Source organism: Moschus berezovskii, chromosome X, assembly GCF_049115385.1.
Source record: "Moschus berezovskii isolate FMDL1 chromosome X, NW_MosBer_1.0, whole genome shotgun sequence".
Taxonomy (NCBI): Eukaryota; Metazoa; Chordata; class Mammalia; order Artiodactyla; family Moschidae; genus Moschus; species Moschus berezovskii.
Window position 1 is genome coordinate 55,158,682 of NC_142488.1, and position 117,676 is coordinate 55,276,357.

At 45.5% G+C, this 117,676-nt stretch overlaps 5 protein-coding genes and 1 long non-coding RNA gene across 16 annotated transcripts in view; 1 reads left to right on the top strand and 5 right to left on the bottom strand.

The window, feature by feature from the left end:
• The window catches only part of LOC148773318 (uncharacterized), a 9,779-nt gene extending 9,378 nt beyond the window's left edge, over window positions 1-401 (top strand). Inside the window, exon 3 of the long non-coding RNA XR_016036906.1 lies at window positions 300-401. This is a non-coding gene — a long non-coding RNA (uncharacterized LOC148773318). The remainder of the gene's footprint in view (window positions 1-299) is intronic.
• Window positions 402-5,953: 5,552 nt separating this feature from the next.
• Window positions 5,954-12,768, bottom strand: WDR13 (WD repeat domain 13). 7 transcript variants are annotated; one of them, XM_055393273.1, is made up of 10 exons: window positions 12,651-12,768; window positions 12,137-12,216; window positions 11,232-11,438; window positions 10,364-10,473; window positions 10,115-10,245; window positions 9,217-9,524; window positions 8,342-8,522; window positions 7,877-8,018; window positions 6,649-6,767; window positions 5,954-6,227 (listed from the first exon to the last, which is right to left on the bottom strand). In XM_055393273.1, exons 1-10 carry the CDS (start codon window positions 12,751-12,753, stop codon window positions 6,043-6,045), a joined length of 1,566 nt encoding a protein of 521 aa, XP_055249248.1. In that variant the 5' UTR covers window positions 12,754-12,768; the 3' UTR covers window positions 5,954-6,042. The 7 variants fall into 7 exon arrangements, with proteins under 7 accessions (XP_055249248.1, XP_088689779.1, XP_055249252.1 ...); XM_088833653.1 differs by having other exon boundaries at window positions 11,232-11,528; XM_055393277.2 differs by having other exon boundaries at window positions 11,232-11,472; window positions 12,651-12,693.
• Window positions 12,769-26,014: 13,246 nt separating this feature from the next.
• On the bottom strand, window positions 26,015-29,498 carry RBM3 (RNA binding motif protein 3). 3 transcript variants are annotated; one of them, XM_055393247.2, is made up of 7 exons: window positions 29,343-29,498; window positions 28,667-28,786; window positions 28,326-28,432; window positions 27,585-27,690; window positions 27,377-27,482; window positions 26,678-26,741; window positions 26,015-26,188 (listed from the first exon to the last, which is right to left on the bottom strand). In XM_055393247.2, exons 2-6 carry the CDS (start codon window positions 28,767-28,769, stop codon window positions 26,684-26,686), a joined length of 480 nt encoding a protein of 159 aa, XP_055249222.1. In that variant the 5' UTR covers window positions 28,770-28,786; window positions 29,343-29,498; the 3' UTR covers window positions 26,015-26,188; window positions 26,678-26,683. The 3 variants fall into 3 exon arrangements, with proteins under 3 accessions (XP_055249222.1, XP_055249218.1, XP_055249220.1); XM_055393243.2 differs by having other exon boundaries at window positions 26,678-26,744; XM_055393245.2 differs by having other exon boundaries at window positions 26,678-26,744; window positions 28,667-28,838; window positions 29,343-29,454.
• A 13,301-nt stretch (window positions 29,499-42,799) lies between these two features.
• Window positions 42,800-56,355, bottom strand: TBC1D25 (TBC1 domain family member 25). The gene is made up of 6 exons (XM_055393242.2): window positions 56,097-56,355; window positions 54,149-54,258; window positions 52,888-53,042; window positions 45,572-45,699; window positions 45,239-45,427; window positions 42,800-44,994 (listed from the first exon to the last, which is right to left on the bottom strand). The coding sequence occupies exons 1-6, from the start codon at window positions 56,214-56,216 to the stop codon at window positions 43,633-43,635; spliced, it is 2,064 nt and encodes a 687-aa protein (XP_055249217.1). The 5' UTR covers window positions 56,217-56,355; the 3' UTR covers window positions 42,800-43,632.
• Window positions 56,356-65,655: 9,300 nt separating this feature from the next.
• Window positions 65,656-69,811, bottom strand: EBP (EBP cholestenol delta-isomerase). Of its 2 annotated transcripts, none has more exons than XM_055393557.2 (5): window positions 69,682-69,811; window positions 68,364-68,675; window positions 67,005-67,041; window positions 66,752-66,882; window positions 65,656-66,134 (listed from the first exon to the last, which is right to left on the bottom strand). In XM_055393557.2, the coding sequence occupies exons 2-5, from the start codon at window positions 68,662-68,664 to the stop codon at window positions 65,911-65,913; spliced, it is 693 nt and encodes a 230-aa protein (XP_055249532.1). In that variant the 5' UTR covers window positions 68,665-68,675; window positions 69,682-69,811; the 3' UTR covers window positions 65,656-65,910. The 2 variants fall into 2 exon arrangements, with proteins under 2 accessions (XP_055249532.1, XP_055249531.1); XM_055393556.2 differs by having other exon boundaries at window positions 68,364-68,728; window positions 69,682-69,789.
• A 758-nt stretch (window positions 69,812-70,569) lies between these two features.
• Window positions 70,570-82,430, bottom strand: PORCN (porcupine O-acyltransferase). 2 transcript variants are annotated; one of them, XM_088833797.1, is made up of 14 exons: window positions 82,301-82,430; window positions 81,493-81,665; window positions 80,140-80,332; window positions 79,762-79,805; window positions 79,181-79,362; window positions 78,970-79,100; window positions 78,836-78,853; window positions 77,388-77,513; window positions 77,127-77,227; window positions 76,011-76,087; window positions 75,855-75,918; window positions 75,644-75,729; window positions 74,219-74,329; window positions 70,570-71,340 (listed from the first exon to the last, which is right to left on the bottom strand). In XM_088833797.1, exons 2-14 carry the CDS (start codon window positions 81,626-81,628, stop codon window positions 71,239-71,241), a joined length of 1,371 nt encoding a protein of 456 aa, XP_088689923.1. In that variant the 5' UTR covers window positions 81,629-81,665; window positions 82,301-82,430; the 3' UTR covers window positions 70,570-71,238. The 2 variants fall into 2 exon arrangements, with proteins under 2 accessions (XP_088689923.1, XP_055249649.1); XM_055393674.2 differs by lacking the exon at window positions 78,836-78,853 and having other exon boundaries at window positions 70,579-71,340.
• Between the last annotated feature and the right edge of the window lie 35,246 nt (window positions 82,431-117,676).

Here is a 117,676-nt window from a genome sequence, read left to right on the forward strand (position 1 = left end):
AGAGTCTGAATTTGAGGTCATACCAGAAATGCCTTGATGATTCTAGAGTTCAAAAAGGCCCAGTCAGAGCAGAAAGCAAGGGATGGTGATATGAACTAGAGGGCTACATTCAAGTTTGGACCAAAGAACAGTCAGCAGAATTTCATTTCCAAATAAGACCAGAGGGGTACTGATGGTGGCGTGGTTAAGAGTTCCAGATCTGATGTCAAATCAGAGGCACAGTGATGATGGACAAGTTAACAGAGGCCCAGGTTTGACTGACTTTATTTTTTATTATTTGTTCCTTAATTTTCCCTTAGATTGTAAGTCAAGAAAATCATGAAGATGAATTTAAAACAGAATGTCAACTGTTACTTCAGAATTTCACAAGGAGAAAACCCCCCAAGTCATGTATAACAACATCCATGATCAGTCATCTTGAATCCAGATGCAATAAAGAACATGAAAAATGTGAAGAAATGAAGGTGTTAGAGGAAAATGAGGTTCCCCCAAATGATGTTGAGGTTGACTATTCTTAGTTGAATCTGAGCATCTTTTTGGTGCTCCATACTATGCAGGAAAGAGCTAGCAGCAGGCCTGGAAAGACCTACTTCAATGGGGGTCCTTGGCTGGCATCTGGAAACTTCTGGGAAATTTCCACCACTCTCTCAACTGATAAGAGTGACTTAATGTGCCTGAACTGTTCACCCAAGCACTGTGGTTTATGCTAAATAGGTGTATTCTTTCAGGGAGTAGTCTGGAAGTTGAGTATGTGCTAGGCAAGAGGGTACCTATGTGACCAGCCCCCAGTAGAAACCATGGATCTTCCCTCATTGATAATGTTTCACATGTGTTATCACACCTGAGGGAATTAAGGGTATCCTGTGAGGCTTTGCTGAAAGACACCTTGGAGGCTTGTGCCTCATCTCCTCTGGACTTGACCCCTGTGTGCCATTTCCCTTTGCTGATTATGCTCTGTATTTTTTTTGCTATAAAAATCATAGCCGTGCATACAACCATATACTGAGAATGAGAATCCTTCTGGCCAATCACTGATGCTGTGAATAGTCCAGCTCTCTGGACTATCACCACTATCTCATCACCATTGACCTTAAGGTCTGTCAGATGGAACTACCAGGTACAAGTGCTTCCGGCTGCAAGTAACCACACTGTCCGGTAACAGTGGCTTGGTTGAACAAGAGGTTACTGTCCTCCATCAACAGGACTGCTGGTGTTAGTTCAGCAGCTCAACTATGTTGGGCCAAGCTGGGGTCTCTGTGACTCTGTGGACTGAGCCTGAGGTCTCAAGGTGGTAGCTACACTTCCCATTGATGCATCTGGAGCCAGCAGCCTATGAAGCTAGAGGGAAGGGAGCAACTGGAGCAAGAGCCTCCTTGATATTATGGAACTTTGACATTTTCCGCGTGACTCAGGTCATTGACAAGGGATTTGCGTTATCTGTCTCCCTGCCTATACCCCAAAGTTTCTCTCCTCATTCAGTGCTCAGTAGCTCAGTCATGTCCAACTCTTTGTGACCCCATGGACTGTAGCCTACCTGCCAAACTCCTCTGTCCATGGAATTTTCCAGGCAAGAATACACTCAGGGCTCCTCTCAAATACTGAACATTACTCTGTGGTCTCTGAGCTATTCCAGGCCCTGAATTTGGGCCCTGGGTGGGCTTGGGAAGAGGTGGGGGTGTCCTAGGGTTTCTCTGAGGTGGAGAGAGATTCCTCATCTCCTTCCTCCCACAACAGGAACCATCACTTCAGCCTTGGGGTCCATGGTTGCTCTGCACTGCCTTGGTGTTCTCAACACCTCTGCTCCCTACTTGCAGAAAACAACCAATGCACCAACAGGTGTGGGGCTCACAGAGTGGCTGTCCCAAAGGTGGGGGGGGAGCCTAGGAACCTCAGCCTGAGGAGCAGATGGAGTCCTGCAGACTAATAGGATGAAACCTCTGTGGTAGAAGCCAACATTCCCTACCTTAGGCCCTCTGCTGCCACCACCCCATCACTGCTTGCCTCAACTAATGCAGGGTCTCCTAACTGGCCCCTGCTCCTGTTCCCCTGCCTCAGTCTGTTTTCTTCACAGTGACCAGAGGGATCCTCTCATAATGAAGTCAGATCATTCCCCTACTGTGCTCAAAATCTTCTGGGAACTCACCCCTAACTCAGCAAAAATGTTCAAGTCCTCACAGTGGCTCCTAAAGCCCTCCGGCATTGGATCTGTCCAGCCTTATCTCCTACCAAACCTTGACCCAGCTATACTGGCCTCTATGATGGTCCTTCTGGCACACTCCAGCCTTGGTGCATTTGCACTGCCTTTTCTAAACCTAAAATATTCTTCTCCCTCACACACAGTGGCTCTCTCACTTCATTCAGGTATTTGTATAAATTTCACACTGTCAGAGACTCCAGGCTTCCCAGGTGGCTCAGTGGGTAAAGAATCCACCTGCAATGCAGGAGACGCAGGAGATGAGGGTTTAATCCCTGGGTTGGTAAGATCCCCTGGAGGAAGGCATGACAACCAACTCCAGTATTCTTGCCTGGAGAATCCCACAGACCGAAGAGCCTGGAGGGCTACAGTCCATAGGGCTGCAAAGAGTTGGACACAACTGAAGCAACTGAGCACGCACAGAGACCCCCAGATAGCCAAAGCAATCTTAAGAAAGAAAAATGGAGCTGAATTAGGCTCCTGACTTCAAACTATACTACAAAGCTACAGTAATCAAAACATTATGGTACTGGCACAAAAAAACAGAAATATAGATCAATGGAAAAGGATAGAAAGTCCAGAAATAAGCTTACATGCCTATGGTTAATTAATCCATGACAAATGAGGCAAGAATATACAATGGAGGAAAGACAGTCTCTTCAATAAGTGCTGCTGGGAAAACTGGTCAGATACATGTAAAAGAATGAAATTAGAACATGCCCTGAAACCATATACAAAAATAAATTAAAAATGGATTATAAACCTAAATGTAAGACCAGATACTATAAAACTCTTAAAGGAAAACATAGGCAAAACACTCTTCAACATGAATTGCAGCAATATCATTTTGGATTCACCTCCTAGAGTAATGAAAATAAACAAATGGGACCTAATTAAACTTAAAGGCTTTTTGCACAGCAAAGGAAACCATAAACAAAACAAAAAAGACAATTTTCTCCCACAGAATGGGAGAAAATATTTGCAAATGATGTGATCAACAAGGGATTCATCTCCAAAATATACAAACAGTTCACGTGGCTCAATACCAAAAAAACAAACAACCCTTGGGATTTCCCTGGGGGTCCAGTGGTTCCACACTTCTCTTGCAGGGGGCACGGGTTCAATCCTTGGTTAGAGAACTAAGATCTAGCATACTGTGTGGTGCAGCCAAACAAAAAACAAACAGGTAAAAATGAGCAGAAGATCTGTCAGGGAATGTTTAACAGGAGGATTCCTATGTGCTGTTTCTCATAAATTCTCTGTTCCCTATCAGTTCCTATTCAGGGAAAGAGTAGAGCTGCATGCAGTTCTCAGGACTGAGATTATGAGAAACGGTATCTGCTTGGATTCCTTTCAGTAACTCCCTTCAGTGACTCTTTTCAGCGTCAGCGAACTTGTATGTATTAGACTATCCATATTGTGGCTATCGATAAAATTTCACCCTGTGTAATAGCTGAGTAATCATCTTACTAAAGATATATAAGCCAGGATTTCTGCTAATAAAGTATCTTTGCTCCATCAGAGCTTGGGTCCCCGTGTCTTTCTTTCTTTCTCTCTCTCTCTCTCTCCCTCCCTCTGACTCTCTTTCACTTTCTTATTGTCGACTCCGGACCACCAGGTTCTGGTCCATTAAAGGACCCCAACAAAGATCTAAATAGACATTTCCCCAAAAAAGACATACAGATGGCCAAAAAGGCACAAGAAAAGATGCTGATCATCACTAATTATTAGTGAAATGCAAATCAAAACTACAATGAGATATCACCTCACTGGTCAGAATGGCTATTATCAAAATTCTACAAACAATAAATGGTGGAGAGGATGTGGCAAAAAGGGAAACCCTCCTACACTGTTGGTGGGAATGTAATTTGGTACAACCACTATGGAAAACAGTATGGAGGTTCCTTAAAAACTAAAAATAGAGCTCCCATATGGTCCAGCAATCCTACTCCTGGGCACATGTTCCGAGAAAAACAATTTGAAATGATACATGTACGCCAGTGTTCATTGTAGCACTATTTACAATAGCCAAGACATGGAAGCAATCTAAATATCCATCAACAGAGGAATGGATAAAGATGTGATACACAGAGTTTCCCTGGTGGTCCAGTGGTTAACAGTTCACCCTGCAATGCAAAGACACCAGTTCGATCCCTGCTTGGGGAAGATCCCACATGCCACAGAGCAACTGAGCCCTTATGCCACAACTACCAAGCCCACACTCTAGAGCCCATGAGCCGCAATTACTGAGCTCACATGCTGCAATTACAGAAGCCCAGGTACCTAGAGCCCATGCTCTGCAACAAGACAGAAGCCACCACAGTGAGAAGCCTGCACACCACAAGAAAGAGTAACCCTGACTCGTTCCAACTAAAGAAAGCCAGCCTGCAGCAACGAAGATCCCCATGGCCAAAAAATAAAATAAATATTTTAAAAAAGGATGTGATACATATATATGATGGAATATTATTCAACTATAAAAAAGAATGAAATAATGCCATCTACAGCAACATGGATGGAGTTAGAGATTATCACACTAAGTGAAGTCAGACAGAGAAAGATATATATCGTATGGTATCTCTTATTTGCAGGATCTAAAAAAAACACAAATGAATTTATATACAAAATAGAAACAGACTCATAGACTTGGAAAACAAACTTATGGTTACCAAAAGAAAAGGGGGGAAGAAGGAATATTAATAAATTAGAAGTTTGGAATTAACATACACATACTTCTATACATAAAACAGATAACCAACAAAGACGTGTACAGCACAGGGAACTTTGCTCAACATTCTGTCACAACCTTATGGAAAAAGAATCTGAAAAAGAATAGATACATGTATTTATATATAATTGAATCACTCTGCTGTATACCTGAAACTAACACAACATTGTACATCAACCATACTCCAATATAATATAAAATCTAAAAAAATAAATAAGGGTTTCCCTAGTGGCTCAAGGGTCAAGAATCTGCCTGCCAATGCAGGAGACACTGGTTCGATCCCTGGTCCAGCAAGATCCCACATGCCACGGAGCAACTAAGCCCATGGGCCACAACTATTGATCCAGTGCTCTAGAGCCAGGGAGCCACAACTACTGAGCCCACATGCTACAAATACTGAAGCCTGTGCCACAAGAGAAACCACCTCAATGAGAAGTCTGCATACTGCAATGAAGAGTAGCTCCTGCTCACCGCAACTAGAGAAATGCCCACACAGCAACCAAGACCCAGCACAGCCAAAAATAAATAAAATTATTTTACAAAATATATAAAAAATAAATACATTAAAAAAATACAAAAAATAAAATTTACATGGTCAGGAACATCTGTGATCATGATACCAAAAAGAGCCTAATCCTCCCGACCCTCTTGCAACTCTATCCCCTATCCTTTCTCCTCACAACACTCAACATTAGCTGACCCATTATATATTTTTGTCTATTATCTACCTGACTCCACTAGAATGTAAGCCTCGCAAGGGCAGTTATTTTTGTCAGTTTAGGTCACAGCTGTACCCTCAGTGCCTAAAACTACTGGCATACAGGAGGTTCTTGATAATGCCTATCCAATGCATCACTGTGTAAAACATGTTAAGTAGTGCCTTTGACATGGCAGATGTTCATAAATGGTTGTCAAATGAATGAATGAATCAGTGTACAAAGGCATGAATGAGGAGGTGAACCTCATCCCATCTTGGGTCCTAGAGCTGCCCTATCACCCATCTCGCCCCCTGCAGAACTGGAAGCCAGCCATGGGCACAACCACAGGAACTTTATTTACAAATACAAGACTGGGGCAGGAGGTGGGTGGGAAGGTGAACAGTAGCAAGGCTGGAAGTCTCCTACTTCTGCTCCCGCCTCCAGACGATAACCATGCCACTAGCGTCGCTTGAAGCCAGCAGGCTCTCATCACAGTTAAAGCTGACATCCAGCACGGGCGCACTGTGGCCCTGCAGCTTGTTGACGGCGGCCTTGGCTGCCCGCTCCACGTCAAAGAAATGCACGCACATGTCCTCACTGCCAGTCACTGCCCAGATGAGAGGAGAGACCATCAGGAGGTGTCACAGGAGGCAGTGGGGTGCACTGCGTGTGGAGTCTCTGAGGTATCTGAGGTATTGATGGATTTATGTCCAAGGTGTGAGGTCCCAGGGCTAGGGGCCCTGGGGTGTACCAGCCCTAGATGGGAGATCACCTAGCTGTGTTGGTTCTGTGTCCAGAGTGTGAGGTCTCCGCATTCTTTGTTGGTGGGGGTGAGGAGGGGTCTGTGTCTCAGGCTATGAGGTTTCTGGGCTGTTTGGGGTCTGTGTTCGAAGTGTGAGGTTGCTGGGAGTTTTTGAAGCCCAGGAAATCAGGGCATTAGGGTATCCTGATATTTGAGCCAGAACAGCACCACCCCTGGTGCCCACTCCTCCCTGGCCACCCAGACACCCCAACCCCATGGAACTCACCCACACAGGCCCCCTGGCGGAAGGACATGAGAGGGCAGAAGATGCTGCGCACAGGGTGTGAGCTCTGTTCAATGGGGAAGCTTCTCTTCAGCTGCAGGGTCCCCTCATTGTCCACCACCCTGAGAGGAGGAGAAGAGTGGGTCAGCGGGGCAGCATCAGCCCCGGGGAAGACAAATGGTGGGCTAACCCCCACACCCAAGCTCCTTTCAAGGTTCATGAAATCCAGTTTTGAGACCACAGCACAAATGTATAAAGCATGGGCTAGAGTACAATAGTGACCGTTTGGAAGCTATATCTGTTGATATACGTGGGGAACCTCTGCTGTTTAATTCACTAGTTCCTTTCTCTAAGGATCCCTAAGAGATCCTGGAGTTAGGACACGCACAAAGAGAGGAAATGGCTGACCAAACTACAGGATCCCTGTACTGTGGAACACCACGTGGCCATTTAAAGGGATGAACCCGAGCTACTCCAGGGAGTCTGGGACATTTCCACAGCAGTTTGGTAAGGAAAGCTTTCTGGCATGCAGCCCAGGCTGAGAACCGCATTTAGGTGACATAATTGTGTGGAGATAGCAAAACTCCCTGCTTCAAAAAGAAAATAAAAAGGAAGGAAAGAAAGCAGGCCACTGCTCTAAGGGCATGCTAAGTCACTTCAGTCATGTCCAACTCTTTTTGACACCATGAACAGTAGCTTGCCAGGCTCCTCTGTCCATGGGATTCTCCAGGCAAGAATACTGGAGTGGGCTGCTAGGCCCTCCTCCGGCGGGGGGGGTCCTTCCCAACCCAGGGATCAAACCAACGTTTCTTACATCTCCTCAACTGGCAGGTGGGTTCTTTACCACTAGCGTCACCTGGGAGGCTCTAAGGGGACTCTAATCCATTTTATGGCTCAGTTTGCTCATCTATAAAATAGACACGAAAATAGCACCCACCTCATAGGGTTTTTGAGAGGATTACATGAGGTGATATGTATAAGGTGCTTTGAACATGGCCTGGCCCCAGTAATTGCTATGAACACGCTGCGGCTGCTATTACTATTACTTCTCCTATTGCATTATTGCTCCTATTGATGTTGCTATTATCATATTATTAGGAGACCAGATCTCCACCCTCAAGGAAGTTAATAACCCCTCCACAGCTCAGTCTGCTGGGAAGAGAAGGCTCTCATGCCAGTCTGACAGAGGGGAAGGCTCCCCACCTCCAAGTGGCACAGAAAGGAGACCCACCGGTAGAGCAGCAGCTTGTTGAGGCAAGCGTTGATGAGCAGTGAGGGGTCCCGGGCCTCACGGCTGACCCAGGAGCGGGCAGAGATGCTGGTCACGGGGCTGCCCTCGTGCACCACCAGTCGCTTGGCTTTGGTCAGCTTCCCTGTGGCAGCAGAGAGAGCAGAGGCAGAGGTGAGGGCTAGGGCTGTGCACCGGGAGGGTGGGAGTACAAACACCCAGATGCAGGCCTGCCTGTGCGTGCTAAGTTGCTTCAGCTGTGTCCAACTCTTTGCGACCCTATGGACTGATCCTGCCAGGCTCCTCTGTCCATGGGATTCTCCAGGCAAGAATACTAGAGTGGGTTGCCATGCCCTCCTCCAGGGGATCTTCCCAACCCAGGGATGGAACCTGTGTCTCCTGCAGCTCCTGAATTGCGGGTGGATTCTTTACCACTGAGCCACCAGGAAAGCCCGGGTGCCTGCCTACCTGTGGCCATGTCAAAGAGGAAGGAGAAAACACTGCCGCGGTCATCACCCGCCCAGAGCAGCCGGCCAGGGGCATCAAAGGACAATGCAAGGACACGGCCAGTCAGCTTGCTGGAGCCACCCTTCACTTTCTTGCCCGTGGAGATGTTCATGACGTGCACATTGTGCTTGGCATTGCCCACCTGTGGGTGAGACCCATACACCATCACCCTGCTCCCAGCTAGTCCTCCTTCCTTGAGGCTGCAGTTGATGGGACTGGCTGATCCCTTGTGCCTTCTCATTATAGGAGGATGAGTCGGTAGACTGCAAAGAGACCCATGCCGGTAATCCTCCCCAGTTGGTCCCTCTTGCAATTTGACCAGAAAAGACAGCTGCTCCCAGAACTAAAGGGAGCTGCCTGGTCCTTCTTGGAGTCTTCAACTATTCTAGGACAGCAGCTGCTGCTGCAGCTGAAGGGATCCCAGAGCACAGGCTCACGGGGCCAACTCCCCCTACTCCCTGCTCAGGGCTGGGCCAGACTTTTCATTTCCTTCCCCTGCCCTCTGACTCTCCATCCAGGTCAGACCACCAAAGAGCTGCCACTGAGACAAGGTTTCCAACCAGTAACCCTGATCCCCAGCCAGCAAGCCCTGCAGTTGGCAAACAGTAGGACTACTGCTGATGGGGCCATGACCCTACCCACAGACTGCCCCATCCCCACAGTGAGCCCACCCCAGTCCAAGAACTGAGACCCCAGTCCTGCCTTGTTTCCCTCTGAATCTGGCCAAAGGAGGATGGAGGTGATGGACTAGAGAGGACTCCTTATCCCCATTCTCTGAGACACGCCCTCCCAGCTTGGCATCCCTCCCTTGGCGAGGGGGCGCCCTGGAGCCTGACCACGGTAAGGTTGTTGTTGACCGGCTGGAAGGTGCAGCAGAGCAGTTCGGCGCCATCAGGGTCAGGGATCTCCCGGATGCAGCGGCCATCCTCAGAGGCCCAGATGCGCATGGTGGCATCAAGGGAGGTGGACACAAGGATGTCATTGGAGAGAGACCAGGCAAAGTCGGAGACCCCTCGGGTGTGGCCCCGCAGCACTCGGAGCACGGTGGGCGGGGCAGGTACCAGCTGGCACAGTGAGATGCTGCCATCAAGTGAGCAACAGGCCAGGCGGTGCCGGTCATCATTGGCGAAGCGCACCCTGGGGACTACAAGGCCAAGGAGCCATTTGGGAGAGTCAGCATGCTCACCGAGTGCTTTCATTTATGGAAGCTTCTGACCTATGAGCTGGGGGCCAGGATCCACTGCACCAGGCACAGTGGCCTCAGTAAAGGGCTTTCCTTGGCTGAGAAAGACAGTTGGAACCCGGAAGGCCCTCTGCCAAAAACCCTACATCTTGGCAGGTACCTTATGGACTGTAAATGACTTCTGTAGTGTGAAATGGCTTCCACATCTCAGTTAGCACTTTCCAATTACCAAGGTCTTGGCAGTTTGCAAAACCCACTCTGCCCTTTGCAAGGGGATTTCTCTGCAGCAGAGGCTTTAAGCTCCTTCAAGTGATTCACGACCCGAGAAGCCAAGTGCTCTTTTAAGCTGCTCAGTCCTTTTATGGTAGATAAAGTAACCAAGGCTTTGCAGATCACTTTGCAGAAGGGTTTTAGGTTTGCAAAAAGTCTGATGTATGGGAACTGCCCCATCAGAGGTGGGCCCAAGACTCTGCATTCCAGAAAAGGAGGCACTGGGTTGCTGTCAGTTTGGGCAAATGCATGGTGATGGGACCCGCCATCCACTGGCTCACCTGCCTCATCCACGTGCTGGTCAAAAACATGGTACATGCCCGCAAAGGCATAGTTCTCGCTCAGCGATGTGTCCCCAGCCATGGCTCGACTTGCTTCTGCTGCTGAGGTGGGCACCACGCTGCCTGGGGGCCTAGGCACCAGTAGGAGTGAGGGGTAAGAGAAGGGAGGTACTAGCGTGTAGCCTTTCATTGTCCCGTGGCCCCTCCCCTCCTCACAAACCTCTTCTTTCAGCTGCCCCTGGTGCATACCTGTCCTCGTAGACAGCACGGTTCATCTGTGCTTGCAGTTGGTAGGAGCCTCGGCTGACGGAGCGGCGGTGCCCACGGGCCCCCAGGGCCCGAGGATCATCTTCGAAGTCCTGGCAACAGAGGGTCAGAGTGGGCACACCTTGCAAACAGCCCTCAAGAACCTATAAGGTCTAGAGTCTTCAAAATATATCCAGAACCATGGGAACTTCCTAGCGGTCCAGTGGTTAAGACCACACTTCCACTGCGAGGGCATGGGTTCAATCCCTGGTTGGAGAACTAAGACCACATATGCCAGAACCAGATTCCTTCTCACCCCTTCCACAGCCACCACTGCTGGCACTACCATGGTGGCCTCTGCATTAGTTCCCTTGCTCTTGCCCCACTCAGCAGATATTCAACAAATGTTCTTTGAACAAAGAATGAACACTTTTCTACCAGAAAACCACTTGATTTAGTCTCTTGCCTTATTCAAGTCCCAGCTCAATTGTCACCTCCTCAGAGAGGCCTTCCCTGATCACCTCCATTAGAAACAGCTTTTTTCCGTCCCCCACACCAGTCCTGTTTCATTCCCCAAGTCTGCTTTATTTTTCCACGTTAGCACTCCTCACTACAAGCCATGGTAGTTATTCACTTGTTTATCTGGTTTGCTACGTTTATTGACCTATTTATCTCATTTATTGCCTGTTAATCAACCTATTTATCTTATTTGTATCTGTTGATTTATATCATACATTATCTCTTTCTGCCTTCTGCTCATCCTAAGAGCCTAGAACAGTGCCTGGCACATAGCAGGTGCTTGACAAGTCTGTTGAATGAATAAATATGGAGGCAGGTAGTAAACACAGCAGGTGCATGGGGAGGAGCTCACCTCCATGCGGTCAAGGGTAGTGCGGCTGCTGCGGACGATGCTGTTGCTATAGGCACGAGCACTGCCTGGCTCAGAGAGGGGCCCGTAACGCTGGCCCAGCAGCTGCCCACGCAGCCTCAGGTACTGCCGACGCAATGCTGGAGGGTGCCCAGCTTTGGCATTCTCTCGCAGTAGCTGGCTGCGCCGTCGGATATATTGTGTCCGAAACTGTGGAAACGTTGGTGTGCGGTACGCGTTGTACCTGCGATGGCAGGAGGCAAGGCGGGCAGCAGGCACAGGACAGAGGGAGTCAATCAACTCAAGGGATAGGGAAGGAGAATGAGGTGTGTGTCAGGATGGCAAGTGGTCAGAAGTGGTGACGGGGGTCTCTCTGGTGCTGTAATGAGGGTGAGTCCACAATAGTAGTGGGCATGGCAAGAAGGTCCATGTGGGTACAATGGAGGCAGTCTGCAATTTTGCTGGAAGTGGTATGGGGTGACCGAGTCAGTATAGACAGTGGTAGGGGTCAATCTGACATGGTATGGGAGTTAGTGTTGGCAATGGTGAAGGTCAGTATGGGATGGCGACTGCGTCAGACTGGGGAAATGGTGGTAAAAGAAGTCTGGAGGCAAAAGTGGGAACAGGATGTCACCAGCCTGGGCTCTAGCACCCCCTCCCAAGGCTCTAACACCAGATGCTTTGCGCATGCCCACATATGACTGCATTCTCCTAGCATGCTCTTTAACGACCCGCTCTGGCCAGTCATTCTCTCGGCGGGCAAGCCCCGCACGCTGCTACTGCACATGCTCACCTCCGGCAAGCCCACTCAGCCGCAAAAGGCAAGTTCTCTGCCCAGCCTCATTTATTGCCACTGCGCATGCACCACAATAACTTCCGCTCCTACGAGCTCCGACCCCACGCCTCACCTCGCGTCTACTGCTAAGACCTGTTGCCACACCGCGGCCATTCCCTGGCCTCCTCTTCCGGCGTGTCCGCCCGCGGGAGCCTGCAGGACAAGGGCCTGGAATGTCAGCGTCTCAAGCGAAGAAATCTAGTTCCGCCCCTTCCGCCAGGCGATCGTTGCCATAGACACAGAGTCCCTCCAGTCCAAGATGTTGAGAAATCCCACCCGGCTGTTAGCATGGTCACCACCCCAGTCCTGCCCTTCCCAGGCAGCGCCCGGGTGACTCATAGCTGCTATTCAGATCTGACCCCGCCCTTCCCGGTCACCATAGCAACGCCCCTCCTCCCACCTAATAATCCTTGTCGGCACTCCCCAACCATCTTGCCCCCTCCCACCCCACGCATTCCCTTCCCGGGTCCAAGAACAGGACCCGGGATCAGGGACCACCTCCAGGGCTGCCTCCCGCTCTTGAGGCTCCCGGGGCGGCCCTGAAACCAGTGTCACCCTTCTCTCCTCTCTCTCTCTCTCTCTCTCACAGGCTCCAGCAAGATGGCCGCCTGCTGCCAGGAAGAGCCGCCGAGCCCGGAGCAAGTCGATAGGAATCCTCCCCAGGGCGTGGGAGAAACCACGCAGGCGCATTAAGGAACAGGCGCTTTTGGCACAAGGATGAAGGCTCCGCCCTTTTAAGGTCTATTCACCCCCAGTCCCTAATGGCATTTAGGTACACAAGAACAACGTCCAGGGAGGACTGGGACGGGGCGAGTATGCGAATTACCCACTAAAAATCAGAAATATTACTTTTAAAAAAGACTTTCTTTTGAAAAGAGTGGCATAAGCTGCTTTTCAGCAGTACAGTCTTCACCAAGCAAGATTAGAAGTGCAGAATAAAAAATAGTCACACATGCAGAGGCCCCTAAAAAGTTCTCCAATTCTTAGGTGACTAATGGGCCTTCAGACATGCCCAGAGTAAGAAGAGTACTTTCTGTGTGTCTGTGATGGAGTAGCGGGGTGGGCTTGGATGCTCCCAGGAAGCTTGGTCTGGGCATCTCTAGAGGTGGGAGACATAACTATGTACTACAGGCTTTGGGGTTTGGATCCCAGGAGGCTACCTGAATCATCCTTACTGCAACTGCAACAGGAAGTTGCATCTGTATTCATCTTAACGTGATCAGGTTGTACAGTGTATGGAGTTGGACTACAATGTTTAGTAGCCTCCTGTTGTTGTTCGGTCGCTCAGTCGTGTCCAACTCTTTGAGACTCTATGGACTGCAGCACTTCAGGCTTCCCTGTCCTTTGCCATCTCCTAGAGCTTGCTCAAACTCATGTCCATCGAGTCGGTGATACCATCCAACCATCTCGTCCTCTGTTGTCTTCTTCTCCTCCTGACTTCAGTCTTTCCCAGCATCAGCCTCTTTTCTAATGAGTTGTCTCATCGCACCAGGTGGCCAAAGTATTGGAGCTTCAGCTTCAGCATCAGTCCTTCCAATGAATATTCAGGGTTGATTTCCTTTAGGGTTGACTGGTTTGATCTCCTTGCAGTCCAAGGGACTCTCAAGAGTCTTCTGCAACACCACAGTTCAAAAGCATCAATTCTTTGGTGCTCAGTCTTCTTTATGGTCCAACTCTCACATCCACACATGACTACTGGAAAAAACCATGGCTTTGACTAGATGGATCTTTGTATGCAAAGTAATGTCTCTGCTATTTAATATGCTGTCTAGGTTTGTCATAGCTTTTCTTCCAAGGAGCAAGCGTATGTAAGGGCTTGCTGCTGCTGCTAAGTCACTTCAGTCGTGTCCGACTCTGTGTGACCCCATAGACGGAAGCCCACCAGGCTCCCCCATCCCTGGGATTCTCCAGGCAAGAACACTGGAGTGGGTTGCCATTTCCTTCTCCAATGTGTGAAAGTGGAAAGTGAAAAGTGAAAGTGAAGTCGCTCAGTCGTGTCTGACCCTTAGCGACCCCACGGACTGCAGCCTACCAGGCTCCTCCATCCATGGGATTTTCTAGGGAATAGTACTGGAGTGGCTTGCCATCGCCTTCTCCGATGTAAGGGCTTAACAGATCTTAACTGATACAGTTCTCAAAAATGTTGTTCAGATTATTGTTTGTTATAAAAAGTGTTATTTTCACACTATTTATATAATACAATAATCTGAACAGTATTTTTTTAAAGCAACCTTAAATGCTGCTGCTGCTGCTAAGTCACTTGTGTCCGACTCTGTGCGACCCCATGGACTGTAGCCTACCAGGCTTCTCTGTACATGGGATTTTCCAGGCAAGAGTACTGGAGTGGGTTGCCAGTGCCTTCTCCAAACCTTAAATGAGACAGAGCCAAAAACGTATTGCCCTTTGTGTTCTAACAACCTCCATTGTCCATGTAACTAAGCAATGCGTGGTCTTTTCAGGATGTTGAACACCATTTTGTTTCATGATTGCTAAAGAATAAACTATTTTGCTGCACAAACATGTAACCAATAACATTTATTGGATAACATGCTAGATACTGTTTAAGGTGATTTATATGTATTAATCCACTTAATCCTAATAACTGAATGTTGTGGGTCCCTTTACTATCCCTATTTTACAGCTGAGGAAACCCGAAGCCCAAGGGTGACATTTTGTTGCACCAGACCACTATTTGTGGCCAGCATTGGGTTTACAGTTGGCCCTTGAACAAAACAGGTTTGAACTGTGTGGGCCCATTTATATGTGGATTATTTTTTCAAGAAATTATTACAGTATTACATCATCTGTGCTTGGTTGAATCCATAGATGCATAACTGTGGATACAGAGGCCCAATTATGGGACTTGAGCATCTATGGATTTTATTTTCCATGGCAGGTCCTGGAACCTGTCCCCCACAGACACCCCTGATGAACAACTGTAATTGCCAGTTCTTTTTATTTTTTTGCCACAAAGGATGATACAACCAATGCCTTTCCTATTCTCCTTGACCCTCCCTGGACAGAACCCCACACCTTCGTCCCACCATTCAGCTTCTGTAGAAACGCTGTGGGAAGAAATCACAGGAGAGTCAGGGATAGCAAGGAGATCTACTGTCTCCCTGCCAGAATTGTATTGTTCTTGTTGTTTTTACATTTCATGTTAAAATTTCAAAAATTATTTTAAAACTTCATTCGTGATACTAGATAAAACAACCTAATGACAGGGTTGTTATAAATTAGCTATTTATGTGTAGAACATGTCTATAAAGACACCTGTTGTGAGAACATTTGCTGTCATTCCAGGAAGTAATACAGTACTTTTCAGAAGGCACTACAACCTGGCCACTGCCACAGTCTCTGACAACTATGTGGTCTTGGGCTTAACCTCTTTGTGACTCAGTCTCCTTATCTGAAAATAAAAACTGCCTCATAGAGTTAGTGACAGGACTAAATGAGTTAATATTTGTAAAGCTTAGATAAGCATCTTGAACAGAGAATATATTCACTAAATGTTGACTACTGTTAGTTGTTTTACAAAACTTTTCCCAATAAAGAGATCCATCTGCCAGAGGTAAATCTGATGCAAACATAACAAGAATTAGAATGAACCCGATTACCTCTTGCATTTATCTGCTCTGGATTTTTTCAATTTTTGTTTTTAAACATTTACACACTAATACTAGATAAAAAGGGGCTTCACTGGTGGCTCAGCAGTAAAGAATCTGGCTGCGGCACAGGAGGAGCAAGTTCAATCCCTGAGTGGGGACGATCCCCTGGAGGGGGGCATGGCAACCCATTCCAGTATTCTTGCCTGGAAAATTCCATGGAGCCTTGTGGGCTACAGTCCATAGGGTTGCAGAGTCAGACACGACTGAAGGGACTGAGCATGCATGCACTAGATTAAAAATTGGTTTTGAGGAGCTTCCCTAGTGGTATATTGGATAAGAATCTACCTGTCAATGCAGGGGACATGGATTTGATCCCTGGTCTGGGAAGATTCCACGTATCGTGGAGCAAATAAGCCCATGTGCCGCAATTGCTGAGCCCACATGCCCTAGAGTCTGAGCTCCACAAGAGAAGCCACCACAATGAGAAGCCCGCACACTGCAAATAGAGAGTAGCCTCCACTTGCTGCAACAAGAGAAAGTCTGTGCAGCAACAAAGACCCAACACAGCCATAAATACATAAATTAATTTTTTAAATGGGTTTTGAACAACAAACTGGTGATAGAAGGCACTTTCAGTTTGTTGGGAGCTTGGAGAGAAAGGGGCAGAATTTATATACATGAATGGCAGGCAGGTCAGTGGGTAGGGAAAGAATGATGTAGGGCCTGGGGGTATCAAGTCATCAGGAGCAACTCCTGGAGGTTGTGAGTGACCTTGGTTACAATCATGGCATTTAAAAAAGCTCAAGTCTAGGGTGGACCACAAGTCCCACCCACTCTAACAGAATCTGGGGCTATTTCACTGTCAGAGTGACAGTTGAGGGTCCTAGCTGAAAGAACAAACAAAAACAGTTGGACAGAAAAGACAGGTAAGCCAGAGCTGTTTGAAGGTAACACCACATCACAACAGTAACTTAAGTAATGGCAGAAACAAGCAGGGGCCATGTCTTTTTTGGACTCCTTTCTTCATGTGCCTCCTGCCTATTTGGCCCCCAGAGTTTATAACTGCAAAGGCAAGCACTGGACCACACTGGTTGTGCTGGCTTCTCATTACACAAGCTGAGATGAAACCTGAAGTTGGGCCTCATCCTCAGGAACTAACAGAAGCATGATTTGAGGGAAAGCCTAGATGACTGGGGGCGGGGGGGCAGTGACAAGAGTGTGCTGAGAATCAAAGCCAGAGAATGAAATAGAACGACCATGGAGATGACATGTAACTGGCATGTAGACCCCGAGTTCTTATTCTCTTATCTCATCCCTGAGGTTTCTTCCTAAATTGGACAAGTGGGGGTTGGGACACAAGATCATAATTTAAATTTGACCATTTCCTGATGGGAAAATATTTGCCTCTGAAGCCAAAGTTCTCACAATCGCCAAAGTGTTAATGGTGACAACTCCCCAATGCCTGAGTCAGAAAAAAGATTCCTACACTTGGGAAAAGTCTCACAGACCATTTGAGCAGCCTCCAGCAAATTGCAATAGCCAGCTTTTCAACAAATAATTATTAAGCCCCTACTAGGTGCCAGGCACTGGAAAAATAGCAGTAGCTCAGATAACTGGGCTCCACTCTCGTGGAGCTGCCATTCTAGCTAGAAAGATAAGTGATAAATAAGATCATTTTTCAAACTGGTTTTTACTATCATTAAAATAGTAGTTTGGTTAGTGCTTCCCTGGTGTCTCAGATGGTAAAGCATCTGTCTACAATGCCAGAGACCTGGGTTCAATCCCTAGGTCAGGAAGATCTTCTGGAGAAGGAAATAGCAACCCACTCCAGTATACTTATCTGGAGAATCCCATGGACAGAGGAGCCTAGTAGGCTACAGTCCATGGGGTCGCAAAGAGTCGGACACGACTGAACGACTTCACTTTTCACTTTTGGTTAGCATTGCTGGGCGGTGGGGGAAGGAGGAAGGAGTGAGAAATAAATTTAAGTTGGTCACAACACTAAATCAACTACACTTCAATAAAATTTTAAAAATAAAATGACCAAAAAAGTTAAGCTGGAACCTGAATGAAAAAGCAGTCAGATACATGAAGCTCTTGACAACGAATGTGTGGATAAAGGCAGTGAGGCCAGGCAGTGACTGATTCAGAGGAGAAATCACTTTGTGGGGCTAGAACTGGAGTCACTCTGCTCTTACAATCTCAATTCCCTTTACCCAGTGGTGATTCAGGGCCAGACTGGGGGCCTGAGCAAGCCTGGACCCTGGATTTGGTACCTCAGTCTCAGGTGATAGAGCTACATGGGCACAGCCATTGATTTGTTCCACATTTTTCTGTTAATACACTGACCTACATCTGGTTGCTTTTCAAATATTAAGCCATTCTTGCTTGGTTTTGGTGACAGCCTGCATTTACCAAGCTCTTACAACACCCATCTTATAGAACTGTCACAACAGCCCTAATGAGGTGCAACATTTGGCCCCACTTTGAAGATAAGGAAAGTGAATCCTTAGATGGGTTTACTGCCCATGACCACAGATGTAGAAAATATTAGAGCTAGCATTTGGAAGCAGAGAAGGCAATGGCACCCCACTCTAGTACTCTTGCCTGGAAAATCCCATGGATGGAGGAGCCTGGTAGGCTGCAGTCCATGGGGTCACGAAGAGTCGGACACGACTGAGCGACTTCACTTTCACTTTTCACTTTCATGCATTGGAGAAGGAAATGGCAACCCACTCCAGTGTTCTTGTTTGGAGAATCCCAGGGATGGGGGAGCCTGGTGGGCTGCAGTCCATGGGGTCGCGCAGAGTTGGACACGACTGAAGCAACTTAGCAGCAGCATTTGGAGGCAGGCAGGAAGTAGAACTGGACTAAGTTTCTTATCCAGGATACCAGAAAGCACCACCCCCCTGGTAACCAGCCAGCAGTGTTGACAACAGCATCCCATCCCTCTTTACCTCTCTGTATGTCCCCCTACCCCCAGCCCCATATCAAGTCCCAAATCAGTTTCTATTCCTGTCTCTTCTTATCTTTTGCATTGGTAGATCAGCCATGAAATCTACAACAGCTTGCAACTGCTGTGAGAAGCTGACCTCTTAGGCCTCCTCCCCAACTTCATCCTGTGTTGCTCTCACTCTTATCTGGTTATGCTCGTTACACTTGCTTTCTCAATTTAAAATTGTACAAATCATTCCTGAGATCTAGAACACTCTCTTCTGTGCATGCAAACACTTCTCCTTATCCTACACTAATATTGCTGATAGCAAGCACTTTGTGCCAGACACTGTTACAAATATTTTATGCAGAAAACCTTCTGCATAAAATATTTTATACAACAACCCTCTGAAGTTGGTACTACTATTATTACATGTCACAGATCAGGAAATGGAGGCAAAAAGATGAAGTAACCTGCCCAAGACAGCATAGCCAGTAAGCGGTGGAGTTGGATTTACACCCAGGCCACCTGGCTCCACAATCCTTGCTCTTAACCACTATACTAACACCAATCCCCAAGTTACTTTGTGTGACGTCCTCCAGTGTGGATTCATAACAATTTCTTTCTCTCATCCCACCCCCTTTGTTTGATCTCTCAGCAGGTCCTGTCAGTTCTACACATCCAGAATCTAACCTCTCCTCTCCACGTCCACTGCTGCCACCACCACTGCTGGCCTGGACTGCTGTGGTGGCCTCCTCACTGCTTCCGCCCTTGCTCTCTTCCCCAAGCCTGTCCTCCCAGTAGTCAGAGGATCCTGTTACAATCCAAGGCAGCCCACGGCCCTGCTCTGCTCAGACCCCTGCTCCATCTCTCTCAGAGAAAAAGCCGAAGTCCTCCCTGTGGCCAGAGCGGCCCTATGGGACCAGGCTCCGTCGCCTCTCAGATCTCACCTCCTGCCCCTTGCCCCGTTGCTCACTCGGTTACAGCTGCACTGGCCTTCTTGCTGTTCCTCGCACACACCAAGCAAGCTCCCACCTCAGGGCCTTGGTGTGTGCTTGCTTTTTCTTCTGCCTCTAATTCTCCTCTTGCAGATGCCAAGAGAAGGCAAGGCTGAGATATTTGGCTGGTAAGGAAATGTGTCCTCATTCAGTTCAGATGTTTGCTACTTACATAGATAGCAGAAGCGAGAAGAGCCACAGATGCCAGCTCATGTCCCTTGTGCAGGGTAACACAGAAACAAAAAAGGGGCCAGGTGACTGCAGCATGAGTAGTTGGACACGGTGGTGCCAAGAAGTTACTGCATGCTAAGCAGTTCTAGAACCTTAAATCAGGGGAGAGAATGAACACAAAGCCTCATACCTCATCAGAACCTTGGAAGAGGAGAAACTGTCTCATGGCAGCCTCCTTGGTAGACAGGGAGGTTATCAAGAAATGGCCTTGGAGCCTCTCATGCTCTGTGTTCCGAGCATCACAGGGCGTTCTGCCAATACTTGGATGAGCTTGCCTACGTGGCCTGTGTGGAGACGTGCTACGCAGTCAGAGTGCCATGCAGAACCATTCCCCTACCATTCTCCAGTTTCGTCTCTAGTGTAAGGTCACTTCCTCTGAGTCACCTTCCCTAAACCATCTTGTATAAGACCCCATCACTCTTCATTCCCTCTGCTTTATTCTCAACATTTGCCACTTTCTAACATTACATCACATACCGATTACTTTATTATCCATAGGCCCTAATATGTGATTCCTAAGAAAAGAAATTTGTCATAGATGTTGCTGTGTTCCTACAATTAGTATCTGGCACACATAATAAATACTTGTCAAAATTTACTGACAAGACACTGACAACACACTAACTACCAGACACTGGTAAGTGTTTCCCATGTCTGGACTCATTCACTGGGGATAATCCCCATCTTACCACTGAGAAGACAGGTTTCTAAGAGGTCCTGGGTTTTGAAAGAAGGCAGGAAGAACCTGTGGTGCTAGGCAAAGGAATGGTCCACCTACCTGAAGAAGCCAGAGGGGTCCTGAGAGCTGGGATTGGGGAAGGGGAGCAGGAAGGGGTTCTAGGACCAGTATCTTTGTGTTTTTTGCTTGTTTTTTGGCTGCGCTGCGTGGCATGCAGGATCTTAGTTCTCCAATGAGGGATCAAATCCGTGCCCCCTGCAGTGGAAGTGCAGAGTCCTAACCCCTGGACTGCCAAGGAACTCCCTAGGACCGGTATCTGGAAAATATTAATGTCAGATATAAAGAAATAGAAGCTAGCATTTCAGGGTTTCTTCAGGCCCTTGGAATAGAGATAACTGTAACTATTCAGAAGGCTTTGGGGAATAGGGCAGGCCAACAGAAAATAGCTGACTAAATAGATGACTAAAAATCATCCACTTCCCACACCAATGTCTTACAAACCATACCACTCAGTTTTCTTTTGAACTTTTTATTATGTAAAATCTCAAACTCACAATGAATTGATTTAATGTACTTCCATGTACCTATCACCCAGTTTCCACAATTTTAAACACATTGCATTTTCTAAACTGAAGGTTCCATAAGCATTTGAATGCTTTGAAGCCAACGGTCTTCGTTAAACTACAACAAACTAGGAAATATCAGGGCATTTTGCACATTTAATTCATTAAAACTTTCTTCCACTTAAATAAGACAAATGGCTGGACTGTATTCCCCCCTCTCCAAAATGTACTTTTTAAATGCAAAGTTTAAAATAGAGAAGAGACTGCAAGTTCTGTGCTTGAACAACTATTAAGGAGAAAGAGTAAAGAAAACTTCCTAAGTTTTACTTTAAGGAAGCTTAAAATTGAATTTAGAACAGCATATAAGAAATGTTTACGCAGAACATGCTACAGACTCTTTTCAATTTAGAAACCTTAACTTTGTGCCTTCATTGGTATGTTATTAAAATCCACATCCCATAGACTCTAGTGTAGTTCTCCATAACCAAACGCTAGTATTTCTGCAGTATATTGTATGCATATTCACACTGAATGGAAAACACAAAGATTATGAAAAACTTCAGGTCTTGTCACAAATCTTGAAAAAAAAAAAAGCTTCTGGTTTTTCAGATCTCTGTGTACTTTGATTATAAGGAATCATGGCTCATTAGCCTGGAGAAGTGCAGGAGGTAGAAGAGGAATGCAGATATGCAGGAACTGTGCATGCTCTGTCTCTAAAAGCAGGAGGGAGGAACATTGCCCAGTTATCTAATCAATATGCTTTCTAACATACCTTAAGTATTTACAGCAACTTATTTTAAAAACCTTTTAAAAATATTTGACTGCCCCAGGTCTCACTTGCAGCATGTGGATTCAAATGAGATATACCCATTTGAATGCAGAGTTCCAAAGAATAGCAAGGAGAGATAAGAAAGCCTTCCTCAGTGATCAGTGCAAAGAAATAGAGGAAAACAATAGAATGGGAAAGACTAGAGATCTCTTCAAGAAAATTAGAGATACTCAGGGAACATTTCATGCAAAGATGGGCTCAATAAAGGGCAGAAATGGTATGGACCTAACAGAAGCAGAAGAGATTAAGAAGAGGTGGCAAGAATACACAGAAGAATTGTACAAAAAAAGATCTTCATTGGTGTGATCACTCACCTAAAGCCAGACATCCTGGAATGTGAAGTCAAGTGGGCCTTAGGAAGCATAACTACAAATAAAGCTAGTGGAGGTGATGGAATTTCAGTCGAGCGATTTCAAATCCTAAGATGATGCTGTGAAAGTGCTGCACTCAATATGCCAGCAATTTTGGAAAACTCAGCAGTGGCCACAGGACTGGAAAAGGTCAGTTTTCATTCCAATCCCAAAGAAAGGCAATGCCAAAGAATGCTCAAACTATAGCACAATTGCACTCATCTCACATGCTGGTAAAGTCATGCTCAAAATTCTCCAAGCCAGGTTTCAGCAGTATGTGAACCGTGAACTTCCAGATGTTCAAGCAGGTTTTAGAAAAGGTAGAGGAACCAGAGATCAAATTGCCAACATCCGCTGGATCATCGAAAAAGCAAGAGAGTTCCAGAAAAATATCTATTTCTGCTTTATTGACTATGCCAAAGCCTTTGACTGTGTGGATCACAACAAGCTGTGGAAAATTCTGAAAGAGATGGGAATACCAGACCACCTGACCTGGGTCTTGAGAAACCTGTATGCGGGTCAGGAAGCAACAGTTAGAACTGAACATGGAACAACAGACTGGTTCCAAATCGGAAAAGGAGTACATCAAGGCTGTATATTGTCACCCTGCTTAATTAACTTATATGCAGAGTACATCATGAGAAACACTGGGCTGGAGGAAGCACAAGCTGGAATCAAGATTGCCAGGAGAAATACCAATAACCTCAGATATGCAGATAACACCATCCTTATAGCAGAAATTGAAGAACTAAAGAGCCTCTTGATGAAAGTGAAAGGAGAGTGAAAAGTTTGGCTTGAAGCTCAACATTCAGAAAACTAAAATCATGGCATCTGGTCCCATTACTTCATGGCAAATAGATGGGGAAACAGTGGAAACACTGGCAAGCTTTTATTTTTTGGGCTCCAAAATCACTGCAGATGGTGACTGCAGCCATGAAATTAAAAGACACTTACTCCTTGGAAGGAAAGTTATGACCAACCTAGACAGCATATTAAAAGGGAGAGACATTACTTTGCCAACGAAGGTCCGTCTAGTCAATGCTATGGTTTTATAAGTGGTCATGTATGAATGTGAGAGTTGGACTATAAAGAAAGCTGAGTGCCAAAGAATTGATGCTTTTGAACTGTGGTGTTGGAGAAGACTCTTGAGAGTCCCTTGGACTGCAAGGAGATCCAACCAGTCCATTCTAAAGGAGATCAGTCCTGGGTGTTCATTGGAAGGACTGATGTTGAATCTAAAACTCCAACGCTTTGGCTACATGATGCAAAGAGCTGACTCATTTGAAGACCCTGATGCTGGGAAAGATTGAGGGCAGAAAGGGACGACAGTGGATGAGATGGTTGGATGCCATCACTGACTCAATGGACAGGAGTTTGAGTAAACTCTTGAAGTTGGTGATGGACAGGGCAGCCTGGTGTTCCACAGTCCATGGGGTTGCAGAGTCGGACAGGAATGAACTGAACTGACCAGGGATGGAACACAGGCCCCAGGAGTCTTAGCCTCTAGACCACCAGGGAAGTCCCTGAAAAAGGTGTTTTGAGTTTCTTACACCCGCAGAACCAGAATGTAGGGAAGGTGTAGGGTTATTACCACAGACCTACCCTTCTCTAAGTACGTCACCTTCAGTACCACTCAGTGAGGTCGATAGAATTATTCCCACTTTGCAGACATAGAACCTGAGGCACATAAAACTAAGCTAGGAAGCAGGGTCAGTGACTTCCATGTGGGGTGAGAGGGGAAAGGTTTGGGATTTCTTCTGGACTTCAAAATAGGCAGGGGGTGGCATGTCTATGAAAATGTTTCTGTCAAATTTGTGGGGAGGGTAGGCAAGATCCAAGGCTTGAAAATACAAATACTTGTAGACTAAAGGTCTGGTCTTCACAGGTTTGGGGACACAGGTTCTCAAAGCACCTTTAAATGTGAGTTCAAGTCTCAGTGGGTTCTTGGGAAACATGCACACTAGTGAGATTCTGGTCAAACTGAAGAGGACTAATAAGCTTTTAAAAAGGGTTTTGAGTCTCACATCTCTAAATTGTATTGATCAGTGATGCAGTGTCAAAGAAAACTGTCTCCTAGGCCCCTTTCCTTAGAGCAAATAAACCAGAGGCTGGGCGAGACTGGATTACTCCAAGTGTGTGCTCAGTTGTGTCTGATTCTTTGCAACCCTGTGGACTGTAGCCTGCCAGACTCCTCCGTCCATGATTCTCCAGGCAATACTGGAGTGGGTAGCCATTTCCTCAAGGGTATCTTCCCAACCCAGGGCCACCTGGGGGGTCCAGAATTCCTACACAGCACCTCAGCAAAGGCTATTTATAGTTTTTATGTCACTTAGGGGATCATTTTGTTGTAGAAACTTTGTGGTTACCAGACCCTGTCTCAGGCCACGTGGGGAAGACACTACTTCCTGAGACATAAGGTGCAGAAGTGCTCCCCACCCTAGGCAACAGTGGGCCTCCTGCCAGATTTCACTGCCTTAACTCCCTGGAGCCCAGCACAGAATGCCTAGTACTCAACTGGTAAGGAGTAGCTCTAAGGCCCCTTTATCTGGTCCAGAAAGGTCTCAGAAGTTCCCAAGTCTCCATCCACCTGGCAAAGCAAATTCATGGCTAAAAGGAATGGTCCTTGGCACTGTCCCAGCCAGCTGGGAGGCAGAGGAGCCAGGTCATCAGTCCTGCAACTTTCACAGTACAGTGACCCATGTGGTGTTAGCTGGGATCACTGTGTATTAACACCACTGAAATAAGTGGAAAGCAGCAGAGCCTGGGGTTTGAACCCTGGAATCAGAATCCAGAGGCTGTGCTCCTAGAATCCCATTTTCAAATCAGGCTTGTCCTATCTTACACCAAGATGAGTTTACTATACCTGCGTCCACCCCCATTATTTCAGGAGAAGCAGTTGGCACCACTATTTATGACAGGATTTAGTCTCCCATCCCCCACCAGATGCTTACATTCTCCGTACAATCTCCTAAGGAAGGCACCTAAAGATGCTCGGAGGAGACAGGGAGATCAAAACTCCAGCAGCCTTCCCAAAGTTGACACTGAGATTATCACAATGGGACCAAGAGACCATGTCAGGAAACCCAATTCCAGCCACAAGGGAAGTTCGCTGAGATTCCTCACCTTCCCACAGGCCTGATATATGTTATACCCAAAGCAATCCCAAACCCAACCAAACTCTGAACTCAAGGTCTCCACCCTTTTGGCAGTCCCTGCCCACCTAACTGTATCCTTTTCTGAAAATCTCCCTCTTGGCCTTCCCCTATTTTTAATTTGTAGTAAACCGCTATACCTTAATTTGAGCAAGAAAAAAACCACTTCAATATAGATTTGTTTTCAGGTTTCATCTTTTTAATCAACTCAGTGAAGGACATCCTAAACACTACATAAAACAACAGAATTTTTTCTTCCAGTTTAAAAAAATGACATACACAAGTATTTCTTAGAAACTTCTATATAATCAAGGCAGAGATCTTGAGTAAAAAACACCTGTAAGTTATCATGCTCTTTATTTCTTACAGTTGGAAACTGCTTCCTAATCAGGATTCAACATTGTGTACAGGTTTTTTAAATGTTTCCAGATGCATATTAGTAAAAGAATCTGGCCAAACATTTCTTGTCAGAATAATCCTAAAAGCTGGAACTAAAAAAAAAAAAAAAAAAACTGGTCAAAAAGGAAAAAATACTCAGACTCTACAAATATCTTCAGACTTTGTCTTTAAATGGGAGAAAAATTTTAAAACAAAATAAAACAAACATGGAGCTTTCTGAAAGATTTTTAATAAGGTACCTTGGGAACTCAATTCAAAAAAAAAAAGAAAACCAGGTTGGTTTAACTATTACAGATGTTTCAGTGCAGCTCCAAAAGTCTTTATAAATACAGTCATTTGGAGAGGTGGTCGTGGTCCTGGTCCAGATTATTTCTTGTGTTTCTGAGAACAGTAAGAAGGGGGAGAATTGTGATGTTGGGAATATGCTGCTGCTGCTGCTAAGTCACTTCAGTCGTGTCCAACTCTGTGTGACCCCATGGACTGCAGCCTACCAGGCTCCTTCATCCATGGGATTTTCCAGGCAAGAGTACTGGAGTGGGTTGCTATTGCCTTCTCCAGGGAATATGCTAACATGCTTAATTCCCGGGGTTAACGAGGATGCTGAAAAGCTGGAAACCCCTTCATCTCTTACATGCTCAATAGGAGTAGATGATTATAGACAAGACAGGTGGCCCCCCAACCCCTACTTCCATCAAAGCAGACTAGCCTTAACAGGCACCTGAAAGCAAGGGAGGCCTAGGAATGGTTGTCAGGTGGGCCTGTTGAGGTATGCACATACAGGAGGAAAGGTGAGAGGGACAGGAGAAGACTGGTGGACAGAGGTCTCTTAAATGGTAACACAGAAGTCTCACTTACATTAGGTGCGCATACCTCATCTCAGTTGTCATAACTGTCCCTGTAATTTCCCCCTGAGTAGCGGTCATAACCACCCTGGCTTCTGGGAAAAAACATACATAGTAGTATCACAAGAATGCATTATATACTCTACAGTATTACTAAACACCATGATAAGTTAACCGTGAATATCAAGTAGAACTCAGTCATATGCTGTGTAATATAGCATATTATATGTTACCACCATACATAATCAAGACAGTACAATAAACATAAGTCACCATCTACTGCGCATTGCAATTACATGACCTAACAAATTATTTACCGATGTTATACTTAACCCCAAATATTGCTTCATACTTGCTTTATAACTTCATTACAATTTGCAAACACTATTAGCACCACAGCAAGGTATGTATGAATACTCAGGCAGCTGAGCTTTTTAAATTTTTGAGCAAGAAACTGAGTTTTAAAATTTTTTTAAAAAAATGTATTCATTCATTTGGCTGGCTGGGTCTTAGTTGCTACACACGGCATTTTCAATCTTTGTTGTGGCACATGACATCTTTTTCAGTTGTGGCATGCAGGGTCTAGTGCCCTGACCAGGGACTGATCCCAGGCCCCCTGCGTTGGGAGTACAGAGTCTTAGCCACTGGACCACCAGATAAATCCCTAAGATGAGTTCTTAGGGAGAGGGAAGAAGCACCAGCATACCCTAGCCCCTTGGTTACCCACCTGCCACCATAGTCTCTGGACCTTCCATATCCATATCCGTATCCGAATCCATATGCTCCAGGTCGATTGTCATACCTGCCACTTCCATAGCCCTGGTCCCCACCACCTACAATAGGGAAGAAATATTTGCATGGCAATTGTCTAGACATAGAATGCTAATAGGCAACTCTCTTCCATACCCCATGATCAAACTTACCAAGTAACTTACCTCTAGGATAGCCACGACCACGTTCATAGCCCCCAAAGGCACCCCCTCGTGTTCCCCGGGCTGACTTGCCAGCGTGGTCTACACGGATCTGACGACCATCCAGAGACTAGGTGTGGGGAGACACAAGGATGGATGGGTTGGTGGTCAAATAGGGCAGGGGTGAGGTAGGAGTGGGCTGGGCAAGTGGGCAAAAGAGCCCAGAAATTCCTGCTGGGCACCAGGTTCTGGGTGCCATATTCCAGAACAAGCTCCTTTGACCCAAATGGTTTTATCTGGAGCTACAGAATCCCACAAAATTACCTGAATCCACCATGTTTCCCCTGCTACTACTTACATCTTGACCGAACTCAGGTTCTCCTCCCCACTCCTCTAAGCTGCCCGACTATTAGGGCTAGACAGACACCTCTCTTGGTCTGAGGCTTCAGAGTCCATCCCAGAAGACTCACGAGGTCCTCTCCGGGCCAGGCCCGCAGGTCTGCAGACTCTACTACCTAAGCCCAGAGCAGGTCAACCATCCACAGGTGGCTTCTCGGCCTCATGCAGGACCAGTCGTCGCCTCCCAGGCAGCCCGGCTCTGTCTGCCGCTGCCCTCCACCCCCTAGAACAGAAGGCAGTCACGCTCCTGTGAGTGGGCACTGCGGGGCTTGGTGGCCGCGCTGCCCCAAGCAGACACAGAGGGAAAAACAGAATGGTCCAAGTGACAGATGGACGTAGGGCCCCTATGCAGGTAGGAGACCTCACCTCTCCATTCATTGCTCTCATGGCATTTGAGGCATGTTCCGGATTGGTGAAGGTGATGAAGCCAAAACCCCGGGATCGCTGAGTCTCCCGGTCCTTGACGACCACCACTGGGAAAGACAGAGGAAAGAGCTAAGAGGACAAGTGGTAAAGGGTGTTAAGAATGGACCCTCCTTCCACTAAAACTCAATGGAAACTTATTGGGTTCTCAGTCTTAGGCCTAGGAACAAAGGCAGGAAAAGGGTAAGGCCTGGGGTTCTAACCTTTCTCTCCTGTTTCCTGAAATGCATGGGACACAGACTTTCTTCCACAATCCCCCATCAGGCATCTGGCCCATTTCTCACCCTCAGAAATAGGTCCGAAGCTGCTGAAGTGGTCTTCCAGAGCCCGCTCATCAGTGTTGAAGTTGAGTCCTCCCACGAAGAGCTTCCCTTCTTCAGAAGACATGGCAGTAAATTCAAGTCCTGTGTTGAGGATATGGAGAATAGGAGAAACTGTGGATACGGGAGAAAGAGGCTGGAGAAGTGAGAAATGGTAAAGGAAGAGAGGACAGAGAGGAGACAAAACAAGCACAAAAAATACGGGGTAACTAAGCACAGACAAAGACTAAAAAGACCTGCGGAGCCGGTGCCCACACAATATGCCCTACCCAACGCCCGTCATTTTGTACACCTGCGCATGCCCAGAACACCCTTGCTCTCCCTTCGCAAGCACAAAACAAGATGGCGGCGGTCACACGCAAAAAGAGCCCCTTCCCCCCTTCCGCCTCCGCCGTTGCATGATCACGGTTGCCACCCACGCCGCCAGCCCTTCCCGGCATTTCCTGCACTCAAATATAGCGCGCCAGCCTCACACCAACCAAAAAGTGTCACCTCCAAGCACGGAACCCACCCGATCCAGTGAAGCCCAAGCCTATGTGTCAGAGGCCGTTACTTCTCACTCGCGCACCTCGCTCTCAACCGGCGCTTCAAACATCAGTGAGACGAGGAACAGCCGCTCCGCAAAATATACGCTACTTACCTGGAAACCGAACAAGAACTCGGAAGAGAGCCACTCCGAAGGAGCCGAGACTGGGGAGGTTGCCGCGCGGCAAGACGCTGATAAAGGGTACAGAGTGGACACGTCATGCAACTTCCGCCGCGCGTTCCGCCGTGCGCGCTCATTGGCTAAGGTCAGTGAGGCCGGGCGGGAGGAAGGGACAACAGCTTGAAGGGAGCGAGGCGCTGAGCACGATTCCGGAAATGGACTGGAGGTTTGTGAGGTTGATGCAACCTAACATCAGCGTCTGCCCAGCCATCTTCATCCCTTACGCTCTCACACCCGTTTCCGTCTCTGACATCACTCTTACCACCCTTGATGTCACTTCCCTCATTGATTCTGATGTCTTTCTCTAGGTTCCTGAGGACATAATTACTGTCCTCTGATTTCAGAAAACAAAGATCATGGCATCTGGTCCCATCACTTCATGGGAAATAGATGGAAGAACAGTGGAGACAGTGTCAGACTTTATTTTTGGGGGCTCCAAAATCACTGCAGATGCTGATTGCAGCCATGAAATTAAAAGACGCTTACTCCTTGGAAGGAAAGTTATGCCCAACCTAGACAGCACATTAAAAAGCAGAGACATTACTTTGCCAACCAAGGTCCGTCTAGTCAAGGCTATGGTTTTTCCCATGGTCATGTATGGATGTGAGAGTTGGACTGTGAAGAAAGCTGATCGCTGAAGAATTGATGCTTTTGAACTGTGGTGCTGGAGAAGACTCTTGAGAGTCCCTTGTATTGCAAGGAGATCCAACCAGTCCATTCTAAAGGAGATCAATACTGGGTGTTCATTGGAAGGACTGATGCTAAAGCTGAAACTGCAATACTTTGGCCACCTCATGCGACAAGTTGACTCACTGGAAAAGACTCTGATGCTGGGAAAGGTTGAGGGCGGGAGAAGGGGATGACAGAGAATGAGATGGCTGGATGGCATCACCGACTCTATGGACATGAGTTTGAGTGAACTCCAGGAGTTGGTGATAGACAGGGAGGCCTGGCGTGCTGTGATTCATGGGGTCGCGGAGAGTCGGACACGACTGAGCGACTGAACTGAACTGAACTGATACCCTTTCACCTTCTAGTCCTCCGAGCTCATACCCCCTCGAGGGCCCGATGTTTTATCTCCCCACTGACCCTGACGTCATCACCATTCACAGTCCTTAACATCAGACATTCCTTCGTTTCTTAGCCCCTGACCCTGATCCCTGCATTTCCTCCTCTGTGCCCAACATCTAGCCACCTGTTATGCGACTCTTTTCCCTGGCATCGTTTCTTCTCATTTATAACCTCAGCCCTTATACTTACCTGACAGCTTCCTGAAGTCAGTTTCTCAAATTCCCCAACAGACCACCTGAGGTGACTTCTACAAAAGAGGATGCTTCAATCTTCAAAAGGAGTAAATCCCGATCCAACAGAATGATTTCTGCTGTCACTCAGAGTTGCTGAACCCTTGATCCACGCAGAGGACTTTCACAATAGGTAAGGGACACAGTGTCTGAGCCCACTGCCCACAGTTTGTTCTTGTACGCCTTCTGAGTGTCTGAGCTACCTTTGCAATGAATGGATTTGACAGACTTTTTGTTTCTGAGCTCCCCATCAAGAAAGAATGGGTTAGTTGCCCTCAGAGACTTGAAATATGTCATCCATAGAATGGACTCATCCAGCCTGTTAAGGATCAGCACCCCAAATACAGACTATATCTGTTAACTTTTGGGATACAGTATGGTGAAAAAGTGAAAGTGTTACTAGTCTCTCAGTTGTGTCTGACTCTTTGCAATCTGATGGACTAGCCTGCCAGGCTCCTCTGTCCATGGTATTCTCCAGTCAAGAATACTGGAGTGGGTTGTCATTACCTTCTCCAAGGGATCTTCTCAACCTATGTGTTGAACCCAGGTCTCTTGCACTGTAGGCAGATTCTTTACTATCTGAGGCACCAGGGAAGCCCCCTTACAGAGGACAGTTAGAATAGATTTACCCTAATTCCTAAGAGCCCTGGGATTTTTCAGAATGCTCAGTGAGCATTGTCTTCTTTCTTAAAGTTACCAGTTGCATTAGCCCCAAAAGAGAGCCAGCTTGTCCTTAGAAACTTTCAAGTCAGTCATTGAATTCTCTCTAACTATGAAAGTACTAGGTGGCATCTTCATTTGATATAAAGCTGTTGCATCTACAGTGGAAATTTGTTGTTTTGTGTGAGTGAGTGAAGTCGCTCAGTCTTGTCTGACTCTTTGCAACCCCATGGACTGTAATCTATCAGGCTCCTCTGTCCACGGGATTTTCCAGGTAATAGTACTGGAATGGGTTGCCATTTCCTTCTCCAGTTGTTTGGTGTAGCCACCTTTATTAGTTATTTTAACTAGATCTGGATAATTTGCTGCCACTTCTACATTCAGTTCAGTTCAGTTCAGTTGCTTAGTCGTGTCCGACTCTTTGCAACCCCATGAACCACAGCACGCCAGGCCTACCTGTCCATCACCAACTCCCGGAGTTCACTCAAACTCATGTCCATCGAGTCGGTGATGCCATCCAGCCATCTCATTCTCTGTCGTCCCCGTCTCCTCCTACCCCCAATCACTCCTAGCATCAGAGTCTTTTCCAGTGAGTCAACTCGTCGCATGAGGTGGCAAAAGTATTGGAGTTTCAGCTTTAGTTCATAAGTCCTTCCAATGAACACCCAGGACTGATCTCCTTTAGAATGGACTGGTTGGATTTCCTTGCAGTCCAAGGGACTCTCAAGAGTCTTCTCCAGCACCACAGTTCAAAAGCATCAATACTTCGGCGATCAGCTTTCTTCATAGTCCAACTCTCACATCCATACATGACCACGGGAAAAACCATAGCCCTAACTAGACGGACCTTGGTTGGCAAAGTAATGTCTCTGCTTTTTAATATACTATCTAGGCTGGTCATAACTTTCCTTCCAAGGAGTAAGCGTCTTTTAATTTCATGGCTGCAATCAGCATCCACAGTGATTTTGGAGCCCAAAAAAATAAAGTCTGACACTGTTTCCACTGTTTCCCCATTCTATTTCCCATGAAGTGATGGGACGAGATGCCATGATCTTCGTTTTCTGAATGTTGAGCTTCAAGCCAACCTTTTCACTCTCCTCTTTCACTTTCATCAAGAGGCCTTTGAGTTCCTCTTCACTTTCTGCCATAAGGGTGGTGTCATCTGCATATCTCAGGTTATTGATATTTCTCCCGGCAATCTTGATTCCAGCTTGTGCTTCTTCCAGCCCAGTGTTCCTCATGATGTACTCTGCATAGAAGTTAAATAAGCAGGGTGACAATATACAGCTTTGACGTACTCCTTTTCCTATTTGGAACCAGTCTGTTGTTCCATGTCCAGTTCTAACTGTTGCTTCCTGACCTGCATACAGGTTTCTCAAGACCCAGGTCAGGTGGTCTGGTATTCCCATCTCTTTCAGAATTTTCCACAGTTTATTGTGATCCACACAGTCAAAGGCTTTGGCATAGTCAATGAAGCAGAAATAGATGTTTTTCTGAAACTCTCTTGCTTTCTCCACGATCCAGCGGATGTTGGCAATTTGATCTCTGGTGCCTCTGCCTTTTCTAAAACCTGCTTGAACATCTGGAAGTTCACGATTCACGTATTGCTGAAGCCTGGCTTGGAGAATTTTGAGCATGACTTTTCTAGCGTGTGAGATGAGTGCAATTGTGCGGTAGCTTGAGCATTCTTTGGCATTCCCTTTCTTTGGGATTGGAATGAAGACTGACCTTTTCCAGTCCTGTGGCCACTGCTGAGTTTTCCAAATGTGCTGGCATATTGAGTACAGCACTTTCACAGCATCATCTTTCAGGATTTGAAATAGCTCAATTGGTATTCCATCACCTCCACTAGCTTTGTTCATTGTGATGCTCTCTAAGGCACACTTGACTTCACATTCCAAGATGTCTGGCTCCAGGTGAGTGATCACGCCATCGTGATTATCTTCGTCATGAAGATCTTTTTTGTACAGTTCTTCTGTGTATTCTTGCCACCTCTTCTTAATATCTTCTGCTTCTGTTAGGTCCATACCATTTCTGTCCTTTATTGAGCCCATCTTTGCATGAAATGTTCCCTTGATATCTCTAATTTTCTTGAAAAGATCTCTTGTTTTTCCTATTCTGTTTTTTTCCTCTATTTCTTTGCATTGATCGCTGAGGAAGGCTTTCTTATCTCTCCTTGCTTTTCTTTGGAACTCTGCATTCAGATGCTTATATCTTTTCCTTTTCTCCTTTGCTTTTTGCTTTTCTTCTTTTCACAGCTATTTGTAAGGCCTCCTCAGACAGCCATTTTGCTTTTTTACATTTGTTTTCCATGGGGATGGTCTTGGTCCCTGTCTCCTGTACAATGTCACGAACCTCCGTCCAGAGTTCATCAGGCACTCTATTTATCAGATCCAGACCCTTAAATCTATTTTTCACTTCCACTGTGTAATCATAAGGGATTTGATTTAGGTCATATCTGAATGGTTTAATGGTTTTCCCTACTCTCTTCAATTTAAGTCTGAATTTGGCAATAAGGAGTTCATGATCTGAGCCACAGTCAGCTCCTGGTCTTGTTTTTGCTAACTGTATAGAGCTTCTCCATCTTTGGCTGCAAAGAATATAATCAATCTGATTTCGGTGTTGACCATCTGGTGATGTCCATGTGTAGAGTCTTCTCTTGTGTTGTTGGAAGAGGGTGTTTGCTATGACCAGTGTGTTCTCTTGGCAAAACTCTATTAGCCTTTGCCCTGCTTCATTTCGTGCTCCAAGGCCAAATTTGCCTGTTACTCCAGGTGTTTCTTGACTTCCTACTTTTGCATTCCAGTCCCCTATAATGAAAAGGACATCTTTTTGGGGTGTTAGTTCTAAAAGTTCTTGTAGGTCTTCATAGAACTCTTCAACTTCGGCTTCTTCAGCATTACTGGTTGGGGCATAGACTTGGATTACTGTAATATTGAATGGTTTGCCTTGGAAACGAACAGAAATCATTCTGTTGTTTTTAAGATTGCATCCAAGTACTGCATTTTGGACTCTTTTGTTGACCATGATGGCTACTCCATTTCTTCTAAGGGATTCCCGCCCACAGTAGTAGATATAATGGTCATCTGAGTTAAATTCACCCATTCCAGTCCATTTTAATTCACTGATTCCTAGAATGTCTATGTTCACTCTTGCCATCTCCTGTTTGACCACTTCCAATTTGCCTTGATTCATGGACCTAACATTCCAGGTTCCTATGCAATATTGCTCTTTACAGCACCGGACCTTGTTTCTGTCACCAGTCACATCCACAACTGGGTATTTGTTTCGCTTTGGCTCTATCCCTTCATTCTTTCTGGAGTTACTTCTCCACTGAGCTCCAGTAGCATACTGGGCACCTACCGACCTGGGGAATGCCTCATTCAGTGTCCTATCATTTTGCCTTTTGATACTGTTCAGGGGGTTCTCAAGGCAAGTATACTGAAGTGGTTTAGCACTTGTTATTTCAACTTGCACTTTTCTGTTCTGGAGACAGCATTTGTTAACACTCATGATCCAACCTCTGCTAGATTCAGACTTTTCTTCTGCAGCTTCCTTCACTTCTCTCAGGCTTCACAGGACTGAAGAGAGTTATGGCCTTGCTCTGGCTTAAGCTTTGTCTTAAGGGAATGTTGTGGGTGGTTTCATCCTCTATTCAAACCACTAAAGCCTTCTCCATATCAGCAGTCAGGCTGTTTCTCTTTCTTATCATTTATGTGTTCACTGGAGCATCACTTTTAATTTCTTTCAAGAACTTTCCCTTTGCAGTCACAATTTCAGTAACTGGTTACAAGAGGTCTAGATTTCAGCCTGCCTCAACTTCTGATGTGCCTTCCTCACTAAGGGTAATCATTTCTAGATTTTTATTTGAAGTGAGAGACTCTTCCTGTCACTTGAACACTTTGAGGCAATTGTAAGTTTATCAAGTGGCATAATTTCAATATTATTATGTCTCAGGGAAAGAGAGGCCCAAGGAGAGGGAGAGAGACAGAAAGTAGGGCAGTTTTCATTTAAGCTTGCCATCCTAGAGTCACATCATAGATCACTGATCATAGATCATCATAACAAATACAATAATAATGAAAAAGTTTGAAATATTGCAAAAATTACTATAATGTGACACAGAGATAGGCAGTGAGCAAATGCTATTGCAAAAATGGTGCCAACAGACTTGCTGAATGCTGGGTTGCCCACAAACCTTCAATTTGTTAAAAAGAAAAAATGAAACCCATGATACAGAAGGAGACTCATAGACACAGTAAACACACTTAATGGCTACCAAAATAGGAGGGGTTATTTGGGAGTATGAGATTAACAGATGCACATTACCACACATAAAATAGATAAACAACAACGACCTACTATATAGCACAAGGAACTATATTCAATATTTTGTAACAAAGTATAATGGAAATGAATTGAATAAAGAAAACTCACAATATCTGTAAAGCACAATGAAGTAAAGCACAATTAAAATGAGGGATGCCTGTACTAAGAGTTGGAGGAAGTCAGAAGTGGTTTGCAACACTTCCCTGGTAACTTGGCTGGTAAAGAATCCACCTGCAAAGCAGGAGATGCCAGTTCAATTCCTTGGTTGAGAAGATCCCCTGGAGAAGGGATAAGCTACCTACTTCAGTATTTTGGGGCTTCCCTGGTGGTTCAGACAGTAAAGAATCTGCCTGCAATGCGTGAGACCTGGGTTCCATCCCTGGGTTAGGAAGACACCCTGGAGGAGGGCATGTCAACCCACTCCAGTATTCTTCCCTGGAGAGTCCCCATGGACAGAAGAACCTGGTGGGCCCCAGTCCATGGGGTCGCAAAGAGTCAGACACAACTGAGTGACTAAGCACAATAAACTATAATGGAAAAGAATTGAAAAAAAGGAAAAGACTCAGGACATCTGTAAAGCACAATAAAGCAAAGCACAATTAACATGAGAGGTGCGAGAAGGAAATGGCAACCCACTCCAGTGTTCTTGCCTGGAGAATCCCAGGGACGGTAGAGCCTGGTGGGCTGCCGTCTATGGGGTTGCACAGAGTTGGACACGACTGAAGCGACTTCGCAGCAGCAGCAGCCCTACCTAAAATGTAGCATTGAAATTTATGAATCACAAGTGGAACCTGGAGAAGAAACAACTATTTAAAATCCATATATTAATATAATTTCAATTTTGCAAGAGGTAGATCCAAAATCAATGTAAATAATTGCGTTCCTTTGTTATATAAAAAGCCTGTAAGTCTATCCTTTCTTTACATGCAAGTGAAACAAATGTGACTCATTACTTTGAAGAAACTAGAATATTCTTATAAACTTGATTCTGAAAATCTAGAAGTTAAAAGAAATTCAAATTGCAAATAATAAAAAAAATAAAATAAAATGAGAGGTGCCTGTATTAAGAGTTGGGGAGAGCAGAGGCGGTTCACAACACTTCCTCAGAGAGTAGTTTCAGAGGTGAGCATCCATACACAGGGCAGGGGGAGAGAAACTCATGACCAGCATGAGCAGAAGCCAGGCACATGGTGACAGCTTTGGCTGGATGGTTGAGCAAGGAGCAGGAGGGGATGTGAAGCTCATTGCAAAAGAATGGGAAGAGCTGATATATCTTATGGCTCAGTCCCTCTACAGTCTATCATGACTACCTCAGATCCATTAAGAAACCACAGCAAAGGACTCAAAAGGTTTCTGCAGTAGATCCTGCATGCTATAATTCCAGTTTCTTGGGGGAGATTTCACCAAGACAAACTTCTGGAGGAAACCACAGATGAGGCAATGACTGGCATCCGGGCTCTACTGTCTCCTGGTGGTTAATGCTGATGAAGACGACCTATTGCCAAGACAGAAATTGACCCAAAAAATTCTATATTTTTGAGATCAGCCCCACTGCCCTGACATTTCATTTTCCAGGGGATCTTCCTGACCCAGGGATCAAACCCGGGTCTCCCACATTGTAGGCAGACTCTTTCCTGTCTGAACCACTAGGGAAGCCCCTGCATCCACAAAATGGACTTGTCTGACTTTGCCATATCCAGACTTCCTACACCTAGTATAGACATGAAGAGATTTCACATTGTCCACATATGTACTAGTTTTAGCCCTCTGAGAATCTGAGCCTCCATGCAAAAAGAGAGGTACTTATTTACCTCTCAAAGTGTCTGAGTTCTGATCACATTCTACAGTTTGTGACACATCATCATAGTTGTTCTATGCAGTCTCTTGTTTTACTTATTCTTTTTTTCCTGCACCCGACTATCATTCTTTCCTTCCCACAGTTAACTATGTTACTGAGTTTTATGTGTATCTCTTGGTGTGATTTGATATAAAGTCAGTATTTTGTGTATATTTTTGATTAAAGTAAATGGTAGTGTTATTTTTTAAAACTTTCTTTTTCAACCAGCATTATGTTTTTAAGATTTATCTGTGATAATTCCCTGGCAGTCCATTGGTTAAGACTCTATGCTTTCATTCATGGGGCCCAGGTTCGATCCCTGGTTAGGGAACTAAGATCACACAAGTTGCGCCACACAGCCAAAACCAAACAGAAACGAATGGAAGTTTTGTTGGGAATACACTGTAGTAATAGATTTGGGGCAAAATAATATATTACCTGTGGAGGTTTTAAGATATGGTCATAAACTCTATAATAGTGCCCCCATCAGGAGTTGGAGCCTAGTTCCCTTGCCCGTGAGGGTGGGCTGGACTTAGTGAGTCACTTGTACTGCACAGAATGAGCATGTCACTTCCAAGACTAGGTCATAAAAAGCACTTAGGCTTCCTGCTCTCACACAGACTGCTTTCTCTGTGGGATGGTAGCTGGTAGATCAGGCAGCAGCCCTATGGAGGAACTGAGCCCTCCTGCTAACAGCTATGTGAGCGGGCCTTCTTGGAAGTGGAGTCAAGCCTTCAGATAACTGCAGCCGCCTTCCACATCCTAGCTGAAACCTCATGAGAGATTCCAGGCCATAATGCAGCTAAGCCACTCCCAGAATTCTTACCCACTGAAACTTAGATAATGTTCATTGTTTTAAGTTTGGGAGTAATTTGATACCAATACATAGCTGACACATCATAAAATCTTCCCAGCAAAGAGCATGAAATGTCTTTATTGTGCCCAGCTTTGCATGAAATGTTGCCTTGTTCTTGAAGAGATTTCTAGTCTTTCCCATTCTGTTCTCCAGGCAAGAATACTGGAGTGGGTAGCCATTCCCTTCTCCAGGGGATCTTTCTGACCCAGGAATCAAACCCAGGTCTCCTGCATTGCAGGCGGATTCTTTACTATCTGAGCCACCAGGGAAGCTGCCTGGATAAGCCCTAGTTATGACTTTTTTAAAAAACATACACTGTTGAAGTCAGGTAGCTAATATTTTACTGTAATTTTTACATCTATATTCATAAATGAAATAGGTCTGTAACTTTATTGTGTTGTATCTTCTTTATCTGGTTTTAGAATGAAGACTGTACTAGCCTCAAAAAATGAGCTGGACAGCTTTTGCTTTTTTCCTGTTTGGAAACAATTTGTTCCTATCTGGAACAATTTGTGTATTTGGGAATGAACAGTTCCTTGAAAGTTTGATTAACTATTATCTCTAAAACCATTTGGGTCTGTGCTTGAAGCTTTTGTTACAGTGAGATAGTGTCTTTGTCATTTCAATTTTTCTTAAAACTCATTATAAGTTTTAAATTTCTTTTTGCATCAATTTGAGCACATTTAAATTTTTCCAGAAACTTAAGCCTTTCATTTAGGTTTTACAATGTATTAACCTACCATACTTAGCCTTTTTGTGTCTAGTTTCCCTTTTTTGTTCTGTATTTTGCATTCTTTTAAAGCAGTCTTGGGAGAAGCCTATCAATATTTTCAAAGAACCAGTTTTTCATTTTTTTGCTATTCTTTTTTTTTTTTAGTTTTATTTTATTTTTAAAATTTATTTATTTTAATTGGAGGCTAATTATTTTACATTATTGTATTGGTTTTGCCATACATTGACATTCTTTATCATTACCTTAAAAACTATCTTTGGCATTTATTTCCTTCCTTACAATATTTCCTTCATGAGTCATGGAGTCATGGGTTTGTTCCTCTGCTCTTTCTCCATCTTTTTTATCTGAATGCTTAGATGATTTATTTTTCAACCTTTCTTCTCTCCTGATGAATATACTTAAAGCTGTATATTTTCCTTTAATAACTGATTTTGCTGTGTCCCAGAGATTTTGCATGTAGTGTTTTTATTATTAAGTTCTAAATATTTCTAAAGTTCCCTTATGATTTCTTCTTTCACCCAGGGGTTATTTAGTAATGATAGTTTCCAAAAATGGGGGTCTTTTTTGGTGGCCAGGCCATGTGGGATCTCAGTTCCCCTACCAGGGACTGAACCTGGTCCATGGTAGTGAAAGCCCAGAATCTTAACCACTACGTTACCAGAGAACTCCTAGAGCCTTTTTTTGTGTGTGCAAGAAATAGCTTTTCATTGTTGCTAATTTTAGGGCTTCCTAGATGGCGCTAGTGGTAAAGAAGCCGCTTACCAATGCAGGGGACACAGGAGACTGAGGTTAGATCCCTGGGTCAGGAGGATCTCCTGGAGGAGGGCATGGCAACCCATTCCAGTATTCTTGCCGGGAGAATCCTATGGAAAGAGGAGCCGGGCAGGCTATGGTCCCTAGGGTTGCACATTAGTACACTGCTAATTTTATTGCATTGTGTTCAGAGGACATGGTTAATATTGATACTTTTGAATTCATTGAGGATTTCATTGTGCCCTCACAGGGTCCATTTTTGTAATTAATTGTAAGCATAAAAGGAGTCTTCTCCGTTTGTTAAGTGAAGGATTATATAGGAATGTGTGTCATATACTTGAAATTATATGCCAAGCTTAAAAATGTATTGTTCAGGTCTCCTTATGAGAATGTGTTTATGGTAGACATATATTCTTTGCCAACGAGTATATATCTTTCTTTGTCTTTCATGATCTGGAATTTTGTTAGCTTTAGGATGTCTATCCCAGCTTTCTTTGAGCTTTTATTATTTTCTTCATACTTTCATTCTCATCAATATCCTTAAACTTTGTGTGTGTATACTGTTGAACCTTTTAAAAAATCCATTGACGGTCCGTGTGTTCTAAATATTTTTTTGTGCTGTTAAAACTTCTGATAGCTCATCTTCTCCTTTTATAGTATTTTTCTTATTTCTTTTTTTCTATCATACTCATACCTAATACTTTGAGTCCTTTTTATATTTCTTGTTCCTGTTTTCTATTTTTTCTTATTTTAGTTATTTAATAGTCTTCATCCATCTGTCCCAGTGCTTCTGCTTCAGATACTGTGTCTCGCCCTGTGTGGCAGCCAGTCTCTGACATAGCCCCCAATGATCTCTGCCTCCTGGTACTCACATCCTGTGTGTTCTCCTCCATGTTGTACTAGGGTTGGCCTATGTGACCAAGAAAATACAACACAAGTTGTATGCCGTTTCAGAGCTTAGGTTATAATAGACATTGCAGTTCTGTCATAATCACAATCTCTTGCCTGTCTGCTGGGACCACATGTCCTGAGAAGCCTGATTGGAGAGGCTCATGGGGGGAAGCCTCCCACCAACAGCTCTGTGTGGGCTGTATTAGAAGTGGGTCCTTCAGCCAAGTCATCCCTTCAGCTAACTGCAGTCCTGGCTGAGTGTGACTGAAACCTCAGGAGAGACCCTGAGCCAAAACTACATGGCTAAGCTGTTCCCAGATTCCTGACCCTCAGAAACAGAAAATAAGTATTTGTTGTTTTAAGCTAAGTTTGGCAGTGATTTGTTATACAGCAATAGGTAACTAATGTGCGTGTATGCTCAGTCACATTTGACTCCTTGTGACCCTATGGACTCTAGTCCACTAGGCTCTCCTGCCCATAGAATTTTCCAGGCAAGAATACTGGACTGGGTTGCCATTTCCTTCTCCAGGGGATCTTCCCGACCCAGGAATCAACCCTTGTCTCCTGCATTGGCAGGCAGATTCTTTACCACTGCGCCAAATGGGAAGCCCATAGATAACTAATATGTCCAGTTTATTTTTCACTGGAGGTAGTTATACTGCTCTGGTGTATACATTATCCTGACGTGGCAGCTGTTCTGGCTGGTAACTGTATTGAGGGAATGCTGAAAGCCAGACTTGACTCTGGTTAATCACCTGGAGTCCAAGGGATAAAAGGATGTGCAGGGAGATGGGCCAGATGGTGGACAGTCCAAGCACCATGCAAGCAGAGCTCTCACTTGCATCTATGATCACATTACCCGACAATATTGCTGGTAGAGTTTCATCTTTAAACCCTAAGAGGGGGGTCATTTTCCAAGTGGTACCACCAGCTTTTGTGTCTGGAGGGGGACAGTGGAGGAGTAATCACTCCTCTGGCTGCTAATTTCCTTTTCTCAGCAGGGTTCTTGACACCCTTATACTAGCCCTCCCCCCAGACACATGGACCAGCGGTTTGGATGATTTCTGCAGTGAGGGGGCAGACAAGGCAACATGGGGGAAAGGTAACAGCCAGACATAAATCTCCAACCTCTCCTGTATTTGCTTCCTCCTGCCATCCACCACTCAACACTCAGGCCAGTTAACAACCACCTTCCAACCCCCCATGGGTCTTCACCACTGTGATGCAGTTTCTAGAACTCATATTTCTGTCTGTAGTTTCTCCAGAGAAGTTTCTGGGCAAGGGGATTGGTGGCTTGTGCTGTCTGCCACCTTGGCAGGAATCAGGAATCCCAAATAACTTTGGAAACTAATAGAGACTTCTGTCCTTCAGGGTATCTGAGCCTCATGTTCACAGAAAGGACTTCGCTGGTCTTCAGAGGTCCCAAGCTGCCATATACAGAATAGACTTGGTTGACCTTTCAAATAGCTAAGCTCATTGATCACGGCATACACCCAGAGGGTGTCAGCCAGTTACTGACAAAGAAGGCCAGATTCCCCCATATCTTGGATTGGCCCCTGGGGCCAGGGTGCCTGAGCCCCTTATTTTCACTTGTTAGACCTAGAGTCTTGGAGATCCTAGGCATGGAATGGTCTTGACCCTGCGCCTCCAGTGACTGAGCTCTCATCTGAGAAGGGTGGTTAGCTTACCCTCCAATACCGGAGCGGGGCGGTGATAAGAACCTTTTAAGTTATCCCTAGCTTTATATGGCATTGTTGGGAGAGACAGATGAGAGGATGGCTGCCCTGATACCCACCTGCCTGCACTGCCTAGCACAGCAACTTCGGGCCAGAATCCGGCACAGTGAGGCTACAACTTGAAGGACCCCAGTTATTTCACTCACCACCGCCATGTCCTCTGTGCAGGGACGGCACTCAGGCTTCTGAGAAGGTAAGTGGAAAAAAAGCCCTTTTTTGGATCATTATCTTCCACATATGTAGGTGACTTCTCTTAGGGCCTCAGCTTTATTAGAGCTTGATACTTTTGTCCACAGTAATGGGATAGAGAAGACAAATATATGGTTTCCATTGCTGAAATGGTTAAGGTATCCATGAACTGGAAACCCAGTTTAGTGCCTGGAACCCTAGGCATGGCAAGGCTGTCCCCAAAGCATATGACAAGATTAGGAACCTTAGACCCCTGCCCAGGAACACTAGCATTCATGCATAAGACTCACAGGGAAGGGTCTGGATCTTAGAAATGGTGATATGTGGAATGCTAGAGGTAGCTCATCCAATGTTTCTAAGTAGCCCATACTTCCAAGTCTTTGTAATGAATCTTGCCCCGAGTAAGGCTCCCATCCCTCATTCAGGGGACTGTCTTAAAAACATATTTACAGACATCATCCAGACACTCACAGGCAGACAGATGTACCACAAAATAGCTTCAGGCCTCCTCAAGTGGTTTGACCTGGGCTCACCTTCTAGAACTGATTTATCAGTATCCATTCTCCTGTCACCAGGGAAGTGGGAGCCACCCTTCACTTGAAATGGGCAGTGTTTCAGCTCCAGCAGGTAAAGAGGCCCTGGGGATTCAATTTACAACAAAAACCAGGGAGACGGCAGAGAAATACACAGACCACAGTGACTTTTGTGTGTGCAAAGTACAGTTGTTAAAAACAAAACAAGAAAAACGGAGAAAGGAGGCCGGGGCCTCCAAGGGGCACTGTCAAAGCAAAGCCCCATACTCTCGGACCTGGGGAAGAGAGGGCACTATGCTCCCACAGGTCTAGGGCTGGCAGGCAGGGATGTGGGGTCTCATGTGTAGGCCCTCTTCGCAAAGAATGGAGATCTGATGGGGCTGATGGAGAGCGGAAGGGAGTCTGATCAAGATTGGGCTGTGGCCTCAGCTCCCTCCTCTGAGTCCCACATCTCTGACTGCAGGTAATCAGCAAAGAGAGCCTTGGCCCGGCGTAGGACGCGCCCCAGGTGGTGTTTTCGCACGAGGCGGTCAAAGTGCATGGCCAGCTCGTTGTAATCCAGCCCATTGCGCATGATGTGGTCACGGTGCTCCAGCAGGATGGCGAGGCACAGGAAGAGCATGAATGGGTTCCCTCGGCCAAACTCCTGGGGTGGGGGCAGGCCCAGTGGGGGTGGGGGTGGCAAGGACTTCACAGGGTCTTGTGGGGAGCCCACCTCTGGCATCAAGGGGGATCCGGCAGCCACGTCACCAGCAGGAGAGGCATCCTGGGTAGATGGTGGTGATGAGGAGGATGGGGAATCAGGGTGGGAAGAGGGGGAGAGCAGTGGGTCTGAGGAGTTCAGCAAGGGCTCAGAGAGAGACTTGGAACCAATGAGGGCAGCTGGGTAGGGCAGCTGAATCAGGGGGTCCCTCCTGGGGCCCGTTCTATCCCTGAGTTGCTGGAGGTCATCCAGACTGGCTTGCCTCAGAAGACGCCCCCCGCCACCAGGCCCCTGGCTGCTGGTGGTCAAGTGGTCAACAGCATCTTCAAAGGCACCGCCTCCTCCACCGGCGGGCCTCAGCATGTGTCTCTGTCGCATGGGCCGCCCCCGGTGGCCCCCGAAGCCCAGATCAACCACTAGGCTTGGGGGGCCCACGAGCTCTACCTCGTGCTCAGGAGGGTCAGGGGGTAGTGAGCTCCAGGTGACCTCCAGCATGCGCAAAGCATCGTCAAAGGCAAACTCGCGCTTGAGCTCAAGCAGCAACCAGCGGTAACAGAAAAAGAGGTCGTCAGCACCGGCTTCCTGCAGGTACTGGTAGAAGTCAGGGTCTGCGTGTCGCAGCAGCAGCTTGAGGTGAGCGAACTTGGTGGCCATGGCACGACCATCAGGGTGGAAGTTCGCAGCCAGGCGTTTCATGATGCCACAAAAGCAGACGAAGGCGTGGCCCTCGTGGTCCATGACAGCGAGGATGGGTGAGGCCAGGTCGCTCATGCCCTGGCAGTAGGACACCTGCGGGTGGGTAACGGCATAGGTGGTGAGCAGGTCGTGCAGAGCCCGCAAGTGTGGGCCGTCTTCGGGCCCCGCATAATAGGGGTGGGCCCGGTCAGTGCGCAGCACATCCTTGAGGACTGTGCTGCGGATGAACTCCAGGTCCTCGGGGCTTGCTCGCTGGGCCCACTCGCTCTTGAGTTGCTCATACTCCCGGCTCTTGCGTTTCATGTAGTCCATCCGCTCTCGGCCTGTCAGCCCGTCTGGGTATACATTCAGCAGGTACCGCCACACCACCTGGCCAGGGATGAAAGGGATGAGGTGACGGGTCTACAGATGAGCTGCCATGCCCTTGTGTGTACCTATCATCATCCAGCCACCCTGGGCCTCTGCTCTCCTTTGGAAAGGCCTGCCTTCCTACCACTGCATGCACTGGAACACTTCCACACCATCCCCTGAGAGTATGGCCCAGAGCATGTATCTCTCGAGCTATTCATGTGTGCGGGAGTGCTGGACCTACTGAGTGATGGAGAAGGCTCACCTTTCGCAGGGAGGGCTCGACACCACCATGATAGATCCGCAGGCGCAATTCCTCGGGGCGGGAGAGCTGGCCTTCATGGTTCAGGTAGGTATGAAACTCCGCATCGCTCAGGGGCGGCTTGAAGGGCTTGACATCTTCCCCATATGACCAGCTCAGCACCTGCTGGACCTTAGACAAGGTGCGGCCCACCTGTGAAAGAAGGAGGGGTGGGGGGATGCCACTGTTCAGCTGGGTAGGCCAGGGGCAGGTGCCAACTGGCAGGCTTGGAATTGGGGGTGCCAGCGAGGCACTGCCCTCCAATAACAGCTGGGCCCTGGGGTTCCCTGAAAGCACCTGAGAGATGATGGACTGTGTGAAGGGCAGGGCTGCTGTCGTCAGTGATGACCGCTTCTCAGCCAGTAGCACATCGGAGCCAATGACATCCTTGGGGCTGATTATGTCCCAGTCTTCCAGCAGCGGGCCTGGGCACACAGAATGACATGGTATGAGAACCCCAGAGCTCAGGGCCAGGTTCCTCTCCTTCTGAAGCCAGGCCACCCACAAGGCAATGAGCCACTCCACTCTCCCTTCCTCTGTCATCCTAATCACACAAAAAATAAAACCATGAATAATCTTCTGATGGAAACAGTCTCACAGAATGGCTGGTAGACTCTAATAGTAATATTTTAACAATACAAAGCAATGTTTATTGAGAGCACTATGTGCTAGGCACCGTGCCAGGGCTTAACATCAATATAAACAATAAGAACACAAGACAACACTTCCATAGGGCTGAGTGACAGGAAATGTTGTGACCTCTTTGCAAATGTTAACTCATTTACTATTCATACAGGTGAAAAATCTGCCTGCCAGTGCAAGAGACGTAAGAAAAGTGGGTCAGACCCCTGGGTGGGGAAGATTCCCTGGAGAAGGAAATGGCAACCCACTCCAGTGTTCTTCTTGGAGAATTCCATGGATAGAGGAGCCGGGTAGACTACAGTCCATGGGATTGCAGAGATGGACACAACTGAAGCAACTATGTATGAAGTACATACACACATGCACTCTCTAAATTGAGCACTATTATCACCAATCTTTCTAAGAGGAAACAGGCACAGCCAGGATTAGTATGAATAGTTGTCTAAGGTCCCATAGCGAGTGGGTAAAAGAACTGAAATTTGAAAGTCAGGCCCAAAGCTCAAGAACCCAAACCCTGAATCTTAACTTCCCACTAGTCCTCCTTCCACAACTGGTATAGACTACCATTATTCTCATCTTACAGACCATGACAAAAACGTTAGAAAAATTAGTAAGTGGCCAAGGACATGATAGGACTGTGATCTTTTATCTCATTCACCTTACTCCAGGGCCCAGGTAAATTTTAGCAAAAGTATCTGTGGAACAGGTATGTCATGCATGTTACACAGAAGAGACAAAGTTATGCTTAATTTTATCCAATTCTGATCCTTCGTCTCTCCCTTCTCTCTCTTCCTTACTCCCCCTTGCATGCCCCCCTCAAATGTCATGTTGCTTGAAGCAGCAATGGCCACTTGAGTCACTTTGAGAGACTCAAGAGATGTCCACCCTGGCACCACAGAACTGCTAAGTTGACAACAGCAAAGACAAGTGGCTTTCTAACTCTATTATATGAAACAAATCAACTGGGATTTGTTCAAGCCACTGTCATTTGCAGGCAAATGCCATCCCTAAGCAGCATTTCCATGAAGTCCACTATACTTTCTCCCACAGAGCTGAGGGGGAAGCAAACCCTGGGCCACAAGTCACTGCCTCTCCCTGGATGCCCCACTGGGCACTGCAAACCCAATGGGCCCACAAGAGGAGCCCGAGATCCATTCAGACATGACCTGCTCTGCAAGTCTGAACAGCGTGTCTATCTCTTCAATGGCTTAAGCCCCAAACCTGACAGACAGCTCTCGACTCCCAGGGCCTAACTGTTGCCAAGACCCATGGCTTCTGCATGCAGAACACACTTCAATTCCACTTCTTCTCTCAGCTCATACCACACCTCTCATCCAACCAGTCCCTGCTTCCCCTTTGCTCCTCCTTCTCCCCTCTCTCCCAACAGATGTCAGAATGGTCTTTCTAAAACATGAAAACACTTAAAATGAAGAAGATCACACTACTCAACAGGTAAAATGAAGAAGGTCACACCAATGGTCTGAAAGACCAAAGAGAAAAATCCTTTTCAAGGCACAGAGCTAAAGCTTAATGATGAGAGGAAAGCAGAGAGACCTGGAGGATGAGTCCAGGAGACCTGAGAGGCAAAAAGTAGGAAATGAAGGAGGAGAAAAGAGGTCAGGCAGAGACAGAATTACCAAGATATGAAGGAAAGTGTCCCTGAGATGAAGAAGTGGATTGGCAAGTCTCAGATAGGATCAATCAATGAATAGCATAGACCACGGGCCTCTCCTAACTCTTACTAATCTGCTAGCGAAATGCCCACATTCTAAGGATGAAGACAAACTCTTGCCAGCTTCCAAAGATAAAGAACAGGCTGCTTACAACTGGAAGGTCAGACTGCCAAAGGGCTTCTGTTCCACAACTCCGAAAGCAGGATAGTGACTTTCAGTATCCATGGAGCACTGACATGATAGGCCTGAGATCCAAGGGCCCCCATCCAGCCACATCAGTACATATCCACCACAACCAAAGAAAGACATTTCTGATTATTAGCATATATGTAACCCATGCACTAAAGAGGAATTAAAGAGCCTCTAGATGAAGGTGAAAGAGGAGACTGAAAAAGCTGGCTTAAAATTCAACATGCAAAAAACTAAGATCATGGCATCTGGTCCCATCACTTCATGACAAATAGATGGGGAAACAATGGAAACAGTGACAGACTATTTTCTTGAGCTCCAAAATCACTACAGATGGTGACTGCAGCCACAAAATTAAATTTTCTTCCTTGGAAGAAAAGTTATGATAAACCTAGACAGTGTATTAAAAAGCAGAGACATCACTTTGTTGACAAAGGTCTGGTGTATAATCAAAGCTATGGTTTTCCCAGTAGTCATGTACAGATGTGAGAGTTGGACCATAAAGAAAGCTGAGTGCTGAAGAATTGCTGCTTTTGAACTCTGGTGCTGGAGAAGACTTGCGAGTCCTTCAGATAACAAGGAGATCAAACCAGTCAGTCCTAAAGGAATCAACCCGAATATTCAGTGGAAGGACTGACACTGAAGCTGAAGCTCTAATACTTTGGCCACCTGATGCAAAGAGCTGACTCACTTGAAAAGAGCCTGATTGAGGGCAGGAGGAGAAGGGGGCGACAGAGGATGAGATGGCTGGATTGCATCACTGACTCAATGGACTGAGTTTGAGCAAACTCTGGGAGATAGTGAAGGTCAGGGAAGCCTGGCGTGCTGCAGTCCATGGGGTAGCAAAGAGTCGGACATGATTGAGCAACTGAACAACAACAACCCATGCACCTTACTGGAGGGGAACAAAGAAGTTCCCTAAGAAATGACTACTGAATGACTACAAGGGCTCATGGTGGGTGAAGGAAGGCAAAAGGGAAGGTACCTGGTAACAAGCCACAAGTTTTTAATATTAATATATAGTTATATATAAAATGACAAAGAGACTGTCATTGGGAGTGTAATATTGTTACATTAGAATTCCTGAAATGTAAGTGACTAAAGAAAAGATAATGACAGCCTGGAATTGAAAAAGAAAAAAACAATGCTGCCTAAGCAAAGCCCAAAAGTTAAGGGTTAGGGACCAGAAGAATGAGAATGAAAAGTGTTCCAAAGTTTCTGTTTCAAGGGCTAGGGTTGGTGGGGGTGGGGGAGACTGGAGGGGTAAAGTGGTCAAAAGGTGTCACTGTCAATTGTGTAAAAAAGCATAAATCCAGCTATGGAGTTTTTGTGAGAGACACAGTAAAGCTAGGTGACAAAGGTTAAAAATTGAAGAAATTTGAAGGTATACCTGGCAAACACAGAGCAAGAGCTGCTATGTGAATGTCAGAAAAAGCACTGCTCAAGACCGAAACATGGTAAGAAAGAGAGACATTCTATGTTGATTTTTTAAAAAGAAAGAAAGAACCCATTAATAAAATGGGCAAAGGATTTCCATAAGCACAAACTCATCTACTGGCAAAACTGGATCTGAACTGATATGAGACTATATTTAGTCTTTATGTAACCCACTAAGTATGAATATACACACATTTACCTGAAGAAACATTCAAGTTTCACTGTAGGGTGCTGTCTCAGGCCCTGCTTGCAGTATTACACAATATGTGCTACATGTACTCCACCTCCTTATGATAAAATTGTCAAATCTCCCAAATGCTAAATGATATATTCTGCCAATCAGAAATGTAATAGGTTTTTTTCTGAAACTGGGTAAAATTATTTTAACGTTTGTATGGAAGAATTCACATTTAAGAATAGTTAAGAAAAAGAAGAGCCCCCCCAAAAAATTGTGGGAGGAATGCAATGCTTGTCTTGGTAGAATTCAATATAGAAAGCCTAGAAATAAATCCAAGTACATATACTCTGGTCTGGGAAGATTCCACATGTCACAGGGCAACTAAGCCTGTGGGCCACAACTACTGAGTCTGGGCACCACAACGAAAGATCCTCTATGATGCAACCAAGACCTGATGCAGCCAAATAAATAAAACTAAAAAAAAATTAGGTCCACTAATCACAATGTTAACTGAGTAGAGATTTATATGTAAAAGAGAAAATAATAAGTGTGTTAGAAGAAAATAGAATATTTGTATAAAATAGAAGAATATTTGTATAAGCGTGTGGATGGGGAAGATGTTCTAAAGAGGAGAAATTCAGAAACCATACAGAAAAAGACAGATATATGTACAAGACTGCATACAAACATTAGTTTTTGATAGGACCAAAAGAGCACCACAAACAAGGCCACAAAACAAAAAGATAAGCTTGCAAAAAAAATATCTGCAATACATATGACAGAAAGGGAATTCATATCACAAATGCACAGATTGATTTCATCTAGGCTTGGCAATCTTCCAACTGAAGAGGTGACAGAAACTGAGTTATTCCCAGAAAGAGGGACTGGGCCATCTAAGTGATCACAACATGCCTGCTGCTTTCACATTCATGAACACAATCCCAAGAATTCCATTAATAATATTTATAACAGTGCCATCAATTGGACACTTACCTATTAATGTATAGTATGATTTATGTTAAACACATACCAATTGTGTACATATACAAACACAAATATACTTACATCTCTCTATAAGTGGACTAATTCGTGTGTGTATGTGTGTGTGAATAAAGGACCTGTAAGATTACACATCAAACTGATCAAAGTAGTCCCTGCAGGGCAAAAAGATAGGTCTGTATTGCATGCTAAGTCGCTTCAGTCATGTCTTTGTGACCCGATGGACCATAGCGCACCAGGCTCCTGTGTCCAGGGGATTCTCCAGGCAAGAATACTGGAATGGGTTGCCATGCCCTCCTCCAGGGAGTCTTCCCAACCTAGGGATCGAACTCATGCCTCTTATGTCTCTTGAAATGGCAGGCAGGTTCTTTACCACTAGTGCCATCTGTGAAGCCTAAGGTAGGGGATCAAGATTAGGCACAGTGATTCCAAGAGAGAGACTTCATCATTATTTCTAATATGGAAAATGTATTTACTGGATAATTAAAGATTAGTTTCATTAGGGAATTCCCTGGCAGTTCAGTGGTTAGGACTCTGAGATTTCACTGCTGAGGCCTGGGTTCAATCCCTGGTCAGGGAACTAAGATCCTGCAAACTGTGTGGTATGGAAAAAAAAAGCAACTCCAATCAAATTCCCATCAGTATCTTAATGAAATGATAAGCTAATTCTATTAAATGAAAAGAACTGTAAGTACACAAGAATATTCAAGAATAATTTTAAAAAGTAAAACATATATCATAAAGCTATGTGATTAAAACAACATGGAACTGGCTTAGGATTTAACAAAGAGATCAATGTAAGAGAATTAGGAATTCAGAAACAAATTTGTGTATTAGCAGTTTTGGAAATAAGACAATGGCAGAAATACAATGGAAATAACTGGAAAGTTGATTCTTTTTATAACGGTAACTTTTAAATGTCCTTTTGCCAAACTACTGGGTGTCTGTCTCTGTGTAATTTGCATTCCTCTCAGTTTGTGTGCAGTTGGGGTTTTCTTCACATGTTTATCAGCAGAGCAGATTTTATTTCTTTACTGAAATAGTGCTACTGTGTCTATTTTATAGGTAAGGAAATAGAGGCTTGGAGAATTAGCTAAGTGACTGACACAGTAGCACACAGGGCTGCTTGTGCAGAGGTTCCTGTGTCTCTGGCTACCAGCTTTTTTCCATTTGTCTCCCTGTCTCAGTCACTGTCTTTCCCTCTGACTCTTGTTTCTTTCTCTCTCTCTCTGATTCTCTTTTTCTCTAATCTCTTTTTTTAAATAAGCCCCACATTTTATAGTTGAATGTTTAAGAGCAAGGACTCTTGAAGCCAGTTCAGCCACCACCTGCGTTCAAATCACGCTTCTCCACTGTCTCTGTGACACGGACAGGTCCTGTCCCCTCTCTGAGCCTCAGTTTCCTCATCTGTAACATGGGGATAACGGTCATCCTTACTCTGTAGGACTGTTTTGACAATCCAGTGAATTAATATTATGTGTGTAGAGTGCCCTCAAGTGTTCAACACATGTTAGCTATTTATGTTATTATGACATCAATAAAATACCTATTCAGGCATCTCAAATAGGCACTGTGAATTTTCCTGAGACTGGAAACCATGTCTTCCACTCCACAACTTTTTACTTTAAAAAAATTTCAAATCTATGACAAAGTTAAAAAGATGAATACACTGACCATCCATACATCTTTCATCTACTCCCCTGACTGTTCACATTTTTTGCTGCATTTGCTTCATCTCATTCTCTCCATATATATATACATACATTTATTATTTTGCCAAGTTATTTGCAGATATCATAACACCTTACCCCTTAATACTTGTGTTTTTCCCAAGAACAAGGATATTTTCCTTCAATAACCATGATACCATAACCATATCCTGGAAATTTAACATTGACACTATTATTATCTGATGTATGCTTCATAATCAAATTTTCAGGACCATATCTTAATATCTGTGGGCTCCCTGGGACCAGTACAGGCAAAACTAGGGGAACAAATAAGAGAAGACTGAAAGTGGCTGAGAGATCAAAGGAACCAATCAATGAAAGTGAGTACAGGATGAGTGAATGAATAAATACAATTACCATGACTATAATCAGCATTATTATATTTACAATATTATAACTGAAACATATAATACTATAGCTGTATTGTTGTACTACATTCTGTAATTATCACTAGAGTATATGCTATAATAAATATGATAATTATTGCCATTAGAGCTAATACTTTTCGAGCATTCACTATGCAGCCATGCACCTTTTCAGGCACTTTTACATGAATTTCCCTGTTTAATCCTCATAATGGCCCTAAGATACCATTATCTCTACTTTATAGATAAAGAGATTGAGAGCCAGTGGCCAAGCCAGGATTTGGACCTAGGATTCCTTGCTCCTTAGCCCACTGTGAAGGAGTGTGTTGTGAGGAGTGGAGCCATCCTATAGGGAAAGGAGGGTATCACAGGGCAGTGCCCCAGAGCACCGGGTACTCACTGTCCTCAGTGGGCCGGATATCTACACGCAGGTGCAGGTAAGGTTTGGAGGCAGTGGCGAAGGCTGTGCTGAGGTCCCAGTCAGACAAGAGTGAGAGGTAAGCTTCCTGCCCCAGCCGATCTCGGCCCAGGTAGCTGATACCAAAGTTCTTCTTCCTGGACAGAGGAAACACAGCTTTCAGGGCCCCTGGGCCTGGGAAGCCTCAGGGACCATTTCCAAAAGAAGCCTGGGAAGTTTGTTTTACAAACACAGAAACAGACGCACATCTGCTTGTATCTGGAGAACACACTGAAAACTGGTACTGGGGTCTCCTCGAGGGAGGGTAACCGAGTAGTTGAGGGATGGAAGTGGGAAGAAAGCAGCTTTGTGCATAAAAAATAAAGCAAGCTGTACGGTTGTTATTTTTCACAACAGAAAATGTTTATGTAAAAAAGTCAAATAACAACTAAAAACTTGTTCTTTAGATAAACCAGTGCAACTCTATGCAAAGCATGTTGTGTGATAACTACTGTCACCATGAATGTGTTTAGTCACTCAGTTGTGTTCAACTCTTTGTGATCCCATGGACTGTAGCTTGCCAGGCTCCTCTGTCCATAGAATTTTCCAGGCAAGAATACTGAAATGGGTTGCCATTTCCTTCTCCAGGGGAATCTTTTCAACCCAGGAATCAAACCCTCATCTCCTGTGTCCCCTGCATTGAAGGTGGATTCTTTACCTGCTAAGCCATCACCAGAACCGACTGTCACCATGGAACCCCCCCCGCAAATACCCATCATTTTTGTACCCTTTGAGTTTGTTACCATGTGCATATATTCCTCCAAAATAACAATGATACCAAAATAACCATCACATTTGTCCCCAGGAGACACTATTTTTCATCTATCAGGTTGGCAAATTTTCTAATGTTTTTTAGTAACCAGTGTTTGTGAGGGTGTAAGGAAAACAGAAATTTTGTGGGCTGCTGGCTGAGATGGCAAATTGGTAACACCTACCTGGAGAACATTTTGGAAACATCTGTTGAAACTTAAAAAAGTACACACCCTTTAATTCAGCAATATCACTGCTAGGAATTTATCCTATGACTAGATTTTCCCAAAAAAATTCCAAGATATGTATGTGGCTATTTGTTTATTGTGGGACTATTTATATTAATAATAACAAAACAAACAACCTTCCCTACCAAACAACAACAATAAAAATGCCAAACCACTGCTGTCAAGGGGGGTGGCCCACTGGTTTTGCCCCGCACCCCATTACTCACCCATTCAAGTCAAAGGCTCGGATGAGGATGTGTTGTAACACATCGAGCGAAGTGATTTGGGGGTCCACAGCAAAAGAGCGAAACTCAAGTGGCAAGAAGTTCTCACATTTCTGTGGAGAGAAGACATGGGGTAGGCCATCAGGGGTCACATCACCACAATGACATGGATGATATGGCAGAAGGTAAGGGTAGAGATGTGGCAGGGGCCAGATCAAGGCAGGAGTTCTGGGCCATGGAGGGAACTGGGGTTTGTGCTCTGAGTGAGGGGGGAGACTTGGGAGAGTTCTGAGTAGAGAAGAGATGTGGTCTGATTCAGGATTTAACAGGACCCTTCTGGCTGCTCTATGAACAGTCCGTGGGGTACAAAGGAGAAAGCAGTGGTCCACTGAGGAGGAGGCTACTGCAATAGTCCAGGCACCCAATCCTCCTACATCCCCTCAAGGACGGTTGCCAAGATCACCATGTTCAATCTTTTGTTGTTCAGTCACTCAGTTGTATCCGACTCTTTGTGACCCCACGGACTGCAGCATGCCAGGCTTTCCTGTCCTTCACTATCTCCTGGAGTTTGCTCAAACTCATGTCCATTGAGTTCGTGATGCCATCCAACCACCTCATCCTCAGACGCCCCCTTCTTCTCCTGCCCTCAATCTCCCCCAGCATCAGGGTCTTATCCAATGAAGCCTTGAGAACCCCATGAATAGTATGAAAAGGCAAAAAGACATGTCCAGCCTGGCCCTTATTAAACCAGTCCTCCATGCCGCAACCAATCTAGCATGTCTATCTACAACACTCTCTTGCTTAAATCTCTTCAAAAGGAACCCCAGGATTCCCAACAGGAGCTTTTTTGAACTTTACACTCTGGTACTACCAAACTCCCAGAAGTTACTCTGAACACATTCTGGCTCCAGGCCTGTGTGTGTGGAGATCCCCCAGTCTGGAAGGTCCTTCCCACTCTTTAACTGGCTCACTCACAGCTTAAGCATATTCTCTTCTTTGAATACCCAAACCTCTACCTTTGAGCTTGCTCTATTACACTGAAGTGATGTTTACTTCTCTCGAGAATCTAACCTCTTCTCATCACCACCAGTGCCACCACCCTAGTCTGAGCCACTATCATTGCTTGCTGGAACTACTGCAACAGCTTTCTTATTCAAGAATAGAATACATGCCAAAGGCCCTTCACAATCTGCCCCTCTCTTAGCTCTCCTATCCACCCCCTACCACTCTTCCCCTCACTCTCTGGGCTCCAGCAATATGGAAACCTAAGGGAACATGCCAAGCTCATCACCACTTCCCAGCTTTTCTCTCAGTCTAAAACACTCTCCTTGCTGTTCTCTCGGTCTAAAACACTCTTCCCCCCTGATAAGCACATTGGTGACTCCTTTTTATTTGGGTCTCTGTTCCTTCAATACCTTTCTGGGTATTTCCCTGTACGACCTTGGCTAAAGGAACTCCCTAGTTCGGAATCTTTTTCGTTATCTCCCCATGACATTCACCAGTGTCTGAAGCATTTCCTTTATTTAGCTGTTTGTCTCCCCGACGAGTGTGTCTGCTCATCCAGGGTGGGGATTTGCACAAAAGTGCACTCTCAACACAATGTTAAACTGATGTCAGCACCTCCTTTTCAGACAGCAACAACCTCCCTCATTCCTCAGGGCTCCGCTCCATTAAGGTCCCTCCTCCAACCCTATAGCCCCTCCTCTCTACCCACAATCTCCACCTATCCATTCCAGAGGGCCCTACCCTTCTATTTGCAATCCCCACGCCCCACCCTCTGCCCCCGCATTCCCAGGTCCAGCCTTCCCCCAGCCCCCACCCAAGCCACCAATATTCTGCCCTCTAGCCTCTCCCCTCACGTAACACCCCAATTCTCAGGTCCCGCCCTCCATCCTAGGACAGCCACCACCTTCCCCTCTGGGCGGGCTGAACGACGGGCCACCAGCCTCACCTTGACTCGGACCCGCACCACCTCTCGCTCCTCCTCCTCAGCTGCCGCCGCCTGGGCTCCCCCACCAGGCGAGGGCGCTCCGGAGCCAGCCAAGTCCGAGGACCCAGAGGCTGTCGCCATCCTGCTGCCACCCACCTCAGGGTGACAGCTGACCGTTGCCCCCTACCCTTGTGCGCACGCCAGAATGCGGGCGCCCGCGGCCCCACCTTGTGCCCTGGTGCAGGCGCAGAGGGCGCCACGCGACCCTACCCACCCCCCGCTTGGCACAGGGAGGAGGTCACTTCTGCGCTTGCGCAGAGTGTGCTATTGCCAAGAGCCCCGCCCCCCAAAGCCGGGCATTTTGCCTCACTTTAGTCAGTGTGCAGGCGCCTACTGAGGCCCCGCCTCCCTCCTCCTTGATTTGGTCACTTTGCTTCCGGATTCGCCTAGGTGTGTGTCAACGCGGCGACCTATTGGGGCGAGACAATTGGGCGGGGAAAGGACGCTGCTGCGCGATAACGTCAAGGCCCCACGTCCTGCTCCAAATCGCCTCTTGTCTCTGCTTAGAGATGACGTCATCTATTTAAAATCATTTCAAATGAATCTGCTGAATGGAAGAGTAATCTTTTTCCCACAAGCTTTTAAAAAATAGCTTACATGTTATGAAAATTCAAGGACCTGTACATTTAGATTTTTGCAGTTTCTGCCTGCATTTTATACTTCAATAAATAATTTACCCACAAAAGCCATTTGTATGCTCTGTGGACAAGTTTGCCTCTGTTTTTTTTTTTTTTTTCTGTATTTATTTATTTTTTTTTCTGTAATTATTTTTTATTGGAGGCAAATTATTTTACAATATTATATTGGTTGGTTTTGCCATACATTGATATGAATTTGCCCCGGGTTTACATAAGTTCCCCCTCCTGAACCCCCCTCCCACCTCCCTCCTCCCTTTATCCTCCCTCTGGGTCATCCCCGCATGCCAGCCCCGAGCATCCTATAACATGCATTGACCCTGAACTAGTGATTCGTTTCACATATGACAACATACGTGTTTCAATGCCATTCTCCCAAATCATCCCACCCTCACCCTCTCCCATAGAGTCCCAAAGACTGTTCTATACATCTGTGTCTCTTTTGCTGTCTCGTATACAGGGTTATCATTTGCATCTTTCTAAATTCCATATATATGTGTTAGTATACTGTATTGGTGTTTTTCTTTCTGGCTTACTTCACTCTGTATAATAGGCTCCAGTTTCATCCACCTCATTAGAACTGATTCAAATGTATTCTTTTTAATGGCTGGATAATACTCCATTGTGTATATGTACCAAAGCTTTCTTATCCATTCGTCTGCAGATGGACATCTAGGTTGCTTCCATGTCCTGGCTATTATAAACAGTGCTGCAATGAACATTGGAGTACACGTGTCTCTTTCAATTCTGGTTTCCTCGGTGTGTATGCCCAGGAGTGCGATTGCTGGATCATATGGCAGTTCTATTTCCAATTTTTTGAGGAATCTCCATACTGTTCTCCATAATGGCTGTACTAGTTTGCATTCCCACCAACAGTGTAAGAGGGTTCCTTTCTCTCCACATCCTCTCCAGCATTTATTGCATGTAGACTTTTGGATAGCAGCCATTCTGACTGGTGTGAAATGGTATCTCATTGTGGTTTTGGTTTGCATCTCTCTGATTATGAGGGATGTTGAGCATTTTTTCATGTGTTTGTTAGCCATTTTTATGTCTTCTTTGGAGAAATGTCTGTTTAGTTCTTTGGCCCGTTTTTTGATTGGGTCATTTATTTTTCTGGAATTGAGCTGCAGGAGCTGCTTGTATAATTTGGAGATTAATCCTTTATCAGTTGCTTCATTTGCTATTATTTTCTCCCATTCTGAAGGCTGTCTTTTCACCTTACTTATAGTTTCCTTTGCTGTGCAGAAGCTTTTGATTTTAATTAGGTCCCATTTGTTTATTTTTGCTTTTATTTCCAATATTCTGGGAGGTGGGTCATGGAGGATCCTGCTGTGATTTATGTCGGAGAGTGTTTTGCCTACGTTCTCCTCTAGGAGTTTTATAGTTTCTGGTCTTACATTTAGCTCTCTAATCCATTTTGAGTTTATTTTGGTGTATGGTGTTAGGAAGTGTTCTAGTTTCATTCTTTTACAAGTGGCTGACCAGTTTTCCCAGCACCACTTGTTAAAGAGACTGTCTTTTCTCCATTTGATATTCTTGCCTCCTTTGTCAAAGATGAGGTGTCCATAGGTGCGTGGATTTATCTCTGGGCTTTCTATTTTGTTCCATTGATCTATATTTCTGTCTTTATGCCAGTACCATACTGTCTTGATGACTGTGGCTTTGTAGTAGAGCCTGAAGTCCGGCAGGTTAATTCCCCCAGTTCCATTTTTCTTCCTCAAGATTGCTTTGGCTATTCGAGGTTTTTTGTATTTCCATACAAATTGTGAGATTATTTGTTCTAGTTCTGTGAAAAAGATCGTTGGTAGCTTGATAGGGATTGCATTGAATGTATAAATCACTTTGGGTAGTATACTCATTTTTACAATATTTATTCTTCCAATCCATGAGCATGGTATATTTCTCCATCTATTAGTGTCCTCTTTGATTGCTTTCAGTAGTGTTTTATAGTTTTCTATGTACAAGTCTTTTGTTTCCTTAGGTAGATATATTCCTAAGTATTTAATTCTTTTCGTTGCAACAGTGAATGGAATAGTTTCCTTAATTTCTCTTTCTATTTTCTCATTATTAGTGTATAGGAATGCAAGGGATTTCTGTGTGTTGATTTTATATCCTGCAACGTTACTGTAATCATTGATTAGCTCTAGTAGTTTTCTGGTAGAGTCTCTAGGGTTTTCTGTGTAGAGGATCATGTCATCAGCGAACAGTGAAAGTTTTACTTCTTCTTTTCCAATTTGTATTCCTTTTATGTCTTTTTCTGCTCTGATTGCTGTAGCCAAAACTTCCAGAACTATGTTGAATAGTAGTGGTGAGAGTGGGCACCCTTGTCTTGTTCCTGACTTTAGGGGAAATGCTTTCAGTTTTTCACCATTGAGGATAATGTTTGCTGTGGGTTTGTCATATATAGCTTTTATTATGTTGAGGTATGTCCCTTCTATTCCCACTTTCTGGAGGGTTTTTATCATGAATGGATGTTGAATTTTGTCGAAGGCTTTCTCTGCATCTATTGAGATAATCATATGATTTTTATTTTTCAGTTTGTTAATGTGGTGTATTACGTTGACTGATTTGCGGATATTGAAGAATCCTTGCATTCCTGGGATAAAGCCCACTTGGTCATGATGTATGATCTTCTTAATATGCTGTTGGATTCTGATTGCTAGAATTTTGTTAAGTATTTTTGCATCTATGTTCATCAGTGATATTGGCCTGTAGTTTTCTTTTTTTGTGGGGTCTTTACCAGGTTTTGGGATTAGGGTGATGGTGGCCTCATAGAATGAGTTTGGAAGTTTCCCTTCCTCAGCAATTTTCTGGAAGAGTTTGAGTAGAATAGGTGTTAGCTCTTCTCTAAATTTTTGGTAGAATTCAGCTGTGAAGCCGTCTGGACCTGGGCTTTTGTTTGCTGGGAGATTTTTTATTACAGTTTCAATTTCCATGCTTGTGATGGGTCTGTTCAGATTTTCTATTTCTTCCTGGTTCAGTTTTGGAAAGTTGTATTTTTCTAGGAATTTGTCCATTTCTTCCAGGTTATTCATTTTATTGCCATATAATTCCTGATAGTATTCTCTAATAATCCTTTGTATTTCTGTGTTGTCAGTTGTGATCTCTCCATTTTCATTTCTAATTTTATTGATTTGGTTCTTCTCCCTTTGTTTCTTGATAAGTCTGGCTAGTGGTTTGTCAATTTTATTTACCTTCTCAAAGAACCAGCTTTTGGCTTTGTTGATTTTTGCTATAGTCTCTTTTGTTTCTTTTGCATTTATCTCTGCCCTAATTTTTACAATTTCTTTCCTTCTACTGACCCTGGGGTTCTTCATTTCTTCCTTTTCTAGTTGCTTTAGATGTAGAGTTAGGTTATTTAGTTGACTTTTTTCTTGTTTCTTGAGGTGTGCCTGTATTGCTATGAACTTCCCCCTTAGCACTGCTTGTACAGTGTCCCAGAGGTTTTGGGTTGTTGTGTTTTCATTTTCATTCATTTCTATGCATATTTTCATTTCTCTTTTGATTTCTTCTATGATTTGTTCGTTGTTCAGCAGTGTGTTGTTCAGCCTCCATATGTTGGCATGTTTAATAGTTTTTCTCCCATAATTGAGATCTAATTTTACTGCATTGTTGTCAGAAAAGATGCATGGAATGATTTCAGCTTTTTTGAATTTACCAAGGCTAGATTTATGGCCCAGGATGTGATCTATCCTGGAAAAGGTTCCATGTGCACTTGAGAAAAAGGTGAAATTCATTGTTTTGGGGTGAAATGTCCTATAGATATCAATTAGGTCTAACTGGTCTATTGTATCATTTAAAGATTGTGTTTCCTTGTTAATTTTCTGTTTAGTTGATCTATCCATAGATGTAAGCGGGGTATTAAAATCTCCCACTATTATTGCATTATTGTTAATTTCCCCTTTCATACTTGTTAGTAATTGTCTTACATATTGCGGTGCTCCTATGTTGGGTGCATAAATATTTATAATTGTTATATCTTCATCTTGGATTGATCCTTTGATCATTATGTAGTTTCCTTCTTTGTCTCTTTTCACAGCCTTTGTTTTAAAGTCTATTTTATCTGATATGAGTATTGCTACTCCTGCTTTCTTTTGGTCTCTATTTGCATGGAATATCTTTTTCCAGCCCTTCACTTTCAGTCTGTATGTGTCCCTCGTTTTGAGGTGGGTCTCTTGCAGACAACATATATGGGGGTCTTGTTTTTGTATCCATTCAGCCAGCCTTTGTCGTTTGGTTGGGGCATTCAACCCATTTACGTTTAAGGTAATTATTGATAAGTACGATCCCGTAGCCATTTTCTTTATTGCTTTGGGTTCGAGTTTATACACCCTTTCTGTGTTTCCTGTCTAGAAAAGATCCTTTAGCATTTGTTGGAGAGCTGGTTTGGTAATGCTGAATTCTCTCAGCTTTTGCTTGTCTGTAAAGCTTTTGATTTCTCCTTCATATTTGAATGAGATCCTTGCTGGGTACAGTAGTCTGGGCTGTAGGTTATTTTCTTTCATCACTTTAAGTATGTCTTGCCATTCCCTCCTGGCCTGAAGAGTTTCTGTTGAAAGATCAGCTGTTATCCTTATGGGAATCCCCTTGTGTGTTATTTGCTGTTTTTCCCTTGCTGCTTTTAATATTTGTTCTTTGTGTTTGATCTTTGTTAATTTGATTAATATGTGTCTAGGAGTATTTCGCCTTGGGTTTATCCTGTTGGGGACTCTCTGGGTTTCTTGGACTTGGGTGATTATTTCTTTCCCTATTTTAGGGAAGTTTTCAACTATTATCTCCTCAAGTATTCTTTCATGGTCTTTCTTTTTGTCTTCTTCTTCTGGGATTCCTATGATTCGAATGTTGGAGCGTTTAACATTGTCCCAGAGGTCTCTAATATTGTTCTCATTTCTTTTAATTTGTTTTTCTTTATTCCTCTCTGTTTCATTTATTTCTACAATTCTATCTTCTAGCTCGCTTATCCTGTCTTCTGCCTCTGTTATTCTACTGTTTGTTCCCTCCAGAGTGTTTCTGATCTCATCTATTGTATTATTCATTGTATATTGACTCTTTTTTTATTTCCTCTAAGTCCTTATTAAACCTTTCTTCCATCTTCTCAATCCTTTTCTCCAGGTTATTTATCTGTAACTCCATTTTGCTTTCAAGATTTTGAATCATTTTCACCACCAAAATTCGAAATTCTTTTTCATGTAGATTCCCTATATCTTCCTCTTTTGCTTGTGTTGGTGGGCATTTATCTTGTTCCTTTACTTGCTGGGTATTTCTCTGCTTCTTCATCTTGCTTATAATGCTTTGCTTGGGGTGGCCTTTCCCTCTTCTGGCCGCTTGTGGAGTTCTCTTTATTATGTAGTTTCCTTGCTGTGTGTGGGGTTGGACAGGTGACTTGTCAAGGTTCCCTGGTTATGGAAGCCTGTGTCGGTGTTCTGGTGGGTGGAGCTGGATTTCTTCTCTCTGGAGTGCAATGAAGTGTCCAGTAATGAGTTATGAGATGTCAGTGGGTTTGGAGTGACTTTGGGCAGCCTGTATATTGAAGCTCAGGGCTAGTTTCCTGTGTTACTGGAGAATTTGCGTGGTATGTCTTGCTCTGGAACTTGTTGACCCTTGGGTTTAGCGTAGGTATGGAGACGTTTAATGAGCTCCTATCGATTAATGTTCCCTGGAGTCAGGACTTCTCTGGTGTTCTCAGGATTCGGGTTTAAGCCTCTTGCCTCTGGTTTTTGGTCTTATTCTTGGAGTAGTCTCTAGCCGTCTCTGTCATTTCCAAGGTGGTTCCCTCTGTTTTAGCTTCTGTCTGCTGGTCTCTTCAGTGTCTAATTTCCTCCCTGATACTAGGGGGTGGGTGGACACTTTTTAAGGCTCAGTTGTTAAGTCCTGTTCTGGGAAGGGAGGAACGCTGCAGTCGATTATCTCTGGCGTCTGTGGGGAGTGCTCGCAGCGTTAATTTTCTGTTTAGTTGATCTATCCATAGATGTAAGTGGGGTATTAAAATCTCCCACTATTATTGCATTATTGTTAATTTCCCCTTTCATACTTGTTAGTAATTGTCTTACATATTGCGGTGCTCCTATGTTGGGTGCATAAATATTTATAATTGTTGTATCTTCATCTTGGATTGATCCTTTGATCATTATGTAGTTTCCTTCTTTGTCTCTTTTCACAGCCTTTGTTTTAAAGTCTATTTTATCTGATATGAGTATTGCTACTCCTGCTTTCTTTTGGTCTCTATTTGCATGGAATATCTTTTTCCAGCCCTTCACTTTCAGTCTGTATGTGTCCCTCGTTTTGAGGTGGGTCTCTTGCAGACAACATATATGGGGGTTTTGTTTTTGTATCCATTCAGCCAGCCTTTGTCTTTTGGTTGGGGCATTCAACCCATTTACGTTTAAGGTAATTATTGATAAGTACGATCCCGTTGCCATTTTCTTTATTGCTTTGGGTTCGAGTTTATACACCCTTTCTGTGTTTCCTGTCTAGAAAAGATCCTTTAGCATTTGTTGGAGAGCTGGTTTGGTAATGCTGAATTCTCTCAGCTTTTGCTTGTCTGTAAAGCTTTTGATTTCTCCTTCATATTTGAATGAGATCCTTGCTGGGTACAGTAGTCTGGGCTGTAGGTTATTTTCTTTCATCACTTTAAGTATGTCTTGCCATTCCCTCCTGGCCTGAAGAGTTTCTGTTGAAAGATCAGCTGTTATCCTTATGGGAATCCCCTTGTGTGTTATTTGCTGTTTTTCCCTTGCTGCTTTTAATATTTGTTCTTTGTGTTTGATCTTTGTTAATTTGATTAATATGTGTCTAGGAGTATTTCGCCTTGGGTGCCTCTGTTTTTATTGAATCTTTACAACACGTTGAAGTCAGTCCTGTTATTAAACGGTGTATGCTCACCAAATATCAGCTGAATACTGGACATATTTTAGACTCCTTTGAGAAAGTTTATGTACCACAAAATGCAAAAAGCCATTCTCACTTTACTGTACAACGTCTCTATGGTTTGGACAAAATACACGCTGCCCTTAAAAATGTAATTTCTAACCAAGGAATCCTGTAAGGTACCTGGACTTCAGCTAATGTTGCAGTATTGTACGAATGTTACCCTTAATGTTACCTTTTTAGAGAAGTCTCCTTTTCTAAAACACTTTTTGTGGCACTACCAGGTTTTCTCATGGAAACAAGGAGTTTGAAAGTCGCTTTTCATTAAAATTATCATAGAGTGGAATGTGCAAAACATTAGCCTAGAACTTGGAATTTATCCTAAGGGCCTTGGAGCACAGGCTTATGATGTGTTCAGATGCCCCTGTCTTGGTTGTGGAGAAACCTCTGGAAGGAAATATACTGGAAGCAAGGAGAGCAAAAAGGAGGTCCTTGCCATAGTGTGGGGGAGAATTTTATTTTATTTGTTCATTCTTCCATTCAACAAAGTGTGTACCAGATAGTTTAAATATATTAATTCATCTAATCTGATAAAAATCCTGAGGTAGGTACTATCATTATCAGCATTTTACATATGAAAGCACTGAATAAAGGTCATTGGAAAGTATGCTCAAGGTCAAAGGGATAGTAAATGGCAGAGAGAAGAGAGTGCAATGGACAGAAGGTGGGGTTGTGCCTGCTGTGCTTGAGGGAGAGCAAGGGCACCATCATGCCTTAAGTAAACAATGAGGTAAGTGATGGATCTGAGGTGAGAAATTAATGCAGGGCTTTGGGTTAACAGTGAGGCATTTCTCAAAAAGTGACACTGTAGGCTCAAGCAGAACCAAGATTTAAACTGAAGTCCTGCTCTGCACAGGTCACCTGGAGCCTATCGACAGGTATCTGCAGTTTAATTATTCATGGTCATCTCTACAAAATTCCTCAAGTACCCATTTGTTTTATGACTGAAGGTCTATGAGGTTAAAGACAGACTGCTGGATGAGCAATAGGGGTCGGTAGGGTGAGGGGTATCTGTGGGTACATGATAAGTGGTCTGTGGGATGAGTGATAGGATATGGTATAAGTGACGGAAGATCTGTGGGGTAATTGGGGATCTATAGGGTGAGTGATGGGGAATGTAAGGTAAATAGATTCTTCAAAGTGATTATGGGGCGTTTACAGGGTGAGTGAGTGAGGGATCTATGGTGAATGATAAAAGACCTATGGGGTAAATGATAGGGCATTTGGTAGGAGAGTGATAAGGTCTGTGCAATACATGATGGGGGATCTATGAGTGAGTCATAGAGTTTTAAGTGATGGAAGGTTTCTTGGGGCAAGTGATGGGGTCTGTGGTGTGAGTGATGGAGGTCTGTGAGGTGAATGAGGTCTGTGAGGATGGAGGTCTGTGAGCTCCATTCTTTCCGTCAGTGGAGCAAATGAAAGGCTGTTTGTGGGAAGAGTGATGGGTATCTTAGGAGTTAATGATGGAGTATGTGGGGTGAGTGATGGGAGGGTAGTGGAGTGACTTTTGTGGGGGTCTCTGGTGTGAGTGATGGGAATCTTTAAGGTAGTGATGGGGTTCTTTGGAGTGAGTAATAGGGGATATATGGAGTTAGTAATGGGGTATTTGTGGGATACCTGATCAGGAGATAAGAGGCTGAGTAAACTGAAGAACTTGGATTTGGAAAATTCTCAACTTGACCATATTTCAAAACAAGAAAGGGTATATTCTGGAGAGAATGCCAAGGGTGTGGATCACGCCTTAAAAGACTTTACAGATGTGATTCATGGACCTAATTAACCATCAGGGGAATCTGTGGGGTCAGTGATGGAAATTTGTGAGGTCATAGGTTGGAGGTCTATGGGATGATGCTGATGCTGGTCTATGGCTGAGAGGATGGTGGTCTGTGGAATGAGTGCTGGAAGGATCTATAGGGTCAGTCATGGGGCATCTCTGGGGTTAATTAAAGATCTCTCAGTAAAGGGTCAAGATCTTTATTTCCTGATTTTAAAAATTGTCCCCATCACAGACTTCCTAGGTACTCTTGTACCTTTGTCCCATTGGCTCCTGACAGTGGCTCCACACTGCTCCTTTCTTCCCACTGCCCACCTATCAACCTGAGTTTGACAGATCAATTCGATTTGTCCTTCCAACCTGTGGGAGCAAGGATTGGAATCTTCTGGCAGGTGGAGAGTTCCTCAATAGCTGGTGTTTAAGCCTAGTTCATCACTCTTTAGTTCTGCTTGCTCTTGGCTTTTGGGGCTTTGGCATCCAGTATGCTCTGGGCATGAGCAAGTTGCTTTATAGAATCCAGTATGAGGAGTCCTGGCAGCACCAGCCACAGGGAGTTCAAGAAAACAAAGTAAAACCAGAAGTAGAGTGGGTGGCCCAGCTCCCCGTGCTGGAATCCATCACGGTACTCTGTCAGGAAATAGAGCACATCTCCATATACCTGACCTGTGGGAGGTAGAAGGAGAAGGAAACTCTGTAAGGAGAAGGAACAATTCCAAGTCATTTCCCAAGTTATTACAGCTCAGGATTCCCAAATTCAGAGACATAAAATTTCTGAAATCACATGACTGAAGATTTGAGAAATCAGAAATGTCAGAATTCCAGAAATCAGAAGCTGAAACTTTCTGAACTCAAGAAAGTTCATGTCTCCAGAATTTAAGCTCAAAATCCTTTCATTTAAGACAGCTCTGGATTCCAGGACTAAAGAGAACTCACATATCCAGAAAGCTAACAACGTAAGAACATGAGGACTGAATCTCAGATGAATGAAGCTCAGAATCTTGATCCAGAAGAATGCAGGGGTTTCCCACCATCATGGGCCACCTCATGTAACTGTAACCCTCATGAGAGACTTTGTTATGGAGCTGGAGGAGAAATGAACTCTTCTGGATTGAGAACACAGGCTGGAGGGGCATGGCTGTTCCAAAACCTCAGGGAGTTTGTCATTCAGTCTGACTCAGCCCTGTATGGGCACAATTGAGAAGTCCCACCTGCAGGAATGCCCCCATGTCTGTAGATCCCCCATCAAGCCCTCAAGCGCCCATTGTGGGCCTTCTTCTCACCCATAGAGACCACAAGCTGTAGGACAAAGCGGAGGGGTTGCTGGCGGAGAAAAGCAATCACCACCCACAGGCTGAGTGGTCCCCACAGGTAAGCCGTGATGGTCTCCATGCATATCGTGAAGTTATCATTCCTGCAAGAGAAAAGGATGGAGGGGGCACTGGCATCACTGTGCTCTACCTACAAGGCACCCCTTAATGCTCCCTGACTTACCTCCCCCCAAAACAATGCAGGTCTCCCTTGACAAACACTTACAGGATGTATCGACTGTCTCCCTTGGCATACTCTTTCCCTGAGGAAGACAAGAAACTTACATGAAGAATATCAACAGGAAAAGGAAGTCAGACTTGTGAGAGCCAAGGGCTCATGTAAGAAGGCAGGTTTTATAACCTCCCCATGCCTCAGTTTCCTCATCTGTGAAATGGGGCAGCTGTTTTCATATGCATACAAGATAATGTGTGCAAACCTGACACAGAACATTAAGTGTTGCTGTGACTATCTTGTATTCAATAAATGTTTGTGGAATAAAATCAGGCAGGTGTAAATGATGCAGTGAGGAAAGTATCCAATAAGAGAAAGAGAGAGAGCTCGAAGGTGAACAGACGAGTAAATGAAAGAGTGAGCAGAGATCACTAAGGAAAAGATAGATCACCCAATATAGACAGGAGACTGAAATAGGTTTTTCACAGGATTCTAAATGGTGAATGAACACGTGAAAGGTACTCATTAATCACTAAGGGAAAGCAAATTAAAACCATGAGATATCACTCACATCCAGTTGAAGGACTAAAATTTAATAAACACCTGATCATATCAAGTGTTGATGAGGATGTGGAAAAACTAACTCTAATATACTGCTGGTGGGAATATAAAATGGTGCACCCGTTCTTGAAAAGTTTGGCAGTTTTTCATAACATTAAACACACATCTACCACAGGACCCATTCTACTCCTCCACATTTACTCAAGAGAAACGAAAGCAGATCTCCACACAGAGACTTGAAGAAGAATGTTCTAGCAGATTTACTCATGAGGCCAAAAAGGAATACTCTTTGTAACAGCAAAAGACTGGGGGGAATACCTATTAAGACTGGAAAAGTCAAATAATTCTGTAACATTTATGCTTTCAAAACTCTTTATAAACTTATGATGAGTGTCCTCATCAAAAAAAAAGCAAAGTTCAGAAGCAAAGTTCATTTAAAAAAAGCATGCTACCATTTATACAAAAGGAAAAATTAAAATGATGATGATAATATGGCATGTATTGTCTGACAAACATTGTTCTAAGTGTCTTACATGTATTTGGGTATGATTATTATCCCTCTTCTACAGTTGAGAAAACTGAGGCTTATGTGTGTAATTTATGTGTAAAACCCTGAAAAGAAACATAAGCAATTATTTGGGGAAACTTGGTGGATAGAAGGTAGATTTTTACTGCATACCTCTAAATGGCTTCATCTTGGACCCACGTGAGTATATATGCAACAAAAGTTAAATAAATTTTAATAATTTATTTTAAACAAATGGAATAAGAGTTGGTGGGTGGGTAAACATCTAAGCCAATCCTTGTCCAGGCAATTCCCTTCCACAGCATATTGAGGAACCCAGGACTCACAGAGTTGAGATAAGATGGCTTGGTCTCCGAGAAGGTCTGCATGGTAGAGGCTGAACCAGCCCTCAATCACCAAGTGAATGAACCCACACACTGCAAACCAGCACAGGGACAGTCTCCGCCAAGTCCCCAGTGGGACGACTGCAGCACGCCCTGACAACAGCCATGTGGTCACAACTAAGACTCCAGAGACGGAGAAGAGGCCAGCCAGGATATGCCAGGTGGGGCAGTCATTAGGCACAAAGTTGTCTAGTCTCAGGTGCCGAGGCCAGTAGGGGTGCGTGGGGCTGGCGCTGGTGGTCATGTCTTTGTAGGCTGATGGTGGTGTGTGGATACGGAGAAAACAGAATAAAAAAAAAAAAAAAGACCTGAACAAATACAAAGGCATAGAATGAGATCATAAAATCAAATACAAATAGTTTATTATGACAAGAAATGTAAGTGGACTCAATTAACCGATTAAGACTGAGTCAAAATAATCTAATTATATACTATTTTAAAAACATGACTATAAGGCCACAGAAAAACTGAAAGCTTGTTCCTGCCCTCTGGGAGCCATATGATATGGTAGACACAGGAACCAGAACAGGTCCCAGCTCTCATTGGTTTCACTGGGGAAGATAGAACCAGGCCAAGTCTCTGCTCTCATTGGTCACAGTCTGGTGGTCAGACACAAAAATCAGACTAGGTCCCAGCCCTCATTGGTCATGCTCTGGCGAGGGAGACACAGTAACCAGGCCTGATCCCCGCCCTCAGGGGTTACAGTCCGCTGGGGGAGACACAGGAGCCAGGCCCGGTGCCATGCCTCACAGGTCTGCTAGGGGAGACACAACGACAAGATTTACAGGGGTCACTGTCTTGCATCCTGCAACGGAAAGCTATTACCCTCCCCATAGTCCTGAAACTGCAGGACAGACAAAAAAGATGACTAATCAGAACTACACCTTCAGGTTCAGTGTATGGGATTATCCGACCCCTCCCGAAATTGCTCACCCTGCAGCCAACCCGCAAGAAAGAGGAAAGAGGAGGGCAGGGGTCCTGCGCCGGGAGCTAAAGAGGAAAAGGAGGGGCAAATACAGAGACCACCAATCAGAACTAGAACCCTCTGGTTCAGCTGCCCGATGAGAAGGCAGATCTTTTGCAGTCGCGACAACCGCGCAGTAGCCGACCGCCCTGCGCAAGTGCGTGGGGGTGGTGAGGGTGGCAAAGCGGCGGGGGAAGTGGGGGCGGGGGAAGGGTCTTGCGCAGGCGCGCCAAGGTCTGGCCATTTAGCAATTGAGAGCTAAGGAATGGAGAGGCAGTTCAGGCGGAGGGCACTCACTCAACAGCGCGTTTGCAGCGGCCTCTCCCACAGGCTCCCGGGTCTCACTAAGATCGCTTGCTGGCTCTGAAATATCACTACTTCAAAATCCAACCCCTCACAGGTTCCGCCTTATGGAACTGGCCAATGGAGGAGCTGAAAATGAGACCAGTGCCGCTCTCAACCAATAGTTATTGTCTGTATGCCGCCGACCCCGCCCTCACGCGTGGTACCATTTTTGCTGCGGAGAAGCCACAGTTGGTGGGCGTTTTCAGCTGGAAGCCAATCTGTGGCAAGTCTTGACTTGTTTCTCTAATCCCTTATCCATCCCATCGGAAATCGGGTGTTTATCTGCTGTTGAATCAGCATTGCGTTGCCCTCATTTGTAAAAGCAGAGCAACCAAAACTTTCTCCAGATCAGCCTTCAATCCTAACCCCCCCAAATGGGCAAGGAAACTTAATACAAATAAGTCCTGGTGGCTCATTAGTAAAGTATCCACCTGCAATGCAGGAGACGTGGGTTCGACCCCTGGGTCGGGAAGATCCCCTGGAGAAGGGAATGGCAATCCACTCCAGTATTCTTGCCTGGGAAATCCCATGGACAGAGGAACCCGCGGGCTACAGTCTATGGGGTTGCAGAGTTGGATACAACTAACAGAAAGATCAAATCTTAACTGCTGCTTCCATCTCTCCCTCAGGCCATCTCCATCCTGACTTCAAGTCAGAAGAACCAATCAAAACCCAAGCCCCTCAGCCTTGCTGACCAATTGACATGGAGGCCCTCAAACCCCCTGTGCCAACTCTTAAGAGTGAATCGAAACTCCATAACTCTAAGCCAGTGGGCACCCAGACTATTCTGTCAGTCTCCAGACCCAACCCAGACCTTCTATCCAATTAGAATCCACACCCCTCAGTCCTAAGGACCAATAGGCATCAACTCTTCATCAGTCTTGCTTTTCCTCCACTGTCCCAGTCAAGGAAACCAGTTAGAATGGGAATTCCTCAGTTTTTCAGTCAATTAGAACAATTAGTATCAGGCCTCCCCCACATCCAGGTATCCAATCTGTCCTGGTCCCACTCAAATCTAGCAGTACTATCCTTAGGCTCATCATTCAATCATGAATGATAATAAATGAACTACAAACCAATCACAACCTCCCTCTTCATGGTTTCTAGCTTCCAAACCTTTATCCATGCTGTGTCCCCTTGCTAATTCATTTCTATTCCCCACTGAGCAGTGAAGAAAGAGGCTTTTGTATATTTCCTACTTTTATTTGATAATAACAAACTGTATAAAAAGGGACAAGGAAGGCGGGGAGGCCCTGGATCTCCCCCTCTCTGCTTCCCCAAGCATCACCCACCCCTAGGCCCCAGGAGGGACCACTCCCTTCCCGCCTTGTGGTGGGGTGGGGATTGACAGGCATGGAAATGGTGTGTGTGTGTGTTTGTGTATGGGTGTTGAGGGGGATCAAGGATGGAGAGAGGGTCAAGAATTAGAGGGCCTTCCCTCATCACCCATCAGAGCTGGCACCCTGAGGAGGGGTCTTGAGGGAGCTTGTGATGGTCCACAGATGTGTCTCAGCCTATGAGACGGTAGAAGATCCAGCATCCAAAAGTGACCCAGTGACTGGCCCAGCTGAGCTCTGACCATTTGTGGACAGTGTATGCCATGCCGTAGCCCTGTGGGAAAGAGGTGACGGTTGGTCCCACTCAGCAAGAATAAAGATCTCAGGAAAACCCATCCTTTGCTCAAGGATGTTTCTGTGATTCCACTGCAACCCTGAGTGAGGCCCCAGAGAAGAGACTGAGTACATATGAAAGGTAAGCAGACTTAGTTTTTTTTTCTTTTGTGTTTTCTCCTCTTTTAAAAATTTAAATTCAATCCTGGAGAAGGAAATGGCAACCCACTCCAGTACTCTTGCCTGGAAAATCCCATAGACGGAGGAGCCTGGTGGGCTACAGTCCATGGGGTCGCAGAGAGTCGGATATGACTGAGCGACTTCACTTTATGGTAACATAATTTTTTTTTACATAAATTTATGTTCCATTTTGTTCTTGGTATTCCATTTACAGAATTCACTTGAAATTGTTGACTTTCTTCATTGGCTTCCACAGTTCTTGGATATACTTGTATGAGTCTAAGACTTCATAACCCAATCCAGTCTTTACATTTGACAATAAATAAAAACTTCCAAGTTATAATGGATTTGAAATTTTTTGTTAAAATGCACTAAACTTACCTTGTATGCCATTCCAGTAATACTTCCTTAAATATTAAACCAAGCAAGGCATTTCTATTGTACATCTTTCTTAGACTGAACTTCTTAAAGGATAGAGGCCCTATCTCCAGAACCTTGCAGGATGTGAGACACATAATAAGTGTAAAATAAGCAAGTCTATTATGGATAATCTGTGTTAAATAAGGATGAAATAGTTTGGTAACTGACTTTCCTGTTTCTTTTAACTTACTTTTTAGTGTAATACAGGGGCTTGGACTTAACAAAGTGGTTTTGAATACCAGTTCCTTAACGTGTAATCTTAGGCAAATAAACTTCTGTAAACCACATCTTCTTCGTCTTAAAATCATGGGACTTCCCTAGTGGTCCAGTGGTTAAGATTCCGCACTTTCACCACTGGTGGCTGGGGAACTAATATTCCATATGCCTTGAGGCGAGGCTAAAAAAAAAATGAACTGAATAAAATAAAATGAGATTACTTGTAAAAAAAAATTTAAATTCGAGACAAGGCAATCCCACTCTCTGACCTGTATTCTCCCTTATATATAAAGAGTTCCTAGAAATTTAGTTTTTAAAAAGACAGACATTAGCAAAGGAGGTGAATAGGCCATTTTCAGAAAAGGAAAAAGAATGAAATCGCTCTTAAACATAGCAAAAGATACTCGGCCTCATGCATCACCTCCCTCCCCTCAAACGGACAGACTTCTCTGTGAAGTCTGAGAGGCGCTCTGTTATTGTTACGACAAGCACGATCACACACTGCTGGTGGGAGGGTGAAAAGCTAACTTCTCCACTGCTGTCAAGGCTAGAGCCCACAGTTCTGTCTGCTCCTCTGTGAATGCACATGGATGTGACGTTATTACTTGCTGTAGCATTACTTACAATAGAAAAGGAGTGGAAAATCACCTGGGCGTTCACTGATAAGGGACACACTATATTATGTCACAATGGAAAAAATGAATGAGGATACTCTGTGTCTTTTTTAAAAAAATTATTTATTTGGCTGTGCCAGGTGTTAGTTGCGGTATGCAGGATCTAGTTCCCTGACTGGGGATCAAACCCAGGCCCCCTGCATTGGGAGCTCAGGGTCTTAGCCACCGGACCACCGAGGAAGTCCCTACTCTATGCCTTAGAAGTTTTCAAGAATTATGTGAAAAAAGCAACATGCAGCACAGTGGCATTCATGTGTTACCTTTAGGGTAAAAACCAGGGGGGGGAATTAAAAATATTTTTATATCTGCTTATTATGCTTATATTTTAGAAGACTAGTTCAATAAAATGAACAAAAGTGGGTACTCATAAGAGGATGGAGGTAAGATGGTAGGAATAAGACTTTCCCCTGAATATCTTGTACACTGGTGTTTGAACCATGCGATATGCATTAACTTTTTTTTTTTTTAGCTGTGTCTCGAGGATTGCAGGACCTTAGTACCCTGACCAGGGATTGAACCTGGGCCCCAGCAGTGAAAGTGCCATGTGCTAACCACTGGACTGCCAGGGAATTTCCTGCATTAACTATTTTTTAAAGTTTTAATAAAAAAACAAAAATTTTATTTAAAAAGAAGCAAAACCCAGATTTCACACATTCAACCTGAATGAAAAATCAATAATTGTTTTTTAATGACAAATATAAAATATAAAGTTTTATTTTCAATTAAAAATTGAACTAAGATAATTCCTGGTGGTCCAGTGGTTAGGACTAGGTGCTTTCACTGTGGTGGCCCAGGGTTCAATTCCTGGGCAGGGAACTAAGATCCCGCAAGATGCCTGGCATGGCCAAAAAAAAAAAAACAGAGAGAAGCAAAACCTGGATCCTGTTAGTGCCATATAAATAAACATTACTTTCAAATTGTTTTTCATTTAAAGAGGAGTAAAATCTGGAATGTGCACACTCTACCTGAATAAAAATAGTATATACATTTTAATATACAACTTTAAAGTAGAATCCAGGAGTTGCACAATCAATATAAGTAAAACTATTTTTAACAAATAAAGAAAACTTGTGAGTTCTACCTAAGTAACAATATGATGAAATAATTAACTTTTAAAAAAGGAAAACTCAGATTTTATATTCTATCTATAGAAAATAAATTTATAAGTAAAATAAACATATTTTGCACACTTCATCCAAGTAAAAGACCCAACAGTATCAATCAACCAGAGGGACAATGGGAGAGAAGGACAAAGGAGCAGTGGTTACACAAGCTGGAGACACTGGACACAGGCCCTCATGCCTTGTCCTCCACACCTTTGTTCTTATGGTTCTGATGAGCAGGGAGCACATCCCTGGGTGACCCCCAGCCCAGGGCCCCCCACCTTACCTGTTCCTCTGTGGTGTCGTCCACATCAACATCAAACAGGGAGCCCAGGTAGGCTAGGTGGAAGATGGCAAGGGCCCCAAAGAACAGGTTTAAGGCTCGCACCCCCAGGCCCTGTGGAAGACAGATGGATAAGCCTGGCAGCTGGACCTAATCACTGTCCTCCAATCCTGCCTGGGCAGGTGTTCCCAGGGAAACACTCTGCTGCTGCTGCTGCTACTGCTGCTAAGTCGCTTCAGTTGTGTCTGAGTCTGTGTGACCCTATAGACAGCAGCCCACCAGGCTCCCCCATCCCTGGGATTCTTGGCAAGAACACTGGAGTGGGTTGCCATTTCCTCCTCCAATGCATGAAAGTGAAAAGTGAAAGTGAAGTCGCTCAGTAGTGTCTGACTCTTCGTGACCCCATGGACTGCAGCCCACCAGGCTCCTCCGTCCATGGGATTTTCCAGGCAAGAGTACTGGAGTGGGGTGCCATTGCCTTCTCCGAGGGAAACACTCTAGGCACAGAAGTAAGGATGTCCAGGGCACCCCCTGCCAGAGTAGGAAAGAGATGGTTCTGATCCTCCTGTGGGAGCTCAAGGGGTATCCAAGGATGAGGATACTGTTAGCTTGAGAACATCCAAATTGGGGGAGATTTGAGCATTCAGGCAGAGGAGGAAGAATGATGGGTGGGGCTTTGAGTTGGGGGTTTATGGTGATAAACATTGGCTGGCTGGTTAGAGGCAAATCTGAAATTCTCCATACTTCTTGTTGCCAAAAGAATGAGAAAAAAAGACACAAACCAAAGTAAATCGCTACTATGACCTACAGGGCCCACCTCTCCCCCTCTGACTCACTCTGCTCAAGCCATCCTGGCCTCCTCACTATTCCTCAAATATTTCAGGCACTCTTCCATCTCAGGGCCTTTACTCTGGTTGTTCCCTTTGCCCAAAATGCTCCCCTTCCTTACCTCCTTCAGTTAAAGAACTCAAAAGTCACTTCCCCACTTAAACTTGAAACCACCCACCCCTGATACTTCCCTCTCCCCTTCTCTTATGTATTTTCTCCTCAGCACTAATCACAACCTAACAAGCTACTACACTTTGCTGACTTATTTTTAATTTACTGTCTACCCTGTTAAAATGTTTGTCCCAGAGGGCTGAGATTTTGATTTTGTTCATCACTGTGTCTCCAGCACCTAGAACAGTGCCTGGGACCAGGAGGTGCTCAGCAAATGTTCATTGGGAAAATAAACGCTAGGTGGGTATACAGCAGTCGCTTGATACATTCTTATTAGAGAGATAGATGCCAGTGAAGAGAGGTGAGGTTATGAACATGGTTCAGGACTGGAAGAGCAAGCTGGGCACCCTGAGATAGATATAAGATGGAAAGAGAAATCATTTTTGAGGGGGGGAGTTGACCACAAGGCTGCCTAGGCTGAATCCTCACCAAGCGATGCTGGTGTGAACAGTCTGGTGGGCACCGTTTTGATAAGACGCAGGCACTGAGAATCCGAGCCAGGCGCTTTCGGAGAACTAGGGCAGATGCGGGAGAGGGGAAGGCAAGCCGGTCAGGTTAGCCTCAGGGGACAGTGGGTCCAGCCCGCTACCGACCGACACCAGCCACCCGTCCCATCTGCTGGGTTGGGTTCTGCACTCACCATGCTCCACGTAAGTGATAAATGCCAGGGACAGCAGTACTGCAGCCAGGTGGAAGCTGAAGCCCTGGGGTGGGGTTGGGGGCAGTGAGGTGAGTGAGCAGGAGGCCCCGCCACCCCCACCCAGCTCCCATCCTGGTCCCACTCTGCTCTGCTCACGTGCAGAAGGGCGCTGGCTGCATAGGTGACCAGCACGGCTGAGAAGGTCCCCAGGTGGAGAGCGTTCTTGAAAACATCTACAGCGGGGGGAGAGGTGGGGCAAGAGTCTCCTGAGCTTGTCCCCTGCCCTTCCTGGGGGGCCATTAGGGCAGGGTGAGGATACCCACAACCTCTCAGGGCCCCCAGGATGAAGTCTGTCTATAATGGCCTCCAATTTCACATTATCTAAAACTTAGCTCCTGATTGCCCCTCCCAACCTGTTCCTCCTGTAGTCTTTCCAAGTGTGGCCAATGTCAACTAAACCCTTCCAATTCATCAGGATCAAAAGCCTCACTATCACCTTTGATCTGCTCCTCTCCTGACTCCAATAACCAAACTCTTAGCAGATTCTGTCAGTTCTAGCTTTGGAGTTTATCCAGAATTTGACCTCTCCATTTCCACTGCTGCCCTCCCCAACACCCTGTCTTTCCTCACAGTAGCCAGAGGATCCTGTTACAACCCAAGGCAACCCGTGGCCCTCCTCTGCTCAGACCCCTGCTCTGTCTCTTTCAGAGAAAAAGCCAAAGTCCTCCCCGTGGCCAGAGAGACCCTATAGGACCAGGCTCTGTCAACCCTTGGAGCTCACCTCCTGCCCCTCACCCCCTTGCTCACTCTGCTCCGACTCTACTGGTCTCACCGTACCTCAAATGTGCCAGGTATACACCTGCCTCAGGGCCTGTGCACTGCTGTTCCTGCCATCTGTTACATCTCTCCCATACATATTTGCATTGATTGCTTTCTCACCTCTAGGTCTTTGCTCAGACTAGCTCCTCCGTGAGACTTGCTCTGGTTGATTTATTTAAAATTGCATCCACTCCCACCCACACACTCCTAACACTCCCAGATCATCTTCACCTTCTCTCTTCCTTTTTCTTACCACAGCACATATCACCACCTGAACTACTGTGTATTTTTTTAAAATTATACTGCTCCCCCAACAAAAATGTCAACTCCACAAGGACAGGAGTTGTTTGGGAGGTTTCTGGTCCCTACTATCTTCAACTTGTTATATGAATGTGAAAAGGGGTGTGGGTTGATGACTGCCAACCCTCCTGGAGTGATGACTTTGTGACTCACAGTTATTTAGCCAATAAGACATGGGCAGGTTCCAGCTTGTGACAACTTCCACCATGGACCGGGGCAGCTCCACATTCAGTGGCTTAGAGACTGTCAGGTCCCTGTGGGCAAAAGAGACACGGAAACTTATTTGGGATTTAACCCACCTGAAAGTCACACTTTTGTTCCTAGTTGTTCCCTCCCCTGGGAGCATCCCCCCTCCTCCCTGACGCTCCTCTAGGCAGCACCCTGTGGGAGATGGAGCCCCCCAGCCCTCCCCACCATTCCAGGTGATCCTTCTCCTCGGTGAAGCCAGCCCCCGCCAATGTGGCCGTGGCTTCGGACAGAAAGCCCACAAAGTAGTTGCTGAAGTGGAAGGAGACAGCACTCTCGTAGGCTCGCAGCCACCTGGGGGAAAAGGAGCCAGAGAGAGAGGCATCATGCCCAGGTCCAGGCATGACAACCCCCAATTGCCAGCATCCCTGGCCCCACTCCGTAGACTCACCTTACCATGGTGCCCCTAGGGGTCAGGAAGGCAGCAGAGAAGAAAGGAAAGAGAGTCAGAGAGGCCCTGGAAGCTGGTCTGAGTTGTTCATCGACAAGACAGACAGAAACATGGCAGCAAAAGAGGTGACAGTCATGCTACGATAGTCACACATATACATCCTTCCATGCCCTGTTGGTTAGTTTCAGGTGGCTCAAAGTGATATGTGAGGTGCTCTATGATATGACATAGTCCCACGGCCTCACCTGGCCAGACATCCAGACCCAGCCACTGTTAGAGGCTGATCTCACAGCTACATGGGCAGACACACATACTATAAGACTCCCAGCTCTCTGACCAGATTCAGTGACCATAAGACAGATGGAAGTCCTTTAGTTAGCCTCAGAGATTGTCAAGCACCCAGTTATGTACACATACACAATTCTACACTTAAGACAGTCATCCTGTCAGTTGTACAATCAGACATGGTCAAAGACAGGAAACATCTTCCACTGGAAAAAGTGTAGGTTCTGGATTCAGGCCTGGGATTAATGTCTGGCTGTAGCTGGGTGACAGTGGGCAAGTCATCCCACCTTTCAGAGCTTCATTCAGCATCAGACACAATCAGCGGCCAATGAGGAGGGGAGAAGTTCATGTAATCAAAGAGCTGGATGAAATCCTAGTCACACCAGGGGTGGATGGTCAGTCCTGCCCCTCCGTTGGACAATATTGAGGAGTCAGAGAAGGCAGATCCATAGGCAGAATCATCACAGACACACACAGATCCATTCCCAGCCACAGTTAGAGACAAGCCAGATTTATCCTATCCAGTGACAGCTACATGCTCCCATCACAGACAACCGCACAGCCAGCCAGAACTCCAGTCCCACACAAGGAGTCCCTGGCTGACAGGCAAAAACCCACACACACCTCTAGCCAGTGTCATAGACAGGTCAGCATCGCCAGCTGACACAAATCTGTTGCTCTCTATTGCACTCATATAACTTGCTTCTGATGGTGGAATACAGAACAGATGGACAGACAGGCACAGTATGAAATGGAGTATCTACTGTACATGGAGTTATAGGGCCAATCACGGTCAAACCAAAGCCTCAGACAAACACTCAGTCTCTGTCTAGTCACTGGGTAGATGGTCAGTCTCAGACTCACAGAACCAATCAGTTACAGACTATGCCCCCACCCCCCAAGTCAGCCCCACTCGCCCTCAGCACCTGCCCTCATTTACCTGACTTTGCGTTTCTTGCTGTAGTAACAGAAGACAGATAGAAGCATTAAGAGACAAGCTCAGAGCTGGGGAGACCCCAGGTCCCTCCCCAACCCCCTCACTGCCGGGGCAGAGGCCTCGAAGGCTGTGCTCACTTGCGAAGGAGGCGGTCACCATCAAGGGGAATGAAGTACGGGAAGAGGTAGGGCCCCACACAGGTGGACAGCACAAGGCACAGCAGGGCCAGCGCCAGGCTCCGGGCCACCTTCTGCAGCCATCGGCGGCTCTATGGGGATCAAGGCTCCATGAACACTGCCTCATGGTGGCTCCCACGGTCCCTGCCCACCTGTCTACCCAGGGCCTCACCAGCGGGCGACCTTGGACGGCCTGTAGGTAGCTGTGGAAGGATATCCAGGGCCCGAACACGATGGTGCCCACGAAGTAGAGGTAGCCCATGAACTCCACAGGCGAGGGCACTGCGCCCACCTCGCCCCTGTCCAGGTCGAAGCCCAGAGACACCGCCTTCATGGCCACGATCATCTGGGCCCCTACATGTGGTGCCCATGGTCAAGTGGATGAGAAGAGAGCAGGTAGCCATGGGGGGATGTGGGGATCACCAGGTGAAAGGCGGTAGGAAAGAAGAGTGCAAGGGTGGACAGGTGGGCACAGGGTCAGACAGGCAGTTGAGCAGGTGGGCCCAGGACCGGCAGATGTTCCGACTCTATAGAGAGTCAGGCACGGACATGAGATGGGACAGACAGATGGGGTGGGGGAAGAGGCATGGTAGAGAGAAACACAGACGTGAGGGGAGTCTGAGGGCTGCGTGTCCAGTGAGCTAGGCAGATGAGGGAGAAGCATGGGGAAGGCAAGAGACAGGGTGGGGGGATTTAGGAGAGGTGGAGTGGGGCTGGAGGGCTGGGGCAGGGGACAGAACCAGGGCTGCCTACCTCGCATCTTGTGCCATGTCACGGTATCCACCATGTGCATCTCACTGAGGAAAAAGGTGGTGATCTTGGCCCTATGACTCCCCTGGCCTCAGACACCGCAAAGCGGGGAAACCAAGGTGCAGAGACAGTATATTTTCCCTGCCCTGCACAACCTCATGGAGGAAGAGTTCTCCAGGACTCCCTCCTCCAGGGGGAGCTCAAGTCCCACCTGTCCAGTGTAGCCCTTTGGAAAGAACAAGCCTCCCAGATTTCCACCGCCTCCAGAAACATCCTATGCCTTCCCTGTCCTGGACAGTCTCATGAGGGGTGGCCTGGGGACCCACCCACCCCCACCCACTCTTCTTTTGATGGTACAGGGATGAGGACTCACGCCCATACCCCATAAGCAGGTAGATGAGGATGGTGACGGAGAGGAAGACGCCCCGATGGGAAGAATGTCGGCAGAGGAACAGCACGAGGTAGCACAGGAGGCTGAGCAGCACGACCCAAACCATGTGCAGCTGGAAGAAGTGGTAGAGGCTGAAGAAGCCGCCTGCTACGGTACTTGCATGCTTCAGGTAGGATGGCAACCCTTTGGGTGAAAGAAAGAGAGACCATGATAGGGAACTAGAGAAGGGTTGGTAGAAGGGCAACCTGGGCAGAGTTCACAGCTCAGGCAAAGGCTTAGAGGTTGGAATGTGGTGGGATTGCAGGTGACACAAAGCAGGTTTTGTGGAGCTGGGGAGGCAGCTTGGGTTTAAAGAAAAGAGACATCTATAAAGGTCATTTTGGGAGCCCTGGAGGAAATCTGAATAACTTATATTGGATAACACTATAGCATTGAGATTAAATTTCCTGAGGGGTGATGGTTTAGGCTATGGTTGTGGGGGGAAGATGTCCTTATTCTTGGGGGACACATGCAAGAGGATTTGGGGTGAAGTGTCAGCAGGTTATTCAAGTGATTCAGGAAGATGATCAAGCGATCGATAGAGCGAGCTAATGTGGCAGGATGTTGACAGTTGGAGAATCAGGTGATGCATATATGAGTGTTCATTGTACTATTCTTTCAACTTAGCTTTGCAGTAACTTTGAAATTTTTCAAAATGATAAACCTGGGGAAAAATAAAACATCCATTTAAGATAAAAGAACAAGAAAAAAAGAAAGTGTAGAACTTCTGAGTTCCAAAATTCTCAGCATCCTATAGGAACCTTGGGGACTTGGAATCTTATCTTTTAGATAAAGGCATGCCCTGGTTTGTGGAAACATTTCAGAATCTTAGACTCCAGAAATTTTGAGTCTAGAAATCCAGAACGCCAGCATTTTGGAAGCATAGAACGTGAGAATTTCAATGTGTCAGAATCCCCAAACCCTATAACATGGTACTTTGGGATACATGGTACTTTCCATAGCCCTGTAACATGTGCATTTCAGAATTTTATAACCTTGGGATGTAGGCATTTCAAGACCCCAAAATTTAAGAACCTCAGCTTTCAAGAGTCCCAGAACCCAGGGCTACTGAAAGGCATGGTTTGGCATGGCAGGATGAGACTTGGTGTGATGTGGCATGAGGCGGCTGGGTTAGTAGGATGTGGGGTGGTAGAGTGGGCCTTAGCCTGGTGGGATGTGGTAGGCTGGACACATAGGAGCCTGGCTTGGCAAGATATGGCAGAATAAAGTGGGCCTTGGGGTGGATAAATGTGGCATGTGTGATATGGCTTGGCATGGTGGCCCATGGTGGGGCAGGCACTTACCAAGCCTCCAGAGGAGGCGGCAGGCGAGGCAGATGGCAAGGAGCAACCAGATCTGGTCAAGGCCCTGCTGGGCAGTAGGCAGGAGACAGCCCTGCAGCAGCTGCTGGAAAAATTCCTGGCGGCTGAAGGTGGCCATTGCGGACCCCCAAGGATGGATGGACAGATGGATAGACCTGCCGAAGGAGGGACACAGAGGAGGCTAGCTGGGATGTCCATGGGGCAGACGATGCTCAGGGGATGGATTTGAGCACTCAGATTTCAGCTTAGGGTATGGTGGGGGGAGGGTGCGAGTGTCAGGTATATCAGACTGAGCCCTGAACTGTGTGTGTATGTGTGTGTGTAGGGGTGTCCCGGGTGCCCATTCACAGCCTGTGACCTGAGGTGAATGAAGGATCTGTGTTCTTGTACGCTGGGAACAGTCTGGGTCCGATGGTGATTGAATGGTGTACATTCTAGGCCTGTATATCAAATTGAAGGGCTCCCTGGTTTTCAAGGTAGAGTCACGCTGTGTGGAGGGTAGAGCGGGAGATCCTGTGACACTCGGGGACCGTGTGCATCTCTCCTTGAACGGAGGTGGGGGATGTCCTGTATCCCCCGCGCGCCCCATCCCACCCCCACCCGACCGCCAACAAAGCTCCTCCCAGGCCTGGGGGCTGCAGGGAGGTGGAGATGGCGGTAAGGGACACGGCAGAAGGGGGAGTTGGAAAGGTGATGGAGAAGGGGCCCTAGCACACGCACTGCAGACCCGCAAGGGGAGGCCGGCTCAGGATGCAAGCGGGAGAGCCGAGCGTGCACCACCGGCACCTACCTGGCAGTAAGGAAGCTGCGGTCCAAGGGGCTGGGGACGTGCCGCCGCCGCCGTCGTCGCTGCCTCCTCCCGGCAGCCTCCCCCGCAGGCCGCAAGGCCGGGACCAGCTGCAGCTCTCAGGGCGGCGCGGTGAGCGGGCCCTTTAAATCCCGGGCCGGCCCGGTCGGCCAATAAGAGCACGGGAGCGGGGCGGGGACGAAGGAGGAGGGGAGCGGGAGGACTGAAGGAAGGAGCTGGAGGTTGAGTGGAGCCGGGCACGGGGGACGTAGGAGAGCGGAACGTTGGCTCCTGCAACTTTCCGACCTTTTAGTGTGCCAGTCCCTAAAGGGTAGTGTCGGGAGGTCTTCTGATCATCCAAGAAGAAACCGTCCAATCACCAAATTCCTAAACCGTGGAAGCCAAGATGGAAAAGATGGGGGAGGGAGGAGAGAAAACCGGCTCCTCCACTCATCCGCCTCGCCCCTGAAACTGCCCACCCGCACACGTCTTTGTGACATTGTTATGCCCCCGTTTCACAGATGGAAAAATAAACCGAAGTCTCTCCTTACCCAAACTTTGAGGGAACTATGGGAATTTCCAACCCTCCCCACCATCAGAGACCGGCCAGAAACCCAAGTACTAACTGTGTCACCTGGGAGCACGGATTAGGCGCCCAGGCTTCCCCCTAGAGACTCCCGGTGAGCACTTAGCTTGATGAGAACTGACTTCCCCACCAGATTCACTCCTGCATTGAGGGTGACCTCAGCAACTACTGAGTGTTTCCTATGACCCAGGAGGCTAGTACAGAGCACCGACTTCCCGGTGGCTCAGCGGTTAAGAATCCGCCTGCAATGCAGGAGACATAAGAGACGCGGGTTCGATCCCTGGGTGGGGAAGATCTCCTAGAGAAGGCAATGGCAGCCCCCTCCAGTATTCTTGCCTGAAGAATCCCATGGACAGACGAGCCTGGTGGGCTACAGTCCCTGGGTGGGGAAGATCTCCTAGAGAAGGCAATGGCAGCCCCCTCCAGTATTCTTGCCTGAAGAATCCCATGGACAACAGACGAGCCTGGTGGGCTACAGTCCATGGGCTCCTAAAGAGTCAGACATGACTTGGTGACTAACTTACAGTGTCCCCAACAATGGCTTGAATTTGGGCTCTATCTGCACCAACCCTGAGCACTTGATGTTTGCCTCTCCCTTCCCCTAGGCTGATGAAGGGCCTTTTCCCAAAGGAGCATTTATTGGGCATGGATTGCAAATTTAGCTGTCAAGTGGAAGGAAGAAGAAAGCTAAAGTCAAGCTGCACCCCACCCTGGCCTGAGGAGCTAAATCAAACAGGTTTTAATCAGATTAATGCCTGTGTATATGGAGCTGGGCAAGCCATGCCCGTTCCCCAGGCTTCAATGTCCCTTTCTGTTAAACAAAATAGTGGGATTAGCAGTTATTTACTTGGCAATACTAATGGCAATTGAAAAAAAAAATGTGTATCTCCTTCCTTTAAAAAATGTTAACATAAAGTTAAATAGAGTTTAAACACATAACATATACTACAAATAAAAAGTATTTAATGGTTGATCCTTGAACAGCACAGGTTTGAACTGTGTGGTCCACTGATAGGTGGGTATTTTGAATCCTGGGGTTTGAGGAACTGTGGGTATGGAGGGCCAACTATGAATTGTACACAAATTAAACTCCTCCCCTTTGTTCAGTGATCAACTGTAATGAATAATTACATAGGCCAGGTGCAGAATTATTAATTCCTTTCCTTAACAGCAGAATACAGGCCATAATTTTTTCCTCAGTTTTCAAACGTACTCAAGTCAACAGTGACCCACAGCACAGGCAAGAACTATTTCCTTTGGTTGCAAGACCTGGCATTTAAGACTGGAAGATCCTCACTATGTGCATCCTGAACATCACAAACTTGACTGTTTCTATTTAGTCTTTTGATGTGTGTGGCCAAGAACCAGTCTCTAGATTCTTGGAGATATAAAGGGCATCTACAAATCAATAAGAAAAGGACAAACAATGTACTAGAAAATGGACAGGAGACATGAATAGGTAATTCACAGCAGAAGACACTTGAAATGGCCAATATGTATAATACATGAATAGACAACTGAATCTCGTTAGCTATCAAGGAATTGTAAAATTAAAACAACAGGTATGATTCCATATCTGCTCGATGTGATCTTTTATATTTTTACCACTGGAACTTAGCAGAGAGTGGACACTCATTAAATATTTCTCAGACTTTTTAACCTGTATAGTCATTATGGGTAATGGGTTCTAGGGCATTTTAAATGGTCTCCCTGTAATTAAAGAGATGAAAATTAAAACAAAGAGATTTCATTCTTTGCTTTTGTTGTTGTTCAGTCACCCAGTCATGTCTGACTCTTTGTGACCCCGTGGACTGCAGCACGCCAGGTCTTTCTGTCCCTCACCATTTCCCAAAGTTTGCCCAAGTTCATGTCCATTGCATCCCTGATGCCATCCCAGCCATCTCATCCTCTGATGCCCTCTTCTCCTTCTGCCCCAGCAGCATGGACTTTTCCAATAAGTCAGATGTTCACATCAGATGATCAAAATACTGGAGTTTCAACTTCAGCATCGGTTCTTCCAATGAGTAGTCAGGGTTGATTTCCCTTAAGATTGGCTGGTTTGATCTCCTTGCTGTCCAAGGGGCTCTTAGGAGTCTTCTCCAGCACCACAGTTCAAAAGTATCAATTCTTCGGTGCTCAGCCTTCTTTATGATCCAACTCTCACGTCCGTACATGACTACTAGAAAAACCATAGCTTTAACTATAAAGGTCTGTAAGTGGGTAATTTTTCTTTTAGTTAATTGTCCTCTCAAGCCAGTCACATCTTTTGCGGGGGGTCCAAAGGCATCAGTTCTTCAGTGCTCTGCCTTCTTTGCGGTCCTGTTCTCATAACTTTAGCTTATTAGTTTGGCAAAAGCAAAAAAATTGCCAAGCCTCAGAATAATACCATTTTTTCCTCTCTTTCTCCTTCTCTTTTTCTCTCTGTATCTATCTATAATTTTTTTCTAAAGTATTTGATCATAGTTGCAGATGTGATGCCCCTTCAATTAAATTCAGTATGAATTTTCTAAAAACAAGGACGTTTTCTTACGTTCTTACCAGCAGAGCATGAGGGTTTCGATTTCTCCACATCTCAAGCACTGTGTTATCTGACTCTTGGGTCTAGCCATCCTAGTGGATGTGCTGATACTGTTGTTTTATAGGAAAAGGAAATCCTGGGTCACGAGCTGCCTTTCTTTATCAGGTCTTTTGGATTTCTTCCAATCTGGAACAACATCTCGCTCTTCCATTAACTGACATGATCTTGATGTTTTTGAAGAGCATAGGTCAGTGCTTTGGAAGAATGTCCTTAAATTTGGGTTTATCTGCTGTTATTTCAAGATTAGATTTGGATTATGCATTTTTGGCAGGAATTCCACAGCAGTGACGCTGTGTTCTCCTCAGTGTCTCCAGAATCACAAAGTATTTGTTAACTCATTTAATTAATACCAACTCAGACATGTTGGTATTAATTTTGATCATTCAATTAAGGTGCCGTCTTCCAGGTTTCTCCACCGAAATGTACTCTTTCTCCTTTGTAATTAACATTAAGAAGTATCTTGTAGGGATATACTTTGAGATTATGTATCTCTCCTATTTTTCCTCAGAACTTCCACTCACCAATTTAGCATCCATTGGTGATTCTTGCCTGAAGCAATTAGTATTATGATGGTGGCTATATGATGATTTTCTTTTATTAATACATGTATAGCCAGTCCCAAAGAAAGGCAGTGCCAAAGAATGTTCAAACTACTGCACAATTGTGCTCATTTCACATACTAGTAAGGTAATGCTCAAAATCCTTCAGGCTAGGCTTCAACAGTATGTGAACTGAGAATTTCCAGATGTACAAGCTGGATTTAGAAAAAGCAGAGGATCCAGAGATCAAATTGCCAACATTCATTGGATCATAGAAAAAGCAAGGGAATTCCAGAAAAACATCTACTTCTGCTTCATTGACTATGCTAAAGCCTTTGATTGTGTAGATCACAACAAACTGTGGAAAATTCTTAGTGAGATGGGAATACCAGACCACCTTACCTGTCTACTGAGAAACTTGTGTGCAGGTCAAGAAGCAGCAGTTAGAACCAGACACGGAACAGCAGACTGGTTCAAAATTGGGAAAGGAGTATGTCAAGACTGTATATTGTCACCCTGCTTATTTAACTTATATGATGGGTACATAAGAGAAACGCTGGGCTGGATGAAGCATAAGCTGGAATATAGGTTGCCAGGAGAAATATCAATAACTTCAGATATGCAAATGACACCACCCTTATGGCAGAAAGTGAAGAACTAAAGAGCTTCTTGATGAAAGTGAAAGAGGAGAGTGAAAAAATGGTTTCAAACTCAACATTCAAAAAACAAAGAATCATGGCATCTGGTCCCATCACTTCGTGGCAAATAGATGGGGAAACAATGGAAACAGTGATAGATTTTATTTTCTTGGGCTCCAAAATCACTGCAGATGGTGACTGCAGCCATGAAATTTAAAGATACTTGCCCCTTGAAAGATGGGTCAATGACAAACCCAGACAAAGCTATGACAAACCTAGACAGCGTATTAAAAAGCAGAGACATCACTTTGCTGACAAAGGTCCATATAGTCAAAACTATGTTTTTTCCAGTAGTCATGTATGGGTGTGAGAGTTGGACCATAAAGAAGGCTGAGAGCTGAAGAGGCTTTTGAACTGTGGTGCTTGAGAAGACTTTTTTTTTCCTTTGCATTTTCTTTTTTTAAATTAATTTATTTTAATTGGAGGATAATTACTTTACAATATTGTGATGGTTTTTGCCATACATCAACATGAATCAGCCACAAGTATATGTGTCCCCCCATTCTGAACCCCCCTCCACCTCCCTCCCCACCCTATCCCTTTGGGTTGTCCAAGAGCACCAGCTTTGGGTGCCCTGCTTCATGCATCGAACTTTCATTGGTCATCTGTTTTACATATGATAATGTACATGTTTCAATACTATTCTCTCAAATCACCCTATGCTCACCTGCTCCCACTGAGTCCAAAAGTCTGTTCTTTTCAACAGTCCCACTGCTGGGCATACACCCTGAGGAAACCAGAATGGAAAGAGACACATGTACTCCAATGTTCATTGCAGCACTATTTACGATAGCTAGGACATGGAAGCAACCTAGATGTCCATCAGCAGATGAACAGATAAGGAAGTTGTGGTACATATACACAATGGAACATTACTAAGCTATAAAAAGGAATGCATTTGAGTCAGTTCTAATGAGGTGGATGAACCTGGAGCCTATTATACAGAGTGAAGTAAGTCAGAAAGAGAAAGACAAATATTGTATATTAATGCATATATATGGAATTTAAAAAGATGGTACTGATGATCCTACATGCAGGCACCAAAGGAGACACAGATGTAAAGAACAGACTTATGGAGAAGACTCTTGATAGTCCCTTGGACAGCAGGAAGATCAAACCAGTGAATCCTAAAGGAAATCAACCCTGAATATTCATTGGAAGGACTGATGCTGAAGTTGAAGCTCCAATGCTTTGGCTACCTGATGCAAAAAGCTGACTCAATGGAAAAAACTCTGATGCTGGGAAAGATCGGGGGTAAGAGGAGAAACGGGCAACAGAGGATGAGATAGTTGGATGCCATCACTGACTCAATGGACATGAGTTTGAGCAAACTCCAGGAAAGAGTGAACGACACAGAAGTCTGGCATGCTGCAGTTCATGGGGTCACAAAGAGTTGGACACAAGTTAGTGACTGAACAAGCTGGAATTTTACTGGGAGCTTTGTCTTCTTCTCCATGTGTTTATTCATTTGTTTATTTGTTTCAGTATGGGACTCATAATTTACAGGTTAAAATTTTAAAATAGTTAAAAGTTATTATTGTTATGTAGTTATAAAAGTAGCTTGAGGTAAGATTTGCATACCATAAAATTCACCCAAGTTAGTTGTACAATGCAATGGTAATTAGTATATTTATATAGGCTAGATAGCATATTAAAAAGCAGAGACGTTACTTTGCCAACAAAGGTCTGTCTAGTCAAGGCTATGGTTTTTCCAGTGGTCATGTATGGATGTGAGAGTTGGACTGTGAAGAAAGCTGAGTGCCAAAGAATTGATGCTTTTGAACTGTGGTGCTGGAGAAGACTCTTGAGAGTCCCTTGGACTGCAGGGAGATCCAACCAGTCCATCCTAAAGGAGATCAGTCCAGGGTGTTCATTGGAAGAACTGATGCTGAAGCTGAAACTCCAATACTTTGGCCACCTCATGCGAAGAGTTGACTCACTGGAAAAGAGTCTGATGCTGGGAGGGCTTGGGGGCAGGAGGAGAAGGGGACGACAGAGGATGAGATGGCTGGATGGCATCACCGACTTGATGTATATGAGTTTGAGTGAACTCCGGGAGTTGGTGATGGACAGGTAGGCCTGGCGTGCTGTGGTTCATGGGGTCGCAAAGAGTTGGACACACCTGAGCGACTGAACTGAAGCCAAAATCACCAAAATCTAATTTTAGGACATGGCAATCATCCCAAAAGAAATCTTGTGACTGTTAGAATTCACTCCTTCTGTCCCTGAGCCCTAGGAAACCACTAATCTCTTTCTGGATTTGCTTATTATGGACATTTCATATTAATGAAGTCATACAATCACACATCTTTTGTGTCTTGTTTCTTTCACTGAGTATAATGTTTTAAACTGTGATAAAATACACATAACATAGAATTTAGCATCTTAACCATTTTAAATGCACAGTTCAGTGATTAAATATATTCACGTTGTTATACAGTCAACACCACTATCCATCTCCAGAACTTTTTTCATCTTTCCAAACTTAAGCTCTACACCTATTAAACACCAACTCCTCCTTCCTTCTTCCCCCAACCCCTGGCAACCACCATTTTACTTTCTGTTTCTATGAATTTGGTTACTCTAAGTACTCATGTAAATGGAATCATGCAGTATTTGCCCTTTTGTGACTGGTTTATTTCACTTAGTATAATGTCCTCAAGATTCATCCATATTGTAGCATGTGTCAGAATCTCCTTCCTTCTTCAGACTGAATAATATTCTGTTGTATGTATATGCCGCATTTCGTTTATCCATTCATCCATCCGATGAATGCTTGAGTTGCTTCCACCTTTTGGCTACTATGAACACACACAGGTGTATAAAGACCTCTCCGAGTCCCTGCTTTCAATTCTTTTCATATTGTATGTCCAGACATGGAATTGCTGTATCATTTGGTAATTCTGTTTTTCGTTTTCTGAAGAACTGCCATATTGTTTCCCACAGTAACTGTATCATTTGATATTTCCACCAACAGTGCACAGGAGTTCCAACAAGGTTATCCTCACCAACCCTTGTTATTTTTTGCTACTTTATTTATTTATTGTTATTGTAGTCACCCTAATTAGTATGAGGTAGTATCTCACGGTGGTTTTGCCTTGTAGTTCCCTAATGATTAGTGATGTTTATAATCTTTTCATGTGATTATTGACCCCATTTACATATATTCTTTGGTGAAATGTCTATTCAAGCCCTTTACTCATTTTTAAATGGTTGTTGTTGAGTTGTAAGGGTTCTTTGTATGTTCTGGATATTAGCCCCTTATCAGAGACATATGATTCATAAATATTCTTTCCCATTCCATGGATTGCCTTTTCATTCAGTTGATTGTGTTCTTCGATGCACAGGAGTTCTTAATTTTGACATAACCAACTTATCTATTTTTTGTTTTTTTTTGCCTGTGGTTTTGGTGTCATATCCAAGAAATCATTATCAAATCCAATGCCATGAAGCTTTCTCCTCTGTTTCCTTGCAAGAGTTTTATAGTTTTAGGCCATACATTTATATGTTTGATCCATTGTAAGTTAATTTTTGTACACAATATGATCCAACTTCATTCTTTTGCATGTGGATATCCAGTGTTCCCAATATCATTTGTTTAAAATAATTATCATTTTTTATTTTAATGCTCAGATTTTTCTAGTTTTGGCCAGTGGGGTTCTCTTCAAGCTGGCTCCTGTGTCCTTTTGACACGTCTCCATCATTTTTTGAGCACATCTTTTCTTTAGATCACATCAAGAGGTTTCAGGCTCATCTTGTACTTTCCCAGTCCTGGCTCTGGAGTCAGCCATTTCTCCCAAGAAGTTTCATTTCTTTTTAGTGGATAATGGCACTTACGACACCAAGATCTGGGTACTAAAAGTGCTCATTTCTTCTGTAATGTTGCTGACTCTAGGCCCTCTCAGTGGATAGAAATAGGATATAAATATAGACACGTATATGTTATGAATCCATATATACATATGTTTGTAAATCCATATGCACATCTATCTTTCTCCTTATATATTCAAATCCTTGAATTCCTGACATCTGCAATACCAACCCATCACACCAGAGTGTTCATCCCAGCCTTTCCCTTTTCTGTTTGTAACTCCCTTCTCCGATAGTAAGAAACCTGATTCTCATTAGCCACAGGAATTTTACTTATTTGCTCAGCCCTAAAATACACATTCAGTAGCTTCAGATTTACTAACCTGATTCACTTGGAAGAGAAGTCTACCAACTAGAGGTCAGTATTTTTTATAGTCCTTTTTTGTCTGTAGCCTGATGGATACCTGTTCAAAAGTTGCTTGGGTTTGGGACTTCCTTGGTGGTCCAGTGATTAGGACTCTGCACTGTCACTGAAGAGGGGATGGGAGACCCCTGAAGAAGGAAATGTCAACCCACTCCAGTATTCTTGCCTGGAGAATTCTATGGACAGAGGAGCCTGGTGGGCTACAGTCCACGGGGTTGCAAAGAGACAGACATGACTGAGTGACTAACATTTTTCACTTTCACTTTGGGGAACTAAGATGTTAAAAAAAGTTACTTGGGTTTGTTCTTCCTGGTCCCCTTCAGTGAAGCTATGTTTGAAATGTGATTAAGGTTCATTTGTTTTTATTTTAGGATTTTCCCCTACCCTGTTTAACTTCATTAATTTCTTAAAGTATGTGAAATATTAACATGGTTTCAAAAGTCAGAACTGTATCAACAAGTGTGTTGTGACAACAAGAAGTGTCATTTCTCTGTCCCGTTCCTTCCAGCTGGCTCCCACCCACCCCTCTAGGCAACCAGTTTCAATGCTTGATGGTTTAGCTTCTGTGTGTTTCTTTTTGGTAAAGGTAAGCAAGTTTACATGTGTTTTCTTATATCATCTTCTTATTACACAAAGGGTTGCATACTATAGATTCTTTTGGGTACTTTGCTTTTTTTCCACTGGGTATGTCCTAGAAATCACTCCTCATCCATCCATAACTTTCTTCCTCTTTTTGCAGCTACCTAGGACTCCATTGTGTGACTATACCACAGTTTGTTCAACCAGTCTATGTATAGGAAATCATACTGTTGCCAAGATTTTGCAATTATCAATCATGCTGCAGTGAATAACCTTGTACATATGTATTTTCACATTGTTGAAGGTGTATCTTTAGGGCCAAATGCTGGAAGTGGGATTGCTAGGGTGAAAGAGAAACATGTGTGCATTTTTGTTAGATGTCATGTTCCCCTGTACTGAGGTTGTAAAAAGATTGTTTAAAAAGCACGAAGAAGAAAAGCTGCTATTCACAAGAGAAACCAAATCATCTTTCTTGCAGCCATTCAATAGTCCATATTGGTTTTAAGATTTGAGGGATTTAATTACCCAAAGACTGATTTTAACAGTCATTAAATTTCACTGATATTGTCAGGGCCTCTGCAGGTGGGTGCACCCTCCCCCACACAACCTGATGCTGCTATAGAAGCTTCTTTCCCTGGTGGCTCAGATGGTAAAGAATCTGCCTGTAATGCAGGAGACCCGGGTTTGATCCCTGGGTCGGGAAGATCCCCTGAAGAAGGGGATGGTTACCCACTCCAGTATTCTTATCAGGAGAATTCCATGGTCAGAGGAACCTGGTCGGCTAAGGTCCATGTAGTTGCAAAGAGTCGGACACGACTATGTGACTAACACTTTCACTTTGGGCTTCCCTTGTGGCTCAGCTGGTAAAGAATCTGCCTGCGATGTGGGAGATCTGGGTTCGATCCCTGGGTCGGGAAGATTCCCTGGGGAAGGGAAAGGCTACCCACTTCAGTATTCTGGCCTGGAGAATTCCATGGACTGTATAGTCGATGGGGTTGCAAAGTCAGACACACTGAGCTACTTTCACTTCAATTTCATTTTCCAGAGGCAGCAACTGAGGTCACACATGGCAAGTCACATGAGGGGCCATCTTGAAAGGTGATTTAAAACCTGTCTGGGCTCTAGGTGATTTAAAAAATTTATTTATTTGCTTATTGGTTACACCATGCAGCATGTGGAATCTTAGTTCTTTGACCAGGGATCGAACCTATGCCCCCATACTTTGGAAGGCGGAGTCTCAACTACTGGGCCTCCAGGGAAGACCCCTAGGTGATTTTAGAGATTAAGCATTTGTTTCTTTGTGAGATCCAAGATCTTATAGAAAATCTAATTAAAGCCCTCTCCTTAGGAATACACTGAGAAAGAGAAAAGCAGCCCTCCAGACCCAGGAGCTGGCCTAAAACTCACAACCAGAACCAGGTGTCCTCCTGTTGAATGTGAACGATTTTGTAGCATATCTGCCTTAGACAAGACCACTCTGCAGCCGCCCTAGATCAGGACACAAACAAGACCATGTCATAATTACATCTGAACACAGACAGAGCATGGGCATTGTCCAAGTCATAAAAATGACCAAGTGATCCCCTAACCTGGCTAATATGCTGTTCTTTCAGTTCAGTTCAGTTCAGTTCAGTCGCTCAGTCGTGTCCGACTCTCCGCGACCCCACGAACCAATTACAAATCACTTTAGTCTTCCCTCTTTCAAGATAAGACTTACTGATACCCAATCATAGAATAACTCCACCTCCAAGCCAGAGCAAAACTCTGCTTCCTTAAACCCTCCTCCAAGTCACCTAACAGCAGCCCAAATCCTAGAAGAAATCCTCTCTAGCACCCTCTTACTTAGACACCCCACAGTGTGAGCTGACTCTTGTTGCAAGGAGCAATCAGCTTGTTCAAGCACAGGTGTGGAGTCCTTTGACTGGAGGGCTTTGACTGCACTTAGAGATTTCACATGGAGAAGGAAATGGCAACCCATTCCAGTACTCTTGCCTGGAAAATCCCATGGACGGAGGAGCCTGGTAGGCTGCAGTTCATGAGGTCTCTAGGAGTCGGACACGACTGAGCGACTTCACTTTCACTTTCATGCATTGGAGAAGGAAATGGCAACCCACTCCAGTGTTCTTGCCTGGAGAATCCCAGGGACGGGGAAGCCTGGTGGGCTGCCATCTATGGGATCGCACAGAGTCCCACGGACACGACTGAAGTTGACTTAGCAGCAGCAGAAATTTCACAGCAAATTCAAGGACTCTTTGGAACCTCTAGTCCACGGACTCTTAATTAAATGGCCTTGTGGCTAGAGTATTGGTCATGTCATTAAACAGTTGGAGAAAGTGAGGTCTGGACAGATGAACGGACTTCCTCAAGCACTCCTCTGAGCTGGTAGCTGGGTGGCAACTGGAAACCATGGTGGCTAGGCCCAGGAAGATATATATCCAGCAGATATGGGACCTGTCCCCAGGCCGATTCCGGCCCAGTCAGGCCCCAAGAGGAGGTCAACAGCGCCCCCTGCCCCCAGCACAGGCCACAGAACTCCCAGCAGCACTCTCATGTGATTGTGTCTGAAGGATGGCTTCTTGCCCTCCCTGACCCAGCTTTCTCTCTGCATATTGGAACAGTAAGATCCCAGGTTGAGGTGAGGGATAAAGGAAACCCCACCCCTGGACTGCCCTCAAGGAATTTCAGGCAGTGAGGTATCAGCCCAAAGGGTTTGATCTTCCCTGGTCCAGCTGCTCTGAGTCGCAGAGCCTGGACCCTCACAGTCACCGGTAGCATACCTTATTCCCATCTGTTTCCTTTCTCATACCTCCCTGCCTTTGCCTATGCCATGCCCTCTGCCTGGAATGCTGTTCCTCTACTTGTCATCCTTGAGCTCTCCTGATTTCTCTTCAAGATCCAGCTTGCTATCACCTGTGAGGTGTGGGGGTAATCGTTCCCACCTCCTGCCTTTGGCACTCCCACACCCTGGGCAGACACTCCCTTCATAAGCCTTATCACACAGGAGTGCCTGTCTCCCCACTAGGCAGGGCCTGCACATCTGTTCTGTCTGGGGCCCCCAGTGCCTGTGCTGGGCTGCACTGGGCTTCCAGGGGGTGTCCAGCAAGGACTGACTACAGGACTCTATTGAGCAGCCAACCAGTGTGGGTGAAGGAGGGAGGTGCTGCGAGCCTCTGTATGCCCATAGTGTGCTTGGGATAGGACTGCCAAGAGGACCTTCTGGATTTATGGGGGTACTGAGGCTCCCTGTCAAGTCCTCTTGCCCTCAGCTTCCTGCTCCACTCCACCTGCCGGCTGCTGCCTCTGTTCCTTCCAGAGTCCATGTGGGCTTCTCCATAGCTCCTGGCACCCCAGGGCCTCCTAGCACACTGTCCCCTACCCCAGGTCCCCCTGGTGCCCCAAGATCTGAAAGCACTGATCTCATGTCGAGCTGTTAAAGCTGTGGGCTTATGCTAACTAGGGCTTCCCTTGTGGCTCATCTGGTAAAGAATCCGCCCGTAATGCAGGGGACCCTGGTTTGATTCCTAGGTTGGGAAGATCTGCTGGAGAAGGGATAGCTACCCACTCCGGTATTCTTGGGCTTCCTTAGTGGCTCAGTTGGTAAAGAATCCGCCTGCAATGAGGGAGACCTGGGTTTGATCCCTGGGTTGGGAAGATCCCCTGGAGAAGGGAATGGCTACCCACTCCAGTATTCTGGCCTGGAGAATTCCATGGACTGTATAGTCCATGGGGTTGCATAGAGCTGGACACGACTGAGTGACTTTCACTTTCACTTTGTGCTAACTGAGCCTGACACCTGGAAGGCTATAGCATAGGTGTCTATTTAGCCATTGAGCCCTAACCCCTGCCAGGGATATCATTTCTATGGCACATCCTCGACTGTTCTCCCTGTGAAAGACAATGCCATCCCACAGAGTCAACGGAGACCAGTGCTCCTGACAAGGGGCCTAGGATGGTTTCTTAGATAAAGATTCAGCTACACTCAGGAAGTTTCAGAAGCTTCTTCTCACCAGGAAGTTTTTATTTAGAACCCCAGCTAGCAGTGGCCTCCACCTCCTGGTTAGAGACACCCAGTGCTCCCCTCCCTCCTCTTCCCTTGGTGATGTGGCCAGGCATCCTTAAAGGCCCTCAGCCCTGAAGAGCTGGGTACACTGCGATGTACATGCCCAATGCCCTCAACCACGCTGGGTCCCTCACACATCCCCAGAGCATGTGGCATGAGTCAGAATTCATGATGGCATTTGCATACCAACCAGCCTTCTATGCATCCATCCATCCATCCATCCATCTGTCCATCCATCTCAGAGACAGTTCCCACAGAGGCATCCTTTCTGAGATTTAGAGTCTTTTTTTCCTTTGAATTTCAGGCTGGACTTGACACACATGTCTCCTTGGGGCCTGAAGCAATAGTGGGCTGGTCACCCAAAGGTCTCTAGCCACATGCTCTGGGTTCTGGCTCTTTTGCTCAAACGTCACCCCTGGCTTCCTAAGGCCAGGAATGAAAGGTTTCTGCTCCTCTTTCCAGAGTCACCTTCTGCCTCGGCCCTTCATCCACCTGACTCTTCTACTACAGTCATCTCTCTTACATCTCCCAGAATTCACCCATGCTGTTCCATTTCCAGGAATCCCTTCCTTCTTCTCTCTCTTGAGGCCTCCACAGCATTGATCACAGAGTCATGCATTAAGATATGCCCATGGCTGTCTCTCCAGCTAGACTGGGGGCTGCTTAAAAGCAAGGGGGTGGACATGATTCATCTCTGTGCTCCCAGTGCATATGGTATGGACTGGATCCATAATAGTCTCCAGTTATGTGGGTGGGTGGATGAATAAGTGGGTGAATGAATGAGTGGGTAGGTGGATCGTCGATGGGTGGATGAATGGGAGTAAGGCTAGGTGAGTGGTTGGGTGATGGGTGAGTGTATGGATGGATGGAAGAGTGGGTGATGACTGTTCTAGTGTTTTGACATGCCCTATCTGCTTTCTGGAGCCTCCCCTCTGACCCTCCCACACAGAACTTATGTATAATCGTTTGGAAGAGCAGACCTCCCTCTTTAGAAGGTTTTTTCCTCAGCATTCCCTGATAGCTCAGTTGGTAGAGTCCACCTGCAATGCAGGAGACCCCGGTTTGATTCCTGGGTTGTGAAGATCTGCTGGAGAAGGGATAGGCTACCCATTCTTGTATTCTTGGGCTTCCTTAGTGGCTCAGCTGGTAAAGAATTTGCCTGCAATGCAGGAGACCTGGGTTCAATCCCTGGGTTGGGAAGATCCCCTGGAGAAGGGAAAGACTGCCCACTTCAGTATTCTGGCCTGGAGAATTCCATGGACTGTATAGTCCATGGGGTCGCAAAGAGTCGGGCATGACTCAGAGACTTTCACTTCCTCAGCATTAGAAATTAGTGCTTGATGAATACACATCACCCTAATAGCTTTGGAGCAGAACTGAAGTGACAGGTTGACAGCTGGGCAGACAGAACCCTCAGAGGAAGGGAACAGAAGTGCCTGGGAGGGCCATCTGCCTTGCATGGAGACCTAAGATAGGAAAGAAATTTCTTTTTCCTCTTGCACTGCCTTGAGGCTTCTAGATCCACTGTGTACTTGGAAGTCTCCTCAGAGGTCTACCCTTTCTATTGCCACACTGCCCTAAATTCCACCACTGGATCAAATCATTTCCAGTGAAGCTTTGCCTCTGCCATAAACATTCTCGCTGCTTCTTGAAAACATTGACATTTTATTTTTAATTTTTTTATTTTAACATTATTTTTTGGTCACACTTGTGTGGGTTCTGGGATCTTAGTTCCCCAACTGGGGATCAAACCCGGGTCCTTTGTGGTGAAAGCATGGAGTCCTAACCACTGGACTGCCAGGGAAATCCGGACATTGACATTTTAGTATAAAATACCTTTTAATCAGAGAAAGAAATGGCAACTCAGTCCAGTATTCTTGCCTGGGAAATCCCATGGACAGAGGAGCCTGGTGGGCCATGGTCTATAGGATCGCAAGAGTGTCAAACAAGACCGAACAACTAAAACAACAAACAACAACCTTTTATTCTGTTACAAGAGGCAGAATTTCTGATGGCTGAGAGGGACGAGGTAAGTTTACTGTGTAAGCCTGAGGCCCTCCAAACAGTGGGCAGAGAGAGGACTAAGTCTGCCAGTGATTTTATTTAAGAATTCAGTCATGGCCAATTGTAGTAGGCAGGCATTCCTTTTATCAACTCAGCAGCCTTCCCCTCTTCTATTAAACACTACCCTCCATTTTCTTTTTGACAAAACACCTCACTCCACCACAGCATGTTTAGTTCTAATGGGGCTAATAACCCCCAACCCTGCCCAGAGCTCCAAAAGGGGACCTGTGACTAGCCTGGCTGTTCAGAGCAATCTGTCATCCTGACGACAGGGTCAGGAATGAGCATGTGACCCAAGCTAGGCAACATGACCTAAAGCTGTGAATACAGGGGAAAAGACTTCTCTTTCCCCCTTGGGGCTCCTAGCTATTCAGGCGGAGGTGAGGTGGTGACCCTGGGAGTGGCCAGCTGAGAGTAAAGCTGTCGAAGAAGCAGAGCCTGCTCCTGGTGAGAGGGGGAGTCCTCAGATGTGGGGGTATAGGCCCCATACTAGCTCTGTCCAGGCCAGGTCTCTTCAGTTACCCAAGTAAGTCCCTTTTCCTTCAGCTGCTTTGACTTGGCTTTCTGTCACTTACAACCCACAGATCTCTGAAGAATACATCTACCTTCCTGCCCTTGCCTGCCCCAGTGAGATTCTCTGCTCATTTTCAATATGGATGCTTGAGGTCAGAGCATGCCACAGCCAGGATTCAGGTCCAAGAACTGGCCACTGAGTCCATCCTCTCAGTCCCTACAAGTTCCCCAGGCAGGCCTCGGGAGTGACCTGGACCAAAATCTCCTCCACAGGAGACTTGAGCACCTGGGCACCTGGGCTCTTGGTCAGTTCTGTCTCTTAGCCTGTTGGGCAACTTCTTTGTTGTGGAGGAATGTGCCTTACCCCCTCTGATCTGCAGTGCTTTATCTCCAAAAGCCGGGCCTGGGGTGAGGGAGAGCTTCAGCTTCTGGCTGTTATGCTCTCAGAGACCGTCTCTTCTTCTCTAAAAGGTGGCTACAAAGGTCCTCAGCAATTCTCAGCTCCAAAGTGCCCATTGTGCAGATGGAGAAATCAAGGCCCTAAGAGGTAACTTCTCCCAGGGCGCCCCACAGTCACCTGATGGGAATTCATCTTTCCTTGTGTTCCTTTCCCCTTTGTCCTCTGGGCCCCAGGATCCCCTGGTGGCAGCCAGGGGAGTGCCAGAGACTGCAAGCCAGACATGTCTTCACAGGACAAGGATCTGACTCACCGATCCATCATATAGGGAGCACTTGCTGGGTGTCTTTGCCCGGGATGGAGCAGCTGGGTCCTACTAGGAAGGGGGCCCAAGCATCCTTTGTAAGATGTCTGCTCTTGTAAGTTCTGCAAAGCAGACAGACCTAATGACTGGCAGCTGACATTTATTGAGTGCTTGCTCTGTGCTGGACTATTTAGAGAGCTTCTCATCCATTATCTTGGTTAATCTGCTCCAAACCACTGTATGGCAGGAACCATATGACCTGGGTTTCATTGATAAGGCAGCTGAGGCTCAGTAGTTGAAATAATCTGCCTAAGAATAAAGCCATTCATACTGGTGTCAACAGCTCAGCAGCCTAGGGTGGCAACGGGGCATTCGAATATCTTATGTCCTGAATAAGCCCACCTCGATGGCCACTGTCCAAGATGGGAATGGGAAGCTTGCTATATCTTAGATCTGAATCAGAGCACAGCCCTGAAGGTGGTATCAATGGGGGGGGGGTCCCCTCACCCTAGAGGGTCATTCCACATCCTCAGGGTGCGGGAGTATCATAGCAACCCCTCCCCCCCGCTTTTCCACACCCTGTGTGAAGTACAGCCCCTCCCTCCAGGAGCAGGGCAGAACCCAGGATGGCCTGGATTCAGCTCTGTCTCCACAGGGATTCAGCTCTGTCTCCACACTTCAACCCCTGACACTCATTTCACATGAGTCCCTTTCCCTCCCACCTTGGTGACCTCATCTGTACTATGAGCTGGTAGACGCAGTTTAAGGGAAATTCCCATAATGGTAATATTATGACTCATACACACGAAGAGTGAACACATGTCAAAGATTTTACTTAGGGCTTTTATTAATGAGAGAACGGGTAAGATGTTACAATCAGCTCAAAGCACAATCTGCAGAATAGACGTATATAGATAAATTTGCCAATCGGTGTGCTAGGATATTTGGAATCATCCTTTCTACAGGGCAGAAATCAGTTGTATCTCGACAGGACAAAATTCACTTGCATGTTTAATAATGGGACTCTGCAGGTCTGTGCTGGAGAAGGCAATGGCAAGCCACTCCAGTACTCTTGCCTAGAAAATCCCATGGATGGAGGAGCCTGGTAGGCTGTAGTCCGTGGGGTCGCTAAGGGTTGGACACGACTGAGCGACTTCAGTTTCACTTTTCACTTTCACACATTGGAGAAGGAAATGGCAACCCACTCCAGTGTTCTTGCCTGGAGAATCCCAGGGACGGCGGAGCCTGGTGGGCTTCCGTCTATGGGGTCACACAGAGTTGGACATGACTGAAGTGACTTAGCAGCAGCAGCAGCAGCAGCAGGTCTGTGCATGTTAACATATATATATGTTATATGAAACTCTATAGAATTTCAAAATGGTGCTGTCAGGGACAAGGGTGCTGCCCCCATGGATCAGATAAGTCATAAAGGCCCCCTAGACACATCAGTGTTCCATGGAAACAACACCTAAGAATAGTTCTGCCCCTTTAAAAGCCTTTCACAATTTTTCCTGAAAATGTATAGGGCCGAACTAGACACTGGCTGAGACTTTTCCAGCTCAGAGGCATTCCTGGGTTGAGGCAAGCCTGGCCCCTGGGGTTATATCTGCTTTCTGACTCATCTATCCCTTCACTTGTTTGCTTTCAAGATCTGGATGCTGAGGGGTGCCACTAGCTCACACAGGGCATTTCTAGCCCCACTTTCCTCCTTGGCCAGGTGTCCCCAGTTAGGGCACAGCCTGCTCAGCTGTATGAAGGAAGGGGCGACTTCCCAGCTTCAGCGTTGTCCCAAGTAACAAGGCTGGAGAATAGCTAAATGGTCACGAATTCCGCTCACCTGGCTCTGCCAAAGCCTGGATTCCTAGAGAAAGCACCTTTCTTGGTTTCTCTTATAATCCCCAGCCAAGTGGAGGGGAAGGGAAGCAGCGTGTCCATCTCCCACACAGATGCCATATGTGTGCCCCCAAGACATGTGCACGAACACCAAGATCCAAGCTCAGGAGCATATGTGAACACTTGAGTATGTGCTGTGCCTGGGCCCCTAGGGGTACACGTACAGACATTCTCTGACCCAGGCCCACATCCACACATGAAACCATGCACACACATGTGCGTGGGCCCCCAGAGTTGCACAGGCACAGATAATGAGGCCCAGGACCTTGGGCACACCTGTAGCCACACACACACATGCACGCACACACACACATTCATACAGGGCCTGTGGACCAATATGCCCCGGTGCACACACATATTCATGGGTGCCTGGGGGTCCATGTGCACAGACACCACAGTCCAGGCTCCTGTGCACTTGTGCATCCATCCACACACACATGTGCATTCATGAGGCCCCCAGGGGACACGAGCACAGCCAGCCATGCCCAGGTCGATGGAAACACCTGCATCTGTGCCCACGCACACGCCCAGCTCAGGCTCTCAGGGGTGTGTGTGTCCTGACACCCAGCATCAGCCCCATGAGTGCACTTGGTCAGTCACACCGGCAAACACCAAGCACCTGGGGTATATGAACACAGACACTAGACACACAAGCCTGGGCCAGTGGGCTCCCTGCGCCTGTATACCTACACACAGCCATGCATGTTCACCCTGGGGTATACACTTACACACAGACAAAGAAACACTCAGGCTTGCACCTGTGGCAGTAGGGGTTTGAACTCAGCCTCTCAGGCATAAGCACATCCTTGCCTATGTACACAATTGCTTTTCACAAGCATCCTGGGTCGGGTACAGGATGTGTCCCTACTGGGCTCATCCGTACCCTAACACCTCCATGAAAATGCACATTTGCACCTGTGTAATGCACATGCACACCTACACCCAAACCAGCAAATCCTGAGTGCATCACATACCACGTATGCATGTATGTGAGCACTGTAAATGTGCACTCCAAGGCATAGGCACACCCGGCACATTTGCATATAACTTCATATATGCTGGAATGCACATGTGTACACACACACACATCCATGAAGGCATGCGCACCCAATTACCCATGGAAGCTTTCATTCACCACCTCCTGTCTGGCAGATAATTACTTTCAGCTCCTGCGTCTGGCAGAACTTTCTCATGAGATGAGGGTTGTGACTGATGATCCACCTCAACTTTCACCAGCTCCTGCCTTCTAGAGGGATTCAGACATTTGTCCCTAACCTCGGGCTGCCGCCAAGCCTGAGATAACACCATTACAGCTACTCTCCCAAGCCATAGCACCAGTGGCTCTAAACTGCATATGTATTCCCTGGGAGAACAGCCTGGAATGAACCAGGTGTGGGTGGGGCTTTAGAATGAAACATATAGCAGTTCTAAAAGCTCCCCAAATAATTCTTACCCATCTTGCAGTGTGGCTATGGGTGTCTTGGGGATTCAGTTCAGTTCAGTCACACAGTCGTGTCCAACTCTTTGCGACCCCATGGACTGCAGCACACTAGGCTTCTCTGTACATCACCAACTCCCGGAGCTCACTCAAACTCATGTTCGTTGAGTCGGTGATGCCATCCAACCATCTCATCCTCTGTCATCCCCTTCCCCTCCTGCCTACAATCTTTCCCAGAATCAGGGTCTTTTTCAAGGAATCAGTTTTTCGCATCAGGTGGCCAAAGTACTGGAGTTTCAGCTTCAGCATCAGTCCTTCCAATGAATATTCAGGACTGATTTCCTTTAGGATTGAATGGTTTGATCTCCTTGCAGCCCAAGGGACTCTCAAGAGTTTTTTCCAACACCACAGTTCAAAAGCATCATTTCTTCAGCGCTCAGCTTTCTTTATAGTCCAATTCTCACATCCATACATGACTACTGGAAAAACCATAGCTTTGACTAGATGGAGCTTTGTTGGCAAAGTAATGTCTCTGCTTTTTAATATGCTATCTAGGTTGGTCATAGCTTTTCTTCTAAGGAGCAAGCGTCTTTTAATTTCATGGCTGCTGTCACCATCTGCAGTGATTTTTGGAGCCCCCCAAAAATAAAGTCAGCCACTGATTCCATTGTCTCTCCATCTATTTGCCGTGAAGTGATGGGACCAGATGCCATGATCTTAGTTTTCTGAATGTTGAGTTTTAAGCCAGCTTTTGCACTCTCCTCTTTCACTTTCATCAAGAGGCTCCTTAGTTCTTTTGTTTTCTGTCATAATGGTGGTGTCATCTGCATATCTAAGGCTATTGATATTTCTCCTGGAAATCTTGATTCCAACTTGTGCTTCATCCAGTACCGCATTTCGCATAGTGTACTCTGCATATAAGTTAAATAATCAGGGTGACAATATACAGCCTTGACGTACTCCTTTCCCAATTGGGAACCGGTCTGTTGTTCTATGTCTGGTTCTAATTGTTGCTTCTTGGCCTGCATACAGATTCCTCAGGAGACAGGTAAGGTGGTCTGGTATTCCCATCTCTTGAAGAATTTTCCACAGTTTATTGTGATCTACACAGTCAAAGCCTTTGGCATAATCAATAAAACAAAAGTAGATGTTTTTCTGGAACTCTCTTGCTTTTTTGATGATCCAACGGATGTTGGTAATTTGCTCTATGATTCCTCTGCCTTTTAAATTCCTCTGCCTTCTAAATCCAGCTTGAACATGTTGAAGTTCACAGTTCATGTACTATTGAAGCCTGGCTTGGAGAATTTTGAGCATTACTTTGCTAGCATGTTAGATGAGTGCAATTGTGTGGTAGTTTGAACATTCTTTGTCAGTGCCTTTCTTTGGGGTTGGATTGAAAACTGACCTTTTCCAGTCCCGTGGCCACTGCTGAGTTTTCCAAATTCGCTGGCATATTGAGTGCAGCACTTTCATAGCATCATCTTTTAGGATTTGAATTAGCTCAACTGGAATTCCATCACCTCTACTAGCTTTGCTGGTAGTGATGCTTCCTAAGGCCTACTTGACTTCACATTCCTGGATGTCTGGTTCTAGGTGAGTGATCACATCATCATGGTTATGTGGGTCATGAAGATATTTTTTGTATAGTTTTTCTGTGTATTCTTGTCCTCTCTTCTTAGAATACTTCTGGTTAAGGAAGCTTCCATAAGCCTCTTATCCTTATCCCTCAGAGGGAAGACAGAATGAAAACCACATGACAGAAAACTAATCAAACTGATCACATGGACCACAGCCTTGTCTAACTCAATGAAACTATGAGCCATGCCGTGTAGGGCCACCCAAGACGGACAGGTCATGGTGGAGAGTTCTGACAAAATGTGGTCTTCTGGAGAAGGAAATGGCAAACCACTTCAGTATTCTTGCCTTGAGAACCCCATGAACAGTATGAAGAGGCAAAAAGACATGACACCGAGAGATGAACTCCCCAGGTTGGTAGGTGCCCAATATTCTACTGGAGAAGAGTGGAGAAATAACTCCAGAAAGAATAAAGAGACAGAGCCAAAGCAAAAACAACACCCAGTAGTGGATGTGACTGGTGATGGAAGTAAAGTGATGCTGCAAAGAACAATATTGCATAGGAACCTGGAATGTTAGGTCCATGAATCAAGGTAAATTGGAAGTGGTCAAACAGAAGATGGCAAGAGTGAACGTTGACATTCTAGGAATTGGCAAACTAAAATGGACTGGAATGGGAGAATTTAATTCAGCTGACCATTATATCTACTACTGTGGGCAAGAATCCCTTAGAAGAAATGGAGTAGCCCTCATAGTCTTGTGGATACAGCCCCCAGAATCTGATCTATGGGAGTGCTGCAGATTTCAGCCTGCGTTTCTCTGGGCTACCCCTATCTTCTCTGAGCTTCAGAGTTCCCTTCAACTAGACAAGGAAGATGGGCCAAATTTTCCTTCTTTCATTTGAAATGCCTGCTGCCCTCCCCAATGGCCAAAATGAGTCTCCTGGAGTCAAATCTGAAACTGAGAGGCAATATATTAGTTTGCTCAGTGTATTAGGGCTGCCATAACAAAATACCACAGACAGGGTGGTTTAAACAATAGACACTATTTCCTCAAAGTTCTAGAGGCTGGAAGTCCAAGATCAGGGTGCCATCTGAGTTGGTTTCTTGTGAGGCATCTCTTCCTGATTTGTAGATGGCCACCTCCTCACCGTGTCCTCACATGGTCCTTCCTCTGTGCACATGAGCATGGAAAGAACTCGCTGGTCTCTTCCTGTTTTTATAAGGCCCCCAGTCCTACTGGATTATGATCAACCCTTATGACCTCATTTAAAAATGACTTTCTTAAAGGCCCTATCTTCAAAAATAGTCACATAGGGGATGAGGGCTTCAACATATGAATTGTGTGTCTGTTAGTTGCTCAGTTGTGTCCAACTCTTTGTGACCTCATGGACTGTAGTCCACCAGGCTCCTCTGTCCATGGAGTTCTCCAGGTAAGAATACTGGTTGCCATTCCCATCTCCAGGGAATCTTCCTGACCCAGGGATCGAACCCAGGTCTCCTGCACTGCAGGCAGATTCTTTACCAGCTGAGCCACCAGGGAAGCCCTATGAATTTGCGGGACGATACATTTCAGGTCCTAATAGTCAACAAAGTGCTACCTCGAGGTGCAGCAGGATGGTTACAGCTCCTCCTTTTCCTCTGATGCATTCCTGAGATATGTCTGTGCAGAAACCAGATGGAGAGGAAGAGTACAAACAGGCATGATCACAGCCCTTCTTGTAGACATAGAATTCCTTATTGCTTGTGAAGTAGTGCACTTAAAAAAAGTCACATTTACTGAGGTATATTTATTTACATACAGTAAAATGTCTCCTTTGTACCATACCAGTTCTCTGAGACTTGATAAACAAAAGCTAATTGGTTAACTGCCACTAGTAGGAAAGAAATTCTCTCACTCAAAATAGTTATTTGTGTGGCCATGCTAAAGTCAGCCTCTCCCTCCACTCCTAACCAACCTCTGGTGACCGCTGATCTGTCTGCTGTTCCCAGGCATTCCACTTTTCGTGTGCTCAGTCGTGTCTGACTCTTTGTGACCCTATGGACTGTAGCCCGGCGGGCTCTTCTGTCCGTGGAATTTCCCAGGCAAGAATACTGGAGTGGGTTGCCATTTCCTCCTGCAGGGGATCTTCACATCTCAGGGATTGAACCCACATGTCCTGCATTGCAGGCAGATTCTTTACCACTGAGCCACCAGGGAAGCCCTATAATTTTGCTTTTTCCAGAATGCCATATAGGCAGAATTCGACATTATGTAGTCTTGTTATTCAGGCTTCTTTCACTCAGTCTAGTGCATTTGAGGGTCATCTATGTTGGATGGATCAGTAGTTTGCTATTCATTGCTGAGTAGTAAGTAAGGATGTATCAGCTTCTTTATTTGCCAGCAGTTGAAAGACATTTGGGTTGTTTCCAGGTTGGGGTGATTGTGAATAAAGTTGTTATGGATATTTGCATATAGGTTTTTGTATAAACATTTGTTTTCATTTTTTTTGTACGAACATAACTTTTTATTTTTCTTAGATAAATACCTATGAGTGGGATTTCTGGGTTGTGTGGTAGGTGTATATTTCACTTTATAAGAAACTGCCAAACTGCTTTCCAAAGTGACTTAACCATTTAACACTCCCACTAAAACCATGGGAGAATTTCAGTCTCACCGACCCTTAGTATAGTCAGTCTTTTTAAGTTTTGCCTTTCTATTAAGTGTGTATAATATCTCACTGTGGTTTTAATTTGCATTTCTCCGTGTTCTTGCCTGGAGAATCCCAGGGAGGTGGGAGCCTGGTGGGCTTCCGTCTATGGGGTCGCACAGAGTCGGACACGACTGAAGTGACACAGCAGCAGCAGCAGCAGTGATTAATGATGTGTTGTTTCACATGTTTATTTGCCATCTGTATATCCTCTTTGGTGCAGTGTCTGTTCAAGTCTTTTGCCCATTTTGAAACTGGGTTATTGGTTTTCTTATTATTGAATTGTGGAAATTCTTTATATATTCTGCATACTGCTCCTTTGTCAGATAACTCATTTTGAAAATATTTTCTCCAAGTCTATGGCTCATCCTTTCACTTTAAAAAAGAATTATAATTTATTGGAGTATTGTTGATTTGTGATATCATGTTAGTTTCAGGTGTACAGCAAAGTGGATCTGTTATACATATATATATATCCACTCTTTAAAAACAATATTTATTTGGCTGGACTGGATCACTGTTGTGGCACATGGCATCTCTGATCTTAAAATAATTTTGTGGTATGCTGGCTTCTTATTGTGGTGGCTTTTCTTATGGAGCATGTGCTCTAGGGTGTGCATGGGTTTCAGTAGTTGTGGCACCTGGGCTCTAGAACACAGGCTCAGTAGTTGAGGTGGATGGGCTTAGTTGCTCCATGGTGGGATCTTCCCAGATCAGGGAACAAACCCATGTCTCCTGAATTGGCAGGCAGATTCTTTACCACTGAGCCACCAGGGAAGCCCGGGGGATCTCTGATCTTCATTGCAGCATGCTGATCTTTAGTTGAAGCATGTGAACTCTTGGTTTTGGCATGTGGCATCTAGTTCTCTGATAAGGGTCAAACCCAGGCCCCCTGCATTAAGACATTAGAGACTTAGCTACTGGACCACCAGCTAAGTCTCTATATCCACTCTTTTTTAGATTCTTTTTCCATATAGGCCATTACAAAATATTGAGTAGAGTTCTCTGTGCTATACAGAGGTATAAATAAGTTATCTATTTTATAGTGTGTGTTCAGTTGCTCATTCATGTTCAACTCTTTGTGGCTCCGTGGACTATAGCCCACCAGGCTCCTCTGTCCATGGAATTCCCCAGGCAAGAATATTGGAGTGAGCTGCCATTTCCTACTCCAGCGGATCTTCCCAATTCAGGAATCAAACATGTGTCTCTTGCATCTCCTGCATTGGCAGGAGGATTCTTTACCACGAGCATCACCTGGGAAGTGATTTTACACGTAGTATGTGCATATGTCATTCCCAATGTCCCAATTTAATCCCCCCACCCCATCTCCTCATAGCTCAGCTGGTAAAGAATCTGCCTGCAATGCAGGAGACCCTGGTTAGATTCTTGGGTTGGAAAGATCTGCTGGAGAAGGGATAGGCTACCCAGCCTAGTATTCTTGGGCTTCCCTGGTGGCTCAGATAGTAAAAAATCCACCTGCAATGTGGGAGACCTGGGCTTGATCCCTGGATTGGGAAGATCCCCTGGAGAAGCGAAAGGCTACCCACTCCAGTATTCTGGCCTGGAGAATTCCATGGACAGAGGAGCCTGGCAGGCTACAGCGTCTCAAAGAGTTGGACACGACTGATCAACTTTCACTTCACTTATCTCCTGGTAATCATAAGTTTGTTTTCTATAGCCATGTTTCGTAAATAAGTTCGTTTGTACCCTTCTTTTTTAGATTCCGCATATAAATGATATCATATGGTATTTGTCCTTCTGTGTCTGACTTAATTCACTCAGTATGATATCTAGGTCTATCCACGTTGCTGCAAATGGCATTATTTTGTTCTTTTTAATTGCTAACTAATATTCCATTGTATATATGTATCACATCTTCTTTATCCATTTCTCTGTTGGTGGACATTTAGGTTGCTTCCATGTCCTGGCTATTGTAAATAGTGCTGCAATTTAAACTGGGGTGCTTGTATCTTTTTGAATTATGATTTTCTCTGGGTATATGTTCAGGGGTGGGATTGCTGGGTCATATGGTAGTTCTATTTTTAGTTTTTAAAGGAACCTCCATACTATTCTCCATAGTTGCTATATCAATTTACATTCCCCCAACAGTGTGGGAGAGTTTTCTTTTCTGCACACCCTAGCCAGCATTTATTGTTTGCAAACTTAAAAATAAAATCATTTATTTATTTATTTTTGGCTGCCCTGGGTCTTCGTGTGGGCTTTCTCTAGTTACAGCGAGCAGGGGCTGCTCTTTAGTTGCAGTGCATAGGCTTCTCATTGGGGTGGCTTTCCTTCTTGCAGAGCATGGGCTCTAGGTCACATGGCCTTCATAGTTGTGGTGCATGGGCTTAGCTGCCCCGCTGCACATTGAATCTTCCTGAAACATGGATCAAACCTGTGTCCCCTGCATTGACAGGTGGATTCTTACCCACTGGACCACCAGTGAAGTCCTATAGAATTTTTGAGGGTAGCCATTCTGACCGGTGTGAGGTGATACCTCATTGTAGTTTTGATTTGCATTTCTCTAATAATTAGTGATATTGAGCATCTTTTCATGTGCTTTTTGGCCATCTGTATATCTTCTTCAGAGAAATGTCTATTTAGATCTTCTGCACATTTTTTTGATTGGGTTTTATTTTTATATTTAGCTGCATGAGCTGTTTGTATATTTTGGAGATTAATCCCTTGTTGGTTGCTTCATTTGCAGATATTTTCTCCCATTCTGAGGATTGTCTTTTGTTTTTAGTTTCCTTTGCTGTGTAAAGGCTTTTAAGTTTAATTTGATCCCACTTGTTTATTTCTGTTTTTATTTTCATTACTCTAGGACGTGGATCAAAAAAGATCTTGCTATGATTTATGTCAAAGAGTGTTCTGTGTATGTTTTACTGCAAGAGTTTTACAATGTCCAGTCTTATATTTAGGTCTTTAACTCATTTTGAGGGTTTTTTGTGTGTGTATGCTATTAGGGAGTATTATAATTTCATTGTTTTACATGTAGCTGCCCAGTTTTCCCAGCACCATTTATTGAAGTCATGCTTTCACTTTTGCACTATTTTATACTTGTTACTTTATTTATTTGTTGTTGTTGTTCAGTCACTAAGTTGTGTCTGACTCTTTGTGACCTCATGGACATCAGCACGCCAGGTTTCCCTGTCTTTCACTATCTCCTGGAGTTTTCTCAAACCCGTGTCCATTGAGTCAGTGATGCTATCTAACCATCTCATCCTCTACTGCCCCCTTCTCAACTGCCCTCAATCCTTCCCAGCACGGGGTCTTTTCTGAGTCAGCTCTTCACATCAAGTGGCCAAAGTATTGGAGCTTCAGCTTCAGCATCAGTCCTTTCCTTCATTTATACTTTCAACAAATATTTATTAAATGTGCCAGACACTGCTCTTGGTACCAAAAACACAGGAAACCCAGCAAGCATAAACATCTGTCTTTAGCGACCTTTTCAATAGGTGATGAAAAATACTATATTAACATGTTGGGTATTCTATTTGTCCCCTGCCCCAATCCATTCTCCTACCTTCTCTGTCCTGCCCTGTGTCCCTGTGACTTCATCAGTCATGCCCTGCCCCATCTGGCTTCTAGTTGGGTTGGCCAATGAGAGACCCTGATAGGTGACTGGAGAATGCAAGGACAGAGAAAGCTGGGTGTTCATTGGCTGGGGCTGAGTCCCAGCTCTTCCTTTCTGGGTTTCGGGAAGATTGTTCCCTTTTCTGCCCATTCAGGCCCAGGAATGGTGGCAGAACCCCTCTGATGCCAGTCCCTGGATAAGTTGGAAACCTTATGGGTTTACTGAACCCTCTCTGCACCTCTGTAATGGTTTTCTCATTTAGGACTCTTCAAAATTCCACCTGTGTGTGCTTTGTGTATCCTCACCCGCACTGCAGGGCTCTGGCTGACTCAACAAGTAAATATGTAATGTACTAGGAAGTTCTATGAAGAAAAACCAAGAAGGATGCACGGATACAGGGGCACTATTTTGGATAGTCAGGGAAGGTTTCCTGAGGAGATGATCTTTAAGCAGAGATAAGAAGAAAGCGAAGGGGCAGCCATATAACTGTGAGCAATGCACATGTCTTGGGAAGAGAGTTCAAGCAGAGGGGAAACAGCAGGCACCAAAGGCCCTAAAATGGGAATAATGCTTTGGTGTGTTTGAGGAACTATCAAGGAGGCTGATGTCAATGGAGAGAATAGGTGAGTAGAGACACTGGAGAGATTGGCAGGACAAGAATTATTATACTCATCTGCCAAAGGTGGAAACCCAGGGCCCAGGGAAAGGGGAGGGGCTGGCCTGAGGTCTCACAGTGAGGTCATTTCCACTCAATCCCCATGGCTTCTCCTCAGTATAGCCTGTGTTTCTGGTGCACAGGAGGAGGGCTGCCATATGCTCCAGAGAGAATGTATAGCCTCCTGGGGAGGCCTGTCAGGTGGCCATGGTTCTGGCCCCTGGGGCCCCCACACTGCATGGCCCAGCCTGATCTCTGATCTGACTTAAGGACTTCAACCTGTCCTCACAGTAGCCAGAGGATCCTGTTACAACACAAGGCAGCCCACGGCCCTCCTCTGCTCAGACCCCTGCTCCACTTCTTTCAGAGAAAAAGCTGAAGTCCTCCCTGTGGCCAAGTAGGCCCTACAGGACCAGGCTCCATCGCCTCTTGGACCTCACCCCCTGTCACTCACCCCCTTGCTCACTCTGCTCCAGCTCTACTGGTCTCCTCACTGTACCTCCTCAAATATGCCAGGTATGCTCCTGCCTCAGGACCTTTGCACAGGCTTTCCCCTTTTGTGTGGATCACTTTTCCTGTACGTGTAACCCTTCCTGGGGTCACACTGACTTGTGTATGGACCCTCCCAGGGTTGCAGAGCCTGGAGTGTGGACACTCTTGGGATCAAACAGATGAGGATATAGACATTCATGTGGTTGCTAGATTTGGGTGCCAGCAATCCTGGGGTCACACTGACTGGGATGTGGACCTCCTGGGGTCACATACTTGGGTGTGAGGGCTCTAGGTGGTCACACTGCCTGCAATGTGAACATGACTGAGGTCACGCAGGATGGGGCATGACTACTCCTGAAGTTCCCAGGCTGGGATGTGTTCTCCTAGAGTCCTTCAAGATTGGTGTGTGGACACTTCTGGAATCACATGGACTATGATCAGGTACCTCCTGGTTTCACCCAGGCTCAACTTTGGACACCCTCGGAGTCACCCTCTGGGATCTGGACACTCCTGGGGTCACACAGACTGGGACAAGGACATGACTGAGGCCACATTCACTGGGGGGCCACTGAGGTCAAATGCTTGTGGTGCAGCCACTACTGGAGTGTCATGTGCTCTGCTGGCAACACTTCTGTAGTCATGCTACTCACGGTGTGGCCTGTGCTGGGATCACACCAACTAAAGCAGGGATGCCTCTCAGGACAGACAGACAGGGGTGGACACAGGTGTGGTAATATCAAATTTGGTGTGGGCATTTCCTGGTGGCTCATTCTGGTAAAGAATCTGCCTGCAATGCGGGAGACCTGAGTTCAATCCCTGGGTTGGGAAGATCCCCTGGAGGAGGGCATGGCAACTCACTCCAGTATTTTTGCCCAGAGAATCCCCATGGCCAGAGGAGCCTGGCGGGCTACAGTCCACGGGGTCACAAAAAATTGGACACAACTGAGCGACTAAGCACAGCACAAACATACATTCCTCTAATCACACTGAATGGGGGACCAGTGCCCCTGTGGTCATAGGCACTGGAGCATGTAGACGCCTTTGTCACACAGATGGGGGGTTATCTCCCCCTGGGTCACCCAGACCGGAGTGGAGACTGGCCAGCAGTCACAGGCACGGGAGGTTCATACCCCTGTGGTCACACTGACAGGAGCACACTCTATAGAGGCCACAGAGACTGGGAGGTTTGAACAACACTGGGGTCACATATACTCGAGACTGGTTGCTTCTGTCACAAAAACAGGTGTGGACACTCCTGGGCCGTGGAGGCTGGAGTGTGGACACCTCTGTGATCACACAGTTTGAGATGTGCACACTCATGGTGCCACTCAGACTGCACTGCAAAAACTTTCAAGATCACACAGACTAAGCTATTGCCACTGCCAGACTCTGACTGTGGGGTGAACACTGCTGGGGGTCACAAAGACTTGGCTGTGGGTGTTCCTATAGTCCAACACTGGGATGTGGACGCAGCCAGGGTAGAACCCATTGGCTCCATCTGGGGTCACAGAGACAAGGGGAGGATGTGTTTGTGGTCACACATGCTAGCATGTGGACACCCCTTTGTTCGCATTGTTTGGGATGTGGACACACGTGGCTTCATGCAGACTGCAGTTCAGCTACTCTTAGGGTGACATGGACGATGTAGTGAATGAGCTTGGGGCAAAAGAAATTGAGGTGGAGACACTCCTTGTTCCCACACTGGGTGGAAAGTTCTGGAATTGCAGGCTTGGGGGTGACACCCCAATGGTCACAGATCCTGGGGCATGGAGACTTCATTGATCACACAGTCAAGGGTATACCATCCTGGAGACATGCAGACTGGTGGTGGCCACTCTTGTGGTCACACAGAAACTTGATCATCTTGGGGTCATGCATATTATTATGTGTACACTTTTGGAGAAACACAGGCTGTGGGTCCTTCTGGGGTTACATACCCTGGGGTGTAGATACTCTAGGCATTTCAGTCTGAGGAATGATCACTCCTAGGGAACACTGCTTTTTCATACTGCTCATGGGGTTTTCAACAGTTAGAACCTTACATGGAACAGCTGACTGGTTCAAAATTGGGAAAAGGGTAAGACAATGTTGTATATTGCCACCCTTTTTATCTATTTTATATTCAGAGTACTTGATGTGAAATGCCAGGCAGGATGAAGTTCAAGCTGGAATCAAGATTGCTGGGAGAAATATCAACAATCTCAGATATGCAGATGATACCACTTTAATGGCAGAAAGCAAAGAGGAACTAAAGAGCCTCTTGATGAAGTTGAAAGAGGAGTGAAAAAGCTGGCTTAAAACTCAACATTCAGAAAAACTAAGACCATGGCACCTGGTCCCATCACTTCATGGCAAATAGAAGGAGAAAAAGTAGAAGCAGTGACAGATTTTATTTTCTTGGGCTCCAAAATCACTGCAGATGGTGACCACACTCATGTAATTAAGAGAGCTTGCTCCTTGGAAGAAAAGCTATGACAAACCTAGACAGTGTATTAAAAAGCAGAGACATCATTTTGCTGACAAAGGACCTTCTAGTCAGAGCTATGGTTTTTGAAGTAGTCATGTATGGATGTGAGTTGGACCATAAAGAAGGCTGAGTGTTGAAGAATTGATGCCTTCGAGCTCTGGTGCTGGAGAAGATTCCTGAGAGTCCCTTGGACAGCAAGGAGATCAAACCAGTCAATCCTAAAGGAAATCAGTCCTGAACATTCATTGGAAGGACTGATGCTGAAGCACCAATATTTTGGCCACCTGATGATGGGAAGAGCTGACTCCTTGGAAAAGACCCTGATGCTGGGAAAGACTGAAGGCAGGAGAAGGGAACGACAGAGGATAAGGTGGTTATAGATAGCATCACTGACTTGATGGATATGAATTTGAGCAAACTCCGGGACATAGTGAAGGACAGGGAGGCTTGGCATGCTGCAGTCCATGGGGTCGCAGAGTCGGAGACGACTGAGTGAACAGCAGCAAGGGGATACTGACTGGCAGGTGAACAGTCAACAGTGACAGACCTGGGGTGTGAACAACACTGCTGTAATGTAGACTAGGGGTGTGCTTCCCTCAGGACACACACTGGTGTTACCGAAAGGAGAGTGTGTGTGTGGGGATCTGGCTGCTCGCCACTCAATAGCCAGTGAACAGGACAGGTTGGTGGAAAGGAAAGTATGTTTTATTTCAGATGCCAGCAACTGAGGTTGGGGTGGAAGGTGGCAGACATCTGTCCAAAGGCAGACTTCCACCCCCTGACAAGCAGGGGATAGAAGATAAAAGGGAGAGCTTTTATAGACAGAGTGGGGGGCAGTTACAGGCGGAAACAGTATAGTCATCTTCAATTTGGTCATCAGTGTCCTGATGACAACCAAGGTGTTGTTTCAGGTACAGTTCAGCTATAGTTCCAGGGTGAAATTGTTTCCATTTCTTTGCAGTCAATTCTCAGAATTGTGGCAGCTCATGTTCTGGGTACAGTCTGGTTATCATGTAGTTAACTTCTCCACCTGGGGTTTTGGTATCTGTAAGACAGCTTACAGGATATGGCGAATATTATCTATAGCCCTTGAGAAAGAACTAAAGGTCAATGACTATGCTTAATGACTACATTATTTACTCGCCTTTGACTGTTTTCCTTTGTTGCAGTATTTCTCACTTCTCTGATTAAATTTTTTGACTGTAGTTTTCCACAGGCAAAAGGCAGGCAGAGGACTTGGTGGGGGTGGTGGCAGCAAGGGACATATGGTCCTGCTCCATTTTATTGGGGTCTGGAGACTCCTGGCATCACACACAGTGGGTGACAAAGGCAGAAATAAAGCCATTGGTGAAGTCACCCAGATTGAAACTGGGTGACGGGCACTGCCACTGACTGACATACTTGGCAGTGGACAACCCTGTTGTAAAACACTAGAGTTTTCACAACTCTGTGGTCAGAAGCTTTAGTATATGCACACTTATGGGGTCACAGACCATGTTTTGAATACTCCAGGTGACACATGGACTGAAGTGTATACCCTCCTGTGGTGGCATGGACTACACTGTAGACACTTTTGGGGATGACAATGACCAAGGTGTGGTAACCCCTGGGGTTACAGTAACAGGGGATTGGGCACCCATTGTTGTTACACAGTCTAGTTCAGTTCAGTTCAGTACAGTCGCTCAGTCGTGTCTGACTCTCCGCGACCCCATGAATCACAGCACGCCAGGCCTCCCTGTCCATCACCCCTATCATTTTGCCCTTTGATACTGTTCATGGGGTTCTCAAGGCAAGTATACTGAAGTGGTAGTCTAAGCAGTTGACAAATCTGAGATCAAACTGAAGAGAATGTGTACACTTTGGTGGTAATACAGGTTGTGTTGTGGAAAGCCTGGGATCACAGACTGGAGAATAAACATTTCTGTCATCACAGACTGGGGTGGAAACACTCTAGGAATCACTCAGACTAATGTTAAGTACTCCACTGGGGACACACAGTCTGGGGTATATGTACCTCTGTGGACCAACTGATTTTAGTGTGGAAAATTCTGGGGTCACGCAGAGGGGTGTGGACACTCCTGAAGTCATAAGACTAGGGCCAGACAGGTGGAGAGTGGGCACTCTGGAGAGGTCAGAGACCAGGCCTAGGCCAGATGGGCCCCTCCTACGCTGTACACTTGGCGGTGTGGACACCACTGGCTTGCACAGATGGGGGATTAGACAGTGCTCCCATCAGAGACTTTTGGTGTATACTTCTGATGTAATATAGAGGGGATGGACATAACTAGGGACACAGCCTGAGGTGAGTACGCTCACAGGTTCTCAAAGGCTATTGTGTTTTTGCTCCTCGAAATGGAGACATGGACACTCCTGGGATTATACAAATGGGACTGTCCATACTCCCCGGCCCTTGCTGATTGTATGTGGATGCTGCCTGAATGTACATGGTGATGGGGGTGGATACTCTTATGTCACACCACCTTTTGTGTAGATACTTCTGTTTTACATTCCTGGAGTCAGACAGACTTGGGTGTGGACATTCCTGTGGTCATACTGATGTGAATGAGAAGACTCCTGCATTAATGAGCTGTGGTGTGGGTTCCCTGGGGTTAGAATTGGTATGGACACTCCCAGGTTCACAAAGTCAGGAACAAACACCTGGGGTTACAGACTGGGATGTCAGTAGTCCTGACCTCAGTGGATGGGGGTGTGGACAGAGAATGGTGATTTTCTAAAGATATGTGAGTGAGCTGCAGAAACCAGACCTGCCTACATAGCTGTCAGCTCCTGTTTGCTAAAATGTAAATTTAGGACTGCACTCATGACAAACTTTCTGACATGCCTTTAAGAAACAGGTTCTTAACATAAAAAAGAAAAATTTGTTCTGGGGAGTTCCCTGGTGGCCTAGTGGTTAGGATTCTGGGCTTTCACTGCTATGGTGTACATTCAATCCCTGACTGAGGAACTGAGAGCCCCATAAACCATGCGACACAGCCTCCCCCCCCAAAAAAACTTTGTTCTAGGGAATCCTATGGCATCTGATCTGATCAAGTCTGTGAACTCCTTCATAGAATGTTTTAAAAGCATGCATGTGCATATACACACATTTTCTCTCTCTCTCAAATAAACAGGATTATTATGGATACCAAGTAAAACAGTATGGTGGTTCCTCAAAAATTTAAACAAAACTTACCATATAATCCAGCAATCCCTGGATCCCAAATATATACTTTTGGGTCTGTATCCAAAGGAGATGAAGTCACTACTCAAAGAGATATCTGCACCCCCATGTCACTGTAGTATTATTCACAACAGCAAAAATATGCAAACAACCTAGATGTCTTGTCAACAGACAAATGGATAAAGAAGATTTGGCATATGCATATGACAGAGTATTATTCAGCCGCAAAAAAAAAAGGTGGCGGTGGTGGTTTAGTTGCTAAGTCGTGTCTGACTCTTGTGACCCCATGGACTGTAGCCCACCAGGCTCCTCTGTACATGGGATTTTCCAGGCAAGAATACCGGAGTGGATTACCATTTCCTTCTCCAGGGGATCTTCCCAACCCAGGAATCGAACCCAGGTCTCCTGCATTGCAGGCAGATTCTTTACCAACTGAGCTATGAGGGAAGTCCATTTGTGACTATGTGGATGGACCTCAAGAGCATTATGCTAAATTAAGTCAGAAAACACCAATACTGAATATGAAATCTAAAAACGGGGGAAGGTGGTGAAAAGGTACAGCTTCCAGTTATAAGTTTCTGGGATGTAATAGTGCACAGTGACTATACTTATCAATACTATTTTGTATATTTGAAAGTTGCTTAGAGAGCAAATCTTTTTAAAATTAATTTACATTTGGCTGTGCTGGGTCTTTGTTGCTGCATATGGGCTTCCTCTAGTTGTGGTGAGTGGAGGCTACTCTGTAGTTATGGAGCACATGCTTCAGCAGTCGTGCACGGGCTTAGATGCTCCACTGCATGTAGAATCTTCCTGAACTAGGGATCAAACCCGTGTCCCCTGCACTGGCAGGCAGACTCTCA

Excerpts from the sequence above, each read along its gene's own strand:
- WDR13 (XM_088833653.1), bottom strand. The coding sequence starts at position 12,753 with ATGCGCCTGCGTGGTTTCTCCCACGCCCTGGGGAGGATTCCTATCGAC. Across the intron at positions 9,525-10,114 it reads CCAGCACGTGGATGAGGCAG|TCCCCAGGGTGCGCTTCGCC; the intron begins GTGAGCCAGTGG and ends TTGGCCTTGTAG. Across the intron at positions 6,228-6,648 it reads CCGCCAGGGGGCCTGTGTGG|TGACTGGCAGTGAGGACATG; the intron begins GTGAGTTCCATG and ends TCATCTGGGCAG.
- RBM3 (XM_055393243.2), bottom strand. The coding sequence starts at position 28,769 with ATGTCTTCTGAAGAAGGGAAGCTCTTCGTGGGAGGACTCAACTTCAAC. Across the intron at positions 28,433-28,666 it reads CTTCGGACCTATTTCTGAGG|TGGTGGTCGTCAAGGACCGG; the intron begins GTGAGAAATGGG and ends TGTCTTTCCCAG. Across the intron at positions 27,483-27,584 it reads TGGTCGTGGCTATCCTAGAG|GTGGTGGGGACCAGGGCTAT; the intron begins GTAAGTTACTTG and ends TCCCTATTGTAG.
- TBC1D25 (XM_055393242.2), bottom strand. The coding sequence starts at position 56,216 with ATGGCGACAGCCTCTGGGTCCTCGGACTTGGCTGGCTCCGGAGCGCCC. Across the intron at positions 54,259-56,096 it reads TGGTGCGGGTCCGAGTCAAG|AAATGTGAGAACTTCTTGCC; the intron begins GTGAGGCTGGTG and ends TTCTCTCCACAG. Across the intron at positions 53,043-54,148 it reads CGAGCCTTTGACTTGAATGG|GAAGAAGAACTTTGGTATCA; the intron begins GTGAGTAATGGG and ends TCCTCTGTCCAG.
- EBP (XM_055393557.2), bottom strand. The coding sequence starts at position 68,664 with ATGACCACCAGCGCCAGCCCCACGCACCCCTACTGGCCTCGGCACCTG. Across the intron at positions 67,042-68,363 it reads AGCCATCTTATCTCAACTCT|GGAAAGAGTATGCCAAGGGA; the intron begins GTGAGTCCTGGG and ends TGTCTTCCTCAG. Across the intron at positions 66,883-67,004 it reads GGAGACAGTCGATACATCCT|GAATGATAACTTCACGATAT; the intron begins GTAAGTGTTTGT and ends TTTCTCTTGCAG.
- PORCN (XM_088833797.1), bottom strand. The coding sequence starts at position 81,628 with ATGGCCACCTTCAGCCGCCAGGAATTTTTCCAGCAGCTGCTGCAGGGC. Across the intron at positions 79,363-79,761 it reads GACATGGCACAAGATGCGAG|GGGCCCAGATGATCGTGGCC; the intron begins GTAGGCAGCCCT and ends CACCACATGTAG. Across the intron at positions 79,101-79,180 it reads CCGTCCAAGGTCGCCCGCTG|AGCCGCCGATGGCTGCAGAA; the intron begins GTGAGGCCCTGG and ends TGATCCCCATAG.